This window comes from Mesocricetus auratus, unplaced genomic scaffold, assembly GCF_017639785.1.
Source record: "Mesocricetus auratus isolate SY011 unplaced genomic scaffold, BCM_Maur_2.0 Super-Scaffold_100007, whole genome shotgun sequence".
Classification (NCBI taxonomy): Eukaryota; Metazoa; Chordata; class Mammalia; order Rodentia; family Cricetidae; genus Mesocricetus; species Mesocricetus auratus.
The window spans coordinates 28,633,357-28,750,889 of record NW_024429191.1 but is presented as its reverse complement, the minus strand read 5'-3'; the positions used below and the strand labels follow the sequence as shown (position 1 = coordinate 28,750,889).

At 43.6% G+C, this 117,533-nt stretch overlaps 1 protein-coding gene and 3 pseudogenes across 1 annotated transcript; 2 read left to right on the top strand and 2 right to left on the bottom strand.

The window, feature by feature from the left end:
* The first annotated feature begins 17,110 nt into the window (after positions 1-17,110).
* Positions 17,111-18,701, top strand: LOC121141089 (annotated as a pseudogene).
* Positions 18,702-23,722: 5,021 nt separating this feature from the next.
* Positions 23,723-28,805, top strand: LOC106021278 (annotated as a pseudogene).
* A 25,274-nt stretch (positions 28,806-54,079) lies between these two features.
* Positions 54,080-102,935, bottom strand: LOC121141088. The gene is made up of 4 exons (XM_040747937.1): positions 102,422-102,935; positions 97,757-97,909; positions 90,264-91,520; positions 54,080-55,594 (listed from the first exon to the last, which is right to left on the bottom strand). Exons 3-4 carry the CDS (start codon positions 91,500-91,502, stop codon positions 54,332-54,334), a joined length of 2,502 nt encoding a protein of 833 aa, XP_040603871.1. The 5' UTR covers positions 91,503-91,520; positions 97,757-97,909; positions 102,422-102,935; the 3' UTR covers positions 54,080-54,331.
* A 12,091-nt stretch (positions 102,936-115,026) lies between these two features.
* On the bottom strand, positions 115,027-116,344 carry LOC106020723 (annotated as a pseudogene).
* Between the last annotated feature and the right edge of the window lie 1,189 nt (positions 116,345-117,533).

Genomic DNA, 117,533 nt, shown 5'->3' with positions numbered 1-117,533 from the left:
TGACAACTTTTATGAGTGCACAAGAAAATGGAAAGAGATCCCATGTGTCTTCCTTCCCTGCTGCTTGCCCTCCCTGCAGGCCTTCTGCTCACCATCCCATGTGCTCCTTGCCCTCAATAAGACTTCATGTTTGCAACATTCATACCATGTCCAGCAAATACTGTCAGATGTTCACTGCCTCCAGCTCTTACAATGACTCTCCCCACTCTTCTGCGATATCTCTCAGCCATGGGGAATGGTGTGTGCTGTAGAATTACCATTTAGACCTGAGCATTTCACAATTTCTTAATCTCTGAATGTTATTGTTTCTATGAATCAACAACTACTGTAAAACAAACCTCTCTGATAAGAGGGGAGGTGTATTAATCTATGAGTACAAACATGAAAACTTAGCAGCAACTTAATACTATGTCCAGTTAACAGAATAATAGCATTAGGCTCTCCCAAAAGGGTCTATGTCCTAACCAGTTATAGGTTTTTAGCCCAGTTAACAGTATTAGACATGAGTCTGCTCTTGTGACACAAGCTTTAAAACTAATCAGAAAGTTACTGGTTACTATAGTACAACTTAATTGTTCATAATAATAAAAACCTGGAGACAGATATCAGGGGGTGAAAGCTGAAGGATCAGAGAAGCAATGCAGCCAACCACTAGGCATTTCTTGCTTCTACCAAGGCTCAAACCAAAAACTTCAATCCTGCCCTCAGACTGCTTTCTCAGACTGCATCCTTAGACTGACTGCCTAGACTGTATACTGCTCAGACTGCTGTCTCAGACTGACTGCCAGACTGACTGCCTCAGGCTGCCCCGAACTCCTGTCTCCTCCCACCTAAAGTTCCTCACTCAATGAAGTCATAGCACTTCTGTCTCCACCTCCCTAGTGCTGGGATTAAAGGCATTTGATCCCAAGTGCTGGAATCAAAGGTGTGATCTCTGTTTCTCTTTTAGGCCGAATCAATCTCGTGTAGCCCAGGGTGGCCTTGAGTTCACAGAGATCCATCTGCCTCTGCCTCCCAAGATCTGGGATTAAAGGCCTGCACCACCTCTGCCCAGCCTCTATGGTTACCTAGTGTGGCTGCTGGGATTAAGGATGTGTGGGACCACTGCCTGGCACTATAGCTAACTAGTGTGCCTAGCTTTTCACTCTGATCTTCAGGTAAGCTTTATTTATTGTATCATAAACACAATATCACTAAGGTTACTCCCATAATGTTTGCTGCACCAGTTGGTACATCTTGGTGTAGCATTCATTAGTGTAATTTGCAGGATTCACAGCTGGGTGATACTACTGGTTACTGTTCTACAACAGTATGCATTGAGACTTACATGTCTAAGACAGCCAACCAGGAGGGAGGAGACTTCAGGGTCATTGCCAGCTTGATTTCACCATGTTCTATGACTCAGCTGTGTGGTGCCTTCAGCAACCTGTAATGTTTAGGGGTCTATGGGATTCCAGACCAACAACTCTAAACAGGTTCCACACTGAGATTTTTTATTTGGTGTTCTATGGTTTCTGGGAGAAACACTGCCCCTTCTTTGTAGAGTCTCTCCATTTGTTCCCATTTTTACATTTAGAACTTCTATACTAATAGATTGTCTGTGCCTTTTTGAAAGATCCCTAGTATTAGTTATCCCTCCCTATTGCCCTCCTCTTATGAGAGAACATGAGTTAATACCTTCTCTTTCTAATTCTTTTTCTATTGTCGCACTAGATTCTTTTGTTTCTGTTTGATTATTTCTAAACTTTGGTGGTTTCTACTGACCAGTGTGCACCTGGTGGCTTTTTTCTTGCCTCTGTGTCCTACTGCAGAGGTTTCACACACGTGCACTGTGATCTCAGTCTGAAAGTGAGCACATGGACCACTGGCCCCAACCCATCACTCTGTAGTGGATACTCCTGCCTTGCTGTGTAAAACACTCCCAGTGCCTTATGGTAGAACCGTATTTAACCTATTTCTGCATTTCCACATTAATCATCATGCAGAAAGTCTTTTGCTGCCATGTTGGAGAGAAAGCTGTGAGCTGCTGACATGCTCTGCTCCTGGTGAAGTCTGTCTCTCCACATGAGATGGTTTGGGTTCTGTTTACAGTAGGGGATCCTGCATTGCTCAAGCACATGTTACCAGATATGAAGGACAGATCACTAACGTAATGCAAACTGTGAGTTTTTCAGCTCTCTGTGGTTAAAGTTTATTCTAGATTTGAAGGGATGGGTGAGTGCACATAGTGGGAGGTTGGTACCATGGACTGTGGGTTCTATTTCTGGTGTCTGAAGGTTCACAGTGATCCTGTCTTCTCCCATACACAGACTGTAACGTAATTGATGGATTCCTGTCTGAGAACTAACCACAGCTCTTCCTTGGTTTCTTTGTAGAAGTCAAAATGTAGCTCTAGAAACTGAAAAATGAGTACAGTGTCCGACTTCCAGATAACTGAAGCCATGATTCAATGATAATGCACCATGTCACAAATACACCATGAAGACCATGAAGATACTATGTTGAGTGAAAGGGGGAGAAAGAACACCATCTATTTTTGTCTCATTGGCAGGAAACAAGTGAAGAGTTTTTCACGGAGCACCAGGGTGGAAGGTCCATGGAACAGTGGGAAAAGTGAAGCATGAGTGAACTGTAGGTGTCAATGTCTCAGAAAAACCAAATGTACTTAATTCAGGGCTAAAACACCTTCAAGTGTCTAAGAGGGACACTGTGACTCTCTCTTTAGTTGCAAAGCAACTGTCAGGTGACCTTTTCATCTTGGATACAAAGTAAAGCTGTGACAGTTGTGTGCACATTCTCTGTGCATGTGTGTGTGTGTGTGTGTGTGTGCGCGCGCGCGCGTGCTCACGCATGCATATCTATGAGCTGGTATATGTGTCTACCTGTGTATAGCTAGGTGTTCCTATGTAACAGATGGCACACTACACATAGATTCTCATGGAACTCTGCATTTAATGTGTGTGGGTGTAAGAGCTCAAATCCTGCACCTTCATAGGATAGTGACATGCTGTGGAAAGCTGCTAATAATCAAAGTTATATGAGGAAAACACTGGCAAACACATGAGGCAAAGGGCAACAGAGAGACAATTCATGGGGGGCCACTACAGTGCCATCACACGAAAATGGACAAGGTTGTGGCATGCATTGTGCACTTACTTATGCTTCCTTCATTTCTACCAGAAAAGGACTGCTCTCAAATCAGGTTCCTGGATGATTCCAGCTGTGTGTGACCCACAGCAGGTGTGTGTAGTAGTTACGTGTGTTAAGGTCTAAGCATGGGAATTCCATTCCAAAGACTAAATGACCACTAATTATTCCCAGCAGCCAAACATTTTGAGTCGTGTTGAGAAACAAGACTCAAAAAGACAGGGAAATGCTAGGCCAGCTCTAGTGTGAGTGGGTGTACACTGATTAGTTTTGTGTCAACTAGACACAAGCTAGAACCATTTGAAAAGAGGAAACCACAATTGAGCAAATGACTCCATAAGATTGGCCAGAAGGGTAGTCTATACTACATTCTTTCTTTCTTTCTTTTTCTTTCTCTGTCTGTCTCTGTGTGTATGTGTGTGTCTCTCTCCCTCTCTATCTCTCTTTCTTCCTCCTTTCATTCCTTTCTTTCTCTCTTTTCTCTCCCTCTTTCCTTCTCTCCATTACTTCCTTCTTTTCTTTTCTTTTGTTGTTGTTTTTGTTTTTGAGAGAGGGTTTCCCTATGTAACTATGACTGTCCTAGAACTCACTATTTAAACCACACTGGCCTCAAACTCACATAGATTTACCTGCTAATGCTTCCATGTGCTGCAATCGAAGTCATATGTGACAACATCCAGCATAAATGTTCTTACTTAATAGTTAATATAGGTAGGTCCAGCTCATGCTGGGTAATGTAATCTTGGAATAGTGGTCCTGCATACTACAAAGAGGCAGGCCCTACCCGAAGTTTCTTTGTGGTGCAGGGTTGTTTTGGCTATCCTGGATTTTTTGTTTTTCTGTATAAAGTTGAGTAGTGTTCTTTTAAAGTCTGTGAAGAATTGTGCTGGGATTTTGATGGGTATTGCATTGAATATATATATTGCTTTAGGTAAGATTGCCATTTTTATTATGTTGATTCTACCTATCCAAGAGTGTGGGAGATCTTTCCATTTTCTGGTATGTTCTTTAATTTCTTTCTTTAAAGACTCAAAGTTCTTGTCAGACAGGCCCTCCCTTGTTTGGTTAAAGTTAAACCCAAGATATTTTATGTTGTTTGTGGCTATTGTAAAGGGTAATGCTTCTCTGATTTCTTTCTCAGCCCATTTATTGTCTCTCTCTCTCTCTCTCTCTCTCTCTCTATATATATATATATATATATATATATATATATATATATATATGAGGGCTACTGATTTTTTTAAGTTAATCTTGTCTCTTGCCACTTTGCTGAGGGTGTTTATCAGCTGTAAGAGTTACCTGGTAAAATTTTTCAGATTACTTATGTAAACCTTCATATCACCTGTAAATAGTGAAAGTTTGGCTTCTTCCTTTCCAATTTGTATCACCATCCCTGACTTCAAGCACTACTATAGAGCTATAGTAGTGAAAACAACTTTCTATTGACAGAAAAACAGAGAGGGAGACCAACTGAACTGAATTGAAAACCATGATATCAATCCACACACCTACTAACACCTGATTTTTGACAAAAAAGCTAAAATTATACAATGGAAAAAAAGAAAGCATCTTCAACCAATGGTTCTGGAATAGCTGGATGCTGTCATGTAGAAGACTGCAGATAGATCCATTTATATCACAATGCATAAAACTAAAGTCCAAGTGGATCACAGACCTCAACAAAAACCCAGCCACACTTAACGTCGTAGAAGAGAATGTGGGAGGAACCCTTGAATGAATTGGTACAGGAGACCAATTTCTGAACATAACATCAGTAGCACAGAGACTCACATCCACAATTAATAAATGGGACCTCCTGAAACTGAGAAGCTTCTGTAAGGCAAAGGACACAGTCAACAAGACAAAACAGCAGCCCACAGAATGGTAAAAATCATCACCAATCCCACATTTGATAGAGGGCTTATTTCCAAAATATACAAAGACCCTAAGAAGCTAGTTACCAAAACACTAAAAGATCCAATTAAAAAGTAGGGAATAGAACTAAATAGAGAATTCTCAATAGAGGATTGTAAACTGGCTAAAAGACACTTAACATCCTTAGCCATCAGGGAAATGCAACTCAAAAGAATTCTGAAATACAATCTTGTAACTGCCAGAATGACTAAAATAAAAAACATCAATGACACTTCATGCTGGTGAGGAGAATGTGGAGAAAGGGGAACACTCCTTCAGTGTTTGTAGGAGTACAAACTTGTACAGTCACTTTGGAAATCAGTATATTGGTTTTTCAGGAAAATGGGAATCATCTACTTCAAGATCCAGCAACTCCACTCTTAGGCATATACCCAAAGGATTCACATTCATACCACAAAGACATCTTATCAACTTCGTTCATAGCAGCATTGTTTGTAATAGCCAGAACCTGGAAGCTACCTAGATGCCCTCACCCGAAGAACGGATAAAGAAAATGGGATACACTTACACAATGGAGTACTTCTCAGTGGAACAAAAAACAATGAATTCTTGAAATTCACAGGCAAATGGATGGAACTAGAAGAAACCATCCTGAGTGACCTAACCCAGACACAGTAAGACAACCATGGTATGGACACACTCATATATGGATATTAGATACAGGGCAAACGACTACCAACCTACAATCCACACCTCTAGAGAAGCTAGGAAACAAGGAGGACCCTAAGTGACACATGCATGGTCACCTGGAGACAAGATCTCGAGCAAATTGGGAAGGGTGGGGACACAAAAGGTAGTAGGAGAAAGGGTGAGAAGAGAATTGGGCAGGAGAACATGAGGGATCAGGAAGATTGAGTCAGGGGAAGAATAGAGAGAGCAAGAAAAGACATACCTTAATACAGGGAGCCATTATACCTTAAAGAGAAAGCTGGCACTAGGGAAATGTCCAGAGATACACAAGGATGAGCCCAACCAGGAATCTAAGCAATAGTGGAGAGGCTACCATAAATGCCCTTCCCCTATAATGAGATTAATGAATACCCTAAATGCCATCCTAGAGCCTTCATCCAGTAGATGGTGGAAGCAGAAGCAGAGAGCCACAGCTAAACACTGAGCTGAACTCCTGGAATCCACTTGTAGAGAAGGAAGAGGGATGAGCAAAATGGTCAAGGCAGTGCTGGGGAAACCCACAGAAACAGCTGACCTGAGCAAGTGGGAGCTCACGGACCACAGTCTGACAGCTGGGGAACAGCATAGGACCAAACCAGGCCCCCTAAACGTTGGTGTCAGTTAGGAGGACTGGGCAGTTTAAGGGGCCTGTGATAGCAGAACCAGTACTTATCCCTAGTGCAGGAACAGACTTTGGGAGCCCATTTCCCATGGAAGGATACTCTCTCAGCTTAGATACACAGGGGAGGGCCTAGTCCTGCTCCAAATGATGTGACAGACTTTAATGATACTGCATGGAAGGCCTCAGCCTCCCTGGGGGATGGGATGGGTGGGTCAGTACTATGCATGGGAGAATGGAAGGAAGGGAGAGAGAACTGGGATTGATATGTGAAATAATATTGTTTCCAAATTAAATAAAAATATATTAAAAGACAGAATATGTGCTATTAAAAAAATAGACAGGCCAGACTACCCAGGACAGTGTTACTAGATTTGTGTGTGTGTGTGTGTGTGTGTGTGTGTGTGTGTGTGATCTGATTTCCAATGGAGTTGGGCATTGGTTTGAGAGGCAGGGTTTACATTCAGCTGGCTGCAGTAGGCAGTAGATCATGGATTTCCCTGGTGGACTCCAGAGGAGGGAAAGAGAGAACATCAGAAGAAGAGGCAGGGAGGAGAGGCGGTGAGGGCCTTTTGAGCCAGGAAGTAGACAGTGGTGCTGTGTTATTGTTGCCTGTGGTTCTCCTTAATGTTTATCCTTGAAATATTTTTAATATACATTAAGGGAAACGGAAATATCTGGAGTCCACACAGGGCGTTATCAACAAGTGGAGAGCTCAGTCTTCCTTCCCGCTGCCCCACCCAGCCTGCTTTCCTGTGTTCCGCTCTTTTCTGAAGCATTTCCACAGCTGCCTTCAGCCGATGCCTACCCCCGCCCTAAAACACTGCTGGGGTTACCTGCGCCACTGAGCACAGGCCATCACTTTCCCCAAACTGCACCACCAGGCACAGACCCCAGGCTCCTCATAGTTCATCAGTGTGTCTGACCCTGCCTTCCCAGGCCAGTTCTGCATGGCACAAACAAGTGCCATGGCAGAAACTAATCCAGCTGACGGGTCAAATCTAAATAGCATGCCACCTGCTGCCAGTCACTGCTGCCCACCCCAGCTGACAATAACAAGCCAGAGGACATACCAGCACCAACTGTGGTTAGAGAACAGTGACAGCTACTGAGGATAGAGAACTATGCAAACCACTCCCTGGCCACCCAGCACCAACCATCTAATCTCCACCTCTATTACCAAGCCCCTAGGGGACACTGTTAACTCACCCTGTGACCAGTGAGTCTAAGTCTCTGGATCGAAAGATATTCCAAAGACAGTGAGGTACTAGGGACTCCAGGCATCTGAGCTAAACAGTGACAAAAACAAACCACTTTTCATTTTTATTATTAAAGCAAAACATTTACAGTTGGTTTAAGTAAATGCAAGGACATTCATGGAATACAACTGGTGTTATGTCTTGTCTTTGGTTTCCTGAAAGGAGCCAAAAATATCCCTCCCAAGTCTTTTGCCTTTCCCAAAGAGATACAATGGGCATGCCAAGGCATTCTCTTCATTTCCTAATTTTCATTGCATTCATTTAACATTGCTTATGTTACTCTTTCTAGAAGAATGCCTGGTGGAAAGGACATCCTGCACTCTGCCCCAACCCATGGATCACCAGAAGTTCACAGTCTTCTACCACAGGTTTCCCCACAGCAATGTGGGGGATTAGCAATAAGTGGGGTTTAGCACATAAGTGCAGAGGCCGAGTTACACAACACTGTGGGCCTCAGAGGTGACCTCACGGCAGGGAATTTACCTAGCATGGACAAGGCTGTGGCTTCTACACTCAACAATTAAAACGACAGCAAAAGCCCTAAAACGAAAACAACATAAAGCAAAGGAATGCAGTGGAATCAAAGGAAAGACAGTCTCAGCATGGGTGCAGCTCAGGGTTTGTTGCCAGGAACATGGGAGGAGGCTGTCTCAGGATGGACAGAAATGACTGAAGGAAGAGAAAATTTTAATTTGAGTACTCTGGATAGTGAAAGACAGAAACAGGTGGTTGGAAGACTCTCAAGTCAACCACTGACTCTCTTATCCAACTTTCCCTCCATACATGTCACATAGAACTCAATCACTGCCCAGCTCCTCGTACTGCATTTTCTGTGTCATGTCTGTCTTTGACAGACCCCGTAGAGCACTGAGCTCGGTTAAAAGAGCGATGAGCCATTCCATAACCACACCTGTGTTTTCTGGACATCCAGACATATGATTATGTCTCTGAGAACAATGAGAGTATAGACTTTCAAACTCTGCTTCTGAGGGCCACACATAAGGATTGAATATGTTCTACCTTCTGAATGAAGATATTTAGAGGACTCAAGATTGGAAAGAATAAGGAAAGTTCTGTGACGTTCAGTTTGATGAAGTTCCAGCAATAAGACACAAAGATTGTGAGTAATGACATCTCAGTCTATAAAAAGAACAAAGAAAATATTAAAGTGTCTTAGGGTTTTCTATTGCTGTGAAGAGACACCAGGACCATGGTAACTTTTTTATAATATATTCATTCCTTTAAATTTCATTTGACAATCCAACCACAGTTCTTCCTCCCAGCCCTCCTCCTTACCTACTCTCCATCCACTCAGAGTCCACTCTGCCTCAAGGGTAAGGGCTCCCATGAGAAGTCAACAAAGTCTAACACAACAGGTTGGGACAGGGTCAAGCCCCTCTCCCATGCACTAAGTCTGAGCATGCCTTCCCACCATAGGGAATTGCCACCAACAAGTTATCTCCTGTACCAGGTTTGTATCACAGCCCTACTGCCAGGGGCCCCTCTGATAGTCCAAGCTTCACAATAGTCTCCCACCTATGCAGGGCCTACTTCAGTCCCCTGGAGTCTATAACACTGTCAGTCTACCCTTGATGAGTCTCCATTAGCATGATACGCTCTTTCTGTAGATTTCTCTTTCATGATCTTCAGCTTGCTTGCTTATATGTTCCCTCTTCCCTCTCTTCAACTGGATTCCTGGAGCTGGGCCTGGTTCTTGGTTGTGGATCTCTGTGTCATCAATTACTGGATGAAGACTCTATGATGAATGTTGGGGTATACACCAATCAGATTACAGGGGAAAGCTAGTTCAATTACCCTCTGCACTATTCCATGGAGCCTTACCTGGGGTCAACCTTGTGGATTCTTGGGAATTACTCTAGCAACAGGTTTCTCCCCACCCCCATAGTGGCTCTCTCTATTAAGATATCACTTTCACCACTCTTCCACTACATACCTCCCCCCAAGACCATCCTGTTCCCTCATGTTCTCATGCCCTCACCCCTCCCTCTTACCACCCATTATGGCCCTCTTTGGCCTGTAGATCTCAACTGAATTCCCTTCCCAGGGATATCATGCTTCCCCATTAGGGTCCTCTTTGTTACCTAGCTTCTCTAGAGCTGTGGTTTGTAATCTGGTTATCCTCCGCTTTACATCTAATATCAACTTATGAGTGAATTCATGCCATGCCTGTCTTTCTGAGTCTGGGTTACCTCACTCTGGTTGGCTTTTCTTTTCTAGTTCCATCCATTTGCCTGAAAATTTTCATGAGGTCATCCAACTTCACACGTGATTGATACTCCTTTGTGTACATTTACCATTTCCCTCATCCATCCTTTGGTTAGTGGGCATCTAGGTTGTTTCCAGGTTCTGGCTCTTAATGCTGCTAGGAACATTGATGATGAAGTGTCCTTGTGGAACTCTTGAACTTCCTTTGGGTATATGCCCAAGAGGGCCCCAGCAACTGCAATAAGAAAAATGTTAAATTGGGAGAGCTCACTTACACTTTCTGAGGTTGAGTCCAGTATCATCATGATGGGCAGCAGAGCAACATGAAGGCAGATGTGGTGCTGGGGCTTCAAGAGCTACATCTTGCAGGCAACAAGAAGTTGACTAACTGTCATACTGAGGGAAGCTGGAGAAAAAGATCTCAAAGCTGGCCCCCACAGTTACACACTTCCTCAAATAAGGCCACAGGTACTAATCGTACCGCTCCCATTGAGGGTCAGCTTCTTTCAAACTATCACATAAAGGTGTATAGAATCAAAATTCAATACTGGAAGGAAGCATCCTGTTAGGTTGAGGATCCCTGGGGTCTGGGTCCTGCCATGATGGATTCCCAGGCCCTGGGAGAGCTGAAAGAGAGATTGACACAGAGCTGAGATCTATAGATATATGGATGTGATCCTGAATGTTTGGAGGTGTCAATTCCCAGGGTTTGCTGATGGAGCAGAGGTGGGGAGAATAAGGAGTGAAAGATGATCCACTTGTTAGAGTTGATAGCAGAGAGACGGCAGTATTCTGATGTATGGCATAAATCATGTCATGTATAAGTGAATTTATGTGACCTGTGTAGATAGCCTCACCAGCATCTGTTGAGGTGCTTCCAGCTGGCATCAGGTAAGCAGGCAGCATGTGGAAGGAAGAGATGATGCTGGAATGTATGGAGGTGAATGAAGGAAAAAGATCAAGGGCTCACAGAACAGCACTCAAAGTAATACTGAGATAAGCCTCACCTGAGGGAGACTCAGGTCTCAGCTCTCAGCTCTCCCCACCCTCCCCCACCCCTGTGAGCACACTGTCTGGGATTCTGATACCACAGTCTCTTGCCTCTGCTCTCCAAGGTCCACTGCCCAGGTGTCAGTCCTCCAAGAGCAGTACGGAAATATGTTCTCACAAACGGATATTTCTGTGCTCTGGATTTTTTTTTTCTTTCATAAAACACAAAGTAACGGCTGTCTTCTTATAACTAATGAGGTAACATGAAGAATGAAGAAATCACAAACCATTTAGGAAGTAGCACCAAATAATGGGGCACAATTTTTTTTAAAGTGGGGGAGTATAGGACATGAGACAGGACTTTCTAGGGCTTTGAAAAATCCTCCTCATTATGGATCTTCTGTGGTGGCTCCCACATCCCTGAGAAATTTCAGAGACTCTAAGAGCAGTAGCACACAAAGGAGGAGTGATAAGTCAGATTTCAACTGTGTGCAAGACAGATCCACACCTGATGAATTTTTAGAACAGTGGCTGAAGGGAACAGGACATGGATTAGCTATAAAATATTTTTTAAAGGAAAGAAGGTGATAACTTATGCACAGAGCAGTCCCATTTCCTTCCACAAGGAGATGACTCACACACACCGATCCTAATCCTTTAACTGTGTGCAGGTAACACACAGGCCTGTGCACATTGAAGAGATACAACTCAGGGCTATAACTCCCACTGATTTAACAAACCACAGCTTCAGGAACAGAATGAGTGGACTCTGCTTGTCTTCTGTGTCTGCATATTGTGTCCTGCACAACAAACTTGGTTTCCTGATGTCCTGTTCATTATATTCTGCCCTACCAAGGAGGGCCGCTACCCAAGAGCATAAAGGGGAAACAAACACTGACTCTGAGATAAGGGGAGATGTTGCCTTTGCACTACTGGCTGAGCTGGGAAGCTGGACTCACTGAGATACAGATCTCTGCATGTCTCCCCTAACTGCTGTCTTCCCAGACACCTGATGCTGCCACCACATAAGGAAAGCAGGACACAGGAACAGCCTGCCAGTCTCCCAAAGCATGAACTGAACCCTGAAACAGAATGTTAACAGCTCAGGCTGAATGAGGCCCAGGCTCCACTCTGCTGTCAAGCTCTTCTTATGAATACCTAGGGAGAACCTGAAGTCCTCTGGATGAGGAAGTGGCTATGACTGCAGAGCTGTCCTCCACCTCTGAGAGCAACATAACCCCTCCCCCCATGCTCACTATATTACCTTGCATTGGGAAAATCTGCCTCCAATCCTTTTTGGGAATATCACATAGTCGTTGGGCCTTCCCTGACACGGCCAGGACACCCAGTCTCTGATTCCAGTAGAAGTTCCCTGTCTGTTCAACTGACTCCAGGGTGCTAGGAAATCCCATTCTCCACCATCACCTGGGTCAGACACACTTCTACACTGACACACGTGATTCAGGATTAGGGTTCTGACCATCCGTTCTTCGTTGCTCCTGTGTTTTCTTGTATGAAGACTGCCAGCAGCTGAGATCACAGCAAACAAGCAAGTAGATACAGAACAATCACCCTGGACAAGGTCTCAGTGGACAAGGCCGCTGTGAGGCTCTGAAGCCATCTCACAGCCAGGACTCACCGGTTTGGAAATGTGATGCTGAACATTATGTTTAGAGGATGAATTTACTGTGTTAGGCATGTAAAAACAAAGTCCTTTTTAGCTTGTATAACCCATGAGGAAGTAGCTTCTACCTTGCCTACCTTTAATGTACCCTGTGAGTTGGCCCCAGACAGACCTCTTACTGGTGTAGTTAGACTGCTCTTTAGAATAAAAAGCTAACCATTGAACATTTCACAGCCTAAGGTATTCCTACAAGGTACTTGGTCACAGATTAAACAGACTAATGCCTTGATCTGCTTTTTTTGAAATGCTTGTTTGCTTGCATGGTAAAGTATCTGCAGGATGTCTGTTAAAAGATTAAACTTTGCAAACACCCTGGCAGGCATACAAGTTAATGAGGCTCCCCAAAATTATAACTTGGTGGATTTTTTTCCACTTGCAATCCATTGGCTAACTATAGCCAGGGTGTTGCCTAGAGAACACTCTCTGATTTGGTACTGGTTTATTTAAAAGCTTTAATTAATAATTAAAAAAAATAAAAGCTTTAATTAAAAGCCTCAAATTTATTAAAACCAAAAGTTAAGTCAGACTGGTAAATCTATAAAGAAGTCAAGACACTGACAAAGAACCCCATGCGTGCCCAGGGCACAGATGTAGTAAGGCCAACTTCAAACGGCTTTACATATCTGCAATATCCTCTAAAGAACTTCCCCATTGTTTCATGCAAACCTGCCATTTCTAGGAATAGAAACTGAAACCAACTCTATTTGTAAGTTGGTTTGTATAAATTGAGCTCATATCCAGCAAGAAGTGTAAACAGCAAGGGTATTGGGTGACCAGGGATGATAAAGTAACTTGGGGAATACCAGGCTGTCCATCCCTAGTGTTCCTCATTTCTTTACGCAGTTCTTCCTGGGACACCAGCACTCTACGGGTCATCTCTTTTCTTCCTGAACATCCTGAGTGTGAGCTCCAGGTTTAGATCATTCCACAATCACTGCCCTCACTGGTTTGCAAAGAGCTTTCTTAAGAGGAGAGCTTTCTAGATCAGTACTCATCCGGAGTATACACACAGACTTTGGACTCCCATCCAACAATGTGAGACACACTCTCACCCTGAACTCTTGGGGGAGGGTCTAGGCCCTGCCCTAGATGAAATGACCGACTGTGGACACCCCCATGGAGGGCCTCACCCTCCCTGGGGAAATGAGGGGATAATGGAGGGTTTAGGGGGAGGGCACGGAAGGAGGGGAGGGAAAGGGAGAGGGACCTTGAACTGACTTGTGAAGCAACCTTGTTTCTAATCTAAATTTAAACTTAAAAATAAAATAAAATAAAAAAGAGGAGAGCTTTCTCACAGGTGCCATTGGCAACAGATAAAGCTTGCCACTGCTCAGGTAAGTGAACAGTTTCTAAGTTCAGCTTGGCTAATAACCCTACACGGGTGATAACACTGAGAGTGGGCTGCTGACACTGGAGCAGGAGAAACTGGGGAGATTTAATCAGGGAGCCTTCACAGTAGCATCCTTCTGTGGCCATCTTCTGTGACACAGAGCATCCCAAAGCAGACAAGCAACAGCCCTTCCTTCCACATGAGTGCTGAGGGCTGTGCCAGTCTTCTGAAGCAGTCAAGCTTGGAGACGGACAGCAGGCTGGTTACCCAGATGCTCTTGGAGTGTATGCTGTAAGCTCCTCATTTGCCCATGGAGATAAAAGCCCCGATCAGAAACAACCACAGTCTTTGGCAGATCAGGTTGGTCACTGAGGCTTTTTTTATATATAATAGGAAGCAGTTGAGCTGTCTTTCAAGGCTCTGATGCATGGGGTGGTCAGCACGAGTCAGGTGAATGTGGAACACTCAAAAGTGTGAATGCTGACTTCCCTGGGTGACTAGGTGGGTTCACAGCTGGAAAACCAGCAGGCCAGACACTGGGTGGGCAAGATGCATAGCAGTCACTGCAGGTTGGGGGTCTGAAGTCTCTGAGGAACAGGGATTCACATCATGGAGTGGATAGTGGGTGGACAGGAAGGTTCAAAGGCTGCCAGCACCTCATGAAGTAAGCAGGTAGTCCTGGAGGCTCTATCCAGTGTTTTGGAGACAATATCTTACAATGTAGCACTGGCTGGCTTAGGTATATCAGCATAATGTTCTTAGGCAGACAATGTGAATGACATTCTGTGCAGTATGGTCTTTCCCATGATTGCCCTTGAATCTAAAAGTAGACTGCCTTCCTTTCTTCCTTCCTTCCTTCCTTCCTCTCTCTCTTTAATTCCTTTTCTGAATTTTGAATTTTATGTAATTTAAATGCTTGCCATGAACCAAGGGTCCTCTTGTTTATTAAAATACAAGTGCATCATTACCCCCTTCTCCTCCCTGAAGTCCCTTCCATACCCCTTATTGCCTTTCAAATTTATGGCCTCTAATAATTCATTAGTGTGACATATCTTCAAACAAATACATATGTAAGCACAACCTGAAGCATTTAGTATATCTCTTATACATAGATATAAAGATAGATGATAGACAGGCAAACAGACGGTCATATAGATAGACAGACTTATCTGAGGGTAAGACCACTTCTGCCTCTCCACAGCATTTTATCACTTGTGACTCTTCATCTAAGCGTGACAACACATGCTATTTCCCACATCCACTTTGGCATGTCAACTGGTGGTATCCTTGCTCAGATCTTGTTTAAATGGCTACAATCATGAGGTTTTATGGATCTATCATAACTTCACATGCGTTAGACTCAATCTTGCAGACTTGGAAATGTCAAGACTTTGCAGTCTTGTGACTCTTGTCTTTCAGCACCCTCCTCTGCAGTGTTTCCTGGGTCTTGGGTGTAAGGCTTGGTTTACAATGTATCCACTGGGCACCATAGATCTGTTGTTCTCTGCTCTTTGACTAGTTGTGTCTTTCTAAAGTGATCTCTGCTATGAAAAGCAGCATATTTCATGGTGAGTGACAGCTCCACCTAGCTGTGGGTATAAAGATGAGTATTTAGAAAGCACTTAAGAATATACTGGGATAGGAAAGTGGCCATAGTGGGTTCTCCTCTGAGATCTATGACCTCACTGGTAGCAACACGTGGTTGGCTAGGTTTTCATTTACCAGGAATGATTTTCTCATTGTTCAACCAGCCTGAAGTCTGATTAGACGGCTGTGGGTTACCACCAAAACATAAATGCCATCATTGCACCTCTAGAGTTACCTTAATGTGGGGATTATCATTGTGGCTCACAGGTGCCACAGCTGGATAAGATCATTGAATGCTTTCCTCCCTTGACAACCTGCACAGCACCCTCTGGTATTGTGAAAGGTAGACTTTGGCTCACATGCAGCTGGGTTTGTCTGAGTCCTGTACCTGAAATGTGTGCTGTCTTCAGCAAAAGGGCCTTCACCTTCTGGGGATCAAGCAAGGGCAGTAGCAGTAACCTACACTGTTTTTGGAGTATCCTAGACTCCCCTTACCAGCAACTCAAGAGGAGTTTCCCATTCCTGACAAAAAGTATTTATATATATTAGGTAAATATGAAATAAAACTATTCCCAATGTGTTCTTTTTCTATACTTTTAACTCTATCTCCAAGTTAACCCTGGTGTTTCCTAGATTTTAGAAATGTTGATTTTGAGAAATATTTGGCATTAAAAATCTAGTCAGTATTATACAGGACACACGTCAAAATTTCCCAATATGTCCCTGTCAGTGCCGGGGTGAACACTCGACTGTTTTATTGTCTTGATTTCCAAACTAATCACCCCCAAGGAACATAGCACATAGACATACACAACTGAACATGTAACCTCCAGTAAGCAGGGTCTATCACATAGGAGTCTGCCTACCATGGAAGCCATGTCCTACCCTTCCTATGAGACTAAAGAGAAATTACAGTTCTTGAACATCTCTTTTCAACTAGGCCTTTTCCAAACCATGTCCAGTGTCATTTCCTCATAACAGAATAATCATGTAAGAGATCAAAGCCTTTTAGGAGCTACAGGCAATTCAGTAATGGGTTCAAATAAGGTTGAAGCCCGTACTGGAAGTATTGCTTCTTTTGCGTCCTTTTAGAATTGATACCATTTGGGGTGTCATTTTAATGAAAATAAATGAATTTAAAGGAGGTTTCAAAGAGATGATAAGGGCTATAATGGGTAACTTCACAGAATAAATGGAGTGTGAATTATACCGAGGGTTGCAAGGAAATTTCTAGCCAGAAGTGAAGTGTGAGCAAGAGGCCTCTTCATATTCAGGTCAGCAGTGGAAACAGCAACCAAGAGAAGTCACGAAAGGCAATGCTGGATCTGATGTGGGACAGGTCTGGGGGCCTGCTTTACTGCAACAGCAGGCTCCAAAGCTGTGCCCTGATTTAGTTAATGATTATGATTTCTCTCTTCTCTGTTCCATTCAGCTTCTACTCTACGGAGACTTGGCTTGGGCCTCCAGCATTGATGCATTCTTTAAGAACTTTAAGAGGGAAAGCCAAATACTCTCTGAGGAAACCATCACCTTGATTTCACCCCACATTCAGGAAAATAACCTCCAGGTTGTCCCCCCCTTTTTTTGGAGAGAAAGGGTTCTTTTTAGCTCACAGTTTCAGAGAGGTTACATTTCATCATAGTTGGGAGGCATGGCTTTGGGACATGAGACCACTCTATCACATTGCATTAGCAATTCAGAAGCAGAATGAGGACAGGAAATGGGACCAGCTTCAAAGCTTGTCTCTAGTGACTTACTCTCCCCAGTAATTCTCTACCTCCTAATAATTCCATAACTTTTCCAATCAATGCCACCAGCTAGGTACCATGCACTTAAAAACTTCACCCTATAGGAGGTAGTTCACCTTAAGCCATATATTTCATGCTTGACCCACAAAGGTTCTTGGCTATCTTCATCACAGCATGCATTTTCTGTAATCCACAATGCACTGAGCGACATCGAGAATGCCCGACTGAACATTGCTTTGACAGGGGAGACAGGGACAGGAAAGTCCACCTTCATCAATGCCCTGAGGGAACTGGGCCAGGAAGAAGAACAAGCAGCCCCTACTGGGGTGACAGAGACAACCATGGAGAGAGTGCCATACCCACACTCAAAGCTGCCGCAGGTGACAATATGGGACCTGCCTGGCATTGGGTCCACTTCCTTCCCACCAGAAAACTACCTAGAGGCAATGAAGTTTGCTGAGTATTACTTCTTTATTATCATCTCAGCTTCATGCTTCAAAGAAAATGATGCAAAACTAGCGGAAGCCATCGAAAAGATGAAGATGAATTTCTACTTTGTTCGAACCAAGATAGATAATGACATATATAATGAAAAGAAAAGTAAACCTAAGGCCTTCAATAAGGAGAATGTCCTGATGAAAATCCAAGATGATTGCTCAAGGCAACTCAAGGAAGCCCTCTCCAGTGAGCCTCCAGTCTTCTTGGTCTCTAATCTTGATGTGTCTGTCTATGACTTCCCAAACCTGCAAATAAAACTCCTAAGTGATCTGCCAGCCCACAAGTAACAAGTCTTCACTCTGTCCTTAAACAGTGTTACTGAGACCACCATTAACCTCAAGAGAGATTTCCTGAAACAGAAAGTCTTCCTAGAGGCCCTGAAGTCTGGAGCATTGGCCGCCATTCCATTGGTTGGCACGATTAGGGATGACTTAGAGGATCTGAATTAAACATTCAATCTCTACAAGTCTTATTTTGGACTGGATGAGGCCTCATTGGAAAACATTCCTTAAGATCTTATCATATCTGTGAATGAACTCAAGGAGCACCTTTGGTTTCCCCATTTGTTTGAGGAAGGCAATAATGTGCCCTTGGAAGACAAACTATGGAAATGTATCAAGCACATTTCCTCGCTTACTGGTGTGTCAGGGGCCTCTGCCACAATTCAGCCATGGCATTATCATGCCCTCCTTATAGAGAAGACCTGATTTCAGGTCACAATGCTGAAATACTACATCTTAAAGATAGGAAGCAAGTTCCGAGAAAACAGACTTGTGGCTTATCTGCCTAGTCACTAGGATGTAGGCTTGTATGATAGAGGGTAGAATGTGAAAGATGAAGTTAGAATCTGCAGTTAGGTTACCAGAGGACACAGGATGACCTACCCATCCCACTGAACTTCTCTCTGCCAGTCTCATTGCAGCTGCATTACACACTCCATTCCTCCCCCTCCTCCCTTCCCCTATATAAATCCCTTTGGGATGAAATAAAGTTGTCAATTTGATCAGAACCCTGTTTTGTCATTCTTCTTTGTATCTCCTGTTCTCCATCTTTCTCCTAGGTGTCCCCAATCCCCACATTGAATGTCCTGTGGGTCGGGGCTTTTTTGGCACCCAAAGTGGCCTGAAGTCGGACAACCAGGACTAAGACGCGGCTCACTCACGGAGAGAAGGGCTCTTCCCGAATGTCCCCCCACCGAAATGAGCAAGAAGGACACATTGGTGAGCTAAGGCAGAGATCTTAAGGCAAGGTAAGTGATGTGACAGGAAATTACTTGGCAACGTCTCTTTATTTCTGGGCTGAAAGAAGCCCTCAAGATATGAGGAATGTGGGTTAAAAACAAAGATTTAAGGGACTGGAGAGATGGCTCAGCGGTTAAGAGCGTTGGCTGCTCTTCCAGAGGATCCAGGTTCAATTCCCAGCACCCACATGCATGGCAGCTCAGAACTGTCTGTAACTCCCAACTCCAGGGGATCTGATACCTTTCCATCAATGCATATAAAATAAATTAAAAAAAGAAAATAATTTAAAAACAAAACAAAACAAAGATTTAAAGAGGTTGTAGCTTATATTATAGATGTTTGTACCTGGGGGGGACGATAAATAAATAGACATTTAAAAAATAAAAGGGTGGCAACTGCCTTCAAGATTATTAAGGGAATGTATAAGACGGAAATTGTTAGTCAGATGATCGTATATTTACTTGTGTGTGTTTTAATAGCCAGGAGAGCTGAAATGAGGCAAAACTGCAGAGGATTTTGGAGTTATATCCACAAAGAAAAACATGGGAAGCTTATGCAGTTTCCCCAGCCAAAGTGTTAAATCTTTATTTTAAAGCAGTAGCCTGTATGGTGTGGAAATACCATATGGAATCTGGGAGATATTTTGACAGAGAACAAAGTATAATACTGTTGCGCCAGGTTTGTGGATTCCCAGAGACTAACCCAAGGAGTCAACACTTTAATTCAGGCTGGCCAGATTGGATTTCTTTCCATGATGGAGGACATGAGAGGCCCACCATCAAAACAAGAGAGGGGGGCTTTAAAAAGGGGCCACAATTTTCAATTTCCATGGTTACTTACACCATACAAGATCTGGAGCAAAACAATAAATATATGTTTTGGGCAGGATGCATCTGAATAAGATAAGATAAGGCTTGCAGAGTTGCTGAGGTCATGGGATCTGTCAGTTATCCCTTGGGCTAGAGAATCCTTTACAACTGGCAGAGGACCATTATCACCAACAATTAGCAAAGGAATGTTAACAGGAATGGTGGACAGCTGCCTGCCCTCCTCTGAGAGCAGGGGCTCAGGCATGACTGAGTTATTGTTTCAGAACAAAGATTTGTGGATAACTGCTTTTGCTCAGTTTTTAGGAAAACTGATAATCACTTTACAGCCTATAGGCTGTTACAGTTTGAGCTAACACATCCTTTTATATTCTCCAAAATAGAAAAAATAGTCCTATAAAAATGTTGTGCTAGTTTTTATTAAGAGTTATTCTAATAAAAGAACAACTTATGGTATAGATGGTAAGAAATATGTGGAGCAAACAACTCTGGCTTCAGCTCAGATAGTCCAGTTATTTGCTGTTACAATGGTTTTTCAACTTCTAGTAAATAATTCATTTAATTGTACACTGACAATCATTATGTTTTTAAAGTTCTTCAAATAATAAAGACAGTTCAATACATTAAAACTAACAATGATCAGGTTAAAATATTCCAATTCAAAATGCAATTGCCATGTTATGTGGGTAACACTAGAGCTCATTCAAACCTTCCCAGCCCACTGGCCAGGGGAAAAGAGTCAACAGATAAATCAACAACGTTGTTCTCTTTGACTCTGGTGGAGAGAGCTCTACAGTCTTGTCAGTTTTCATCATCAAAATAGCAAAAGTCTAGAACAGCAATTTGGTTTAACTAGAGAGAATGCTTGTCAAAATTGTTAAACAGTGAATTGTGCCCACAATATTTATCTGCAACTTATTTAAAAATGAACCCTAGAGGCCTACATCCTAATCATTTATGACAAATGGATGATTACTCATGTTACAGAACTTGACAAGTTAAAATATGTACACATGGCAGTTGATAGGTATTCAGGTTTTTTGATGGCCACCACACAAAAAAGTCACCAAACATGTGATAAGTCATTGTTTAAAAATGTTTTGCCTACATGGGAGTTCCAAAAGTGATAAAGAACAGACAATAGGCCTGGATATTCTAATAAGGCATTCAGCTATTTTGTACTCAATAGGAAATTGACCACAACAGGTATTCCTTACAATCCTCAAGGAACAGTAGAACATGCTCATAGCTCCTTAAAAATGCAACTTCTAAAAACTAAAATAGTAATGTCACTAATCCCCACCTGGTAAGTTTTTACATGTGAAAATGAAATGGCTTATTATATGTTGCCTACAAATTGGACAGGGTTACGTATATTAGCCACCCTTCTCCCAGATATAGAGTTTATTCCAGGAAGTGAGCCCATAGATTATCTTATTCCTAGACATAAGAGAGCTATCTAATTCATCCTCCTGATAGTGGGACTTGGAGTATCTGAGGCCTTAGCCACAGGCTCCACGGGCATGGGAGTAACTAACTATTCAGACATGTGTTTAGCTTGCAAAAATGGCTATAAAATCACCTTTGTCTCCACATGATGCATTAAATCATGCACTCTTCATTTAAATTTTTTAAAAATGGGGATGCCAGTGAACAATCTACTACAGACAGATTCTGGCATGATGGATTTGGGTGACTTTTGCTCTGTTCAGATAAAAACACCCATACACTAGACAGTGGAAAAGACCCAATTTGGGGTGGAGGGAATGTTTGTGTTTTCTTACAGGAAAAGAACAAAGCTTTGTGGCTGCCAGAATGTGGTGGGATGCATGGAGCGCAGAAAAAAACCAGACCTGAAACCATGGAAAGCTGTCCAAACCAATTCCAGTGAAACATGCTGAACCAGTGTTCCTGACTCTGCATAGTCCCCTTCCCGCCCAGTTTCTAAATTCCTTCAACCCATCCCCACCTCTGCAACCTCACTCTCTTCCCTGTTACTAACTCTGCTTATATGATCGATCTCTAAGAACCATGGATGGCCTTACCACCTGCATCTACTCACACCTCCTAAATTCTGCCTCTATGTTTTACATTTTAGTTAAGTTGATTCCCAGCCTTAACTATTATTCTAAACAAGATGTGCCTTTGTGCCTGGGAGCCACTGGAGAAGGAACTAGGATTTCATTCCTTGAGCTCTCAAACAAAGAGGAATGTGTTTCTCTGTTAACAAAGCAGGGAGAGTCAAAGATAGATAGTGTGTAGAAAGTCAGAGAGGGTCTAGAGTATAGGAAAAGAGAGAGAACAACAGGGGAGTTGGTATAACAATTGGATTTCTACTTCTCCCCGGCTATCCTTATTGTCCAACATTTTGGGCCTCCTTTTAGGCTTTATATTACTTATTTATTTTGGCTCATGGGCCCTTAGGCGCCTGACAGACTTTTCTAAACAAAAACAATAGATAATCATGTTGCAAGGCCTATTCAGATCCACTATCAGAGACTGATAAGGAGAGTGGTCCTTATCAGAAAGTTGATAACAGTGATGGCAAGTTCCCAGTCTCCATATAGCAAAAAGGAGACAAACTCCCCCGGGGCACATAATCCAAGGCCCCCATGCAACCCCAGCCAGGTAACTTGGCAGGACCCTTTACCCACAAAATAAATAACCACCCCTATTGATGGCTGACCAAGGATGGGTTCCCTTCTGATGCTTTCACCCCCTAAGTCAGGAGCTTTTTAGCTTGTATAACCCATGAGGAAGTAGCTTCTACCTTGCCTACCTTTAATGTACCCTGTTAGCTGACCCCAGGCAGACCTCTTACTGGTGTAGTTAGTCTGCTCTTAACAAAAAAAAAAAACATTGAACATTTCACAGACTAAGGTATTCTTACAGAGTAGTGGGTCACTGATGAAACAGGCTAACAGCTAGGATCTACTTTTGTATGAGTGGCTTGTTTGCAAGAATGGTGAAGCATCTGCAGGATATCTGTTGCAAGATTAAGCTTTGCTCACACCTAGACAGGAATACAAGACAATACAGCTTCCCAAAATTATAACTTTGTGGATTTTTTCCCCTTATAATCCAGGACCTTACCTACAGAACTCTCTCTTTTGGTCCTGTCCTGTGTCTTTTAATTCAAAGCCTCAAATTTATTAAAACCAAAAGTTAAGTCAGACTAGTAAATCTATAAACAAGCCAAGACACACAACAGAAGGATAGCATTCCCAAGGCTACTTGCCATCACCTGAGTTAGCAGTCCCCAGTGGGGAAGCCATAGAGTCAAACCCAGGGTCTACCATGAACTGTGCTCTCATAGTGTTGTGCCAGGTTCATGGAACCCCAGATACCAATCCGAGGAGCCGATACCTCCAATGCAAAACAAAGGATTCTTTTTATTGTTCAAGTTGGCCAACTTGAATCTCACTCCATGAAGAGGAAATTAGATGCCAACTAGCCATAAATAGGAGGTTGAAGGCCACAAATTTCAGAGTTTCCATGGTTACTTAAGGTCATACAAAGTACAGAGTAAGGCAGTAACTACATATTTTAAACAAGATACATTTGAATAAGATAAGACAGGGCAGGAGATTGGAATGTTACAAGGTCACAGGGTCAGTCAGTTATACCCTGGACCATGGGATCTTTACAACCTTAGGTCCAGCAATTAGCAGACATAGGAATTTTGACCCAAGTGGTGGAGGGTAACCTCCCCTTCTCTGAGAGAGGGTTTCAGGCACCAACCACAGCATTCCCAGTCATCAGAAGTTCCCTTTTCAGGGCCTAAGTTTTTAAACTTTTATTAATTCTAATTTTTGGTACTTTAATGGTTACACCAGACTTAGTAAGACCAACCTCAAACAGCTTGACTCATCTGCAAATCCTCTAAAGAACCTCCCCATTGTTTCATGCAAACCTACCATTTCTAGGAATAGAAACTGAAACCAACTCTGACCACAAGGTGGTTTGCATAAATTGAGCTCATATACAGCCAGAAAAGTGTACAAAGCAAGGGCTCTGTGTAGCCAGGGATGATAAAGTAACTTGGAGAAGATCAGGCTGTCCATCCCGAGTGTTCCTCATTTCATTACGCAGTTCTTCCTGGGACACCAACACTGTATACCACAACTGTTTTCTTCCTGAACATCCTGAGTGTGAGCTCCAGGTTTAGATCATTCCACAGTCACTGCCCTCGCTGGTTTGCAAAGAGCTTTTCTAAGAGGAGAGCTTTCTTACAGGTGGCATTGCCAACAGATCAAGCTTGCCACTGCTGAGGTAAGTGAACAGTTTCCAAGGTCAGCTTGTCCAATAACCCTACACAGATAACATTGAGAGTGGGCTGCTGACTGGGACAGGAGATATTGGGGAGTTTTATTCAGGGAGCATTCATGGCAGCATCCTTCTGTGGCCATCTTCTGTGACACAGAGCGTCCCAAAGCAGAGAAGCAACAGCCCTTCCTTCCAATTGAGTGTTGTGGGCTGTGCAAGTCTTCTGAAGCAGTCAATCTTGGAGACAGACAGCAGGCTGGTTACCCAGATGCTCTTGGAGTCTATGTTGTAGGCTCCTCATTTGCCCATGGAGATAAAAGCCCAGATCAGAAACAACCACAGATTGCCTCAGGCAGATCAGGCTGAGCACTGAGGCTTTCAGAGACTCTGCTGCCCTCAGTCAGTTGTTACTCTGATGGCCACATTTATACTTGATGCTTCTCTGTTTCAGTTTGTAGAACAGGTGGCTCTGTATATTTGCAGGGTTTTAGCTATAATATGACTCCAGCAGTTCATTTTTCTACCCTGTGTGCCTGGTGTTCTTCAAGCCTCATGTATCTACCTGGATGTGCTTTTCTGTCTCTAAATTTGTAGACATTTTTGCTATGATTGTTTGAGAACGTTTTCTTTGCTGTTGGAATGGAGTTCTTCTCCTTCTTAGCCAATATATCTCATGGTGTTCAACAGGTCACATGTGCAATGTTCATAGCTTTTTCAATTTTTATGTTCATCCTTGAAAAGTCTTCCAAGTCCTCTGCAATATCTTCAACCAGATATTCTTTCCTCCATCTATTCCTCTCTGTTGGTGTATTTCCATTGAAAATTTTTCATTGTTAGCCTCATTTAAGTCAAGACTTTCCTCAGTATTTCTCTTTATTGAATTCCATTTTCATACCCTGTTTTGACCTGTCTTCATTAAAATGATTGTTTGAGTCCTCTTTATTTGATCACATTTACATCATACTATTGAACTCTTTGTCTGGAACTTTATCTAAGTCATTCCCAAGAAGGAAGTTACTATGGGGTTTGTATTTTTTAGAGGAGACACACTGTCCTGATTCTTTTATAATCAAGTCCTCATGTTTGAATTTGCTTACATGATTGATTGGATTTTCTTTTGTACATATTTACAGCCTTACTTATTTTGTAATAGGAAACAGTTGGGTGGACTTTGAAGTCTCTAATACATGGGTGATCAGCAGGGGTTAGGTGAATTTGGATGTCTAAGCTGACCTCCTTAGGTGACTAGGTGGGTAGACACCTAGCAACTCAGATGGGACAGGCAGTGGGTCGGCTGAAGTCTAGCAGGCTCTAGAGGTTTAGGTTACGAAGTCTCTAAGGTACAGAGAATCACCTCATGGAGTGAATGGTGAGTAGACAGGAAGGTTAACCGGCTACCAGCACCTCATACAGTAGACAGTTGGTCAGTGTTTTGGAGAAAATAGCCTACAATGTAGCACTGGCTGGTTTAGTTATATCAGTGTGATGGTCTTAGAGAGATGCTATGAATGACAATCTTTGGAGTATGGTCTTCACATGGCTGTGTGGGGACACCAGACCTTGAGCAGAAACCCACTTCCCCTTCGGCCTGGGAGCAGGCATCTATGTAATGTTTACTGAAAACAATTCAGTGCTTTAAAGCTTGATAGGGCTCAGATAGGGCTGGCTCACTGAAATACCATGCCTTCCACACCTCCTATGGCTAGATGCCTCTTCCTGCCCCCTGTGGTGTCTCCCCGATTCTGGGGCCGGAGATTAAACCACCAGCCAGGAGGGTGAGAAGTGGAAAGAATGGTATGTAAATGGATGGCAAAAGTCCTTAAAAAGGGAAGCTCCTTTTTCTTAGAGAGACTTCTCCAGAGATTTCGCCAAAGACTTCTCCTGAGATTTCTCCTGAGAGCTCTCCTAAACTGACTTGGGAAGATAAAGTTTTCTTAAAGCAACCGACCGGTCTCTGTGTCATCTATCCCGACCACCTCGCTACATTCTCGGATGCAGGCCGCACAGCAGGTGCGACATGGCTGCACTTGCCTCTAACACCAGTCTTCCTTTTTGTGAATTTTGAATTTTATGTAATTTAAATTCTTGCCATGAAGCAAGAGTCATTTGTTTAATAAAATATAAATGCATGATTCCCCCCTTCTCCTCACTGAAATTCCTTCCATATCTCCAATTCCCTTTCAGATTTATAACCTCTAACTCTTTATTGCTGTGACATATCTACAACCAAATATAACTCAACCCGTTTCATTTAGTATAGGAGATAGATAGATAGATAGATAGATAGATAGATAGATAGATAGATAATACATAGACTGTCAGATAGGTATTTGGGTTAAACATCTGGGATTGAATAATCATTAAGGGAGCTCATCTCTGGGTAACTATTTATAACTTGTGACACTTCATCTAAGTGTGACAACACATGCAATTTCCCACATATACTTTGGCATGTCAACTCTTGGTTGTTCAAGTCTTGTTTAAATGGCCACAAATAATGTGGAGATTTAATGGATTTATCATCTGGTCATATCCAGGAGACTCAATCTTGCAGCAGACTTTGTGGTCTCCTTTCTCTTCCAATCTTTCTACATACTCTTCTGTAGTGTTTCCTGTTTCTTGGATGTAAAGTTTGAGTTATAATGTACAACACAGTGACATGCACATCTGAGTATGTAAAGGTCAGGAACCAGGGTTACTCACTTAGAAGGCAATGGAGGCCATTTCCTCCCCTCCTATGAGAACAAAGGGAAATTACAGTTAATTAAACATCTCTTTTCAATTCAACCTTATCCATCCCTTGTCCCCTGTTATTTCCTCATTACAAAATAACCATGCAAAGAGACCAGAGGCTCTGAGGAGCTACAGACAATTCAGTAGTTGGTTCATATAAGGTTGAAGACACTACTGGAAGTCTTTCTTCTTTTGTATCTTTTAGGGTTGACAACATGTATCATTTTAATGAAAAGAAAAGAATTTAAAGGAGGCTTCAGAGGGATAATAAAGGCAGCAGTGGGTAACTTCACAGAGTAAATGGAGTCTGAATTAGACCAAGAGGTACAAGGAAATTTCTAGCCAAACGTGAAGTATGAGCAAGAGGTCTCCTCAAATCCAGGTCAGCAGCAGAAACAGCAACCAAGAGAAGACAAGAAAGGCAATGCTGGATCTGATGTGGGACAGGGTGTGGGGCCTGCTTTACTGCAACAGCAAACTTCAAACCTATGCCCTGGTTTAGTTAATGATTATAATTTTTCTCCTCTATATTCCATTCAGCTTCTACCATATAGAGACATGGCTTGGGCCTCCAACATTGATGCATTCTTTAAGAATTTTAAGAGGGAAAGCCAAATACTCTCTGAGGAAACCATCATCTTGATTAAATCCCACATTCAGAAAAATAAACTCTGGGATGCACTTTCTGTAATCCACAATGCATGGAGGGGTATTGAGAACACCCCCTGAACATTGCTGTGACAGGGGAGACAGGGACAGGGAAGTCCACCTTCATCAATGCCCTGATGGGGATGGGGCAGGAAGAAGATGGTGCCGCCCCTACTGGAGTGACAGAGACAACCATGGAGAAAGTGCCATACCTACACCCAAAGCTTCCTCAGGTGACAATATGGGACCTGCCTGGCATTGGGTCCACTTCCTTCCCACCAGAAAACTACCTAGGGGCAATGAAGTTTGCTGAGTATGACTTCTTTGTTATCACCTCATCTACACGCTTCAAAGAAAATGATGCAAAACTAGCAAAAGCCATCGAAAAGATGAAGATGAATTTCTACGTTGCTTGAACCAAGATAGATAATAACATATATAATGATAAGAAATATAAACCTAAGACCTTCAATAAGGAGAATGTCCTGATGAAAATCTAAGATGACTGCTCAAAGCATCTCAAGGAAGCCCTCTCCAGTGAGCCTCCAGTCTTCTTGGTCTCTAATCTTAATGTGTCTTACCATGACTTCCCAAACTTGCAAACAAAACTCCTAAGGGATCTGCCAGCCCACAAGCACCATGTCTTCATGCTGGCCTTAAACAGTGTTACTGAGGCCACCATTAACCTCAAGAGAGATTCCCTGAAGCAGAAAGTCTTCCTAGAGGCTGTGCAAGCTGGAGCATTGGCCATCATTCCATTGGTTGGCACGATTAGGGATGATTTAGAGGATCTGAATGAAACATTCAATCTCTACAGGTCTTACTTTGGGCTGGATGATGCCTCATTGGAAAACATTGCTCAAGATTTTAACATATCCGTGGATGAACTCAAGGAAGATCTTAGGTTTCCCCATTTGTTTGAGGAAGACAACAATGTGTCCTTGAAAGACAAACTATGCAAGTATATCCAGCACATTTCCTCTGTTACTGGTGGGCCATTTGCTACTGGCAATTACTACAATAATAGTTACTATCTATAGATTCTTTTTCTTGAAACTGCAGCAAATGATGCCATAGCCCTTCTTAATAAGAAAGATCTTTTTGAAAAGAAGGTGGGACCATTTATATATAAGGCCCCCAATTATTGGGAAATGATTCACAAGCTCCAATGAGTGTTTATGTCTGGCCTTGTTTTGGACACTGACTCATAATCTACTCCAGTAACCTGCATAACAAACCTTGTCTTTGGAGTGCCAGAAAGTTCATCCTTTTCCCTGAGCCAGAAGATCACTGTGGCAAGGGCTCAAGTGTGCTGTAGTAGTAGGAGAAGTAGAGTTACCAACATTGTGCAAATGCATGAGGAAACCTCACTTCCAATAAAATTGTATGTAAAAAACACCCATGGTAATATGGATGTGATTTGTGATTCTGTGGTCAAATGAATGGTGGATCTTTTACCCCTGTGTAAGTCTTCATGCATTTCTGCATTCTCATGCTGGGTCTGCTTTGTCCCATAGCTTTGAGGAGTTTTTAACAGGGCATGAGAGCTCCAACACTGTGTACACAAACACACCTCTCTAAGAGGTTTGAGCCCTGCACAGGAGGCACACAACAGGTAGGGACTGTGGCCCTTAGCCAATCTCCATCCAGGAGGAGCTTCGAAAAAACAGATCCTCTTGGTCCATACAAAAAAGATATCTATTCCATATCCTTCATGGGACAATCTGAGTCAACTGTTAATTCATACTATTTGATTGGTAACTGAAACTCTAATTATAAACTGTCTCTCCTTGTAATTTCACTCTTTGAAATACAAGCAAAAACCCTGCTTGAACACTTGTCTCTAATCTCCCAGGACTTGCTCTGCTTTGAACTGGGCCAGTACATGGAGGCGTTGGTAACTGGTTTGTCCCACTACCCTGTTGACCATTCATGTCTATTTTGGATTTTTAGGTAGTATGACAGAATGTGAGATGAGCCTGAAAACACTATGAGAGATTATCTTGATTATTTTAGTTTGTTATATCTCATATTATATATCACTGATTTGGGAGAACCATATAATTATGTAAACATAATTATTTATTGGTTCTTTGGGAATTCCCATGATGTACCCCAATCCATATTACCTCCCAGTACCTCCATATCTGCCCCTCAGTGCTGTAGCATGCCCCACAAAAGAACCTCCTAAATTCATTAAGAACAAAACAAAAAAATAAACTCCCCTGTTCCTCTTTCCCATCTCTCTAACACCTCTTCATTTGCCATAGTGGCAATTGGGAGATGTGTCTGTCACACATTATACCCTTTTGTCCAATTAACCCTACCTGAAAATGTTCATTGTAATGAGTCATTGGTCCAGTTCAAGGCCCCTGACCCACTATCATCATGGGAAGCTCACAGAATCTCCTCTTGGTTATCCTGCCATTCCCTATGTCTTGGAGAACCTGTGGCCTTGTTCTGCAGGACCAGTCCCTTCACATGCTCCAGCAGGTCATAGATGGGGTAGATGTAAGGATGGGCTAACCCAAGGCCCTGGATCTGGGTCTGCTTGGTAGCTGAGCTCCTCAGTTGGGGCTGGTGGGACCACCCTCCTTAGGAGAGGTGTGGAGCCAACTCTCCTAGGCCTGTGTCATCAGTGATAGCTCTCCCAGGCCCATGGTGTGGGGAGGGGACATCTCCCATAAGTGCAGAGGCTAACTCTCCCATGAGAGCAGTACCTGCTCTCCTGCTGCAGTGTCCAACAAGGGGCAGGGCCAGTGACAGGAGGGACCAGTCCAGCAAGGCCCTTGGATTTCAACATACATTGTTCCAATGACCACTGTGATAACACGGACCATGGACATAAACACAGACTCCAGCTGCAGCAAGAGCATGGGCCCATACATGACCTTAGGCAGGGGCTCAAGCCCATATGTCATCATGGTCCCAGTGACAGCACAGGCCACCCAGATCACTATGGCCCTGGCAGAAGCAAGGCCCTTGAACATCACCATGGTCCCAGAGGGCTGACCAGACCTCAGGCATCTGCACAGCCTTTGGTGGTAACAAGACCCATAGACATCAACTCAGACTCTGGCTGCTGTAGGGCCATGAACTCAGATATGGCCCTCAGCAGCAGCACAGGTGACATCATAGCCCTGTGAGACAACACAATCCACTCAAACTGGCATGACGCAGGGCCAGCAGGGTCATCAGACACCAATATGGCCACAGGTTGAGACCTAGACCCTGGGTTTCTGTGCGGCATTTGGTGGCAATATGGGTCATAGATGTCAACACAGATCCACGCTGTGATAGGACCACAAATCAGACATGACCCTCAGACATAGCAAAGACCCTGTCATCACCATGACCCTGGGTGGCACCACAGGCCATTCAGATCTCTAATGGCCTCAGGGCCATATAGTTTTTGGTGACCAAAATGGCCAGAGATGGTGTGAACACCCCAGGCCTTTGGTGGCAATATGGATCACAGATATCAAGACGCCCTAGCTCTGGTAAGACCAAAGGCCCAGACATAGCCCTAGACAGAAGTCCTGGCCCTATCACCACTTTGACCCTGGGTGACAATCAGGCCACCCACAACGGCGTGATCGTCACCACCTTTGCTTCTTCAGTTCTGCCTCTTTCACAGCTCATGAACCATTCTGCTTCCCTTCTCTCCCATTTCTCCACAATACATTTGGTATGTACAAGCCCACAAATGGTACGGACAAGCCCAGTGCCTTCAGCCAGCCTGGACTGTGAGGACCTGGGATGGCCTGTGGGTGTCTTTGGCCTTTCTGAGCCGAGGGGCACCAGGAATGCCTGTGGATGCCTACAGCCAGCCTGGACTGTGGAAGAACCATCTTAATTGTAGCAGCCAAGAGTTCAGCTCTCAGCAGCCACTACCCAGGTTTCTTTGGGAGAAATGCCTCTCAGGAGCGAGGGAAGAGAAAGATTTCTATAATAACTCCACACACGTGGGTAAATGCTCTTCATCCCATGTGCTCCTTATCATTCATCATGCTGCTGTTTCTCCTTCCATCTTTGTTCTCCTGTGTGTTACAAGGTCACTGGCATGTGTGTGTGTGTGTGTGTGTGTGTGTGTGTGTGTGTCCATTCACTAACAACATCTTGTAGTAATTAAGACAGGCTACAAAGCAAACTCTAAGGGACACGCCTTCTTTGTAGATACAATAGGAGACTCATGTAGCAAAGACCTATCAGCCTAATTGGTGGATGACAGCAGCTGCAGGATGTAAAATTTCTGGCTCTTTAGCTCTTAAAGGGACAGTTGTAAGGGTTAGAAAGGGAAGACACTAAACTATTGGGAGAGCTAAGAAAGAGGCAAAGAATATGTATTCTATTTTACATTTCCTCATATGTGATTAATAATATTTGGATATGGTTAGTCCTTTCATAGCCTTTTGCTATTAATCACTTGAATCTCAGGACCTAAATATAAATAGTTAAAGTCAACTGAGCCTATAATATATATAGTGTTAATTGCTTTTTTGAGTCAGAGCAGGGAGGTGACAGTGAAGGAAATGAAGATGGACTTTCTGTCCTGCCCAGTCCCACAGTCTTTTAGTCCCAAATAAACACACAGAGGCTTATATTAATTATAAAGTATTTGGTCAATGGCTCAAACTTCTTATTGGCTAGCTCTCTCAATTATTAACCTATTTATATTCAACTATATATTGCCACTAGGATGTGGCTTACCTGTAATGCTCCAGCATGTTACTCCTCTCACGACTACATTAATTCTCCCCGGTGGCTCCTCTTCGAGTTCCACTTCCCAGAATTCTCCTAGTCTGGTAGCTCAGCCTATACTTCCAGAATGGCTACATCTGGCCTCTCCATTGACCAAAACAGCTTAATTCAACATCCAATAAGGGAATCATATATTCACAGCAAACAGAACGATATGGAGCAGAACCACCAGAGACCTGAGAACTGTGCATGTCAATCCCAGCTTAATGGGATTCAGCCCACCCAGAGACTGCCAGCTTCCAGGTCCCATTCTCCACACACGGAACAAGCAAGGGCTAGATAGTTCAGGCCTGGGCCTGGTTACAGCCCACCTCCCAGTGATCTGTGCACAATTAGCCCAGGTCAGGGTACTGCACACTGCAGCTCCCATCCCGGCAGGAGCCAACCCACCCAGGGACTACCAGCATCCAAGCCCCATTCTCCACCCACAGGACAGGCGAGCCTAACTTCAGGTGCCCTGAGCAAAACCACCAGAGACCTGGGGACTGCACAAGGTGGATCCCATCCCTACTGGATTCATCCCACCCAGAGACTACCAGTATCCAAGCCCCATTCTCCACGCACAGGACAGAAGAGGGCCCAGCCTACCCAGAGATTGCCAAGGCCCTGATACCAGGATGGCCTCCATCCACACAAGAGGAAAGCCACCAGGGTACTGGACATGCTTCCACTCACTGGAAAGGAACTGTGGTCACATACCCACCAGGAGAGGAAGAGATTCCTTCTGTACCCATTGGAACAAATGATGGGAAGGAGACAATATAAAAACACACCCAGCAACAGAAGAAACCAATATGACACCACCAGAGACTAGAGACTCTACACCTGCAAGACCTGAACAGCCCACTGCAAATGAAGCAGATGAGAAAGACCTTAAAAACAACTTCATGAAAATGATAGAGGCCCTCAAAGAGGATATGAGAAAATCCCTTAAAGAAATGGAAGAAAAAAACAAATCAAAAAATGCAAGAAATAGAAGAAAAAAAACAAACCAACAAATTCAAGAAATGGAAGAAAAAACAAACCAAAAAATGCAAGAAATGGAAGAAAAGACAAACCAAAAAACCAACAGAAGCAAGAAAGAGAGTAAAAGGCAAAACAAAAATTACAAGAAACAATTCAAACAGTGTAAAGGTTGAAAGCTAAAATAGAGACAATAAAAAAAAACACATAGTCTGAAGGAATGCTGGAAATAGAAAAGCTTGGAAAATGGTCAGGTACTACAGATGCAAGCATAACCAATAGAATACAATAGATGAAAGAGAGAATCTCAGGTGTTGATGATACAATAGGGGAAATAGATTCATCAACCAAAGAAAATTATAAGTCAAAAAAATCCCTAACACAAAATATCAAGGAAATATGGAACACTATGAAAAGACCAAATGCACATCAGAAAACTCATCCACCATGATCAAGTAGGCTTAATTCCAGGGATTCAGGGATGGTTCAACATACAAAAATCCATCAATGTAATCCACAATATAAACAAGGTGAGAAACAAAAATTACATGATCATCTCCATAGATGCTGAAAAAGCCTTTGACAAAATCCAACACCCCTTCATGATAAAGGTCTTGGAGAGATCCAGGATAACAGGAACTTACCTTAACATAATAAAGGCTATATACAGCAAACCAACAGCCAACATCAAACTAAATGGACAGAAACTCAACGAGATTCCTCTAAAATCAGGAACAAGACAAGGCTGTTCTCTCCATACCTTTTCAATATTGTCCTTGACATTCTAGCTAGAGCAATATGACAACAAAAGGAGATCAAGGGGGATACAAATTGGAAAGGAAGAGGTCAAACTTTCACTATTTGTAGATGATATGATAGTTTACATAAGTAACCCAAAAAACTCTACCAGGGAACTCCTACAACTGATTAATACCTTCAGCAATGTGGCAGGACACAAGATCAACTCAAGAAAATCAGTAGCACTACTACATACAGAAGATAAAAGGACTGAGAAAGAAATCAGAGAAACATTTCCCTTTATAATAGCCACAAACAAACTTGGGGTAACACTAACCAAACAAGTGAAAGACCTGTATCACAAGAACTTTGAGTCCTTAAAGAAAGAAATTAAAGAAGGCACCAGAAAATGGAAAGATCTCCCATGCACTTGGATAGGTAGGGTCAACATAATAAAAATGGCAATCTTACTGAAAGCAATACACAGATTTATCACAATCCCCACTAAAATCCCAACACAATTCTTCACAGACATTGAAAAAACAATACCCAACTTTATATGGAAAAGCAAAAGACCCTGGATAACCAACACAACCCTGATACACAAGGCAACATCCAGAGACATCACCATCCCTGACTTTAAGCTGTATTACAGAGCTATAGTCCTGAAAACAGCTTGGTATTGGCACAAAAATAGACAGACCAATGGAGTTGATTGAACACCCCGACATTAACCCATAAACATATGAACACCTGATCTTTGGCAAAGAAGCTAAAATTATACAATGGAAAAAAGAAAGCATCTTCAACAAATGGTGCTGGCATCACTGGAGGCTGACATGTAGAAGACTGCAGATAGATCCATGTCTATCGCCATGAACAAAACTTAAATACAAATGGATCAAAGACCTCAACATAAACCCAGCCACACTGAAACTCTTAGAAGAAAAATGGGAGGTACCCTTTAAGGACTTGGTACAGGAGACCGCTTCCTGAACATAACACCAGTAGCACAGACAATGAGATCGACAATTAATAAATGGGACCTGCTAAAACTGAGAAGCTTCTGTAAGGCAAAGGACACAGTCAACTAGACAAGAAGGCAGCTCACAGAATGGGAAAAGATATTCATTAACCCCATATCTGGCAGAGGGCGGATCTCCAAAATTCACAAAGAACTCAAGAAGCAAGTCTCCAAAACACCAAAGGATCCAATTTAAAAATGGCGGACTGAACTAAATTGAGAATTCTCAATAGAAGAGTATAAAATGGCTGAGAGACACTTAAGAAAGTGCTCAGCATCCTTAGCCATTTTCTTATTTATGTTAGAAACAAGCTTTTTCACATGTCATCTCCAGCTCCCTCCTCCCCTGCCCTCCACACCAGGCCAGGTGTTCCCCCATCTTCCTATCCTCCACCCAATCTACAAGCTTTTTTTTTTCTTAAGAGTAGTCTAACTGCACCAGGAAGTGGTCTGTCAGGGGGGACCTCACAGGGCACATTAAAGATAGGCGAGATAGGAGCTACTTCCTCATGGGTTATACAAGCTAAAAACTTTGTTTTAACTTCCTTAACACAGTAAATTCATCCTCTAACATAATGTTCAGCATCACATTTCCAAACCGGTGAGTTCTGGCTGTTAGATGGCTTCAGACCCTCACAGCCTTACGGAAACCCACAGTAAGAGCTAACCTGAACAAGGGGGAGTTCATGGACCCCAGACTGATAGTTAAGAGGCCAGCATGCAACTGATCCAGACCTCTTGAATATGGGTGTCAGTGAGGAGGTCTCAGCATTCTTTGGGACATCAAGCAATAAATCAGTATTTATCCCTGGCACCTAAATAGACTTTGGGAGACTATATCATGTAGAGGAACACTCTCTCAGCCTGGACATATGAGGGGGGGCCTATCCCATGCCCTGGGATGATATCACAGACTTTGTAGATCCCCCATAAAGGGCCTCACCCTCGCTAGAGAGTGGAGTTGGGATTTGGTGGGCAGTTGGGGATTGATAGGCAGGAGAGGAGAGGAGTGAGAGGGAGCTGGGATTGACATGTGAAGCAAGGTTTTTTCTAATTTATAAAAAAAAGGTAAAAATACAAATTACCTCAGCTACTCACCTCCAAGCTAAGACACCTCCACTGTCTCTGAGAGGAAGACCAAGGACTTTCGTTAGTTACAAAGGAAATTATAGGAGAACCTGGTCATGGAAGACAAAACACTGAGCTCGATGCATATATGCATATGGAAGTGTCTGTGTATGTGTCTGTGTGTATGTTTGTACAGGGTCAGCCTACATGTGTGTGTGTCTGTGTGTAACTGATGACCAGCACTTGTAGCTACATGCTAAATAAAGGAACTCCACTGCTCTTGGTCATGTGGCCCTGCCCTTCTCCCTAGTTCCCTCTGCCTTGCTCAAAACCATTAGATGACATCCATAAAGCTCGCCACCAAGATCTATTGTTCCCTTATTGGGCCACTCCTCCTCCTGAGACTGCCTACCTACCATTGTCCTGGCATCAAAGTATTGAAGTCCACCAAGCAAAAGTCCCCTTTGGTTCACCTAATTTAACATGCCGGACCAAAATACACCACAGCATCCTAGCCCACTCTAATACAGCCCAGCCCTACTCCCTAAGCATGGCACCTGCAAGGAAATCAGGTGCTGTTTGTCTGCCTGAGGCAGAAAGCAGCCCCTTTATAAAACTTTTGTTCCCCATATAGGAAAGGATCTTTGCCATTACAGGCAGTGAAGAATCTTTGCGAAAACATGTATTTGGGTGTAGTTTGTACCTAATCTGGGTTGGGAAGGAGCAGCCGTCTGTGTTCTGGAACTCAGTTGAGCAAGTAATCCCCTGGCCCTTTTGCACACATTCCAGTCCTTCTGGATTCCCTCAACTAAAAGATGGCTGATTTTAAGTCCCCCAGCTTGGTTGTCCTAAACAGTCCCTAGGTTATTGGGTGACAGCCACCAAGCGACTAGTGTCCCTGCTCTGCCCTGTGGTACTGGGGAGACTGCACCCCACCAAGAACTTCAATGGTTACCGTGGACTCCCATGGACTGACTGCCAGCTAGAACATTCCATCAGTCTGCTTTGGTAGGGAGCTTTGCCTTCTTACTCTTGGTGGTCACACTTCCAGAATCTGGTGTCCTTTCCTGGTCTGAAATTACCTGTTGACAGGTCCAGATTCATCCTCAGGCCCACCCGGGTCCCTCTCTTGGTGACAGAGACTAGAATGATGATGGCCCATGCCCTCCAAGAGACTGCTGCTCCACCACTCAGATTCACTGGGATGCCTGGTCTCTCCATGTGTCTCTCCCCTCAGTCTCTCAAGATTCACATGGACACCTGGTCTCTCCACCTTTCACGATCTCCTTGGCCTCTCAAGACACACAGAGACACTGGGTCTCTCAACTTTGGCCCACTGCCACTAAGAGTGATGGGATCTGTCCCCTCCATGCTGACTCACTCACCTTTGGGATGTCACCTCCAGAACTCCAGTGGCTACAAAACTCAGACATCATTTTTCACTACAATACCCAGGCTCGGCCTGTATATCCACTACATAATCCATTTAAAAGGCCGCCTAACAGCTTTCAGGATGCTAGTATTATTCAGGGTCTTGCAAAATTCTATGAGTTCAAGGGGAAAGGGAAAGAGATCCTTTATGTCTCTGCTTGTTCTTTCTCTGCTGCATGCCCTCCCTGTATGCTTCCTGCAGCCCATCCCATGGCCTCCTTGCTCTCAATGAGACTTCCTGTTTGCAACATTCACACCACGTCCAGCACATACTGTCAGATGTTCACTGCATCCAGCTCTTACACTGTCTCCCTCCCCTCTTCTGCCATATCTCTCAGCCATGGGGAGAATAGTGTGCTGTAGAATTACCATTTAGATCTGAGCATTTCGTGATCTCTTAATCTCTAAATATCAACCAGCTATTGTCTCTTTGAATCAACAACTACTGCAAAAGGAACCTCTCCGAAAAGAGTAGAGGTGTACAAATCTATGAGTATAAACATGAAAACTTAGGAGCAACTTGTTACCATGTCCAGTTAGCAGAATAATAGAATTAGGTTCTCCAACTAGAGCCTTTGTCCTAGCCAGCTGTGTTGTTTAACCCAGTTAACAGTACTAGACATGAGTCTGTTCTTGTGAAACAAGCTTTCAAATTAATCAGAAAGTTATTGGTTACTGTAGCATGAGTTAATTGTTCTTAATAATTAAAAACCCAGAGGCAGATATCAGGGGGTGAAAGCTGAAGGATCAGAGATGCAATGCAGCCAACCACTAGGCATTTCTTACTTCTACCAAGGCTCAAACCAAAAAGGGCAATCCTGTCATCAGACTGCTTCTTCAGACTGCGTCCTTAGACTGACTGCCTAGACTGTATACTGCTTAGACTGCTGTCTGAGACTGACTGCCAGACTGACTGCCTCAGGCTGCCCTGAACTCCTGTCTCCTCCCACCTAAAGTTCCTCACTCAACCCAGTCACATCACTCCTGTCTCTACCTCCCTAGTGCTGGAATTAAAGTCATTCCATCCCAAGTGCTGGAATCAAAGGTGTGATCTCAGTTTCTCTTTTACACTGAATCAATCTCGTGTAATCCAGGGTGGCCTTGAGTTCACAGAGATCCATCTGTCTCTGCCTCCCAAGTGCTGGGATTAAAGGGCTGCACCACCACTGCCCAGTCTCTATGGCTACCTACTGTGGCTGCTGGGATTAAAGGTGTGTGCCACCACAGCCCGGCACTATAGCCATCTAGTGTGGCTAGCTTTTCACTCTGATCTTCAGGCAAGCTTTGTTTGTTAGATCATAAACAAAATGTCGCTGCAGGTTACTCCCACAACATGTGTTCCACTGTTGCTTCAGTAGGTATACCTTGGCATAGGATTCATTAGTGTAATTTGCAGGATTCACAGCTGGGTGACACTGCTGGTTACTGTTCTACAGCAGCACGCATAGAAACTTACATGTCTAAGACAGTCAACCAGGAGGGATGAAGCTTCAGGGTCATTGCCAGCGTGGTTTCTCCATGTCCTATGACTCAATCGTGTGGTGCCTTCAGCAATAAGGACCTACTGACTATTCTGGAGATTAACCAAGAGAAATGGTAATAACCTGTAATGTTTCCTGGTCTATGGGATCCCAGACCAACAATTTAAAAATAGGTTACACACTGAGCTTTTTAATTTGGTAGTTTATGGTGTCTGCGAGAAGCACTGCCCCCTCCATTGTAGGGTCGCTCCATTTATTCTCATTTTTACATCTATGAAGCTTGTATAGTAAACGTTTACCTGTGGCTTTTGGAAAGATCTCTAGTGATAGTTAGCCCTCCCTATTTGCCTCCTCTTGTGACAGAACATGTGTTTATCCCTTCTTCTGTTTCTAATTCTTTTTCTCTTGTGGCACTAGATTCTTTTCTTTCTGTTCCATCATTTGTAAACTCTGGTATCTTCTACTGAACAGTCTGGCCCTGGTGGCCATTTACTTGCCTCTGTGTCCTATTGCAGAGACTTCACACATCCTGCACCGTGGCCTCAGTATGAAAGTTGGCATGTAGACAGCTGCCCCCAATCGAACTCCCAGGAATGTGTACTCCTGACTTGGTGTGTAAAACAACCCAGTCCCTGGTCTTAGTTCAGTATATAATCTATTTCTGCATTTCCAACATCTATCACCATTGTGGGAAGACATTTGCTGCCATGTTGGGAGAGAAAGCTGTGAGCAGCTGACATGCTCTGCTCCTGGTGAAGTCTGTCTCTCCACATGAAATGGTTTGGGATCTGTTTACATTAAGTGTTCCTGCATAGCTCAAGCACATGTTACCAGATAAGAAGAACAGATCACTAATTCAAGCTGTGACTTTTTCAACTCCCTGTGGTTAAAGTTTATTCTAGATTTGACTGGCTGTGTGAGTGCACATTGTGGGAGGTTGGTACTATGGTCTGTGCGTTCTATTTCTGATTATCTGAAGGCTCACAGTGATCCTGTCTCCTCCTATACACAGACTGTAATGTAATTTATGTATTCCTGTCTGAGAACTAACCACAGCTCTTCCTTGGTTTCTTTGTGGAAGTAAAAATATAGTTCTCAGATTTGAAAAATGTGTACAGTGCCTTGCTTCCCGATAACTGAAGCGATGATTCAATGATAATGCACCATGTCATGAATTCACCATGAAGATACTATTGGTGTGAAGCAGGAGAAAGAACAACATCTATTTTATTTGAATAACAGGAGACCAGTGACCAATATTTCTCAGAGAACATGATTGGAGGGCAATGGAAGAGTGGGAGAAGTGAAGTGTGAGTGAACTGCACGTGTCAATGTTTCAGAGAGGCCGCATCTCCTTAATTCAAACCTAAAATGCTTTCAAGTCTCTGAGAGGGACAATATGACTCCCTTTGTAGTTACAAAACAAGCAACAGGTCACCTTTTCAGCTTGGATACAAAGTAAAGCTGTGACCTTAAACTTGTGTGCACATTCTCTGCCTGTGTATCTATATGTGTGTCTATGAGCTGGTATATGTGTCTGCCTGTGTGTAGGTATGTGTTCCCATGGAACAGATGGCACAGAACACATATCATTTCATAGAACTCTGCATTTAATGTGTGCCTACAATCCATACCACCTGAGAAGCTAGGAAACCAGGAGGACCCTAAGTGACACATACATGGTCCCCTGGAGAAGGGGAAAGGAACAAGATCTTGTGAGCAAATTGGGAGCATGGAGGGACATAAAAGGAGGTAGGAGAAGGGGAAGAGAAGTGGGGAGGAGAACATGAGGGATCAGGAAGATTGAGTCAGGGGAAGAATAGAGGAGAGCAAGAAAAGAGATACCTTAATACAGGTATACATTAAAAGAGAAATCTGGCACTAGGGAAATGTCCAGAGATGCACAATGATGAAGCCAACCAAGAATCTCAGCAATAGTGGAGAAGCTACCATAAATGCATTTCTGCTCTAATGAGATGGATGACTACCTTAAAGGGCATCCTAGAGCCTTCATCCAATAGTCGATGGAAGCACAAGCAGACACCCACAGCTAAACCCTGGAATCCACTTGTAGAGAAGGAAGAGAGATGAGCAAAAGAGTCAAGACAATTCTGGAGAAACCCACAGAAACAGCTGGCCTGAGTGAGTGGGAGCTCACAGACAACAGTGTGACAACTGGGCTCCAGCACAGGACTAAACAAGCCCCTGAACATGGGTGGCAGTTAGGAGGCCTGGGCAGTCTGGGGGCTCTTGTAGTGGATCAGTATTATTCCTACTGCACAAATGGATTTTGAGAGCCCATTCCCAAGGAGGGATACTCTCTCAGCCTAGATCCACAGGGGAGGGCCAAGGCCCTGCCCAAATGCTGTCACAGACTTTTATAATCCCTCATTGAAGGCCTCATCCTCCCTGGGAAGTGGATGTGGGGTGGGATGGATTGGTCAGTGGGATGCATGAAAGAATGGACGGGAGAGAGACCTGGGATTGATATGTAAAATAAGATCGATTCTAAATTAAATAAAAATTTATAAAAAAGAATATGTGGTATAAGGAGGGAAAAGGCAGGCAAGCAATCCAAGAGTTTTACTGATTTTTTTCCTGTGTTGTGATCTGATTTTCAGTGGAGTTGGGCTTTGGTTGAAGAGGCGGAGTTCACATTCAGCTGCACAGAATGGCTCACACAGTTCCCTGGTGGACTTCAGAGGAGGGAAAGAGAGGCCCTCAGAGGAAGAGGCAGGAAGGAGAGGATGTGAGGTCCTTTTGATCCAGGACGTAGACAATGGTGCTGTGTCACAGATGCTTGTGGTCCTTCTTAATATTTGTCCTTGAAATATTTTTAATATACATTAAGGGAAACGGAAATATCTGGAGTCCACACAGGGCATTATCAACCAGTGGAGACCTCTGTCTGCCTTCCTGCTGCCCCACCCAGCCTGCTTTCCTGTGTTCCGCACTGTTTTGTAGCATTTCCACAGCTGCCTTCAGCCGCTGCCTACCCCTGGCCCTAAAACACTGCTGGGGTTACCTGCGCCACTGAGCACAGGCCATCACTTTCCCCAAACTGGGCAACCAGGCACAGACCCCAGGTTCCTCATAGTTATCAGTGTGCTGCGCCTCCTGCGCAGCCTGTACCCGAGAATGTGGCGAGGATTGATGACACAGAGACAGGTCGGTTGTGTTAAGAAAACTTTATGCTCCCCAAATCGGCTTAGGAGAACTTCCCAAGAAAAACGCTTCCCTTCAGAAAGACTTCTGCCATCCATACAGGCACAAATCTCCAACAGCCCTCTCACACACCTCTCACACCTCTCACACAGACCTCTCACCCTCCTGGCTGGTGGTTAAATCTCTGGCACCAGAATCAGGAAAAACAGCAGGGAGCAGGAAGAAGTAGCTAGCCAAGGGTGGGGGGGGGGGTGATCAAAGTCAGTGTGTTTCAGTGACCGAGCCCTTATCAAGACCTTATCAGGAATTTATGGCACTGAATTGTTTTCAGTGACACACTTCCTTAAATAAGGCCACAGCTCCTACTCATACCGCTCCCATTGAGGGGTATCTTCTTTCCAACCACCACATAAAGTGAATAGAATCAACATTCAGTACTGGAGGAAAGTACCCTGTTAGGTTGAGGTTCCCTGGGATCTAGGTCCTGCCATGATGGACTCCATGTTAGTTGTGAGGAAAAACCAGGTCCTAGGATGCTGGAAGCTGGGAGAGCAGAGAGAGATAGACAAGGAGCTGAGCTCTAGAGAAATATGGATGTGACCCTGAATGTTTGGAGGTGTGAATTCCCAGGGTTTGCTGATGGAGCAGAGGTGGGGAGTATAAGGAGTGAAAGATGATCCACTTGTTACAGTTGATAGCAGGGAGACCGCAGTATTCTGATGTATGGCATAAATCATGTCATGTATAAGTGAATTTATGTGACCTGTGTAGATAGCCTCACCAGCATCTGTTGAGGTGCTTCCAGCTGGCATCAGGTAAGCAGGCAGCATGTGTAAGGAAGAGACGATGCTGGAATGTATGGAGGTGAATGAAGGAAAAAGATCAAGGGCTCACAGAACAGCACTCAAAGTAATACTGAGATAAGCCTCACCTGAGGGAGACTCAGGTCTCAGCTCTCAGCTCTCCCCACCCTCCCCCACCCCTGTGAGCACACTGTCTGGGATTGATACCACAGTCTCTTGCCTCTGCTCTCCAAGGCGCACTGCCCAGGTCTCAGTCCTCCAAGAGCAGTAAGGAAATATGTTTTTATAGACAGATATTTCTGTGCTCTGGATTTTTGTTTTATTCATAAAACACAAAAGAAAGACTGGCTTCTTATAACTAATGAGGTAATATGAAGAATGAAGAAATCACAAACCATCTGGGAAGTAGCACCAAGTAATGGGCAGAATTTTTTTAATGGTGGAATCTAGGACAAGATACAGGACTTTCAGGGGCTTGAGGACTCCTCCTCACTATGGATCTTCTGGTGTCGGTCCCACGTCCCTGAGAAGTTTCAGAGACTCTAAGTACCCGGAACAGTAGCACAGAAAGGAGAATGACAAGCCAGACCTCAACTGTGTACAAGACAGATCCATACCTGATCAACTCATAGAACACTGGCTGAAGGGAACAGGACAAGCATTAGCTATAAAATATCTTTTTTCTTTTTGTATTTTATTATTTCAGTTTTAAATAGCTTGCTTCACATGTCAATCCCAGTTCCCTCTCCTTCCCCTCCTCCCGCACTCTCCCACAATCCCCCACAGCCTCCCACCCTATTGCCGCTTCCTTCCACATAGGGGATATCTAGAGTCTGTCATTTCACTCAGAACAGGGTCCAGGCACTTCCCTAAGAGTCCAGGCTGAGAAAGCATCCTTCTTTGTATTATGGACACACGAAGTCCATTTGTATGCCAGGGATAAGCACTGATCCACTGCCCAGGGACCCACAGGTTGCCCAGGCCTCCTCACTGACTGATGGAAATATCTTTTTAAAGGAGAGAAGGTGATAACTTTAAGCACACAGCAGTCCCATTTCCTTCCACAAGGAGATGACTCACACACACCGATCCTAATCCTTTAACTGTGTGCAGGTAACACGCAGGTCTGGGAACATTGAAGAGATACAACTCTGGGCTATAACATCCAATGATTTAACAAATCACAGCTTCAGGAACAGAATGAGACTTTTGCCTACTCAGATTGTGATTTTAGTCCCAGAGGTTAGCGTTTATTTATTCTACTGACACGTTAGAATGTCTGGGGGAGGAGAGAATGTGGGAGAGGGGCTCATGTCTAGAGGCTCTGTCTCTGTCTGCAGACACAGGTGTCCCTTGTCCCTACCACATACACATCCTGTCACATCCTTACTGACAATCTGTCCAAGCCCTGACCATAAACTCCCCCTTGCATTCACTGTGGGAGTCACAACACAATTCTAGGAGTTGAGGAACTGGGGTAGAGCAGCTGACTATATCAAACCTGCAGTCCTGGCTCATATTTCCATGCCAATGTATCCTGAGATGAGGAGGGGAGACAGGAGAGAAGCCACCTCTGTCCCTGGATAGCAGGATACAGGACAAGTATACTCCTTCAGAGCCTTGATGTCACAGTGAGACCGGTAAGGAAAGAGGGAGTCAAGGACACATGTGTGAACAGAGTCTGTGAAAAACCAAATCACTCACCTCCAGTCTAAGACACCTCCACTGTCTCTGAGAGGAACACCAAGGGCCTTTCTTTAGTTACAAAGGAAATTGTAAAAGACCATCACCCTGGAGCAACAAAAGGTGCACAGTACTGAGCCTGATGCATACAGGTATATGGAAGTGTCTGTGTATGTGTCTGTGTGTATGTTTGTATGTTTGTACAGGGTCAGCCTATGGGTGTGTGTGTGTGTGTGTGTGTAACTGATGACCAGCACTTGTGGCTACATCCTAATTAAAGGAACTCCAGTTTGTCTTGAGCATGTGCCTCTGGCAGGCCCTGCCCTTCTGCCTAGTTCCCTCTGCCTTGCTCAAAACCATTAGATGACATCCATAAAGCTCGCCACCAAGATCTATTCTCTTATTTGGCAACTTCCTCCTCCTGAGGGTGGCCACCAGGGTCCTGACATCCAAGTATTATAGTCCAGAAACCAAAAGTCCCCTTTGGCTCACCTAATTAGCATGCCAGATCAAAATATACCACACCATTCTAGCCCACTCTAATACAGCCCTCCCCTATTCTCTTCAGCGTGACACCTGCAAGGCATTTGCTGCTGGTTTTAATGCCTGACTCAGAAAAGATCTTTGCGAAAACAGGTATTTAGGTGCAGTTTGTGACTAATCTGGATTGGGAAGGAGCAGCCCTCAGTGCCGAGGTCTCCTCATGGGTTCTGGGATTCAGTGGTCCCAGTAAACCCCCAGCGCCTTTTCACACGTTCCAACCCTTCTGGATTCCCTCATCCAACATCTGGCTGATTGTATGTTCCCTATCTTGGCTGTCCTAAACAGTCTCCAGGTTATTGGGTGACAGCCATCAAGTGTCCGATTTCAACACTCTGACCTGTGGTACTGAGGAGATTGCACCCCTCCAGGAACTTCAATGGACTCTCCACTTGACTCTCCCCTCAGTCCCTCAAAATTCACATGGATACCTGGTCCCTCCACCTTTCACGCTCTCCTTGGCCTCTCAAGACATACACAGACACCGGGTCTCTTAGCTTTGACCCACTGACATCAAGAGTGACAGGTTCTGCCCCCTCCATTCTCACTGACTCACCCTTGGGATGTCTCCTCCAGAACTCCAGTGGCTACCACACTCAGACATCAAATTTCACTACAGTATCCATGCTTGGCCTCTATATCCATTACATAATCAATCTAAAAGGCTGCCTAACAGCTTTCAGAATCCTAACATTATCCAGGAACTTAACAACTTTTAACAGTGCACAAGAAAATGGAAAGCGATCCCATATGTCTGCTTGTTCCTTTCTCTGCTCCATGCCCTCCCTGTGTGCGTCCTGCTCACCATTCATTCCATGACCTCTTTACCCTCAATGAGACTTCATGCAGGTACCAGGGACTCCAGATCGCTGACCTGCCCCTTGTTTGACATTGCAGCAGGAGAGCTGGTACTGCTCCTCATGGGAGAGTTAGCCTCTGCACTCATGGGAGATGTCCCCTCCCCACACCATGGGCATGGTTGAGCTATCCTTGATGACATGGGCCTAGGAGAGCTGGCTCCACACCTCTCCTGAGAGGGGTGGTCCCATCAGCCCCGACTGAGGAGCACAGCTACCAACCAGACCCAGATCCAGGGCCTCGGGTTGGCCCACCCTTACATCTACCCCATCTATGACCTGCTGAAGCTTGTGACAGACCTGGTCCTCAGAACAATAGTCACAGGTTCTCCAAGATTCTGTGAAAATCAGGATAACCAAGAGGAGTTTCTGCGAGGGTCCAGTGATGATGGAGTGCCAGAGGCCTTGAACCAGAACAATGACTCATTACCATGAACATTTTCAGGTAGGGAAGATTGAACAAAAGTGTAACTGTGTGACACACCATACTTTCCAAAGCCACTATGTCAAATGAAGAGGTGTTAGAGAGATGGGAAAGAGGGAGTGGCAGGTCATTTTTGCTTGTCTTTTTGTTTGTTTTTGTTTTTTATCAAGTCGGGGAGTTCTTTTGTGGGGTATGCTGCAGATACGGCAGCACTGGGAGGTGATATGCATTGGGTACATCATGTAAAATTCCCAGAGGATCAATAAAGAAGTATGTTTAAAGAAAAAAGCTGGTTGTTCCGGAATCAGTGATATATAACGTAATGAGATATAACAAAATAAAATAATCAAGATAATCTCTCATAGGGTTCTCAGTCCATCTCACATTCTGTCTTACTATCAGAAAATCCATAACAGACATGAATGGTCAACAGGGTAGTGGTACAAAGCAGTTATCAACATCTCCCCCTCCTGGCCAAAGTCAAATGTATGCAGTACCAACTATGCCCCTGGGCGATTCAGAAAATCATTGAAGCAGGACTTTGGGTTTTGGTTTTTGTTTTTTGGTGGTTTTTTTTTTTTTTTTGCTTTTTTTCAAAGAGTGAAATTACAAGGAGTTTCAGTTGCCAATCAAGTAGTGTGAATTTCCAATTCACTCGCATTGGTTAGGGAAGGATATGAAATAGATGTCTTTATTTATGTGGACCAAGAGCATCTACAGATGTGATGAGTCTTCTGTTTTAAACAAGCTCCTCCTGGACGGATCTTGGCTAATGATCACAGTCCTCACCTGTTGTGTGGCTCCTTCCTCTTAGAGAGGCGTGTCTGTCTACACAGTGTTGGGCACCTGATGTCCCTGTTTCAAGACCCATCAAATTACTGTGTCAAAGCAGACCCAACTCTGAGAATGAGGAAGTATGTGAAGACTTTCACAGGTGTAAAAGATCCAGGGTTCATTTTACCACGGAATCACAAATCAAATCCCTATTATCATGGGAATTTTTTTACATATGAGTTTATTGGAAGTGAGGTTTCCTCATGCATTTGCACAATGTTGATGACTTTACTTCTCCTTGTGCTACAGAACACTCTAGCCTTTGCCACAACGATCTTTGGGCTCAGGACAAGGAAAAGGATGAACTATCAGGCAATCCAAAGACAAGGTTTGTTACTCTGGATTAGGTTATGAGTCAGCATCCAAAGCAAGGCCAGACATGAACACAGATTTCAGCTTGTGTCTCAGTTCCCATCATTCCCAGTAACCGGGGGCCTTAGATATGTATGTTCCCACCTTTTTTCAAAAAGATCTTCCTTATTAAAAAGAGCTATGGCATCATTTGCTGCAGTTTCAAGAAAGAGATTCTGCAGATAGTAAGTCTTTCTGTAGTAAATACAAGTAGCAACTGGTCCACCAGTGCCCCGACCCATGGGACATTCAACATGAGGACCGTAAGGCACCTAGGAGAAAGATGGGGAACAGGAGATATGAAGAAGAAACACAAAACAGGATTCTGATCAAGTCCACAACTTTATTTCATCCCAAAGGGAAGGGGGAGGGGAAGGAATGGGGGTACAGTGCAGCTGAAACGAGACTGGTGGAGCAAAGGTCAGTGGGATGTCCTCTGGTAACCTAACTGCGGATTCTAACTTCATCTTTCACATTCTACACTCTATCGTACAAGCCTACGTCCTAGTGACTAGGCAGATAAAGCCACAAGTGTGTTTCCTCGGAACTTGCTTCCTATCTTAAGAGGTGGTATTTCAGCAATGTGATCTTCTCTATGAGGAGGGCATGATAATGCTATGACTGAATTGTGGCAGAGGGCCCCGACATCTCCCCCTTTCTGGTTAAACAAAAAATAGACACAGCCGGAGTGTAAGTTACCCGAAAAACCACAAGGATGATGGAGCCTCTCTTAGGAACCAATCTGAGGGGCTTCCACCTTACCTGTCATTGGATCACTTTGCCAGCCATCAAAGCTCCTGACTTAGGGGGTGAAAGCATCAGAAGGGAACCCATCCTTGGTCAGCCATCAATAGGGGTGGTTATTTATTTTGTGGGTAAAGGGTCCTGCCAAGTTCCCTGGCTGGGGTTGCATGGGGGCCTTGGATTATGTGCCCCAGGGGAGTTTGCCTCCTTTTTGCTATATGGAGACTGGGAACTTGCCATCACTGTTATCAACTTTCTGATAAGGACCACTCTCCTTATCAGTCTCTGATAGTGGATCTGAATAGGCCTTGCAACATGATTATCTATTGTTTTTGTTTAGAAAAGTCTGTCAGGCGCCTAAGGGCCCATGAGCCAAAATAAATAAGTAATATAAAGCCTAAAAGGAGGCCCAAAATGTTGGACAATAAGGATAGCCGGGGAGAAGTAGAAATCCAATTGTTATACCAACTCCCCTGTTGTTCTCTCTCTTTTCCTATACTCTAGACCCTCTCTGACTTTCTACACACTATCTATCTTTGACTCTCCCTGCTTTGTTAACAGAGAAACACATTCCTCTTTGTTTGAGAGCTCAAGGAATGAAATCCTAGTTCCTTCTCCAGTGGCTCCCAGGCACAAAGGCACATCTTGTTTAGAATAATAGTTAAGGCTGGGAATCAACTTAACTAAAATGTAAAATATAGAGGCAGAATTTAGGAGGTGTGAGTAGATGCGGGTGGTAAGGCCATCCTGACAGGCCCATGGTTCTTAGAGATCGATCATATAAGCAGAGTTAGTAACAGGGAAGAGAGTGAGGTTGCAGAGGTGGGGATGGGTTGAAGGAATTTAGAAACTGGGCGGGAAGGGGACTATGCAGAGTCAGGAACACTGGTTCAGCATGTTTCACTGGAATTGGTTTGGACAGCTTTCCATGGTTTCAGGTCTGGTTTTTTTTCTGCGCTCCATGCATCCCACCAAGTTTTGGCAGCCACAAAGCTTTGTTCTTTTCCTGTAAGAAAACACAAACATTCCCTCCACCCCAAATTGGGTCTTTTCCACTGTCTAGTGTATGGGTGTTTTTATCTGAACAGAGCAAAAGTCACCCAAGTTCCATCATGCCAGAGTCTGTCTGTAGTAGATTGTTCACTGGCATCCCCATTTTTAAAAAAAATTTAAATGAAGAGTGCATGATTTAATGCATCATGTGGAGACAAAGGTGATTTTATAGCCATTTTTGCAAGCTATAAAAACACATGACTTAGGTTCATTGTGGAGTATGTCTGAATAGTTAGTTACTCCCAGGCCCGTGGAGCCTGTGGCTAAGGCCTCAGATACTCCAAGTCCCACTATCAGGAGGATGAATTAGATAGCTCTCTTATGTCTAGGAATAAGATAATCTATGGGCTCACTTCACCATGGAAACTGAAAATTGTGGCCCTTTTTTAAAGGCCCCCCTCCCTTGTTTTGATGGTGGGCATCTCATGTCCTCCATCATGGAAAGAAATCCAATCTGGCCAGCCTGAACAGAACATTCAATGTGGGCACTGGGAACACCTAGGAGAAAGATGGAGAACAGGAGATACAAAGAAGAATGACAAAACAGGGTTCTGATCAAAGTGACAACTTTATTTCATCCCAAAGGGATTAGTATAGGGGGAGGGAGGAGGGAAAGGAATAGGGTGTGTAGTGCAGCTGCAATGATCCTGGCGGAGAGAAGTTCAGTGGGATGGGTAGGTCATCTTGTGTCCTCTGGTAACCTAACTGCAGATTCTAACTTCATCTTTCACATTCTACCCTCTATCGTACAAGCCTACATCCTAGTGACTAGGCAGATAAGCCACAAGTCTGTTTTCTCGGAACTTGCTTCCTATCTTTAAGATGTAGTATTTCAGCAATGTGACCTAAAATCATCCCTTCTCTATAAGGAGGGCATGATAATGCCATGGCTGAATTGTGGCAGAGGCCCCTGACACACCAGTAACCGAGGAAATGTGCTTGATACATTTCCATAGCTTGTCTTCCAAGGGCACATTATTGCCTTCCTCAAACAAATGGGGAAACCAAAGGTGCTCCTTGAGTTCATTCACAGATATGATAAGATCTTGAGCAATGTTGTCCAATGAGGCATCATCCAGTCCAAAGTAAGACTTATAGAGATTGAATGTTTAATTCAGATCCTCTAACTCATCCCTGATCATGCCAACCAATGGAATGGCGGCCAATGCTCCAGACTTCAGGGCCTCTAGGAAGACTTTCTGCTTCAGGGAATCTCTCTTGAGGTTAATGGTGGTCTCAGTAACACTGTTTAAGGACAGTGTGAAGACTTGTTACTTGTGGGCTGGCAGATCCCTTAGGAGTTTTGTTTGCAGGTTTGGGAAGTCATAGTCAGACATATCAAGGTTGGAGACCAAGAAGACTGGAGGCTCACTGGAGAGGGCTTCCTTGAGTTGCCTTGAGCTAATGCTTGTCCTGTTTTATAGCTAATGCTTGTCCTGTTCCCTTCAGCCAGTGTTCTATGAGTTGATCAGGTATGGATCTGTCTTGCACACAGTTGAGGTCTGGCTTGTCATTCTCCTTTCTGTGCTACTGTTCCGGGTACTTAGAGTCTCTGAAACTTCTCAGGGTTGTTAGGACATGAAGAGAATGCCCTGGCATGCCAAAAGTAATTCTTTGGGAAAGGCAAAAGCCTAGGAGGGATATATTAGGCTCTTTTCAGGAGACCAAAGATAAGACATACCACCAGGTGTATTCCCTGAATGCCCTTGCATTTGCTCAAACCAACTGTAAATTTTTGCTTTAATAATAATAATGAAAAGTGATTTGTTTCTGCCAGAGTCGCTGGTACCTCACTGTCTTTAGACTATCTTTCAATCCAGAGACTTAGACTCACTGGTCACATGGAGAGTTGACAATGTTCCCTAGGGGCTTGGTAGTAGAGATGGAGATTAGATGGTTGGTGCTGGGTGGCCAGGGAGTGGTTTGCTTAGTTCTCTATCCTGCAATATTTGTCACTCTTCTCTAACCACAGTTGGTGTTGGTGAGTTCTCTGGCTTATTATTGTCAGCTGTGGTTGGCAGCAGTGACTGGCAGCAGGTGGCATGCTATTTAGATTTGACCATTCAGCTGGATTAGTTTCTGCCATGGCACTTGTTCCTGCCACGCAGAACTGGCCTGGGAAGGCAGGGTCAGACACACTAATGAACTATGAGGAGCCTGGGGTCTGTGCCTGGTTGCCCAGTTTGGGGAAAGTGATGGCCTGTGCTCAGTGGCGCAGGTAACCCCAGCAGTGTTTTAGGGCCAGGGGTAGGCAGCGGCTGAAGGCAGCTGTGGAAATGCTACAAAACAGTGCGGAACACAGGAAAGCAGGCTGGGTGGGGCAGCAGGAAGGCAGACAGAGGTCTCCACTGGTTGATAATGCCCTGTGTGGACTCCAGATATTTCCGTTTCCCTTAATGTATATTAAAAATATTTCAAGGACAAATATTAAGAAGGACCACAAGCATCTGTGACACAGCACCATTGTCTACGTCCTGGATCAAAAGGACCTCACATCCTCTCCTTCCTGCCTCTTCCTCTCTTTCCCTCCTCTGAAGTCCACCAGGGAACTGTGTGAGCCATTCTGTGCAGCTGAATGTGAACCCCGCCTCTTCACCTAAAGCCCAACTCCACTGAAAATCAGATCACAACACAGGAAAAAAAAATCCAGTAAAACTCTTGGATTGCTTGCCTGCCTTTTCTCTCCTTATACCACATATTCTTTTATATATTTTTTTATTTAATTTAGAATCGATCTTATTTTACATATCAATCCCAGGTCTCTCTCCCGTCCATTCTTTCATGCATCCCACTGACCAATCCATCCCACCCCACATCCACTTCCCAGGGAGGATGAGGCCTTCAATGAGGGATTATAAAAGTCTGTGACAGCATTTGGGCAGGGCCTTGGCCCTCCCCTGTGGATCTAGGCTGAGAGAGTATCCCTCCTTGGGAATGGGCTCTCAAAATCCATTTGTGCAGTAGGAATAATACTGATCCACTACAAGAGCCCCCAGACTGCCCAGGCCTCCTAACTGCCACCCATGTTCAGGGGCTTGTTTAGTCGTGTGCTGGAGCCCAGTTGTCACACTGTTGTCTGTGAGCTCCCACTCACTCAGGTCAGCTGTTTCTGTGGGTTTCTCCAGAATTGTCTTGACCCTTTTGCTCATCTCTCTACCTTCTCTACAAGTGGATTCCAGGCTTTACCTGTGAGTGTCTGCTTGTGCTTCCATCAACTATTGGATGAAGGCTCTAGGATGCCCTTTAAGGTAGTCATCCATCTCATTAGAGCAGAAATGCATTTATGGTAGCTTCTCCACTATTGCTGAGATTCTTGGTTGGCTTCATCATTGTGCATCTCTGGACATTTCACTAGTGTCAGATTTCTCTTTAAATGTATACCTGTATTAAGGTATCTCTTTTCTTGCTCTCCTCTATTCTTCCCCTGACTCAATCTTCCTGATCCCTCATGTTCTCCTCCCCACTTCTCTTTCCCTTTCTCCTACCTCCTTTTATGTCCCTCCATGCTCCCAATTTGCTCACAAGATCTTGTTCCTTTCCCCTTCTCCAGGGAACCATGTATGTGTCACTTAGGGTCCTCCTGGTTTCCTAGCTTCTCAGGTGGTATGGATTGTAGGCTGGTAGCCTCACACACACACACATTAAATGCAGAGTTCTATGAAATGGTATGTGTACTGTGCCATCTGTTCCATGGGAACACATACCTACACGCAGGCAGACACATATACCAGCTCATAGACATACATACACATACACGGGCAGAGAATGTGCACACAAGTTTAAGGTCACAGCTTTACTTAGTATCCAAGCTGAAAAGGTCACCTGTCGCTTGCTTTGTAACTAAAAAGAGAGTCATAGTGTCCCTATTAGACACTTGAAAGTGTCTTAGGTTTGAATTAAGGAGATGTGGCCTCTCTGAAACATTGACACGTACAGTTCACTCACACTTCACTTCTCCTACTCTTCCATTGCCCTCCAATGAGGTGCTCTGAGAAATATTGGTCACTGGTCTCCTGGTAGTAAAATAAAATAGATGTTGTTCTTTCTCCAGTTTCACACCACATAGTATCTTCATGGTGAATTTGTGATATGGTGCATTATCATTGTATCATGGCTTCAGTTATCTGGAAGCAAGGCTCTGTACACATTTTTCAAATCTGAGAACTATATTTTGACTTCCACAAAGAAACCAAGGAAGAGCTGTGGTTAGTTCTCAGACAGGAATATATCAATTACATTACAGTCTGTGTATAGGAGGAGACAGGATCACTGTGAGCCTTCAGATAATCAGAAATAGAACGCACAGACCATAGTACCAACCTCCCACAATGTGCACTCACACAGCCAGTCAAATCTAGAATAAACTTTAACCACAGGGAGTTGAAAAAGTCACAGCTTGAATTAGTGATCTGTTCTTCATATCTGGTAACATGTGCTTGAGCTATGCAGGAACACTTAATGTAAACAGATCCCAAACCATTTCATGTGGAGAGACAGACTTCACCAGGAGCAGAGCATGTCAGCTGCTCACAGCTTGCTCTCCCAACATGGCAGCAAATGTCTTCCCTCAATGATGATAAATGTTGTAAATGCAGAAATAGATTATATATTGAACTAAGGCCAGGCACTGGGGTGTTTTACACACCAAGTCAGGAGTACACATAACTGGGAGTTCGATCGGGGGCAGCTGTCTACATGTCAACTTTCATACTGAGGCCACATTTGAACACAAAATCACAAATCAAATCCATATTTATCATGGATATTATACATATGATTTTAATGGAACTAAGTTTTCCTCACACATTTGCACATTGTTGAAGCTTCTCCTACTACTACAGCACACTTGAGCCCTTGCTATAATGATCTTCAGGCTCAGGATGAGGCAAAGGACAAACTCTAGCGCTCCACAAACAAGGTGTGTTACTCGGGAATAGGTTATGATTCAGTGTCCAAAACAAGGCCAGACCCAAACATTGATTGGAGCTTGTGCAATGTTTCCCATCATTCCCAGTAATCAGGAGCCTTAGATATATATGGTCCCACCTTCTTTTCAAAAATATCTTCCCTATTAAGAAGAGCTATGGCATCATTTGCTGCAGTTTCAAGAAAGAGATTCTGCAGATAGTAAGTTTTGCTGTAGTAAAACCTAGCAGCAAATGGTCCACCAGTAACTGAGGAAATGAGTTCAATATAATTCAGTAGTTTTTTCCCTAAGGATACATCGTTGCCTTCTGCAAACAAATTTGGAAAGCGAAGGCGTACCTTGAGTTCGTCCGTGGACATACCAAAATCTTGAGCAATCTTTTCCAATGAGGCATCATCAAGCCCAAAGTAAGACCTGTAGAGATTGAATGTTTCATTCAGATCCTCTAAGTCATCCCTAATCTTACCAACCAGTGGAATGGTGGCCAATGCTCCAGCCTTCAGAGCCTCTAGGAAGACTTTCTGTTTCAGGGAATCTCTCTTGAGGTTAATGGTGTCCTCAGTAACACTGTTTAAGGACAGCATGAAGACGTGGCGCTTGTGGGCTGGGAGCTCACCCAATAGGGTGGTCTGCAGCTTTGGGAAGTCATAGTCAGACACGTCAAAGTTGGAGACCAAGAAGACTGGAGGCTCACTGGAGAGGGCTTCCTTGAGTTGCTTTGAACAGTCACCTCGGATTTTCATCAGGACATCCTCCTTATTGAAGGCCTTAGGTTTACTTTTCTTTTCATTATATATGTCATTATCTATCTTGGTTCGAACAAAGTAGAAATTCATCTTCATCTTTTCAATGGCTTTTGCTAGTTGTGCATCATTTTCTTTGAAGCGAGTAGCTGAGGTGATAACGAAGAAGTCATACTCAGCAAACTTCATTGCCTCTAGGTAGTGTTCTGGTGGGAAGGAAGTGGGCCAAATGCCAGGTAGGTCCCATACTGTCACCTGAGGAAGCTTTCGGTTTGGGTATGGCACTCTCTCCATTGTTATCTCTGTCACCCCAGTAGGGGCTGCACCATCTTCTTCATGCCCCATCCCCATCAGGGCATTGATGAAGGTGGACTTCCCTGTCCATGACTCCCCTGTCACAGCAATGTTCAGGGGAGCATTCTCGATGTCTCTCAGTGCATTGTGGATTACAGAAAATGCATCCTGGAGGTTATTTTCCTGAATGTGGGTTTTAATCAAGATGATAGTTTCCTCAGAGTGGATTTGGCTTTCCCTCTTAAAATTCTTAAAGAATGCATCAATGCTGGAGGCCCAAGCCATGTCTCTGTATGATGGAAGCTGAAGGAATATAGAGGAGAGAAATTGTAATCATTAATTAAAGCAGGGAATAGCTTTGGAATTTGTTGTTGCAGTAAAGCAGGCCCCCAACCCTGTCCCACATCAGATCTAGCATTGCCTTTCTTGGCTTCTCTTGGTTGCTGCTTCCACTGCTGGCCTGGTTATGAAGAGGCCTCTTGTTCACACTTCACTTCCTGCTAGGAATTTCCTTGTATCTCTTGGTCTATCAGACTCCACTTATCCTGTGAAGTTACCCATTGAAGCCTTTATTATCCCTCTGAAGTTACCTTTAAATTCCTTTAAATTAATTTTCATTAAAATGACATCTATACATGTTGTCAACCCCCAAAATGCATAAAAAAACAGCAAGACTTTTCCTGCTAGGGTCCTCAACCTTATGTGAACCCATTACTGAATTGCCTGTAGGTCCCCAAGGCCTCTGGTCTCTTTGCTGTTGAGGGAATCCCAAAATACTATCAAAACAGCACAGGCTACTGCTGTTTCCCTTGCTTGACCCCCAGAAGTTGAAGGTCCCTTTTCTGAAGACAGCACACACTTCAGGTACAGGACTCAGAGAAATCCAGCTGCACGAATGCCAATGTCTCCTCCCCGAGGGCTAGTCTAGCTTTCATAACACCAGAAGGTGCTGTGCAGGTTGCCAAGGGAGGAAAGCATTCAATGATCCTACCCAGCTGTGGCACCTGTGAGCCACAATGATGATCCCCATGCTGAGATAACTAGAGGTGCAATGGCGGCATTTATGTTTTGGTGGGAACACACAGCCGTCTAATCAGACTTCAGGCTGGCTGAACAAGAAGAAAATCATACCTGGTTAATGAAAACCTAGCCAACAACCTGGCACCAGTGAGGTCATAGATCTCAGAGGAGAATCCACTGTGGCCACTTTCCTATCCTAAATACTCATCTTTATACCCACAGACAGGTTGAGCTGTCACTCACCAACAAAGATGCTGCTTTTCAAAGCAGAGATCACTTTAGAAAGACACAACTAGTCAAGAGCAGAGAACAACTGACCTGTGGTGCATAGATGATACACTGTAACTCAAGATTTACACCGAAGACCCAGGAAAAATGCAAAGGAGTGTGCAGAAAGGCTACAAGAGTGAAAAGACCGCAAACTCTGCAATATCGGGTCTTCTGCATGTGACCTGATGATAAATCCATGAAACTTCAACATTGTAGCCATTTAAACAGGATCTGAGCAAGGCTACCACCAGTTGACATGCCAAAGTGGATGTGGGAAATTGCATGTGTTGTCACACTTAGATGAAGTGTCACAAGTGATCAAAAGCTGCAGATAGAGAGAAGTAGCCTTATGCAGAGATGAGTCTGTCTGTATATCCATAGATACATGCATCCATCCATCCATCCATCACCTATCATCCATCTGTATACATACATATGTATATATATATGCTATACAAAATTCAGCAGGTTGCTTTGATATATTTATTTGTTTGAAGGTATGTCACAGTAATAAATTATTAGAGGCCATACATTTAAAGGGAATAGGAGGTATGGAAGGGACTGTAGGGAGGAGAAGGGGGTAATGATGCAGTTATACTTTAATAAAAGAAAGGACCTTTGGTTCATGACAAGCATTTATATTAAACAAAATTCAAAATCAGAAAAAGAAAGAGGGAGGAGAGAGAGAGAGAGAGAGAGAGAGAGAGAGAGAAGAAGGAAGAGAGGAAGGAAGGCAGTCTACTTTTAGATGCAAGGGCAATCATGGCAACACTGTACTGCACAGAATGTAATTCCCAGTGTCTGCCTAAGAACATTCCACTGATGTACCTAAGCTAGCCAGTGGCACATTGTAGGATATTTTCTCCAAAACACTAAATAGAGCCTTTACAACTACCTGCCTACTTCATGAGGTGCTGGTAGCCTTTCAAACTTCCTGTCCACCCACTATCCACTCCATGATGTGAATCCCTGTTCCTCAGAGACTTCAGACCCCCAACCTGCAGTGACTGCTATGCATCTTGCCCACCCAGTGTCTGGCCTGTCAGAGTTGCCAGCTGTCAACCCTCCTAGTCACCCAGGGAGGACAGCATTCACACTTTTGAGTCTTAGACATCCACATTCACCTGACACCTGCTGACCACCCCATGTATCAGAGCCTTTGAGACCACCCAACTGCTTCCTATTATAAAATAAGTAAGGCCGTAAATATGTACAAAAGGAAATCAGTCAGTGTTCTAAGCAAATTCGAACATAAAATCTTGGTTATGTAAAAAACAACACAGTGAGTTTCTTCTAAACAATATAAATCCCTGAGTAATGGTCTTCATGGGAATGACTTAGATAGAGTTCCAGAGAAAGTATTTAAGTGGTTGTTGTAAATGTGTTTAAAAACCGTGGGCTTACCATTCCAAATAGAGGGATGCTCTTTCAGCCTGGACACATGGGGAAGTGCCTAGGTCCTTCCCTGGATGAACTGACAGACTTTGGAGATTCCGCAAGGAGGGCCTCACTGTCTCTTGGGAATGATGTAGGGATTGGATGGGGGGCTGGGAGGGCTGGTGGAGGGACAAGGGAAGAGGGGTGGGAGAGAGCTGGGATTAACATGCGAAGCATTCATGTTTCTAATTTAAATAGAAACATATATTGAGGAAAAATGTTGGCTCAAACACCAGCTAGGTGAAAGATAGGAGTCAGCACAGGGTATGAAAATAGAATGCAATAAAGAGAAATACTGAGGAAAGTCTTGACTTAAATGAGGTTAGAGACTAAAAATTCTTAGTGGAAAGATACCAACAGAGAGGATCATATGGAGGAGAGAATATCAGGGTTGAAAACATTGTAGGGGACTTGGATGACTTTTCAAGGAAAAACATAAAAATTGAAAACCTATGAACATTGCTCATGTGACCTGTGGAACACTATGAAAATATGGCCTTAGAAGGAGAAGAACTCCATGCCAACAGCATAGAAAAGGTTCTCAACTAATCGTAGCATTAATTTCCACAAATTTAGAGACAGAAAAGCACATCCACGTAGATACAGAGGCTTGGAGGACACCAGATACACAGGGCTGAAAAAGGAACAGCTGGAGTCATATTATAGCTAAAACCCTGCATATATACAGAGCCAAGTGTTCTGCAAACACAAGAAAAAGCATCAAGAACTATAAATATGGCCATCAGAGTAACAACTGAGAGCAGCAGAATCTTTGAAAGCACCATACTCAGCCTGATCTGCCAGAGTTTGTGGTTGTTTCTGATCTGGGCTTTTATCTCCATGGGCAAATGAGGAGCCTACAGCATAGATTCCAAGAGCATCTGGGTAAACAGCCTGCTGTCCATCTCCAAGCTTGACTGCTTCAGAAGACTGGCACAGCCCACAACACTCAATTGGAAGGAAGGGCTGTTGCTTGTCTGCTTTGGGATGCTCTGTGTCACAGAAGATGGCCACAGAAGGATGCTACTGTGAAGGCTCCCTGATTAAGTCTCCCCAGTTTCTCCTGCTCCAGTGTCAGCAGCCCACTCTCAGTGTTATCACCCGTGTAGGGTTATTGGCCAAGCTGAACTTAGAAACTGTTCACTTACCTGAGCAGTGGCGAGCTTGATCTGTTGCCAATGCCACCTTTGGGATACCTCTCTTCTTAAGAAAGCTCTTTACAAACCAGCGAGGGCAGTGATCATGGAATGATCTAAGTCTGGAGCTCACACTCAGGATGTTCAGGAAGAAAGCAGGTGAGGTGTGGAGTTCTGATGTCCTCAGAAGAAATGCATAAAGAAAGGAGGAGCACTCGGGATGGACAGCCTGATCTTCTCCAAGTTACTTTATCATCCCTGGCCACACAGAGCCCTTGCTGTCTACACTTTTCTGGATGGATATGAGCTCATTTTATGCAAACCACCTTATGGTCAGAGTTGGTTTCAGTTTCCATTCCTAGAAATGAAACAATGAAACAATGGGGAGGTTCTTCAGAGAATTTTCAGATGGGTCAAGCTGTTTGAGGTTGGTCTTATTAATTCTGTGGTGTGACCACTGAAGTACCAAAAATTGAAATTAATAAAAGTTCCTGAAAAGGGAACTTCTAATGACTGGGAATGCTGTGCCTGGCACCTGAGACCCTCTCTCAGAGAAGGGGAGGTCACCCTCTGCCACTTGGGTCAAAATTCCTATGCCTGATAATTGCTGGACCTAAGGTTGTAAAGATCCCATGGTCCAGGGTATAACTGACAGACCCTGTGACCTTGTAACCTTCCAATTCCCTTCCACTGTCCTATCTTATTCAAATGTATCTTGCTTAAAATATGTAGTTAATGCTTTACTCTGTACTTTATATGACCTTAAGTAACCATGGAAACTGAAATTTGTGACCTTCAACCTTATGGTATACCCCTTTAAAAGCTTCTCTTTTTGGCTGGTTGGAATCTCATTTTCCCACCATGGAGTGAGATTCAAGTTGGCCAACTTGAACAACAAAAATAAATCTTTGCTTTTGCATTGGAGGTGTCTGCTCCTCGGGTTGGTATCTGGGCTTCCATGAACCTGGCACAACACCATGAGAGTACAGTTCATGGTAGACCCTGGGTTTGACCCTATGGCTTCCCCACTGGGGACTGCTAACTCAGGTGATGGCAAGTAGCCCTGGGCATGCTATCCTTCTGTTGTGTGTCTTGACTTGTTTATAGATTTATCAATCTGACATAAGTTTTGATTTTAATAAATTTGAGGCTTTGAATTAAAAGACTCAGGCCAGGAACAAACAAAATAAATTTCTGTAGGGAAAAGAGACCAGTCAAAGAAACACATCCTGAGCAGATCCAAAGAAACACACTTTGGCCCTGCAACCAAAACCAAAGAAATGTACCCTGCCCCTAAAACCAGTGCCAAAGGAACACACTTTGTCCCTGGAATCAGAGCCAGTGAAAGAAATGCACCCTGGCCCTACAATTGGAGCCAAAAGGCTAAAAAGGACCAGAGAAAGAAACACACTTTGGCCCTGAAACCAGAGCCAAATTTGATCCTAAACCTCTGTAAAAAAGTAACCAATCCCGGAGCAGAGCTCTAGCCAATCTGAGCTCAGCACTGAAATCGGACCAATCCCTACTCTGGAAAAACTTCCCCACCCCCAAACATACAAACCCTGTGTATGTTCAGCTTGGCTGGTCCAGCTGCCTTCCAATAAACCCTTTTGGATGAGCTTTGAGTGAAGATCTTCTTTTGAGGCGGGGACAGCAGAGCAAGCAGAGGCGACCCTAGGCAGAGTAGAGCAGAGCAGAACGAGCAGGGCTGTAACACTTGCCTGGGAAACCTTCCTGGGCAGAGAGGAGTTGTTACACTCTGCTCCCTAGTCTCCACTCTCCCTGCTCTCCGCTCTCCAGTAGCAGAGCTCAATTGTTGCAATTTTGCCCGAGAAACTTCCTGTCAAGCAAAACTGCTACACTAGGCGAACATCCCCAGTTGGAAGACCCTGTCCTGCTGGAGCAGAGCTGATACACGGGAGAAACCTTTCTCTGAGGCAAGGCTATAAGCTGCTAAGCTTACTGCAACCTGTGGTGGTCCTTGGCTCCTGAGCTCCAGGATACCTTTCCATCTGAGCTGTGTAACACTCAGTATTCTCTGACTCCCAACTACCAGAATACCTGAACCACTCCTGTTCCATCCTGTCCAGACCCATCCCGAAACGCTTACAATTTCTCTAGGTAAGACACTGGTAATAATTAGCCAGTGGATTATAAGAGGAAAAAACCCACAAAGTTATAAGTTTTGGGAGGCACATTATCTTGTATTCCTGCCTAGGTGTGATCAAAGCTTAATCTTGTAACAGATATCCTGCAGATGCTTCACCATCTAAGCAAGAATTTGTCTCATACAAAAGTAGATCATAGCTGTGAGCCTGTTTAATCTGTGACCCATTGCTTTGTAGAAATACCTTACATGCCAACTTTCATACTGAGGCCACAGTGGAGGATGTGTGAAGTCTCTGCAATAGGACACAGAGGCAAGTAAATGGCCACCAGGGCCAGACTGTTCAGTAGAAGATACCAGAGTTTACAAATGATGGAACAGAAAGAAAAGAATCTAGTGCCACAAGAGAAAAAGAATTAGAAACAGAAGAAGGGATAAACACATGTTCTGTCACAAGAGGAGGCAAATAGGGAGGGCTAACTACCACTAGAGATCTTTCCAAAAGCCACAGGTAAACGTTTACTATACAAGCTTCATAGATGTAAAAATGAGAATAAATGGAGCGACCCTACAATGGAGGGGGCAGTGCTTCTCGCAGACACCATAAACTACCAAATTAAAAAGCTCAGTGTGTAACCTATTTTTAAATTGTTGGTCTGGGATCCCATAGACCAGGAAACATTACAGGTTATTACCATTTCTCTTGGTTAATCTCCAGAATAGTCAGTAGGTCCTTATTGCTGAAGGCACCACACGATTGAGTCATAGGACATGGAGAAACCACGCTGGCAATGACCCTGAAGCTTCATCCCTCCTGGTTGACTGTCTTAGACATGTAAGTTTCTATGCGTGCTGCTGTAGAACAGTAACCAGCAGTGTCACCCAGCTGTGAATCCTGCAAATTACACTAATGAATCCTATGCCAAGGTATACCTACTGAAGCAACAGTGGAACACATGTTGTGGGAGTAACCTGCAGCGACATTTTGTTTATGATCTAACAAACAAAGCTTGCCTGAAGATCAGAGTGAAAAGCTAGCCACACTAGATGGCTATAGTGCCGGGCTGTGGTGGCACACACCTTTAATCCCAGCAGCCACAGTAGGTAGCCATAGAGACTGGGCAGTGGTGGTGCAGCCCTTTAATCCCAGCACTTGGGAGGCAGAGACAGATGGATCTCTGTGAACTCAAGGCCACCCTGGATTACACGAGATTGATTCAGTGTAAAAGAGAAACTGAGATCACACCTTTGATTCCAGCACTTGGGATGGAATGACTTTAATTCCAGCACTAGGGAGGTAGAGACAGGAGTGATGTGACTGGGTTGAGTGAGGAACTTTAGGTGGGAGGAGACAGGAGTTCAGGGCAGCCTGAGGCAGTCAGTCTGGCAGTCAGTCTCAGACAGCAGTCTAAGCAGTATACAGTCTAGGCAGTCAGTCTAAGGACGCAGTCTGAAGAAGCAGTCTGATGACAGGATTGCCCTTTTTGGTTTGAGCCTTGGTAGAAGTAAGAAATGCCTAGTGGTTGGCTGCATTGCATCTCTGATCCTTCAGCTTTCACCCCCTGATATCTGCCTCTGGGTTTTTAATTATTAAGAACAATTAACTCATGCTACAGTAACCAATAACTTTCTGATTAATTTGAAAGCTTGTTTCACAAGAACAGACTCATGTCTAGTACTGTTAACTGGGTTAAACAACACAGCTGGCTAGGACAAAGGCTCTAGTTGGAGAACCTAATTCTATTATTCTGCTAACTGGACATGGTAACAAGTTGCTCCTAAGTTTTCATGTTTATACTCATAGATTTGTACACCTCTACTCTTTTCGGAGAGGTTCCTTTTGCAGTAGTTGTTGATTCAAAGAGACAATAGCTGGTTGATATTTAGAGATTAAGAGATCACGAAATGCTCAGATCTAAATGGTAATTCTACAGCACACTATTCTCCCCATGGCTGAGAGATATGGCAGAAGAGGGGAGGGAGACAGTGTAAGAGCTGGATGCAGTGAACATCTGACAGTATGTGCTGGACGTGGTGTGAATGTTGCAAACAGGAAGTCTCATTGAGAGAGAGGAGGCCATGGGATGGGCTGCAGGAAGCATACAGGGAGGGCATGCAGCAGAGAAAGAACAAGCAGAGACATAAAGGATCTCTTTCCCTTTCCCCTTGAACTCATAGAATTTTGCAAGACCCTGAATAATACTAGCATCCTGAAAGCTGTTAGGCGGCCTTTTAAATGGATTATGTAGTGGATATACAGGCCGAGCCTGGGTATTGTAGTGAAAAATGATGTCTGAGTTTTGTAGCCACTGGAGTTCTGGAGGTGACATCCCAAAGGTGAGTGAGTCAGCATGGAGGGGACAGATCCCATCACTCTTAGTGGCAGTGGGCCAAGGATGAGAGACCCAGTGTCTCTGTGTGTCTTGAGAGGCAAAGGAGATCGTGAAAGGTGGAGAGACCAGGTGTCCATGTGAATCTTGAGAGACTGAGGGGAGAGTCAAGTGGAGACCATGCATCCCAGTGAATCTGAGTGGTGGAGCAGCAGTCTCTTGGAAGGGGTAGGCCATCACCATTCTAGTCTCTGTCACCAAGAGAGGGACCCAGGTGGGCCTGAGGATGAATCTGGACCTGTCAACAGGTAATTTCAGACCAGGAAAGGACACCAGATTCTGGAAGTGTGACCACAAAGAGTAAGAAGGCAAAGCCCGCTACCAAAGCAGACTGATGGAATGTTCTAGCTGGCAGTCAGTCCATGGGAGTCCACGGTAACCACTGAAGTTCTTGGTGGGGTGCAGTCTCCCCAGTACCACAGGGCAGAGCAGGGACACTAGAAGCTTGGTGGCTGTCACCCAATAACCTGGGGACTGTTTAGGACAACCAAGCTGGGGGACTTAAAATCAGCCATCTTTTAGATGAGGGAATCCAGAAGGACTGGAATGTGTGATAAAGGGCCAGGGGATTACTTGCTCAACTGAGTTCCAGAACACAGACGGCTGCTCCTTCCCAACCCAGATTTGGTACAAACTATACCCAAATGCATGTTTTCGCAAAGAAACTTTACTGCCTCTAATGGCAAAGATCCTTTCCTATATGGGGAAGAAAAGTTTTATAAAGGGGCTGCTTTCTGCCTCAGGCAGACAAACAGCACCTGATTCCCTTGCAGGTGCCATGCTTAGAGAGTAGGGGAGGGCTGGGCTGTATTAGAGTGGGCTAGGATGCTGTGGTGTATTTTGGTCCGGCATGTTAAATTAGGTGAACCAAAGGGGACTTTTGCTTGGTGGACTTCAATACTTTGGTGCCAGGACAATGGTAGGCAGTCTCAGGAGGAGTAGTGGCCAAATAAGGGAATAATAGATCTTGGTGGTGATCTTTATGGATATCATCTAATGGTTTTGAGCAAGGCAGAGGGAACTAGGGAGAAGGGCAGGGCCACATGATCAAGAGGAGTGGAGTTCCTTTAATTAGGATGTAGCTACAAGTGCTGGTCATCAGTTACACACAGACACACACACACATGTAGGCTGACCCTGTAAAAAAAACACACACACAGACACACACACAGACACATACACAGACACTTCCATAAACAAATATGCATCGAGCTCAGTGTTTTGTCCTCCATGACCAGGTTCTCCTATAATTTCCTTTGTAACTAACGAAAGTCCTTGGTCTTCCTCTCAGCGACAGTGGATGTGTCTTAGCTTGGAGGTGAGTAGCTGAGGTTATTTTTATTTTTACCTTTCTTTTTTTATAAATTAGAAACAACCTTGCTTCACTTGTCAATCCCAGCTCCCTCTGACTCCTTGACTCTCCCACCTCCCAAGCCCCAACCCCCCACCAAATCTCAACTCCACTCTCCAGGGAGGGTGAGGCCCTTCATGGGGGATCTACAAAGTCTGTCATATCATCCTGGGGCAGAGGCTAGGCCCTCCCTCATGTGTTCAGGCTGAGAGAGCATCCCTCTACGTGCTATAGTCTCCCAAAGTCCATTTGGGTGCCAGGGATAAATACTGATTTATTGTCTGATGTCCCAAAGAATGCCGAGGCCTCCTCACTGACACCCACTTACAAGGGGTCTGGATCATTCCCATGCTGGCCTCTTAACTATCAGTCTGGAGTCCATGAACTCTCCCTTGTTCAGGTCAGCTCTTTCTGTGGGTTTCATCAGCCCCGTCTTAACCCCTTTGCTCATCGTTCCTCCCTCTCTGCAACTGATTTCCAGGAGTTCAGTTCAGTGTTTAGCTGTGGGTGTCTGTTTGCCTCTGCTTCCATCAGCCACTGGATGGAGGCTCTATGATGATATACAAGGTAGTCATCAGTTACATTATCGGGGAAGGACATTGAAGGTAGCCTCTCCACTATTGGTTAGATTGCCAGTTGCTGTCATCCTTGTAGATCTCTGGAAATCTCACTCGTGCCAGATCTCTCCTCAAAACTATAGTGGTTCCCTCTCTTATGGTATCTCTCAGGGGTCTTTTCTATTCTTCGTCTGATTCAACCTTCTTTCTTCCCCACGTCCTCCTCTCCCCTCCTCTTTGACCCCTCTCTTGCTCCCAGCTCCCTCTCACCTTCCTCCTTGCTCCATTTCCCTCAGGAGATCCTGTCCCATTACCCTTCTCTGAGGTACCATGTATATCTCTCTTAGGGTCCTCCCTGATTCCTAGACTCTCTGGCAGTGGGACTGTAGGCTGTTACATCACTGTTTCTGGTCTAAAATCCACATATGAGTGAGTACATACCTTGTTTGTCTTTTTGTGATTAGGTTACCCTATTTAGGATGATTTCTTCTAGTGTCATCCATTTGCCTGCAAATTTCAGGATTCCATTGTGGTTTTTTTTTCTGCTGAGTAGTACTCTATTGTGTACCATCTAGGTTGCTTCCAGGTTCTGGCTATTACAAATAATGCTGCTATGAACATCGGGGAACAGATGTCCTTGTATGAATGTTTATATTTTCGGTATATGCTTAAGAGTGAAATTGCTGGATCTTGTGGTAGACTGATTCCCATTTTTATATGTTTAAGAGTGAAGTTGCTGGATCTTGTGGTAGACTGATTCCCATTTTTATATGTTTAAGAGTGGAGTTGCTGTATCTTGTGGTAGACTGATTCCCATTTTCCTAAGGAATCTCCATACTGATTTCCAAAGTGGGTGTATGAGTTTGTACTTCCTAGGCCCTAGGCCCTCCCCCATCTCTAGGCTGAGAGAGCATCCCTCCATGTGGAATGGACTCCCAAAATTCATTAGTATGCCGTGGTAAACACTTACCCATGACCCCAGAGATTGCCTGCTCACTGACACTACATTCAGGGGGTCTGGATCAGTCCCCTGATGGTGTCTCAGCCATCAGTCTGGGGTTCAAGAGCTCCCCCTTGTCAGGTCAGCTGTCTTTGTGGATTTCACCAGCAGGGTGTTTTTTTGTTTCTTTTTTTAATTTTTTTAAAATTTATTTTTAAGTGTAAATTTAGATTAGAAACAAGGTTGCTTCACAAGTCAGTTCCAGGTCCCTTTCCCTCCCCTCTTCCCATGCCCTCCCTCCAAACCCACATTATCCCCTCATTTCCCCAGGGAGGGTGAAGCCCTTTATCCGGGGTGTCCATAGTCTGTCATTTCATCCAGGGCAGGGCCTAGACCCTCCCCCAAGAGTTCATGGTGAGAGTGCATCTCACATTGTTGGATGGGAGTCCATGTGTATACTCGGCATGAATACGGATCTACTGTCCAAGGCTCAGTACATTACCTAGGCCTCCTCACTGACACCCCCACTCAGGGGATCTTGATCAGTCCCATGCTAGATTCCCAAGCATCAGCCTGGGATTCAAGAGTCAACTCTTGTCAGGTCAGCTGTTTCTGGGGTTAAACCAGCCCAGTCTTAATTCCTTTGGTCATCAGTCCTCCCTCTCTGTTACCGGCTTTCTTGAGATCAGCTCAGTGCTTAGCCATGGGAGTCTGCCTCTTCTTCCATCAGCCACTGAATGAAGGTTCTGTTTCCCAGATTCTCTGGCCATGGGATTGTAGGCTGGCACTCCCCAGATCTTTGTCTAAAATCCATATATGAGAGAGTACATGCCATGTTTCTCTTTTTGTGACTGGGTTACCTCACTCAGGATTGTTTCTTCTAGTGTCATCCATTTGCCTGCAAATTTCAGTACTCCATTGTGTAAATGTACCACATTTTCTCTATCTACTCTTCGGTTGAGGGGCATCTAGGTTGACTACAAGTTCTTGCTATTGCAAATAATGATGATATGAACATAGTGGAACAGACATCCTTGTTGTATGAATGGGCATCTTTTGGATATATGCCTAACAGTGGAGTTGCTGGTTCTTGTGGTGTGTTTATTCCCATTTTTCTGAGGAATCTCCAAAGTGGCCGAACAAGTTGGCACTCCCACCAGCAATGGAGGAGTATTTCCCTTTTACCACATCCTCTCCAGGATAAATTGTCGTTGGTGTTTTTTAATTTTAGCCATTCTGACCAGAGTGAGATGGTATCTCAAAGTTGTTTTGATTTGCATTTCCCGGAGGGATAAGGATGTTGAGCACTTTCTCAAGGGCCTCTCAGCCATTTTAGACTCCTCTATTGAAAATTCTCTATTTAGTTCTGCAGCCCACTTTTTAATTGGATTCTTTAGTGTTTTGGAGACTTGCTTCTTGAGTTCTTTGTAAATTTTGGAGATCAACCCTCTGTCAGATGTGGGGTTAGTGAATATTTTTTCCCAATCTGTGGGCTGCCTTTTTGTCTTGCTGACTGTGTCCTTTACCTTACAGATGCTTCTCAGTTTCAGGAGGTCCGATTTATTAATTGTTGATCTCACTGTCTGTGCTACTGGTGTTATGTTCAGGAAGCTGTCTCCTGTACCAATTCGTTCAAGGGTACCACCCACTTTCTCTTCTAAGAGGTTCAGTGTGGCTGGATTTATATTGAGGTCTTTGATCTATTTGGACTTAAGTTTTGTGCATGGCGATAAACATGGATCGATCCGCATTCTTCTACATGCCAGTCTCCAATTATGCCAGCACCATTTGTTGAAGATGCTTTCTTTATTCCATTGTATATTTTTAGCTTCTTTGTCAAAGATCAGATGTTCATACGTGTGTGGGTTAATATCATGGTGTTCAATTTGATTCCATTGGTCTACCTGTCTGTTTCTGTGCCAATACCAAACTGTTTTCAGGACTACAGTTCTATAATAGAGCTTGAGGTCGGAGCTGGTGATGCCTCCAGATGTTGCCTTGTTGAACAGGGTTGTTTTGGCTATCCTGGGTCTTTTGTTTTTCCATACAAATTGATTATTGCTCTTTCAAGGTCTGTGAAGAATTGTGCTTTATTTTAATGGGGATTGCATTGAATCTGTAGATTTCTTTTGGCAGGATTGCCGTTTTTACTACATTGATCCTACATATCCAAGAGAGTGAAAGATCTTTCCATTTTCTGAGGGCTGCTTTAATTTCCTTCTTTAAAGACTGAAAGTACTTGTGATACACGTCTTTCACTCGTTTGGTTAGCGTTACTCCAAGGTATTTTATGTTGTTTGTGGCAATTGGAAAGGGTGATGTTTCTCTGATTTCTTTTTCAGCCCTTTTATCATCTGTATATAGTAGGGCTACTGATTTTCTTCAGTTGCTCTTGTAGTCTGCCACTTTGGTGAAGGTGTTAATCAGCTGTAAGAGTTCCCTGGTAGAGTTCTTTAGGTCATTTATGTAAACTATCATATCATCTGCAAACAGTGAAAGTTTGACCTCTTCCTTCCCAATTTGCATCCCCTTGATCCCCTTTTGTTGTTGTATAGCAATGGCTAGAACTTCAAATACAATGTTGAAAAGTTATGGACAGAGGGGACAGCCTTGTTTTGTTCCTGATTTTAGAGAAATTGCATTGAGTTTCTGTCCATTTAGTTTGATGTTAGCTCTTGTTTTACTGTATATAGCTTTTATTATGTTTAAGTATGTTCCTGTTATCCCAGATCTCTCCAAGACCTTTATCATTGAAGAGGTGTTGGATTTTGTCAAAGGCTTTTTCAGCATCTAGTGAGATGATCATGTGATTTTCATTTTTCAGCTTGTTTATATGGTGGATTAGGTTGATGGATTTTGTATGTTGAACCATCCCTGCATCCCTGGGATGAAACCTACTTGATCCTGGTGAATGATGGTTCTGATGCGTTCTTGGATCCGATTTGCCAGTATTTTATTGAGTATTTTTGTATCAATGTTCATGAGGGATATTGGTCTGAAGTTCTCTTTCTTAGTTGTCTCTTTGTGTGGCTTGGGAATCAAGGTTATTGAAGCCTCATAGAAAGAGTTCGGCAAAGACCCTTCTGCTTCTATTGCGTGGAATTCTTTGAGAAGAATTGGTATAAGCTGTTCTTTGGTAGAATTCTGCACTGAGGCCATCTGGACCTCGGCTTTTTTTGGTTGGGAGACTGTTGATGACTGCTTCTATTTCCATAGGGGTTATAGGTCTATTTAAATTGCTTATCTGTTCTTGATTTAATTTTGACAAGTGATAGCTATCCAGGAAGGTGTCCATTTCCTTTAAATTTTCTAATTTTGTGGAGTACAGGTTTTCAAAGTATGACCTGATGATTCTCTGAATTTCCTCAGAGTCCATTGTTATGTTCCCCTTTTCATTTCTGATTTTGTTAATTTGCATGTTCACTCTCTGCTGTTTGGTAAGTTTGGACAAAGGTTTGTCTATCTTGTTGATTTCCTCAAAGAACCAACTCTTCGTTTCATAGATTCTTTGTATTCTTTTCCTAGTTTCCACTTCATTGATTTCAGCCCTCAATTTGATTATTTCCTGGAGTCTACTACTCCTAGGGGAGTTTGCTTCTTTGTGTTCTAGAGCTTTCAGCTGTGCTGTTAATTTTCTAGTATAACTATTCTCCAGTTTCTTCATGTGGACACTTACTGCTATGAACTTCCCCCATAGCACTGCTTTCAAAGTGTCCCATAGGTTTGGGTATGTTGTGTCCTCATTCTCATTGAATTCGAGGAAGTCTTTAATTTCTTTTTTTATTTCTTCTTTGACCCAGGAATGGTGCAGTTGTGCATTATTCAATTTCCATGAGTTTGTAGGGTTTCTGCAATTTGTGTTGTTGTTGAATTCTAATTTTAAAGCATGGTGGTCTGATAAGATGCATGGTTTATTCCAATTTCTTTGAAGCTGCTGAGGTTTGGTATGTTGCCAAGTATGTGGTCGATTTTTGAGAAGGTTCCAAGTGGTGGTGAGAAGAAGGTATATTCTTTTTTATGTGGATTAAATATTCTATAGATGTCTGTTAATCCCAGTTGGGTCATTACTTCTATTATACCTTTGCTTCTTTGTTGAGTTTCTGTCTGGTATTCCTGTCTAGTGGTGAGAGTGGTGTGTTGAAATCTCCCACTATAAGTGTGTGAGGCTTTATATGTATTTTAAGTTTTAATAATGTTTCTTTTAGGAATGTGGATGCCTTTGTATTTGGGGCATAGATGTTCAGGATAGACACTTCATCTTGGTGGATTCCGCCTGTGATGAGTATGTAATGACCTCCTTCATCTCTTTTGATAGATTTTCTTTTAAAGTCTAATTTGTTAGATATTAAGATTGCTATCCCTGTTTGTTTCTTGGGTCCATTTTGTAAAGGGAAGCTTTTTCCTTGAGAGAAGCCTTCCCGCCAGCCTGGTTCTAGAGCCGCATCAGTCCAAAATAAACACACAGGAGGCTATATGAATTATGAAGCTGTGGGCCTTGCTTGTTTCTTACTGGCTAGCTCTGACTCAAGTAATTACCCCATAATTGTTAATCTAAGTATGTCTCTTACTGGAGAAGTTTCCAGGCTTCCTACCCCATGGCGTTACATCTCGACTCTCTGTGTTTCTCCTTCCCAGAGTCCTTCTGGACTCCTAGTCCCACCTATCTAGATTCCTATTGGCTCAACAGTGCTTTATTGACATAATCACAGGACTTCCTCCACATCTCCTCTTTTCTGTTTAAACAAAAAGAAAGGTCTTAACTTTAACACAGTCAAATTTTATATAACAGAACAGTTATCAAATAAGAACATAGTTACAATATTTTAGCAAGATTTAAAGAAAATATCATCCATCTCATTCTTGTGAGTCCAAACTCCTATATGTAGTTTATCTCTTATCATAACTAAGGAAAACTATAATTTTAACTATCTGTCTTCAACTCTATCAAAGACCACGGAAGGATAATATATAAACACTAGGATTGACAGAGATATCTTACTGCCTGGACAGTCACCCAAAGTTCCTCTGTAACGTTGGGGCATCCATCTTCAGCCCATAGGCCACAATGTGTCTGGAACACTTCTCAGCAAAGCAGGAAATTTCAAACTGTCCATCTGCATTGGCAGTCTGTCAGTCATTTTTCTGTGTCCTGCAGAAAGTCTGGTAGACTCGTCCATGAAGCAGGAACCCTGTAAGACTGAGTTTACCAGTCACTTTCCTGTGGGTCCTGCATGTCCAGTTTATACAGCAACAGTCAAACAGTCTAGGCAAGAGCAGTTTCTTGCCCAAATGGCTAATCTTGCCATGTTGAAATCAAACTCCATAACGAGTTTCTTTGATGCCCATCTTCCTCTCAGATATAATTGGTGCTGCCAGGAGCAGACATTTCTCATTGTCAAGAAAAACCCTAAACCATTTTAAATGCGATTTTCTGAAGGTCTTTGAAAGGTTTGAAGACTATCTATCTGTCTCAAATACGTCTCTATCTATCTAGAAAACCTAAATTACCTAACTAACCTAACTATAAGTTCTATTGTAAGTAACTATCTATAGTCTGCATTCAATTATGCATTACGTTTTAAAAGATCAGTATAAGCACAATACTTAATCAAGAGGAGAAATATACACATCACAAAGTTGACCTTGAATTTGTATTAATAAATGAAAAACAATACCCATACCATAATTCCCCTTTTTTACCATTAAAAAGAGATTGGTTGTGATCACTAACCAATTATAAACAATCCCATTTAAATGTAAACAAAGATTTATAAACAAGATGGGATTTAGGATGTCGCTCATTCCAAACTGCCTCATGCTGGAAGGGGGCACTGTTCATACCATGGGGATCATGACAAAACTCAGAAACCTGTATAAGTCCATATTTCCGGGGTCTGTAAAGCTCCATCATCTTAGCTGTTTCAGTTGTTGAAACACCTGGTCCACTGCTTCCAGCGGTCTTGGTTCATCAAACCACAGAAGCCTGGAAGGAATCCTCAGCTTTTCATTTTCTGTAGAAACATAAGCAAAATCTCCTTTCCCAAGTAACATATCCCTATACTTAAATTTTGAAGTTAAGGCATTTTCAAAAGATATAAGTTGAATTATTTCAGCAGCATTTATAACCATGTGTACTTTAGCAGTTGTTCCTTCCTGAGCAATCAAAAAACTGAAAAACACAATAGCATACAGTATCCAGACTCTGTGTGTATTTTCCATCTTTACGTGGCTTATTTATTTATCTATTATTATTACTCTATTTTTTTTTACTTTGATTTATTTATTTTTCTCTGAGACAGGGTTTCTCTTTGGAAATCCGCCTGCCTCTGCTTCTGGAGTAAATCCTACCGGCGTGCGCCACCACAACGCCGGCTTTTTTATTTATTTACCACTTTGACGTTTCATTTTCTCTCTCAATCTCACAAATATTTTTAAACACACTGTAAACCTTTAGAGGTTTTGTTCATCCAAGTCTGACTTTACTGTAAATCTTTACGTTTTTCTGGCCACGTGTCTTATCTGTAAAACCGCGGCTGTTTAAACTGATGTTTTTTTTCAAGATGGCGGGCGTAAGCGTGATTCCAGCTTACTGCCTCAGTCCATGCTGACATCCAGCAAATGCTGCCACTTCCAGCTGTACGTACACCCCTTTCAATCATTAGCAGAGTCTCTTAAAACAACCTTGCTGTTTTTTTTTTTTTAATGCCGAGTCAGGAAGACTCCGGTAAGCGAGCCTTGTGAATCTCGGCTTGTAGCTAGCAAAACACCTGAGAAAAATGCTGCTATCAAAAATCTGTGCTTCTCTCCGTTCTTCTGTTTCTAAAGTTCCTTTAAAGCTTTTGTCATTCTACGTGGAAATTCAATCCCGCTTCTGACAACCATTATGTAAAGAGAAGCCTTTTTCTTTGTGAGAAGCCTTCCCGCCAGCCTGGTTCTAGAGCCGCATCAGTCCCAAATAAACACACAGGAGGCTATATGAATTATGAAGCTGTGGGCCTTGCTTGTTTCTTACTGGCTAGCTCTGACTCAAGTAATTACCCCATAATTGTTAATCTAAGTATGTCTCTTACTGGAGAAGTTTCCAGGCTTCCTACCCCATGGCGTTACATCTCGACTCTCTGTGTTTCACCTTCCCAGAGTCCTTCTGGACTCCTAGTCCCACCTATCTAGATTCCTATTGGCTCAACAGTGCTTTATTGACATAATCACAGGACTTCCTCCACACCATTTGATAGGAAAAATTTTTCCCAACCTTTAACTCTCAGATAATGTCTGTCTTTGAGGGTGAGGTGTGTTTCTTGTATGCAACAGAAGGATGGGTTCTGTCTTCGAATCCATTCTGCTAGGCTGTGTCTTTTTATGGGGGAGTTAAGGCCATTAATGTTGAGGGATATTAATGACCTTTGATTGCTCATTCTTCTTCGATTTGCAATGGTTGTTGTTGGTGGACTTATGTGTGGAATTTCACCCCTTTGTTCTTTTGGCTGTTAGTAGAGAGGGGTTCTCTAATGCCTATGTTTTTCTAGTTGTAGTTAACTTCCTTGGGTTGGAGTTTTCCTTCCAAAACTTTCTGTAGGGCTGGATTAGTTGGTATGTATTGCTTGAATCTAGTTTTGTCATGGAATATCTTTTTTTCTCCATCTATAGTGATTGAGAGCTTTGCCGGGTATAGTAGTCTTGGCTGGCATCCATGGTCTCTTAGTGTTGGTAGAATATCTATCCAGGACCTTCTGGCTTTCAGAGTTTCCATGGAGAAGTCAGGTGTAATTCTGATAGGTCTGCCTTTCTATGTTACTTCACCTTTTTCCTTAGCTGCTCTTAATATACTTTCTTTATTCTGTATATTTGGGGTCTTGATTATTATGTGGGGAGGGTACTTTTTTGTGATCCACTCTATTTGGTGGTCTGTAAGCTTCTTGTACCTTCATTGGCATGTCTTTCTTAAGGTTGGGAAAGGTTTCTTCTATGATTTTGTTGAATATATTTTCTGCCCCTTTGAGGTGGTTTTCTTTTCTCTTTTTTTTTTAAGCTTTTAAAAGAAGCTTTTATTTTGTAGCATGTGTATTACAGGAAACAAAACACAAGAAGCTATGAACAGTCTCCCAGTCACAAGCAGTTCAGCTTGATGTGTCCTTCCAGATACTGCAAATGTACATACATTTAGGGAATTGAGATTATACAGTATGTACCAAGCTTTCCCCCACATTGTGAATATTCACCAACTAAAAATCCCATGCTACATGAGTATTTTGATAACCAAGAATACACCACACCATCTCAATCTGTCAGACAAAACTGTAATCCTGTCTTCCTTGGCAACACAAATTTCATAGAAGACAAAAATGGCAGCAGGCTTCTAGATAGAAGTACTGGCGAAGTTACAATTAAGATTCTGCATTCCCTCAATGCTCAGCTTAGAGAAACAAAAAAGCAGCAGACCAACTAAGAACAGCATTCCTATGTTTATCATCAGATGTATATACTAAAATATGAAGGTGTTCCTGCTCAATAAATGTATTCCTGTGGAGCACTGAAGATGCACCTACGGCATGGGTCCTCAGGATGTCAATCTCAACACAGCACGGCGCTGCACATCTTGCCCTGTGAACCTTTCTGTGCTCCTCCAGTCAACCTAGCAACATGAATTAATTCACACTGTCCAGGCATGGCTTAGCAAGTCTATGTTCAAGAGGCACCTTTTCTGTCAGCCTATGAAGCTATACTTTTAACCATACACTCTCCTAAGGACATTCATGAAGTTCAGCTGTTGTGGGATGAACTTTGTACACAATAAACACAAGTATCTTCCCATACGCACGTAGGTATCCCTGGGTACAGCTTTAACTGTCTTCCAGATGTGGTGGTCCCAGCAAAGAGCTCTTCCTTCATCCTTCTTCTCTGCACAGCTCCAGTCCAGGATGATTCTACTGCAAGTATTACAAAGGCCACCCCAGAAGACAGCCCTTCCTTTAGACACTGGGACTTAACCTCTAATACTTGTCAACATTCCACACTAACTGAAATGCACACCGGAACAATGGCTAGGCTGGTGGAAGCAGCCACCAGGCACAGTGCCTTACCCTGCACTGTTCTTTCCCTATCCACCTCCACCTGGTAACAGCATCTGCTCAGAGATAAAGTCTAACAATTCCACACAACCCCCATAAACATTCCTATTAAATAATAGTCTCTAGAAAGTGTTAACCCTCTATTTTTACCATGTGCATTTTTACATTAATTAGTACATGTGAGCACATACATGCCACTGTACTTGTATGGAGGCTACAAGACAATTAGTGAATCAGTTTTCTCCTTTTATCATGTGGGTCATGGAGCACAAACTCAGGTCACAAGCTGAGTGGCAAGTGCCTTACCATCAGTCCATTATGCACATCTTCTTACCCTGGCTGGCCTGGAACTCACAAGATCCACCTGCCACACCAAGTCTATTATGCACTTAAAAGTCTAAAGATAAGATGTTTCCAGTAACACTTCTGTTTCCCTAGCATACGTACAGTGCAGTGCAATAAATAAACTGCATATACCTATAATAGTAATGTTCTGGTCTAGAACCTTGTAGAGAGCTGCGAAATGCCGCACCCTTAAGATGGTGCTGGCTTCCGCCTCTGCTAGCCCGACAGCAAGTGCTCTCTGTGATAAACAACTCCTTATTTGGTCAAGGCTGGATATCAGGCTTGCTTCCTCGTATGTGGACCTATCTGCTGTCGCCACATGGCTTACCGGGGTTGGCCGCCCAAGGGCCTTTTTAAGCTGTGGGCGGGCACTCCCTGGGGTCAGAAGGATTTGTTCAAGGTCCTGAATAAACTGCTTGTGAGAAGGATTCCTGAGTCGCGTCTTCCTTGCTGGTCGAGGTGGTCGTGACAGTTGGTGGCCCGTACGGGGACGCTCGTACGAAGAAAGGAATTCAGAACTCACAGCAGTCAGGGGGTGCACCAGTAAGTCCCCAGGTAAGGCGGGGATCCGCGAAAAGAGCGGGATTATTGTTCTCACCCGTAGAGAAGGGGAGAACGGTCAGCAGAGCCGCGTCAAAGCGGACGGGAAAGCAAAGCAGCAGAGCCGCGTCAAAGCGGACGGGATAAAAATGAAAGTAGTAGAGCCGCGTCAAAGCGGACGGGACAAAAAGGAAAGTAGTAGAGCCGCGTCAAAGCGGACGGAGTAAAAGGAAACAAAGGGTATTATTCTTTTTTCTTGGCCCTTTGGGTGGTATTTAATTTTATTTTTTGGGTTTTCTTTTCACTGTTTGTTATTAAAACATGGGTAATTCCACATCCCGCCCAATTTTTCTGGCACTCAACGAGTTGCTGCCATCAAAAAATCTTAGACTAAAAAAGGGACCACGACAAGAACGGGGCAAAAAAAGGACTGGGATAAGAGCAGTTGGTTTGCTCCTCTCTGAAGGTAAAGAGAGAGCAGGACAAATGGTTCGTGGAGCAGCGAACCAAAAGTAAAAACATTGTTAGCTTGGCTAGCAGGGAACCCAAAGTAAAAGCTAAAAAGAAACATTAGAAGCTTAAAAGAAACATTGTTAGTTTGGCTAGCAGCAACCGGAAAGTAAAAACATTGTTAGTTTGGCTATGGGTGCTTCTCAGTTGCACCCAAATTTTTTGGCTCTGAATGAGCTGCTTCATTCTAAGAATTTAAGATTTTTGGAAGTTAGGGAGAGATCTTGATTTTGCATGGGACTGAGGAACAATATGGAAAATACACAAAAGTCTAGATACTGTATGCTATTGTGTTTTTCAATTTTTTGAAAAATCCACCCTCTCCTAATGGGGACTAAAGAACTACAAACACACTCTTAAGACCAACACAACAGTAAACACACTAGCTGCTCCATAGTCATTCTACTGCTTTGAAATCTTGGAACCAGGGTGTCGATCAATACCCACAGAAAAGGTGGGACCTCACTGTGGACATCCCAAAAGAAGCCACTGCTTTCCTGGGTGCTCCTTGAGTGGAGGCCTGGCTCATGGGTCCTCTGAAGTCACGGCAGGAAGAGATGTGCTAGGTAGCTACGTGGGCAGGAGAAGAAATAGAAACAAATTCCCGGAGGATGTTTTTGGCTATTTCAATGTTGTTGTGGGCAATGACCAAAGCTTTCTGAATGTCCTGGTAGGAGTAGCCCTGACTCATGAGACGCTCAATCTCACTCGAGAGCTGTGGTGAGGCGGCCGTGGAAGCAGGGTTAGCAGTGGCACCTCCACCTTGCTGACCGCTACTTGCTTTTCGTTCAGAGTTGATTCTCCGAGGGAATGGTTTAGGGGCCTCTCAGGAACTTGGGAACTCTCATTGAAGTTTGTTGTAGGATCACCATCCAGAGGTAACCAGCCAAAGGAGGAGCTAACATTAGACAGCCGGCACAGGTGGCTTAAGCACATCGTAGCCATCATCCTCATTTTCTGATTCCTCAGGGCCAGTGCTGGTGTGGGCTGTAGCCCAATTCCCTTCTAATCTGAGACGGTGTTCATCCATCTCTGACTTTAGTTTATTTTCTAGAGTCATCAGCTGCTTTTGATGCTGCAGCCTCATCCTCTTGTAACCAGAAAATATCAAAATTTCACTCATGCAGCTAACCTGTCTAAAAGATTGTCTCAGTTTTTGCTACAGAATTGGACGTCTGATTTTGAAGACACCATGAGAGAACTCCGGATGGCAGTGGTCCATGTGAATTCCACCAGAGTGGACCTTTCCTTTGCATCAGGATTATCATCCTGGCTGACTTCTACAATGAACCATCTTAAGGAGTGGGCGGGTATAGGAGCATTAACAGGTCTCTTGGTGTTGGTCTCCCTGTTTTGCTTGTGGTTTCTATGTAAGATTAGAGTCACACAAAGAGGCAATGCAGCCATGGTCATTCAGGCCTTTACCGATATTGAAGCAGGACAGTCCCCCACAGGCATGGTTAGCCACCTTAAGAACTAATTAAATACGCTCAGGATGCGAGGCAGAGCACTGCACTCTGAGTCAGCTAATAATGACCCAGAGAAGAGCATGTCTGATTGCATGCGGGTTGGTACCCAAGAGTCCCGCCTCTGGAAAAAAGGGTATCGGACGGGTCTGATGTTTGTTGGGTGGATGACGCCAAACAAAAATCAGTACAATGTCCCTGTCATTGTCAGAGATCAGACCTCTACTCTTGCCTGTTGCATTTTAAACAAAAAAGGGGGAACTGTAGAGAGCTGCGAAATGCCGCACCCTTAAGATGGTGCTGGCTTCCGCCTCTGCTAGCCCGACAGCAAGTGCTCTCTGTGATAAACAACTCCTTATTTGGTCAAGGCTGGATATCAGGCTTGCTTCCTCGTATGTGGACCTATCTGCTGTCGCCACATGGCTTACCGGGGTTGGCCGCCCAAGGGCCTTTTTAAGCTGTGGGCGGGCACTCCCTGGGGTCAGAAGATTTGTTCAAGGTCCTGAATAAACTGCTTGTGAGAAGGATTCCTGAGTCGCGTCTTCCTTGCTGGTCGAGGTGGTCGTGACAGAACCTCTCCTATGTCTCTCAACCCAGTTTACGTAACCGTTATTTTCTTTTTGTGGAGAATATTAACAATTTCACTTCCTAAGAATTTTCACTATGAATTTTAACACAACTTTAAAAGCACATCTTTTCACTAACTCTACTGTCACACACTGGCAGCCTCTTCACCATCTAGGAAAACTAAGTGCTGTATATTTGGACTTATCGTCTTCTGTATACAGCACACATTGCACAAATAAGATGCACAGACAAAAGGACAATGGCTAATCTTGCATTACCAAAGCTTACATTAGTATTAGGCTCTTCATACACTCTCTTTCTTCCTCCCTCCCAAACCAGCACAAGTATATATTGCTCAGAAGTGATCTTAGCATTCCATTTCCAAAAGACAGCATTTCACCACAAGTTTAAACAGGATAATCTACAACATGTATTATTTACTACATCTATCTTTAACATACTTTGTGCACTTCTAAACACCTAGAAGGTCTAGATGTTTCAGATGAGGACATAACTGTGTCCCCTATATACAGAGTAGTGTTGAAACCACACACACGTAACAATGGGTAGATCTCAAAGTGTCTTCTGGTCTCCCACCTCCCCTGTATCACATGACAGAGGCACCTAACACTTGGATGAGACTTCCACAACCCCTTTCAGAAGACAACCTTGTATGACTTTAACACAGAGTATACAGAATGGGTTAGTTTACTAACTCTACTTTTGTCATACACTGGCAGCCCCTTTAATGCCTTCAAACTAAAATTAGGAATCCTTTGTCCAGTATGTACAATATATACAGTATAGCAAGGCTAAATGAAATGTATATACAGGGTGACAGGTGAGCTAAAACTATCTAGCACACTAATGGAATCTTTTTGCAGTTTCTTCCCCCCCCCCACCTCCTCAATCCATTGAACAAGTACAGCTGGTAGTACTGCTCTCAGAGGTGGGTTAGCAATTCTACTTCTAAACATGGTATCTCCAGTTTTTAAAAACCATTTATACAAAGTTTTATTCTACTACTTCTACTTTTAAATGTATCAAACACTTTTACAATGGTTATTATCTGAGGCATCTTCTAAATGTAACCATCTGGGCTTTGACCCACTTTCTTCTTTTCTCCCTTCTCTCTGCCTTCAAACCAGTAGACAAATACAGGCATATGCAATGCTTAGAAATTGGAACAAATTCATATCCCCAAATCATTTACAGAGAAATCTTTCCTAAAAATTTTAACAGTATACACAATGTGTTAATTTTACTACTTTGTCATATATCAGCAATCTCTTTAACATTTAGAGACTAGAAGCTGAAATGTTTAGACATATTTGTCCATTATATACAGTACACAGCAAATATATAGAAATGGCATCTGAGAGGTCCCATATGAAAACACTAGTACACGACCTCGCTGCCTCCCAGCACTTCCTCCAGAGCACTGAGCAAGGACAGACGGAACTGCTCACAGAGGGGTTCATAATTCCACCCCAAAGGCAGCATTTCGTGAATTTTAGCAAAAAGATATTTACAAAGTGATATTTTACTACCTCTACATTTAACATACGTTGGGCACTTCTAAACATCTAGATAGATCAGATGTTTCAAGTAAGGACTGTTGTCCACTATGTACACAGCAGTCCAGTAAATGGCACACTTATATCAAGAGTACTAATTTAAAATTTTTAACACAAAAAGAAAAATTTTAACACAAAAGTACAAAATATTGTTCTACTACCTCTACTTTGCCATACACTGGCAACCTCTTTAACATCTAGAGTGACCAGATGCTGTAAATAGGACTCCTTTGTCCTTTATATAATTACATATGCTATTTACACAGCAAAGCCTAACAAAATGGGACAATGGTTTCTTTTCCGCCCATGGAACACAATGACTTAGAGCTCTTCATTTCCTTCTCCTGGAAACCAGGGGACAAACACAATGTGGTCAGCTCAGGAGGGCTATTCCTCCTCAAACAATATTTCAAATGAATCCTAACAAAAACATATTTACATAATGTATTGTTTTACTACTACTGCTACTTATAAAATATATCAGGCACTTTAGACTATCTAGAAAGATCTTTCCCAAAAAATACTTGGCATTGTCAAACACACATCACACTGTGAGAAAGCGCGTTCACGCAAGCACACACACACACACACACACACACACACACACACACACACACACACGGGGGGGGGTTGAAATGAATAAAATGTATATACAATAGAACACCAAAAACAGACGTCTTCACACAACCAGCCTGGCTCTGGACCTCTTCTTCCTCCTGCTGGGTCCTCTGGCCTACTGAACAGACAATGACGAGTGTTGCTCCTGGGGTCTTTTCTAGATGTGGCTTAAACAATTCCATTGCAAAGTCACTTCTGGAAGACACGTCCACAATGTTTTTTTAAGATGACTGGATACACACATGTGATGTCCTACCTCTACTTTACCCTGCGTCGGCAATCAACTATAGCTACATGTCCAGATTTAGCCAAAGGTCTCTCTAAAAGGGTCGGGGGAAAGGTTGAGAACAGCTTTTTCATATTATATACAAGGCCTTCTAGGGCGGTGAGCAAATCTTCGCCAGCGTTTCCGACTGGCCGCATACGATGTCTCATTCAGGCTTCTTTCGGGTGGAAGGAGAACCCGCGCCCTCAGGACCGAACCTTCCTCCGGCCGCTATGCAGGGCTCGGCTCACCTTCCTCCAGGACCGTCGAGGTCTCATTCATCCAGGTCCAAGGGCTTGTCAACCAGGAGGCTCGCTCCCAGTGATGGCCGAGGGTTCCTGTGCAAATCCACCGCCTCAGGCTGCAGAGGCCCCAAAGGGCCAACCTTGGCCTTCGGGTGGTCCCATTCTGTCCACCATGCCACACCCGCCTACACCAGGAGAAGTCCTGGAAGGCCTGCCTGGAGCTTCTCCATGGGGCTGGCCCTGGAGAGCAGGGGTCTGGTGGGGTCGAGGAGGCCACTGGCAGAGGTCACTGCCATCCCAGCGCTTCGCTGGTGGAGAAGGAGTCGCTGTAGGATTGCGGCTCGGCTGGGCCTGTGGCTGCTGTGAGGGCTCCGGCTCCTAGGATCCTCAGGATGCAGACCGAAGCTGCTCCCTGGCCCCTGGCTCACCCGGCACAGGCCGGAGGCGGTGGGGGACCCGGAGGAAGGAGGCCACAGTGCCCAGCTCCCCAAGCTCTCTGCCAGAACTTGAGGTGGTTTTCTTCTCTTTCTTCTATACCTATTATTCTTAGGTTTGGTCTTTCCATGGTGTCCCATATTTCCTGGATGTTTTGTGTTAAGGACTTGTTGGACTTAAGATTTTCTTTGGTTGATGAATCCATTTCTCCTAGTGTATCTTCAACACCTGAGATTCTCTCTTCCATCTCTTGTATTCTGTTGATAATGCTTGTATCGGTAGTACCTGATCATTTGCCCAGCTTTTCTATTTCCTGCCTGTAAGCGTTTCGGGATGGGTCGGGACAGGATGGAACAGGAGTGGGTCAGGTATTCTGGCACTTGGGAGTCACAGAATACTGAGTGTTACACAGCTCAGGTGGAAAGGTATCCTGGAGCTCGGGAGCCAAGGACCACCACGGGTTGCAGTAAGCTTGGCAGCTTACAGCCTTGCCTCAGAGAAAGGCTTCTCCGGTGGATCAGCTCCGCTCCAGCAGGACAGGGTCTTCCAGCTGGGGATGTTCGCCTAGTGTAGCAGTTTTGCTTGGCAGGAGGTTTCTCGGGCGAAGTTTCTACAGTTCAGCTCTGCTCCTGGAGAGCTGAGAGCAGGGAGGGGGGAGCAGAGTGTAGGGAGGGGGGAGCAGAGTGTAACAACTACCTCTGCGGAGGAAGGTTTCCCCTGCAAGTGTTACATCCCTGTTCACTCTGCTCTTCGCAGGGTCGCCTCTGCTCGCTCTGCTCTGCTCTGCCCAGGGTCGCCTGTGCTCTGTTGCCACCGCAAAAGAAGATCTTCACCCAAAGCTCATCCAAAAGGGTTTATTGGAAGGCAGCTGGACCAGCCAAACTGAACATACACAGAGTTTATATAGGGATTCTTGGGGGCGGGGAAGTTTTTCCAGAGTAGGGATTGGTCCGATTTCAGTGCTGAGCTCAGATTGGCTAGAGCTCTGCTCCGGGATTGGTTACTTTTTTACACAGGATTAGGGTCAGATTCGGCTCTGGTTTCAGGGCCAAAGTGTGTTTCTTTCTCTGGTCCTTTTTAGCCTTTTGGCTCCAATTGTAGGGCCAGGGTGCATTTCTTTCACTGGCTCTGATTCCAGGGACAAAGTTTTTATGGTCAGGATACATTTCTTTGGTTCTGGTTGCAGGACCAAAGTGTGTTTCTTTGACTCTGCTCAGGGTGTGTTTCTTTGACTGGTCCCTTTTCCCTACACTGCCTTTCTTCAGATTGTGGGGTTTTTTTTTATTATCTTTATTTCAGTTTTCAACCCTTGCACTGTTTGCATTGTTTCTTGCAATTTTCGGTTTATCTTTTTGTCCATTTGTTGCATTTTATGAATTTTTTGGTTTGTTCTTTCTTCCATTTCTTTGCATTTTTTGGTTTGCTTTTTCTTCCAGTTCTTGTATTTTTTGGTTTGGTTTTTTTTCTTCCAGTTCCTGCCTTTTTTTATTTGTTTCTTCTTCCATTTCTTTCATTTTTGTTTTGTTTTTCTTCCATTTCTTGCATTTTTTGCTTTGTTTCTTCTCCATTTCCTGCCTTTTTTGGTTTGTTTCTTCTTCCATTTTTTGCTTTGTTTTTTCTTCCATTTCTTGCATTTTTTGGTTTGTTTTTTCTTTCATTTCTTCGAGGGATTTTCCTATATCCTCTTTTAGGGCCTCTATCATTTTCATGAAGGTGGTTTTAAGGTCATTCTCTTCTGCTTCATTGCATTGGAATGTTGGGGTCTTGCTGGTGTGGAGTCTCTAGACTCTGGTGGTGTCATATTTGTCTTTCTGTTGCTGAGTGTGTTTTGGTATTGTCTCTTTCCCATCTCTTCTTCAAGTGGGTGCAGAAAGAGCCCCTTACTGGTCTGGTGGTTAGGGGACCAGAGTTCCCTTTTGGTGGGTGCTAGCAAGTCCAATGATCTGGTAGATTTTCTATTCCTTGTCCTCCTTCTGGTCCCTTGGGTGGAGAAGAAGACCAGGAATCTGGGGTGCTTAGCCTCCCACCTGGTCCCCTGGAACCTTTGCTGGATCCACTGGTTTCCTGGTCTCGTTGGTGGGAGAGAAGACGTGGTGTCTGGGATGTTTGGCTCCTGCCGGGATTGGAAGATCTGTGCAGTTCCCAGGCGATCCCCAGGCACTGGAACACAGGCCCAGATGCAGGGCCTGTTGTACCTGGTCCTGCCAGAACCGCTGGTCGTTTTCTGCACCTTTGGACAGGGTTTCTTCACCTTCTTCTATCCCTATCATCCTTAGCTTTGGCCTTTTCATGGTGTCCCATATTTTTTGGATATTCTGTGTTAGGGATTTATTGTATTTAAGATTTTCTTTGGTCGATGAATCTATTTCTCCTAATGAATCTTCAACAACTGAGATTCTTTCTTCTAACTCCTGTATTGTGTTGGTTATGCTTGCATCTGTAGTTCCTGATCACTTACCTAGCTTTTCTATTTCCAGCATTCCCTCAGACTGTGTTTTTTATTTTCTGTTTCAACTCTCAAACCTTGCACTGTTTGGACAGTTTCTTGCAATTTTTGCTTTGTCTTTTCCTCCATTTCTTGAAATTCTTGTTTGTTTTTTCTTCTATTTCTTTAAAGTATTTCTCACTTCTTCTTTTAGGGTCTCTATCATCTTCATGAAGTTGTTTTTAAGTTCGTTCTCTTCTGCTTCATCTGTGTTGTGATGTTCAAATCTTGCTGGTGTACAGTCCCCAGATTCTGGTGGCATCATATTGATTTTTCTGTCATTGAATTTGTTCTTATATTGTCATCTTCCCATGCCTTCTTTCAGTGGGTATAGGTGGGGGTCTCTTCCTTTCCTGGTGGGTCCCAGTCCAAGGTTTTCTTCTGGTGGGTGTAAGCAGGTGGAATACACTGACAGGTCTCATGGTGGTTGTGGACAGGTCTGAGGCACTCCCTCTCCTGGTGGGTGGGAGCTCTGACCTCTGTACTTACCTCTGCCCTCTGCCCTGACTGGGAGTAGTAAACCTGCTCTCTCAGAAGACTCCTAGTCTCTCGGTCCTCCTGGGCCAAGCAAGCTGGCTGCAGTACCCAGGCCCGGAGATCCCTGTGACCTTGGCCCCCTCTTTCCTTGAAGGTCTCATTGTGATATGAAGGTTCTGAAGGAGTATACTTCCCCTGTATCTCACCATCCACGGACAAAGGTGGCTGCTCACCTGTCTCCCCTCCTCATCTTAATGTATAATAGCTTGGAAATATGAGCCGGGGCTGCAGGTTTAATATAGTCAGCTGCTCTACCCCAGTTCATCAACACCTAGAATTGTGTTGTGACTCCCACAGTGAAACCAAGGAGGAGTTTATCGTCAAGGCTTAGACAGATTGTCACTAAGAATGTGACAGGATGAGTGTATGGTAGGAAGAAGGGGCACCTGTGTCTCCAGACAATCAGAGGCAGAGGCTCCAGACATGAGCTCCTCTCCCACAGTCTCTGCTCACCCATCTATTTTAACCTGTCAATGGAATAAATGAATCCTAACCTCTGGGGACAAAATGTAATGGTCTGAGCAGACAGATGTTTATTGTTGTCATCAGTGGGCAGTGTCATGTGCTTGAATTGTACTTTCCTGTAAATAGGACCGGGGGCTCCCGTCCTCACAGATAGACTTTGTTAAGAACAGGCCATGCCAGCTGCTCACACATTCCTTCTGCAGTATGGAAGCAATGGCTTTTCTCTGTGACAAGAAGTATAGAAACACAGTGAAATGTATGTATATTTTTAGATATACAAGTCTTTATACATACACGTACATGTATGTAAAGGAGGAAATAAAAAGAAATAATGATTATCATGGAGACTGTAGGGATGAAATTTATATGTCAACCTGGCCAGGTTGTACTACCCAGATATACTAACCATTAGCTAGAGGGGATCTGGAGCTGTGTTTTTGATGATACTAAATTCTGAGTGAGGAGTGACACTGAACAAACTCCATATTGTTAATTACATCAGTCAAGACCTTGAGGAAGATCCAACATCACCAAAGAAGACAGAGTTCTTGCTCCAGGCTGTTTTTATAAAAGTTGCAACATCAAGTCCTCCCAAACACTGGGGTTTTCAGAATACAATACTGTTATGTTTGGAATCTGAAATGTGTTCTTTAGGCTCCTATAGTTAATGCTGTGGATCCTGGGTCTGGGGACTCTTAGTAGGTCTTGAGGACCAGGACTCTGAATTGCTGCCTCTTGTCCTCTAGTTCTCTCTGCTTCTTCTCTGCTGTCTTACAGACAGCCTTCTGATTTGATGGACCCCACTGCTTCTGCCACCTGTCACCTCTGGAATGATGGCCTGCAATTCACTGTCACTCTGAGACAAACAGGCTTTCCTCCCTATGTTGTTTTTGTCAGAATTGCAGGTGTCTGGCCTTTTTGGGCCTAATCCTTCACAGATTAATGATGAATCAGGGCAGTCTTGTAGATGTCTGTCCTTGATATAACTTAGTATGTGAAGAGACCAATAGCACCTATGTTGCTCTAAGCTTCCTTGATAGGGGATGTCCTTCTGTTTGCTGTGAATACATGTTTCCATGATTGACTGTTGAATAAAGCTGTTTTGACCATTGGACATGCCAGATGTAGCCATTCTGGAAGTATAGGTGGGGCTACCACACTAGGAGAATTCTGGGAAGTGGAACTGGGAGAGGAGCCACTGGGGGGAATTAATATGGTTGTGGAACCAGTAACATGCAAGGAGTAACATGCTGGAGCATTGCAGGTAAGCCACAGCTTGTGGCAATACATTATTCAATACAAATGGGCTAATAATTATGAGAGAGCTAGCCAATAAGTAGCCTGAGCCATCGGCCAAAGAGTTAATAATTAATATAATCCTCTTTGTTTTTATTTGGGACTAAATACCTGCTTGACTGGGCGGGACAGAAAGTCCATCTTCACTTGCTTTACTGTCACCTCCCTGCTATGAATCAAAACAGGAATTAACACTCTGTATAGCTACACCAATTTTTATGCAAGATTTTAGGCTCAGTAGACTTAACTGTTTAAGTTTAGGTCCTCAGATACAAGTGATCAATAGCAAAAGGCTGTTAAATGACTAACCACGTCCAGATATTATTAATCACACTTGAGAAATATAAAATAGTATACATATTCTTTGCCTCTTCCTTAGTTGTCTCAATATCTTAGACTCTTCCCTTTGTAATTCTTGTAACTGTCCCTTTAAGAGTCCGAACTTTTACATCCTGCAGCTGATGTCAGCCACCAATTAGGCTGATAGATATTTGCTATATGAGACTCCTATTATATCTACAAAGGATATGTGTCCCTTAGGGTTTGCTTTGTAGCCTGCTTTAATTACTAACAAATTGTTGCTCATGAATGGATAGGTAACACACAGAAGAACGAAGATGGAAGGAGAAACAGCAGCATGATGAGTGTTAAGGAGCACATGGAATGAAGAGCATTTACCCATGTGTGTGAAGTTATTATAGAAATCTTTCTTTTCCCTTGCTCCTGAGAGGCATTTCTCCCAAGGAAACCTGGGTAGCAGCTGAGAGCTGAACTCTAGGCCGCTACAATTAAGATGGTTCTTCCACAGTCCAGGCTGGCTGTAGGCATCCACAGGCATTCCTGGTGCCACTCAGCTCAGACAGGTCAAAGACACCCACAGGCTATCCCGGGTCCTCATAGTCCAGGGTGACTGACTGACTGTGATGCCGGGCCTTTAGTCCTACCACAGCTAGGGTGTGTTGATATCCATGACCCATCCATGACCCATATTGCCACCAAAGGCCACAAGGATGCCTGGGATGTGCACCATCTCTGGCCATTTGGGTCACCAAAAACCATGGGGCCCTGAGGCCATTAGAGATCTGAATGGCCTGTGGTGCCACCCAGGGTCATGGTGATAACAGGGTCTTTGCTATATCTGAGGGTCATGTCTGATTTGTGGTCCTACCACAGTCTTTGTCTGTATTGAAATCCATGACCCACACTACCACCAAAAGCCACACAGATGCCGAGGGTCTAGGCCTCAACTTGTGGCCATACTGATGTCTGATGTCTCTGGATCTTGCCAATCTGAGTTACTGTGCTGTCAGTTGGGGCTATGATGTCATTTGGGCTGCTATTGAGAGCTATATCAAGGTCCATGGCCCTATAGCAGCCAGGGTCTGAATTAATATCTATGGTTCTTATTACCACCGAGGGTGGCAGATGCCTGGGGTGTGGTCAGCCCTGTGAGATCATGTTGCTCTTCAAGGGCTGTCCTGCTGCCAGAACCATACTGATCTGGGAGGCCTGTGCTGCCACCACTGGGGCCATAGTGATATATGGACCTGAGCTGCTGCCTAATGCCATATATGGTCCCATGTTTCTGCAGCAGTTGGGATCTGTGTTGATTTCCATGGCCTGTGTTATACATGGGGGTCATAGGAACCATGCATGTTGAAATCTGAGGGACATGCTGAGCTGGCAACTTAGGTCACTGACCTGCCCCTGGTTGGACACTAAAGCAGGAGAGCAGGTACTGCTCCTGAAGGGAGAGTTAGCCTCTGCACTCATGGGAGATGTCCCCTCCCACACCATGGGTATGGTTGAGCTATCCTTGATGACATGGGCCTAGGAGAGCTGGCTCCACACATCTCCTGAGACGGGTGGTCCCATCAACCTCAACTGAGGAGCACAGCTACCAAATAGACCCAGATCCAGGGCCTCGGGTTGGCCCACCCTTACATCTACCCAATCTACGACCTGCTGGCACATGTGACAGACCTGATCCTGCAGAACAATAGTCACAGGTTCTCCAAGATTCTGGGACAATCAGGATAACCAAGAGGAGTTTCTGCGAGGGTCCAGTGATGATGTAGTGCCAGAGGCCTTGAACCAGAACAATGACTCATTACCATGAACATTTTCAGGTAGGGAAGACTGGACAAAAGTGTATCCTGTGTGACACACCACACTTTACAAAGCCCCTCTGTCAAATGAAGAGGTGTTAGAGAGATGGGAAAGAAGGAGACAGAAGTCATTTTTGCTTGTCTTTTTTTGTTTTTAATCAATTTGGAGGGTTCTTTATGGGGTATGCTGCAGGTGTGAGAGGCAGATACGGCAGCAGTGGGAGGCGATTTGGATTGGGGTGCATCATGTGAAATTCCCAGAGGATCAATAAAGAAGCATCTTTAAAGAAAAACGATGGTTCTTCCAGAATCAGTGATATATAACATAATGAGATATAACAAAATAAAATAATCAAGATAATCTCTCATATGGTTCTCAGCCCATCTCACATTCTGTCTTACTATCAGAAAATCCATAACAGATATGAATGTCAACAGGGTAGTGGTACAAAACAGTTAACAACAGCTCCCCATCCTGGCCAAGGTCAAATGTGTGCAGTACCAATTATGCTCCTGGGAGATTCAGAAAATCATTGAAGCAGGGTTTTTCAGTTTTTTTTCAGAGAGCAAAATTACAAGGAGAGAGAGTTCATAATCAGACTTTCAGTTGGCAATCAAATAATGTGAATTTCCAATTCACTCGCATTGGCTAGGGAAGGATATGAAATAGATGACTTTATTTATGTGGACCAAGAGCATCTACAGATGTGATGAGTCTTCTGTTTTAAACAAGCTCCTCCGGGATGGATCTTGGCTAATGATCACAGTCCCCACCTGTTGTGTGGCTCCTTCCTCTTAGAGAGGCGTGTCTGTCTACACAGTGTTGGATACCTGATGTCCCTGTTTCAAGACCCCTCAAATTAATGTGTCAAAGCAGACCCAACTCTGAGAATGAGAAAGTATGTGAAGACTTTCACAGGCATAAAAGATCCAGGATTCATTTTACTACCAAATCACAAATCAAATCCCTATTATCATGGGCATTTTTTACATATGAGTTTATTGGAAGTGAGGTTTTCTCATGCACTTGCACAATGTTGATGACTTTACTTCTCCTTGTGCTACAGAACACTCTAGCCTTTGCCACAATGATCTTTGGGCTCAGACAAGGAAAAGGATGAACTCTCAGGCACTCCAAAGACAAGGTTTGTTACTTTGTAGAAGGTTATGACTCAGGATCCAAAACAAGGCCAGATGTAAACACCCATGGGAGCTTGTGCCTCATTTCCCATCATTCCCAGTAATCGGGGGCATTAGATATGTATGTTCCCACCTTCTTTTCAAAAAGATCTTCCCTATTAAGAAGAGCTATGGCATCATTTGCTGCAGTTTCAAGAAAGAGATTCTGCAGATAGTAAGTCTTTCTGTAGTAAATACAAGTAGCAACTGGTCCACCAGTAACTGAGGAAATGTGCTGGATATATTTCCATAGTTTGTCTTCCAAGGACTCATTGCTGTCTTCCTCAAACAAATGGGGAAACCGAAGGTGCTCCTTGAGTTCATCCACGGGCATGTTAAAATCTTTAGCAATGTTTTCCAATGAGGCATCATCCAGCCCAAAGTAAGACCTGTAGAGATTGAATGTTTCATTCAGATCCTCTAAATCATCCCTAATCATGCCAACCAATGGAATGGTGGCCAATGTTCCAGCCTTCAGGGCCTCTAGAAAGACTTTCTGCTTCAGGGAATCTCTCTTGAGGTTAATGGTGGTCTCAGTAACACTGTTTAAGGACAGTATGAAAGCGTGTCGCTTGTGGGCTGGCAGATCCCTTAGGAGTTTTGTTTGCAGGTCTGGGAAGTCATAGTCAGACACATCAAGATTAGAGACCAAGAAGACTGGAGGCTCACTGGAGAGGACTTCCTTGAGATGCTTTGAGCAGTCACCTCGGATTTTCATCAAGACATTCTCTTTATTGAAGGCCCTAGGTTTACTTTTCTTTTCATTATATATGTCATTATCTATCTTGGTTCGAACAAAGTAGAAATTCATCTTCATCATTTCGATGGCTTTTGCTAGTTGTGCATCATTTTCTTTGAAGCGTGTAGCTGAGATGATAACAAAGAAGTCATACTCAGCAAACTTCATTTCCTTTAGGTAGTTTTCTGGTGGGAAGGAAGTGGACCCAATGCCAGGCAGGTCCCATATTGTCACCTGAGGAAGCTTTGGGTGTGGGTATGGCACTCTCTCAATGGTTGTCTCTGTCACCCCAGTAGGGGCTGCATGTTCTTCTTCCTGGCCCATTTCCCTCAGGGCATTGATGAAGGTGGACTTCCCTGTCCCTGTCTCCCCTGTCACAGCAATGTTCAGTCGGGCATTCTCGATGTCTTCCAGTGCATTGTGAATTACAGAAAGTGCATCCTGGAGGTTATTTTCCTGGATGCAGGTTTTAATCAAGATGATGTTTTCCTCAGAAAGGATTTGGCTTTCCCTCTTAAAATTCTTAAAGAATTCATCAATGCTGGAGGCCCAAGCCATGTCTCCGTACGGTAGAAGCTGAATGGAACAAAGAGGAGAGAATCATAATCATTAACTAAAGTGGGGCATAGCTTTGGAGTTTGCTGGTGCAGTAAAGCAGGGCCCCAACTCTGTCCCATATCAGATCCTGCACTGCCTTCTCTTGGTTGCTGCTTCTGCTGCTGACCTGTATGGATATGGATATGATAAGGCCTCTTGCTCACACTTCACTTCCTGCCAGGAATTTCCTTGCATCCCTTGGTCTAATTCAGACTCCATTTACTCTGTCAAGTAACCCACTACAGCCTTTATCATCTCTTTGAAACCTCCTTCAAAATCATGTATTTTCATTAAACTGACACCCCAAATGGTGTCAATCCTAAAAGAACACAAGAGAACCAAGACTACCAGTAGGGTCCTCAACCTATGTGATCCCATTACTGAATTGCCTGTAGCTCCTCAAAGGCTTTGATCTCTTTGCGTGCTTATTCTGTAGTGAGGAAATGACACCGGACATGGGCTAGAAAATACAGAATTGAAAAGAGATGTTCAAGTAACTGGAAGTTCCCTCTCTTCTCATAGGAAGGGCAGGACATGGCCTCCATAGTAGGCAGACTCCTCAGTGAGAGATCCTACTTCTTGGAGTTTAGAAGCTCAGTTGTATATTTCCATGTGCTGTGTTGCCTGGGGATCATTAATTTGGAAATCAAGACAATGAAACAATCAGAGCTTTCACCCAGGCACTGACAGGGACATATTGGGTAGTTTTGACATGTGTCCTGTATAATACTGACTAGATTTTTAAGGCCATAACATTTCTTAAAATCAACATTTCTAATTCTATGAAACAACAGGGTTAACTTGGAGAACGAGTTCAAAGTATAGAAAAAGACTACATTAGGAATAGTTTTATTTCATATTTACCTAATATATATATATATATATATATATATATATACACACACACACACACACACATATACACACACACACAAACACACACACACACACACACACATATATATATATATATATATATATATATATATATATATATATATATACTTTAAATGACTTCATGGCACTTGGTTGATAATGCCTTCCTTGTGAGTCATAGAGTACAGAACTTTTTGTCAGGAATGGGAAACTTCTCTTGAGTTGCTGGTAAGGGGAGTCTAAGATACTCCGGAAACAGTGTAGTTTACTGCTGTTGCCTTTGCTTGATCCCCAGAAGTTGAAGTCCCTTTTGCTGAAGACAGCACACACTTCAGGTACAGGACTCAGACAAATCCGGCCCCCTGTGAGCCAAAGTCTAGCTTTCAAAACACCAGAAGGTGCTGTGCAGGTTGCCAAGTTTGGAAATCATTCAATGATCCTACTCAGCTGTGGCACCTGTGAGTCACAATGATGATCCCCACATTGAGATAACTCTAGAGGTGCAATGGTGGCATTTATGGTTTGGTGGTAACCCACAGCCATCTAATCAGACTTCAGGCTGGCTGAACAAGAAGAAAATCATTCCTGGTAAATGAAAACCTAGCCAACCACGTGTTGCTACCAGTGAGGTCATAGATCTCAGAGGAGAACCCACTATGGCCACTTTCCTATCCCATTATATTCCTAAGTGCTTTCTAAGTACTCATCTTTATACCCACAGGTACGTGGAGCTGTCACTCACCATGAAATATGCTGCTTTTCACAGCACAGATCACTTTAGAAAGACACAACTAGTCAAAGAGCAGAGAACAATGGATCTATGGTGCTCAGTGGATACATTGTAACTCAAGCCTTACACCTAAGACACAGGAAACACTGCAGAGGAGGGTGCTGAAAGACGACAAGAGTCACAAAACCGCAAAGTCTTGACATTTCGAAGTCTGCAAGATTGAGTCTTTGGCATATGACCTGATGATAAATCCATGCAACCTCATCATTGTAGCTATTTAAACAAGATCTGAGCAAGGATACCACCAGTTGACATGCCAAAGTGGATGTGGGAAATTGCATGTGTTGTCACACTTAAATGAAGAGTCACAAGTGATAAAATGCTGTGGAGAGGCAGAAGTGGTCTTACCCTCAGATGAGCCTGTATGTCTGCCTTTTCATCATCTATCTTTTTATCTATGTATAAGAGATATATACTAAATGCTGCAGGTTGTGCTTATATGTGTATTTGTTTGAAGATATGTCATAGTAATGAATTATTAGAGGCCATAAATTTGAAAGGGAATAAGGGGTATGGAAGGGACTTCAGGGAGGAGAAGGGGGTTATGATGCACTTATATTTTAATTGAAAAAAAAGGACCCTTGGTTCATTGCAAGAATTTAAATTAAATAAAATTCAAAATTCAGAAAAGAAAAATGAAAGAGAGAGATGAGGGAAGGAAGGAAGGAAGAAAGGAAGGAAGGAAGGCAGTCTATTGTTAGATGCAAGGATAACTTGGGAAGACCACACTCCAAAGAATGTCATTCACAGTTTCTGTTAAGAATATTACACTGATGTACGTAAGCCAGCCGGGGCCACATTGTGGGATATTGTCTCCAAGATACTGGATAGAGCCTTTACGACTACCTGTCTACTTCATGAGGTGCTAGTAGCCTTTCAACCTTCCTGTCCACCTACTATCCACTCCATGAGGTGAATCCCTGTGCCTCAGAGACTTCAGACCCCCAACCTCCAGTGACTTCTATGCATCTTGTCCACCCAGTGTGTGGCCTGTCAGAGTTGCCAGCTGTGTACCCACCTACTCACCCAACCATGTCTTGTTTCTGATTTTGGAGGAATTGCATTGAGTTTCCCTCCAGTTAGTTTGATGTTGGCTGTTGGTTTGCTGTATATAGCTTTTATTATGTTTAAGTATGTTCCTGTTATCCCAGATCTCTCCAAGACCTTTATCATGAAGGGGTGTTGGATTTTGTCAAAGGCTTTTTCAGCATCTAGTGAGATGATCATGTGATTTTTGTTTTTCAGCTTGTTTATATGGTGGATTACGTTGATGGATTTTCGTATGTTGAAACATCCCTGCATCCCTGGGATGAAACCTACTTGATTGTGGTGAATGATTGTTTTGATGTGTTCTTGGATCCAATTTGCCAGTATTATATTGAGTATTTTTGCATCAATGTTCATGAGGGATATTGGTCTGAAATTTTCTTTCTTAGTTGTGTCTTTGTGTGGCTTGGGGACAAGGTTATTGAAGCCTCGTAAAAAGAGTTTGGCAAAGACCCTTCTGCTTCTATTGCATGGAATACTTTGAGAAGAATTTGTATAAGCTGTTCTTTGAATTTCGGGTAGATTTCTGCACTGAGGACATCTGGACCTGGGCTTTTTTTGGTTGGGAGACTTTTGATGACTGCTTCTATTTCCATAGGGGTTATAGGTCTATTTCAATTGCTTATCTGTTCTTGATTTAATTTTGGCAAGTGATAGCTATCCAGGAAATCGTCCATTCCTTTAAATTTTCAAATTTTGTGGAGTACAGGTTTTCAAAGTATGACCTGATGATTCTCTGAATTTCCTGAGTCTGTTGTTATGTCCCCCCTTTTGGAAGAGGTCAAACTTTCAATATTTGCAGATGATATGATAGTTTACATAACTGACCTAAAGAACTCTACCAGGGAACTCTTACAGCTGATTAATACCTTTACCAAAGTGACAGACTACAAGAGCAACTGAAGAAAATCAGTAGCCCTAGTATATACAGATGATAAAAGGGTTGAAAAAGAAATCAGAGTAACATCACCCTTTACAATTGCCACAAACAACATAAAATACCTTGAGGTAACACTAACCAAACAAGTGAAATACCTGTATCACAAGAACTTTCAGTCTTTAAAGAAGGAAATTAAAGCAGCCCTCAGAAAATGGAAAGATCTTTCATTCTCTTGGATATGTAGGATCAATGTAGTAAAAATGGCAATCCTGCCAAAAGAAATCTACAGATTCAATGCAATCCCCATTAAAATACCAGCACAATTCTACACAGACCTTGAAAGAACAATAATCAATTTTGTATGGAAAAACAAAAGACCCAGGATAGCCAAAACAACCCTGTTCAACAAGGCAACATCTGGAGGCATCACCAGCTCCGACCTCAAGCTCTATTATAGAACTGTAGTCCTGAAAACAGTTTGGTATTGGCACAGAAACAGACCAATGGAATCGAATTGAACACCCTGATATTAACCCACACACGTATGAACATCTGATCTTTGACAAAGAAGCTAAAAATATACAATGGAATAAAGAAAGCATCTTTAACAAATGGTACTGGCATAACTGGATGCTGGCATGTAGAAGAAGGTAGATCGATCCATGTCTATCGCCATGCACAAAACTTAAGTCCAAATGGATCAAAGAGAAAGTGGGTGGTACCCTTGAACGAATCAGTACAGGCGACAACTTCCTGAACATAACACCAGTAGCACAGACAGTAAGATCAACAATTACTAAATGGGACCTCCTGAAACTGAGAAGCTTTTGTAAGGCAAAGGACACAGTCAGCAAGACAAAAAGGCAGCCCACAGAATGGGAAATGATATTCACTAACCCCACATCTGACAGTGGGCTGATCTCCAAAATTTACAAAGAACTCTGAGAAGCAAGTCTCCAAAACATTAAAGGATCCAATCAAAAAGTGGGCTGCAGAACTAAATAGAGAATTCTCAATAGAGGAGTCTAAAAGGTCTGAGAGACACTTAGGATAGTGCTCAACATCCTTAGCCATCCGGGAAATGCAAATCAAAACAACTCTGAGATACCATCTTACTCCTGTCAGAATGGCTAAAATCAAAAACACCAATGACAATTTATGCTGGAAAGGTTGTGGTGAAAGGGAAACACTCCTCTACTGCTGGTGGGAGTGCCAACTTGTACAGCCACTTTGGAAATCAGTATAGAGATTCCTCAGGAAAATGGGAATCAATCTACCACAAGACCCAGCAATTCCACTCTTAGGCATATATCCAAAAGATGCCCATTCATACAACAAGGATGTCTGTTCCACTATGTTCATAGCAGCATTATTTGTAATAGCCAGAACTTGTAATCAACCTAGATGCCCCTCAACCGAAGAGTGGATAGAGAAAATGTGGTACATTTACACAATGGAGTACTATTCAGCAGAAAAAAAAAATGGAATCCTGAGATTCGCAGGCAAATGGATGACACTAGAAGAAACCATCCTGAGTGAGGTAGCCCAGTCACAAAAAGAGAAACATGGCATATACTCTCTCATATATGGATTTTAGACAAAGATCTGGGGAATGCCAGCCTACAATCCTATGGCCAGAGAGTCTGAGAAACAGAACCTTCATTCAGCGGCTGATGGAAGCAGAGGCAGACTCCCACAGCTAAACACTGAGCTAAACTCAAGAAATCCAGTGACAAAGAGGGAGGACTGATGACCAAAGGGGTTAAGAGTGTGCTGGTTTAACCCCCCAGAAACAGCTGGACTGACAAGGGTTAGCTCTTGAATCCCAGACTGATGCCTGGGAATCCAGCATGGGTCTGATCAAGACCCCTGAATGTGGGTGTCAGTGAGGAGGCCTAGGTAATCTATTGAGCCTGGGTAGTAGATCAGTATTTATCCTGGTTATACAAATGGGCTTTGGGCTCCCATCTAACAGTGAGAGATGCACTCTCACCCTGGACTCTTGGGGGGAGGTTCTAGGTCCTGCCCTGGATAAAATGACAGACTATGGACAACCCCATGGAGGGTATATTGGGGGGCTTGGTGGGAGGGCATGGGAGGAGGGGAGGGAAAGGGAGTGGGACCTGAAATTGACATGTGCAGCAATCTTGTTTCTAATTTAAATTTAAATTAAAAAATATATATATATATACATACAACTATAAAAGTTGCCATCAGAGTAACAGCTGACCGAGAACAGCAGAATCTCTGAAAGCCACTGTGCTCAACCTGATCTGCCAGAGACTGTGGTTGTTTCTGATCTGGGCTTTTATCTCCATGGCAAATGAGGAGCCTACAGCATAGATTCCAAGAGCATCTGGGTAACCAGCCTGCTGTCTGTCTCCAAGCTTGACTGCTTCAGAAGACTGGCACAGCCCTCAGCACTTCCATGGAAGGAAGGGCTGTTGCTTCTCTGCTTTGGGATGCTCTGTGTCACAGAAGATGGCCACAGAAGGATGCTACCATGAATGCTCCCTGAGTAAAACTCCCCAGTTTCTCCTACCCCAGTGTCAGCTCTCTACTCTCAATGTTATCACCTATGTATAGTTTTGATCAAGCTTAACTTAGAAGACATTCACTTACCAAGTGGCACCTCTGGGAATGCTCTCCTCTTAGGAAAGCTTTTAGCACCGCGTCAAGGGTAATGACCGTGGAATGATCTAAACCTGGAGCTCACACTCAGGATGTTCAGGAAGAAAAGAGATGACCCGTCGAGTGCTGGTGTCCCAGGAAGAACTGCGTAAAGAAATGAGGAACACTAGGGATGGACAGCCTGATCTTCTCCAAGTTACTTTATCATCCCTGGCCACACAGAGCCCTTGCTGTCTACACTTTTCTGGCTGGATAAGAGCTCAATTTATACAGACCACCTTGTGGTCAGAGTTGGTTTCAGTTTCTATTCCTAGAAATGGCAGGTTTGCATAAAACAATAGGGAGGTTCTTTGGAGAATTTGCAGATGAGTCATCCTGTTTGATGCTGACCTTGCTAAGTCTGTGGTGTGACCATTGAAGTACCAAAAATTAGAATTAATAAAAGTTTAAAAACCTAGGCCCTGAAAAGAGGACTTCTAATGATTGGGAATGCCGTGGCTGGCACCTCAGCCCCACTCTCAGAGAAGGGGATGTCACCCTCCACCACCTATGTCTGCTAATTGCTGGCCCTAGAAATTAGAAACTTCTATTTTAAAGGTATTGCCAGAGTTGACCTTAGCATTGCTTGTAGTTTGAACCATCTAAATCCAATGAGAATTTTAAGAAAGTTTTCCTTTCTAAACTTATATCCATAAAAGACCTACAGAATAATGTGTAAAGTGAAATATCCAATGTGCAAAATTCCTTTTTGTATTTATTATGTAATAATAAACAGAATGCTTACCTAATAGTTGTCATTGAAAATAAAGTTATTTTCATATAATATGTCCTGATCACATATTCCTCTCCCTCATCTCCTCCCAGACTGCCTCCCCACTCTTCCAGCTCCATTCCTTCTTTGATTCTACTTTAAGAAAACAGACAGGAAAGTAAAAAAGACAAACAAGGATTTTTTAAATGTGCAAACTAACCAACAAAAAAAACAATAAAAGAAAAAGAAACTAGGAAAGAGAACTAGAAATGCACCCATGTACCATAGAAACTTAAAATTGCAAACCATTATATCCAATCAAGAGACCAGAAAGATTTTTCTAAAGTGTCTAAATAAAGCAACATATGACAATAAAAATTTCCCCAAATAAACCTTTGAGTTCATTTTCAGTTAGCCATCTACTGCTGGGCATGGGGCCTGTCCTTCAAAGTAGTAGTATGTATACCCAGTGAGACTCCTTTGGAGAAATTAATTTTTCTTTTGCAAGTGGTTGCTAATAGCAGAGAATTTCTTGGTTGTGGGTGGGAGCTCCTGGCTACCTCCCCATCTCAGTGCTGGGAGCCCAAAGGGCTTGGACCTGTACATGCTGCCAGAGTCTCTGAGAGTTTATGTGTAAACCAGTCCTGTTGTACCTTGAAGACACTGTTCTCTCTCTCTCTCTCTCTCTCTCTCTCTCTCTCTCTCTCTCTCTCTCTCTCTCTCTCTCTCTCTCTCTCTGTCTCTCTCTCTATCTCTATCTATCTATCTATCTCTCTTCTTTCCTTCCTTCCTTTTTAACCTAATAACTTATGAATGGTTATTTAATTTCTAAATAAATCTATTTTAAAAGATACACCATATTTTTTAAGAAGTAAAAATGTCCAGCTCAGTAAACAATAACTAATGAAGTGCGCATCAGGAATTTTAGCTATGCCTTTCTGAAATAACAATGTGCTTATTTCTACCCTTAAGCCACATCTCACTAAAGTGATTTTTCAAAAATAAGTACTGGAAAATCCAGAATAGTATTGATTCAGCTTTGCTCCTGTAACAGAATCCCAATGGGTTTTGTTTTGGAAAGCTAATGCTGTTTTACTCCGTTTTATAGATTCTTAAATTTTGTTTTATCTGATACCAATTAAATGATGATAAACGGTTCTGGAGTGATGGACCAGCCATTAAGAGCACTCAGGTTAGGTCCTAGCACTGACGTATGCACAGGCAAAACACTTAAACTCATAAAATAAAAATCAGTAAGTCTTTAGATGATGGTAGAGGCATTCACTTTCTGTGTAGCATTTTGTTATAATGGAGGTTTTCATTAGACTTATAATATAGAAAGAGCCACCTTCTCTACTGTTTTTAATAAGACATTGGCTTGGCTAAGGACCATGATATGTGCACTAGGTACTTGGGAGGTTGAAAAACGAGAGCTGGGAGTTCAAGGGTGGCCTTGACTCCATGGGCAACATAGTAAAGTCTTGCCTTAAGAGAATTGGCTTTCTGACTCAATGAGATGATCAGACTGACTTAGTAGACTTCCTAGGGGAACAGATGGGAGAAGAGGGGGGAGCGTGGAGAGCTGGAGGAGCGGAGGGAGGGTGAACTGGGATTGGAATGTAAAAAAAATAAATAAATTTTAGAAATTTTGCCATTTTCTGTTTTCAAAACTGCATTGTCTCTCTACCAAGGAAACAAAGGGTTACTCTCAGCAGACAACTTGTGAACAGCATGTGATTGATGGCAAACAGTTTGGACACTGTACATTATTTATAAAACCCAAGAGGATGCCTCTCACTAACTACAAAATGTATATGGACTCCTAGGTCATTAGTATTGTTATTTTATTCATGGGTTTAGAGAGTATTTAGATCTGAAACAATGTATGAAAATATATTGCACATGAGCTCATAGTGGCAATGGTTAAACTAATAAGACCCACACAAGATCAAGCTAGTTAAAAATGTCAAAATATTGGCTAATATCACCATCTCTTGGCAATCTCCTTGAACCCTCATTACACATTTGAAAGAGATATCCTTAGCAAATATTCCTTAAATGGTTCAGTGTGAAGTCCATTGATGCCATTACTCTCTTGTCATGACACTGACTCATGTAAACCATCCTTTTTTTTTATTTTTTGAAACAGGATTTCTCTGTAGTTTTGGAGCCTGTCCTGTAGGCCAGACTGGTCTTGAACTCACAGAGACCCACCTGTCTCTGTACCTAGAGTGCTGGGATTAAAGGTGTGCCACCCCGCACCAAGTACCCTCTTAAGACATTATTTTTAGGTATTGGCAGAGAATGTGCGAAAGCATTGCTTTAGGAACAATGTAGTGATATGTTATTTAATAAGCATTGCCTGAAGGATCAAAATGCAAAGCCAGCCATAAGCTAGCTATAGTGGCTGGGTGGTGGTGGCATACACCATTAATCCCAGGACTCAGTGGACAGAGGCAGATGGATCTCTGTGAGTCAAAGCCCACCCAGGGCTACACAAAACTGAATCAGTCTAAAAGAGAAATATCTAACACAAAGGAGATCTCAGCACTTGGGATCCCACGCCTTTAACCCCAACTCTGGAGAGGTATATAAGATAGGAACAGACATTCAGTCTGGGGCAATTTTGGCAATGTGGTCTCCAGCCACATTGAGGGCAGTTTTGTTTCAGCCTGGGTAGAGGTAAGAGCTATTGGCTTGGCTGTTTTGCTTTGATCTTCAGCTTGAAGCTTGAACCCTAAAATCTGTCTCTGGTTTTTATTTTTCATGTTACAAAACACTGTCTGGAGTCCTGTCCCCAGCACTAAACAGAATCCAGAGAACAACAGCTACCACATTCTCCATCTGCTTCCAAACTTGATCTAAGTGTTCCTTGGTACCAGACAAGTCCTTAGACAGGTGCATCTAGGTAAAGCATGGAGAACGAGAATAAAAAGGCACCAACGAAGAGGAACTGACTTACTATGTTAGAGGAAATTTGATTTAGACATACATCATAACAACTGAAAACTAAATTTCCATATTCCAAACCTAAGAATCATGGTCAGTGATTTGTAACAATTTGTCCTTGTCCCTCAGTGGAACAATGAATTAGATTTGAGGCAAGGGAAATGAGTGATTTTAAACTCCTCCCAAAGGATCTAAAACACTTCTAGGGAATGTTGTTGTATCTCTTGATTTCTAGAGGATAGATAGGGATCCAGGAGAGACCCAGGACAGTCAGGCTTCCATGTGAGAAGAGTGCCGACCACCCCCTACACTAGATTAGAGGGGGACTGATGGAGTCTCTCAGGATTTTCTTCACGATGATCTTGGTGTCCTGGGCAACTAAGTGAAGCACACGTCTGTGTTTTATGCGTCTGAACTGGAGTTGATACCTTAGCAGAGTCATTCCAATGCAAATAAAGCATTTGGATGGATTCACACAAAAAGGTCACTAAGCTACCTTACATTAAAACCCACCCTGAGGTCTAGACAAGAAACAACTCTTTTTTCTTTTATATTTTTCATCTATTTTAGATATTGCCTGTGGTCCATTCTGATCGTGGGATGTATTCTTATGGAGAGATGAAGAGGAGCTATCATCTTAGGTCCTAAGAGAACATGGGCTGGCATGCTCTGCCCTCTTTCTTCAAATCTAGCCACCAGTAGAAAACCCACAGGCTAGGCTTATGCAGGTGAGCTAGACATTTGCCTCCATGCTGGTGGCTTGGATGGATTTGAGCAGCAAAGATGGTACAGTGCTGTGTGGTACTGAAGTCAGAGAGGGGCCCCGCCCAAGCAAAAAAATAGGCAAGATCTAGGGTTCTGTGACCTGGTGTCACAGTCCTACTTTTCGTATCTTAAAGACAGAAGTTGTGGGAGACTGGCGGTGAACAGGCTGCATTGAAGAGGCTTTTACTTACCAACTGCAGAGGAGGGATTAAGTGGGGTCCGGATGTTAGCTGCCTTTCAGAAAAACGTTGCTGTCCTCCAGCAGTTCTCTCCTGAGCGATCTAGAACTGGAATGCAGACCCAGAAAGCCCAGAGATGAGATGCAGAGGTCTGGGGTTCTTCCAAGAGATGGTCAGGAGGAGTAGGAGCTGGCTAACTGAGCAAGTGGATTGCCTCCTTTCTGCCTCTGGTCTCTGTGCAGACCTTGGTTTTTTTGTTTTGTTTTTTTTTTTTTTTTTTGGCCGGCTGTTGTGATATCTGAGTTCTGCTTGGCAAGGCTGGGAGGGGGAGTGCACTCCAGTGAGAATAGGTTTCGGTTTCAATTCCTGGAGACACAGGCTGCAACCATGTTCTGTGTGAGTGTTCTCCCTGGCTGCCAGCTCCCGTGATTCTCCTGACCTCACTGTCTTCATAAAGGAGAAAGCCAGAGCACCAGGGAGTGGGGAGTCAGGCTCTGGTCCTCGCAGTCGGTGTTTGAGTGGGAAGGGGGTCTGAGCTGAGAAGGGCACATTTCATTTCCCTAAGATCCAGGAGCTAGTTTATTAGATGGACACCTGAGCAAAAGCAGGAATTGGAGACTCTGGTCCTGGCATAGACGCATTGACCCCTTGTGATGTTTTCATGAAGAAAAGCAGAAGTGTTCTCTAGCGACTGGCACAGGCTCAGTGACAGAGGGGACAGGCGAGAGGAGCCATGTTGCTTTCAGAGGGTCAGGGCAGCTCTGTCATTCAGTCCCTTTGCTGCTTTTCTGTACCTCCTGGCACAGCTGAGTCACGAGGAGCAGGGGTGTGCATGCAAGCAGAGCTGAGCCTGTTTCAGAGTCACTGTGCAGTGAGATGGGCTGGGCAGGGAGGGAGGAGGAGGCTCACACAGGCACTTCCCAGTGCCCTGAACACAACTTCTGCTGACTGGGGGACTTGTTGCCCAGAGGTCTGTGAAATATGACCCTCTGTCACCTCTCCAGGTGACCAGTAGTATGATCCTCTACTTGTTATGGTAGCTTTTGCTTTCTCCTTCCTGGAAAAGACTGAGTTTCTGAGAAGAGGACTAAGTATGAACTTTTTTTTCCATTCCTGTTCTTGTTTAATGAACTGGAGGTTTTGAGTGACAGCCAGAGGCTGTCCCTCCTTTTTGCTTCCCTCTAAGTCCTTGGCCTGGGTAGAAACCAGGCTACTGCAAGTCTCTGGCTGATTTCTATCCATCTTTAGAGATTGGTGGGGCCTGTCTATTGTCTGCTTTCTTTACGTGATTTCCATAAGAACAAATAGGAACAGGTCTCAGGGCAGTACAGGAAGATCAGAAAGAGAGTTTCTGGAACCTTCTATGTCAGAGAGCCAGAATTCGAACCCACGAAGTGTCTCCCTGGACCTCAGAGTCAGTCCTCTCGTGCTCTTGCTCCTGGGGAGGAACTGAGGCTGGTACCACAGGCCTTGTATGATTGGGCATCAGGGAAAGGCTTCTTAAGTCAGGATGACATAATGGTTGGATGCAGAGTGTGAGCACAGAGGATAATCAGAACTCAGGCAGCCTATCCTTGAAAAGGCCATTTGTATTTGGTGAGGTGGTCTGCAGTTAGACCTCCCTGATGAGGCTAGGCTGATGGTTAACTTCAGATGGCCATCTGTTTAGAGACTGTGTGGGTAAACTGGGCCACGGGGACACATGCATAATCTTATCAGTTGAGAAATGGAGGTAAGGAGAGTAGTTGCAAACCTTGCATTATAATAATGAGTTCCTGGCCAGCTTTGGCTTCATAGTGAAACTTTTTTGTTTTTTGAGACAGCATTTCTCTGTGTAGCCCTGGCTGTCCTGGAACTTGCTCTATAGACCAGGTTGGCTTTGAACTCACAGAGATCCACCTGTCTCTGCCTCTGCAAGTGGGATGTGTGTGCACCCCCACCTCCCAGCAAGACTTTTTTAAAGATTAATTTATTTCATGTACCTGAATGTTGTGTTTGTGTGTACATGCACACTGTATTCGTGCCTGGTGCCTGCAGAGGCCAGAAGAGAGTGCCAGATCCCCTGGAAATGGAGTGAAGGACAGTTGTGAGCCACTATATGGGTGCTGGGAGCTGAACCTTGGGCCTTTTACAAGAATACAAAGCACTCTTTTTTTTTCACAACAGGGTTTCTCTGTAGCTTTGGAGGCTGTCCTGGAACTCTCTCTTGTAGACCAGGCTGGTCCTGAACTCACAGAGATCCTTCTGCCTCTGCCCTCCAAGTGCTGAGATTAAAGGCGAGTGCTACCACCAATCAGCTTAATGTGTTCTTTTCAAAACCTGTTTTTGAGATAGAATGTCACTGTGGCCTGGAACTCCTAATGTAGACCAGGCTGGCCTTGAATTCCACCTGAATCTGCCTCCTGAGTGCTGGAACTAAAGGTATGAGCTACCATGACCAACATAGACCCTTAGCCTCTGAGTTATTCAAGATCCTACTTCAAGGGCTGGAAAGATGGCTCAGTAGTTAAGGGCACTAACAGCTCTTCCAGAGGACCCTGGTTCAATTCCCAGCACCTACATGATAGCTCATAGCTGTCTGTAACTACTTTTCCTGGGGACCCTGACACCCATGGCAAAATACCAATGCACATAAAATAAAAAATAATAAAAAAAAGTACCTACTTCAACAGGCTTTTACTTTGGTAAATCATTAATTCACCGTAGATAGACCATAAAGTATTCAGTACTGGTGATTCGCTGTTTACTTTCTCTGACACTGAAGTGACAGTGGGGACTGCCTCTCTCCTGCCCTTGGCCCTTTCGGTCAACAATGATTTCCTGGTACTGTCTGTCCATTGCCACAGCAGGTTACACTCCACACAAAGACTCACGCTGACTCACTCTGCAGACCTGTCAATCACAATATCATACCTACCACACATGGAGGCATGCCCATGTCCAGACACATGCACAAATCCATATGCACACACACACACACACACACACACACACACACACACACACACACTATAAACACCTTGCAGCCACAGAGCCTTGTACCCACTACTGGGACAAGCTAAAGAAGCCATCTTCAATTTGCTTTGTGACTAGAGAAATGGCCCTAGTATTTCTGTTAGGGGTAATGTAGGTATCTAGCTCCAAGCTCAGCAAATATAGTTTCTCATAGACATTATTATTATTATTATTATTTTGGTTTTTAGAGCTGTCCTGGAACTCTGTAGACCAGGCTGGCCTCCAACTCAGAGATCCACGTGCCTCTGCCTGCGGAGTGCTAGGATTTAAGGTGTGTACCGCCGCCACCACCACCCAGTGGACCTCGTTCCTGTGTGTGACTCCAACTCACAGAAGGGTTGTCTTCTGGAGCATGGAGGAGGCCCCGACAGTAACGGTTTACTCTGCTGTCAGAGTTGGGGACACATGCTATTCTTCATCCCACACACCATCCTCAGACGTAATCTATCACAGGCTGTCATGCTTAGAGCTCCAATTATCATGAAGACACATCTCAGAACTGTACTTTGACTCCCACAAGGAAAGCATGGCTTTTACAGTTGAGGATCAGAAAGGCATTTACCCCTCCCGCAGCTGCCCCCTCCTGGCTGTGGCCTGACACTGGATGCTGGACCTAGTAGACTCAGGAAGTGTGTGCAGCAGAGGCTCACCTCCTTTGGAGGAGGTGGTTTCTCTCAGCACTTTCTGGTTAATTCCGGCGAGACAGAGCAGTTTCACTCTTCGTCTCCTTTTCAAAATCTCATTTATTTGTCTGCTGTCTCAGCTCTCATCATTTATGTCACACCGTCTACATTCACAGATCATTTTGCAGTTTCAAAATAATTGCCTTTCCATTCGCTGAAGTGATAGAGAGTGGGACTATTTTCTCATGTAATATTTTTTCTAATAACAAACACATTTTGCCCTGGCTCACATATTTCACGTAAAAAATGTCTCTCTTAGAGACAACCAGTTCTGTCTAGGGATGAGACTCCTGACAGGTTACTTAGTCCCAAGTGATCAGCCCTAAACACTTACATGGACAAGCAGCATTAAATGGACTCTGCATTTGTGTCTCTCTGTGTGTTATGTATGTACGTGTGTAACAATAATTAAAGAAAAAGGGGTCATGAATCTTAAATGAAGTGGAGGGATGTGGGAGAAGTTCAAGGGGGAAATGGAGGCATGAAAATGGCGTAAATAGAGTATTCGTGTTTGGAAGACTCAAAAAATTTTTAAATTAAAAAAGAAAAGGGTCTTTGTTGGGCCTAAGAAAAGCTCAGATGTGAGGCCCAGTGTAACCTCCACGTGGGGGTGACTCAGTCAGATCTGATGCAAGATTGCCCCCTGCCTCGCTACCTGCCTGCTCGGTGGAATACTATTGGCCCTTAACTCCTCACTTCACCTTAACCTATCCCAAGATTCCCATATCCTACCTCAGTCCTATATAAGTTCCTGCCTGTTGGAATAAATCGAGATGCTGCCTGGACAGACTCCCAACTCAGTGTGTGTTCCCCCCTCCCTCCCCCCCAGACCCCTCCCCCCCGTAACTAATGGGAGGAGGGTCTGAGTCATCAACACTCACCATCCTGCTCAGCCCCCAGGAAGAGGCCCATCTCTGGAAGTTCTCCCTGCAAATGCAAATAAGGAGGAGCAGGGGTCAAGGGCAGAGCAGAGCCTGTGCAGTACCCTGGCTGGAGGCAGGTTGGGCAGGATCGGAGCTATACAACCCTGAATTGTACAGAGTCTTGCTCTGGAGACCCAAGCACAAAATCTGCCCGATTTCCTCTCTCTTGTGCCTCAATGTCACCCCTGTTTCCGTGTGCCTGACTCCCTCCCACTCAAGCAGGCAGGGGTTGAGGGCAGATGGAAGAACCTGCAAGCCAGTATCATAGAGTTGCCACTGTGACTTCCTTCAGTACCAAGCACTGGCTCAGCCTGTCCTTTTCTCTCCCTTTTATCTATCTGTCTGTGTTTCTGTCTGTCTGTCTGTCTTGGATTTCTAGTGAAAATCTCACTCCATGTCCCAAGAGGCCTGGAAGTCTGTGTATAACTGGAAGCCATTAAGGGGATTGCATCCTTCATTCCCCCCATCCCCCTCATGAACAGGAAATGAATGACAGGAAAACACAGAAGACAAGCCAGACTTAGGAACTGGACCTGGGTCTAGGCCTTGTCAATTTTAATTAGCTATGCTGCATACCTCACCACACCAGGATGACAGTTTCTGTAATAAGTCGTTTCTGAAACCAAACCACTTCCTCTCATAGCATTCAAAGATACACCCCAAGCTGAGGGAGAGGAAGCCCAGGCCTGAGCTTCTTGGTGGAAAACTCCAAGAAGATAAGCCCCCTCTTTACAAGGAGGTGGGGGTCAGAGAACCAGGTCCAGTCAGGAAGAAAGGACTAATGGGCCACAAACATGTTCACCTGTCCTTCTTAAAACAAAGCAATTCTGTTTTCCTCCTTTATCTGTTTCCATAATTTCTTAGAAAGTCTAATTTTATTAACTCTTTGAGTATTTCATGCATGCACACAACACATTTTGAGCATATTCACCCCCACTCATTTCCTAAATCCTAGGTCAACTCCTACTTCCTGTATTTCCTTCCAACATCCCAACATCATGTCTTGTTGTTGTTGTTGTTTTGTTTTTTGTTTTTGTTTTTGTTTTTTCTAGACAAGGATTCTCTGTAATGTTTTGGAGGCTGTCCTGGAACTCACTCTGTAGACCAGGCTGGCCTAGAACTCACAGAGATCCGACTGCCTCTGCCTCCTGAGTATTGGAAACAAAGGCTTTGGCCAATAACAACAGGCTCTCTCTCTCTCTGTCTCCCTCTGTCTCTCTCTGTCTCTCTCTGTGTGTCTCTGTCTCTCTCTGTCTCTCTCTCTGTCTCTCTCTCTTTTAAATTATAATGCAGAGTCTAGTTTGTGCTGCCCATATACCCTTGAGTGTGGGTCCACTTTGTTTTCCTACCAGGAGTCTTGCCCACCCTTAAAGGAAATGGATTTTCCCTCTCACAGATTCCATAACTCAGTGGAGGGGACTCAATGTACTCAGGGCACAGTCTATCAAGCTCCAAAACCTCCATGCATTGATACATTTACCCCCATGCCCATTTTCAGACCATAGAGCTGGCCTTAGATTTCCCATGACTTTCTGCATGTTTGTTCTCTGTACATTGTTGGACTGATAGGAAAGAAAGATCGATGCTTGCTTGTTGCTTAGGATGACATTGGATGTGCAGACAGACCTTGGCACGCCTCCCTGCTGTGTGAGACACCCAGCGCTGGTGCTTGTGACACCCTGCTTTGACAGAAAGACTGCTCTGTCTAGTCACTCCTTCACTGTAGTCACACAGGTGTAAGCACATAACTGCTAAGTGTACATACAGTTAGGTGTTTCTCTGTTGTCTGGTTCCGGGAAGTCCATGAAGACTGTCTTCCTATTGCCTTTTTCCTCGTGTGTTCAACCAGTGGTTTCCTTGTATGGTTTTAAGCATTTATCACTTTGTGCAGCATTTTGATGCTACAAGAGACTACAGGCGCATGTCACACACATCACATATCATTACCACACATAGTACAAATAGGCTGGACATTTTTGATACACCACGGGATGAAATGGTAGAAGTTCACTGTTGATAATCATTGGGCAGTTACTTGTTTTATTTTTTAAACAATTTTTAACACAGGGTTTGTGGTAGTTTGAAGTAATTGGCCCCATAAGCTCTTAGGGAGTGGCACTACTAGAAGATGTGGCTTTGTTGGAGTAGATACAGCCTTGTTGGAGGAAGTGTGTCTCTGTGGGGGTGGGCTTTCAGGTCTCTTTTGCTCAAGTGTCCCTCCATGTGACTTTCAGACCATTTCCTGTTGCCTGCAATGTAGGACTCCTTGGAGTTAAGGACAGAAGAAAAGGCTTATGGAGTTTGCCTCCCACGGCTAAGGAAAGTTGTTGAGGCTAGTCATGTGTCAGGGGTGTCTCTGAATAGAGGCCTAGAGAGGCCATTGTATGAAGCTGTGAAGTTGAAGTTGGATTGCATTAGGGATCTCAAGATGTTGTAGATACCAGAGTTGTGGGATACCTGCTGAAGAGAGCTAATAATGGGAGTGGAATCATCCTAAGAGAAAAAAAGTGTGTTGCAGTCAACAAAGCTGAACGGAGTTGGAGATCTGAAGAGCATTTGACATCAGACATGGAGACGCAGAGTTTGGAGTTTGCTTGGGTGGTTTTTAGTCCTGCTTTGGTCTAGCATTTCCTCATTGTGCTTCCTTACCTATGTTTTAGAATGCTGATGTACAAGCCTGTGTCATTATATGTTGAAAGCATGTGATCTGATTTTTTTATTTTTACAGATAATTACAGTTAAGAGATTGCATGAATCTCAGAAGAGACTTTGAAATTTGGACTTTCATAAATTAAGTAATTACTTAGGTTTTTTTGAGATAGGGTTTCTCTGGGTAGCTTTATAGCCTGTCTTGGAACTCATTCTGGTCTCTAATTCACAGAGACCTGCCTGCCTCTGTCTCCCAAGTGCTGGGATTAAAGGGATGCACCACCATCACCTGACTGAACTTTGGACTTTTAAATGTTGTTGAGATTGTGATAGACTGTGGAAACTTTTGAAGTTGGATTAAATGCTTTTTGCATTATAATATGGTTATAAGCTTATCGGGGCCATGGAGTGAAATGTGGTAGTTTGAATATATTGGCCTCCATAAGCTCATATGGCATGTTAGGAGGCATGTGGCTTTGTTGGAGTAGGTATAGCTTTGTTAGGGGAAGTGTGTCAATGTGGGGGCAGGCTTTGAGGTCTCTTCTGTTCAAGCTTCCCTCAATGTGACTATCAGACCATTTCCTGTTGTTTGCAAGATGTAGGACTCTCAACTACTTCTCTAGCAATATGTCTGCTTGCATGCCATCATGCTCTCTTCCATGATGATAATGGACTGAAACTCTGAAACTATAAGTGAGCCACCCCAATTAAATATGCTCTTTGTAAGAGTTGCCGTGATCATAGTGTCCCTTTACACAAAAGAAACCCTAAAGGAACCCTAAAACAAGGCTTCTTTGTATAACAGCCCTAGATATCCTGGAACTGTAGACCATGTTAGATTCGAACCAACTGCTTCTGCCTCCCAAGTGTGCACCACTACTTCCTGGCTGGGCAGTTACTTGTATGAGTTATTTTTCTTGTTGCTGTGATAAAATACCCTGGCAAAAACAATAAAAAGAGAAGGAGTTTATTTTGGGTCACAGTTCAAGGCTACAATCCATTGTGATGGAGAAGGCAAATGATCACATAGCATCTGCAGTCAGGGAGCAGAGAGGTGAACGCTGGTGCTCAGCTGACTTCCTCCATTGTATGCAGCACAGGGCTACAGCCTAGGGACATGTGATGCCCACATTTAAGGTGGGCTTTCCCGTTTTGATTAACTTAGTCAGGATAATCACATACAGGCATACCTAGATATTTGTCTCCAAGTGACTCTAGGTACTGTCAAGTTGAAAATTGATATAAACCATTACACACAAACCTGCAATGTACTGAAACATTTCCCATGTACAGGACAGAAACTCTCGCATCCTCAGAGGTGGACTTCTCTGCTGACAGCCTCCCCTGCCTCATACACTGTGGCAATGGCTTTCCACTGAAACTATTCGTGTTTAAACACACAGAAATAGATTCAAGGCCACTGAGACAGGGTCCTGGGTGTTGTACATGACACGAGGCAGGTAAATGACCATTAGAAGCAGACTGCTCAGTAGATGGTGTTACAAAGGACAGTAAGCCAGAAAGAGAAGAAATGACATATTAATACTATTCACTTGCAGTGGGACACTCTGATGGTTGATCAGAGCCTAGAATAGTGATTCCTAGAAGCTGGGAATGTAAATAGAGGGGAAGAGAGTGTTTGGATAACAGGTACCAAAAGGATTAGAAGTAAGGAGCTGGTTCTGGGGTGCTGCAGCACAGCACCGACATTCTTTCTTAAAATAACCTATTATGTTCCTTATGAATAAGAAGAAAAGAGATGGTCAGATGTTCCAGACACAGACATGACATTAAAATGGCAAACGTACCCTCAGTTGGTCACCATCTACTGTATGCATGCATTATTAATATTGGCTTATTATCTGCTAGTCGCAATAATTTCAAAATGCCTAATAATACGGACATCTGACTCCCCAGATTAAAAACATGATTTATTTATTTTTATTTGATGTGCATTGGTGTTTTGACTGCATGCATGTCTGTGTGAGGGTGTGGAATCCTCTGGAGTTGGAGTCACAGACAGTTATTATATGCAATGTGGACATGGGAATTGAATACAAGTCTTCTCGAAGAGCAGTCAGTGCTCTTAACTGCTGAGATATCTCTCAAGATTTGATAATTATGTCTTGTTTATTTGAGTTAAGTTGTCACACTGAGTCCCACAAATAAGTACAATTGGAACTAAATGTGCATATGTGCACATATACACATATATTCTGGTATAAAGTGAGGTAGGATAATTATGGGGCTTGAGGAAATTAATTTTACATAGCATCTTGTCTAGGTGATGTTACCTGTGCTGGTTTAAATGAAAATGGCCCCTACAGGAAGTAGCACTATTAGAGGAGGTATGGTCTTGTTGGAGAAAGTGTGTCACTGTGGGCCTGAGGCAGGGTGCGGCTTTGAGGACTCCTATTCTCGTACTATGCCCAGTATAGGCTACAGACTCCTTCTGTTGCCTGCAGATCAAGATGCAGATCTACCAGGTCTTTCTCCAGCGCTGTGTCTGCCAGTATGCCACTTGTTGTGATGATAATGGACTAACCTATGAACTATAAACCAGCCCCAATTAAATGTTTTCCTTTATAGGAGTTGCTATGGTCATGCTGTCTTTTTACAGCAAAACGAACCCTAACTAAGACAATGCCCATAATTAACAAGCGCCAGTGTAGATGTTATTGTGAAAGTAATTTTTAGATGAGGTTACATTTTAAAACAGGAAAGCCGGGCGGTGGTGGCACACGCCTTTAATCCCAGCACTCAGGAGGCAGAGGAAGGCTGATCTCTGTGAGTTCGAGGCCAGGCTGGACTGACAACCTCCAAAACAATATAGAGAAACCCTGTCTCGTAAACCCCCCCCAAAAAAATACATTTTAAAACAGGAGCCTTTGAATACTCCAGATTATCTCTGCTGCTATAAATGCCCCTGTGTAACCAATTGAAGACCTCAAGATAAACAAAAACAAAACAAAGCAAATCTGAAACCCAGGGGAGGGATAGGAAAGAGTTGTTTGGACACAAGTTGTAATTTTGACTCTTCCAAAGATTTCTGCTACAAGGCTGCCCTGTAGATACTGTGCTTGCCAAGTCTCACAGCTGAGTGAGCCAACGAGAGCCAGTGGCAGGGAGAGGAGCAGAGAGAGAGGTGGGGGAGAAGAAGAGGAGAAGGAAGGAGAAGAGGAGAAGGAAGAGGCAGAGGAGGGCAGAAGAGGAAGAGGAGGAGGAAAAGAAAGGAGGAGAGACAGACTTGGTAAGTTATGACCATGACAGTGCTGTGGTTTGCAGGCCACCACAGGCTCTTGTGTTAAGCACCAGGTCCCCAGCATGGCACAATGTTCTTGAATGTTGTTGAGCTTTGGGAGGTAGGGCCTAGTTGGTGGAAGTAGGTCATGAGAGCTGGTACTTTGTTACTCCTGTCCCTTGTTGTCACCTAGCTCTTTCTGCCACCATGCTCACAGCCTTCTCTTACACTGCGTTACTTCTCTCACCATGCTGCTTCTAGTATGAAAGAGTGCAATTCTCTGAAATTGTGAGCCAGACAAACCCTTTCTTCTCTTAAATCATTTCTGTGACACAGGTAGAAGAAAATATGAATATTATATATTGCTTCCTTTTCTCCAAAGAATCCCTAAGCAGACCTAAGATGTGCATGCTTGCTTTGTGCACATGGAATTCCATGCATGACTCTTTACATACCTTCTACAAGGGCACCTATAAATATAGAAAGTATCGCTGGAAAATTTTTTTTTTTTGGTTTTTGGAGACAGGGTTTCTCTGTAGCTTTGGAGGCTGTCCTGGAACTCACTCTGTAGACCAGGCTAGCCTCGAACTCACAGAGATCCACCTGCCTCTGCCTCCCGAGTGCTGGGATTAAAGGCGTGTGCCACCAACGCCCGGCTTATCGCTGGAATTTTAACGGAGTTAGATGTTCAAAAGAGACTCCCTAGGATGACACCTAAGAGACACCAAAAGAGTTCCCATAGGGTGCTGTGGACAAACTGTCAACAACTCTACATGCTGACCTCTCATGTGGGCAAGAACCAACAAACTCCCTTGGAGATCAAAGCAGAAAGCTGGTTTTCGAGTGATCTTACCAAAAGAAGAGACAATTTAACTAGTGCTTGTGTTGGGTACAAACTGAAATCTGAACACATTCAGGTTGCCTGATAAAGGATATGGAATAAAATGTCCTTGTTTGCAAGAACTGAGAGGACCTGCAGATGTGTTCACCCATCCATGGTATTCCAGCTCTTCCTGGAGGGCGCATGGACAATGGTCACAATCCCCTCTACCATGTGACTCTTGTGTCTATCCTGGAGGGGGCATGGATGATGATCACAAAGATACCACATCATGTGGAGATGTTTGCTGGGAACCAAGTCCCTGTACTTTACAACCCCACAAAGAAATTCTTCAAGTCAGGAAATCACCTTCTTCACCTTAGGAGAATGTTGCAATGTCTGGGAAATCACCATGAGATGAAAGATCCAAGTTTAATTTGGCAAAGATATTGCAAGTCATACATATACAAGCATGTGTTCTCAGACATGATATTTTAGTGGGAGAGATATTTTGCATGTGTTTTTACACCATTGATGACTCTTTTTTCCACTTGCTACAGTGATACTCTGTCTCTGAAAGAGGAAAGGGATTGTGAATCCTCAGGTCTTCCACAGAAAATGTTTGTCCCTTCAAAGTAGGTCATAAGTTAGTGCCCAAAGCTAGTTGCAAGTTTTGTATCTTATGGCTCCTTCACAGCTTCCAAGTATTCTGGGGACATGCATGACCCCATCATCTTTGATAAAAATTCCTCTTTATTGAGAAGAGTCTTGGCATCATTGAAGAGACTTTTCAAATAGAAACTAAAGGCCTGTGGCAAGTGGAAATAACTCAACATATTTCAATAGTTTTTCTTCTGAGAACATGTCTTTGACCCTTGTTAGCAAATGGAAAGACTTAAGGTGTGCTTTGATTTCATTCACAGACATGTTAAAATTCTTGGCAATATTTTCCAGTGAGGCATCATCCAGCCCAAAGTAAGCCCTGTAGAGATCCAAGGTCTTCTCTACTGTCTGTATTTTATCTCTGATCAAGCCCCCAAGTGGAATGGTGGCCCATGCTCCAGCCTTCAAGGCCTCCAGCCAGATCTTCTGTTTCAGGAAAACCCTCTTCCGGTCAATGGCAGACTCAGTCACACTGTACAAGGAGAGCATGAAGATGTAGCACTTGTGGGCTCGGAGCTCGCTCAATAGGGTGGTCTCGGAAGTCAAAGTCGGACACATCAAAGTTAGAGACCAAGAAGATTTGAGGCTCACTGGAGAGGGCTTCCTTGAGATGCTTTGAACAGTCATCTCGAATTTTCTTTATGATACTGTCTCCTGGAACAACTGTGGAAAACACTGTTTTGTCCTATTAACTCCTCTCAGTATAGAGAGGCGCTAGGGCTGAATGAACTTACCTTTTCTGTAAAAAGTTCTTCCTTACTAAGGAGAATTTTAACATCATTTGCCACAGTGTCAATGAAGTAATTTTGCAAGTAGAAAGCCTTTGAAAAGTAAGGATGGCTAATGTACTCTGTTTATCTGTTAAGGATTTACCCTGCTCTTCTGAAAACAAATGTGGAGACTTAATGCTCGCCTTGAGTTCCTCCAGTGTCACGTACAAATCCTCAGCAATGTTTTCCAGGGATGTCTCATCCAGGCCAAAGGAAGATCTGCAGAGGTTCAAAGTCTCTTCCAACTTCTCTATATCATTTTTGGTCAAACCCCTAAATGGTATGGTGGCCCAGGCTCTTGGCATTACCGATTCCTTCCAGACCTTCTGTTTCAGTGTGTCCCTCTTCTGGTCTATGGTGGAAGGAGTAACACTTGGCAAAGTGAGCATGAAGATGTGGCGCTTGTGGGCTGGGAGCTCCCTCAGAAGGGTGGTCTCCAGCTTTGGGAAGTCAAAGTCAGACACATCATAGTTAGAGACTAAGAAGACTGGAGGCTCCTGCTGGGTAATTTCCTTAAGCATACTTGAAATGGTATTTCAAATCTGCTTTAAGATGTTCTCTCTATTGAATCTCCGAGGACCACACTATTTTTGAACCATTAGATCGTGATCTGTGTGGGTTCGAACAAAATAGAAACTCCTATTCACTTGCACAATGGCTTTGGCTAGTTCTGCATCATTATGTTTAAAGCATCCAGAAGAGACAATAATGAAGAAGTCATACTCCTCAAATTGATTTTCTTCAGATAATCTTGTGGTTGGAAGGCAGTGGACCCAATGCCAGGCAGGTCCCATAGTGTCACACTGGGCAGTTTAGAGTATGGATATGGTTTTCTCTCAGTGGTTGTACATATCACTCCAGTGGAAGCAGCCACACCCTCTTCATCAGGCCGTACTCCCTGTAGAGCATTGATGAGACTGGATTTTCCAGCCCCAACCTCCCCAATCACTGCAATGTTCAGTGGGGCTTTCTCAATGTCAATCAGAGAATCACTGATTGCAGAAACTGTTCCCCTCAGGTTTCCGTCCTCTAGGTATGATTCAATCAAGGTGGCTAATTCCTGAGACAGGATTTTGGTTTCCATCTTGAAATCATGAACATTTGAAGCAAGGCTGGAAGTTGAATCAGGATCCTCCTTCTGAGGGGGTGTAGAAGAGGCGGTCTGACCCATGGTTGCAAACAGTTGATGGTACTAAAGGGAGGAAAGAGCGAGGAAGGTAAAAAAAATTAGTTCAGAAAGAGAAAGTGATGGAAAAGCAGAGTCCCTGTAACCAACCCACATTACAAATGGGGTCTTTCCCCCTTTTAATCAAATATTCAGGACTCAACTTCATTTACTCCTGTCCTGGATGTAAATTTAGCCATGGCTCAGACTCCCTTACTCTTGACCATTTTGCTCTTTAAAGCACTTTTAATTCTTTACGATCAAATTCAAACCTTAATACCAGCACTAAGGAGATTGTGTTGCAAATCACAAGTTTGATGTCCACCCAAGACCTTTGTCTGGAAAAGGAATTGCCCAATTTCAGAGTGTTGTCAGTCTCTTCAAATATGGTCTTATTATGAAATGTAAACTGATTTTCAGGTTTTCAGTTACTTTAATAATTAACCTGAATAGTAATTATTCAAACTTAAGTGGAGAGCACAACTTTTTGTCAGAAGAAGAGGTCTGTTGATGTATCTCTCTTGGGTTTCCTCTGACTTTGATATCTAAGAGACTCCTTTCACTCTTTGGTACTGAAAACCCTTTGTTTTGGCAATCAAAACCATATGTTTGTGCTGGTCATAGACTCTGATGTGGGATGCTGCCAGTGTTGTTTTGTGAAATCGGTATGATATACCCATTAATTTGTCACCTAAATATTTGGTTTGTATCTGAGTTAGTACTATCATGCAACTTGTCCAGAGAAGCTGCTCTTTATAGTGAGTAGGAGTAAATGTAGAGTAACTCACAATGCTCAATGAGTTAAGAATAAGAGATGTTGAATGCTCAGCCATAAACAGGACACCTTTATCACCCCTTCCAAGGATTAGTGCAAAGCAGCAGAGATGACAGAACAGTGTAAGAACCCAGGGAATGGGCAGAGTGTTTTGACAATGTAAAAAAAATCCTGAAAGAGTCAACACTCAAATAATTCAGTCAATTAGTGGTCTAATGATCTGTAGAGACAGTCATCAACAGACTAAATAAAATGAACAATAAATACTTGAAAATGTTTTCAGTAGCCTGAGCTATCAGAGAAGAGCAAATTAAAACTGTTTTGATATTCCATCTGCACAAAGTCAGAATGGCTACTATCAAGAAGCCAAATAACAACAGCAGCGAATATTGATGAGAGTGCAGAAAAGAGGAACTGTAT

What these genes read in the sequence shown, in the direction of transcription:
- LOC121141088 (XM_040747937.1), bottom strand. Translation starts at nt 91,502, where the DNA reads ATGGCTTGGGCCTCCAGCATTGATGAATTCTTTAAGAATTTTAAGAGG. An exon ending in CTAATGCCCCCGATTACTGG is followed by an intron (nt 55,595 to 90,263) that starts GAATGATGGGAA and finishes ATATTCCTTCAG; the next exon opens with CTTCCATCATACAGAGACAT.